The following is a 140,518-nucleotide window of genomic DNA, read 5'->3' on the forward strand; positions in this document are numbered from 1 at the left end:
AACCTAACCTAACCTAACCTAACCTAACCTAACCTAACCTAACCTAACCTAACCTAACCTAACCTAACCTAACCTAACCTAACCTAACCTAACCTAACCTAACCTAACCTAACCTAACCTAACCTAACCTAACCTTTTTTTTTTTTTTTTTTTTTTTTGTTGACGCAGGGGTAAATGCCTTTACGCATCTCACCCCCGGGCTGGGGAAGCCCATTGGGGGGTGGTATGTGGGACTCGCTCCCCCACAACTCCCTCTGCTAATCAGAGGGAGGGGAGGAGAATACCCACTAACATCCCCTGCGGCGTCACCCGCGTCGCCGTTAGGGGGGCGTCATGGGATCGCTTGTGGCATTCCATCCGCGACGCCCCCCGGCAGCCCGACCGACCAGTCGGGCACCCGCACCCATGAGGAAGAGAGTCATGACGCTTGACTCTCTTCCCAGTCGAGTAGAGCCGACCCGCGTGGGCCCCCAACCCACTGGCTCTAAGGAGGGGAGGGACTAGCTGTTAGCGATGATATATCGCCTGTGTCTCCCCCCTCTCCGCCTGCGCCGTTGCGGTGGCGCATCAGCGCTGTCTTCGCGCTCTCGTTCGGCGGCCTCCTTCTGCGAGATGACATTCTCGCAGAAGGTGGCCATTGCTCGCCAGTTGCTGTCGCTGCACAGCATAGCAGCGAAAAGTCGTCGGTCCCGAGGACCACACCCAAGTCCGCCCTCTCTCTATCCCAGCGACAGCATTCTTGAAGGGTATGCTGGGCCGTGTCGTCATCTGCTCCGCATTCGTGGCACTGGGGCCCCAATTCCCGCCCAATTTTGTGCAGGTAATGCCCGAAACAGCCGTGTCCGGACATTACCTGCGCCAGCCTAAATGTTAGGGCCCCGTGCTTCCGGCCCAACCATTCCTCCATGTTAGGGAGGATAGCACCTATGGTACATGTCCCATAGGGGCTTTCCTCCAGCGCGTCCTTCCACCTTTCCCGGAGCCTGTCTAGGGCCCTACGCTCCGCCCTTTCCATCTCTTCCGGGTCCGGCAATTCCCCCCTATCCCTCGCCTCAGTCCTCATCTGGTGCCTCTCAGACAGCACCCGAGCATCTAGCTCCCACGGCGGGGTGCTGGCCAGGAGGCACGCCGCAGCTTGAGAGGTCGTGCAGTAGGCTCTAGCGGCGCGCTGTGCCATAACTCTTTGCGGCCGACGGAGTAGGGCCCGAGTTCTCTCCGTCAGCCTTTCCGCCCAGATTGGCGCTCCATATAGCGCCATACTGCGTACGACCCCCGTGTACAATCGCCTGCATGGGGCATTCGGCCCCCCCACGTTAGGTAACAGACGCCCCAGCGCCGACGTAGCGCCTACCAGGCGGGGGATGAGCCTAGTGAAGTGCTCAACGAAGTCCCATTTCCTGTCCAGAACAAGGCCCAGATATTTAACATGGGTCTTGACCCGGACAGCCTCCTCCCCCACCGGCAGCGTCATCCCTTCATGCACGTGCCACCCCCGCCCTCCGAAAACGATGGCTTCCGTTTTCGGAAGGGACACCTGGAGCCCAAGGAGCCGAATACGACCCACAGTGAGGTCCGTTGCCACCGCCGCCCTCCAAAGGGTATCCTCGACCTCCCTTCCACGCACGGCCACCATCGTGTCGTCTGCATAACAGATGGTGACCATACGTGGAAGCTGCTGCCCTCTTATGGCCCAGTCATACCCGAGGTTCCACAGGAGGGGCCCCAATGCGGACCCCTGTGGAACCCCACAGGCCATTGTACGTGCGCGCCGTCCCTGACTATTTTCATACAGCACTACCCGATCGGTCAGGTAGTGCTCTATGACCTGCCTTAGGTAGGGGGGCACCCCGTGGTACCGGAGCGCCTCTCCTATGACACTATACGGGAGAGTGCCAAACGCGTTGGCGATGTCCAAGGACACCGCCACCACTCCCTCCTTCCGGTCTTCCGCGTTTTGAATGTGCCTCCTAAGGGTACTCACCGCGTCCATTGTGGACCGCCCCACTCGAAAACCAAACTGCCGATCAGACAAATTTGGGCCCGTGTTCTCGAGGTGCCGCTGGACGCGAGCGGCCAAAATCCTCTCGAACATTTTGCCCGTCTCGTCCAGCAGCACCAAAGGGCGGTACCCTGACGGTGAGTCTGCGGGTCGGCCCTCCTTCCTCAAGAGGCACAATCTCCCTTCCTTCCAGCACCTCGGGAAGCGCCCGGCTCTCAGGCAGTCTTCGAACAGGGTCTTAAGGCGGTCCCCGAGGTGCTTCAGTGCCACAGAAAGAACCCTTCCGGGCACCCCGTCTGGACCCGGGGCTTTGCGGCTGGCTGTCAGACGGTCCATGACCCACTCCATTTCTTCGGTACTCACAGCCGGGACGTCAAATGGGGGACCCTCCGGATCGTCCCGTTCTGGAACCGACATACGCGGTGGGACAAAGTTCTCGTCTGCTGGCGGAAACAAACCCTCAACAACCCGATTAAGGAGCTCCGGATCCATAGCATCCATAGGGGGCGCCCTCTTCATTTTGTCCCGTACAGCTTTGTACGGCCGTCCCCATGGATTCCGGTTGAGTGTGTCCAGTAGCTCCTTCCACGCCTCGTCCTTTCGCCGCGCAATTTCCGTTTTGAGGGCCTTTTTTGCCTCCTTAAGGGCCCTGTGCAGCATGTCCTCCTCTTCCACAGTATGCCTTCTTCGTCGACATCTGGTATAGGCTCGGCGGGCTCTGTTACTGGCCACGCGGAGGGCCGCAATCTCCTCAGACCACCAATACACCTGGCGCTTTTCTGTATGTCGCCTCACGCGGGGCATGGCTGCGTCACATACCGCTGTCAGTGCCACGCGAAATCTAGCCGCCCTTTCCTCTACCCCAATTTCTTCAGGAGGGGGAGCACACCAAGCTTGCACCATCGCTGCCTCCTCCGCCACCTCCCTATCGAGGCTAGCCAGCGCCCATCTTGGAAATGCTCCTGCCCTCCTCCTTGCACCGTCATCCGGTAATGCAGATGCCAGCAATGGGGAGACTCTCATCCGGATATACAAGTGATCGGAGAGAGTCTCTATCTCCTCGAGGACGCGCCAATCATGCACTCGTGCCGCAATAGCCGGGGTCGCGAACGAAACGTCCACAATGGACCCCCCCTGCCTGCGCACACACGTATTGACGTGCCCCCGGTTCAAGATGTCAAGCCCCATCGCTGCCACCCAGTCCCTCAGCTTTGCCCCTTTAGGGCTTTCGGCGACGCCACCCCACGCCTGGCTCTTGGCATTCAGGTCGCCAATGATCATGACCTGCGTAGGAGTAGCTCCCCGGATGACTCCCTCGATGGTGTCGAGGAATCCCTCAAAGGCGTGCAGCGGTGAATTGGGAGAGAAGTAAACCCCAATAACCAATATTTCCCCCCATTTGGCCGCCGCATACCCTTGCCCTTTTTGTACTCCTACCAATGGAGTATGATTACCCATTGCAGGCACTACCAAGGCCACCTTCCCATCCGCTGACCCGTACCAATGCGGCCTTAGAGGGACTGCGTACGGCTCCGCCACAACTACCAGGTCAATACCCCACTCCGCCATGACCTGCATGAGCAGATCCTGTGCTCTGACGGCGCGGTTTATATTGCACTGCAGGATTTCTTTTCGTAATGGGTGTGCTTGCATTACGGCGTTGCGCTAATACCCTCCATTGGTGTCTCCCCCTTTGCTGGCGCCGGTGATGGTGCCTCCGGGGTCCGTGCGGGGGTGTCGAGGCCTCTGGCTTTAGGCGGGGAGCATCCCTTTCCTCCCATGTGGTGCCTGTGTGGGCGCTTGGCCTGATGGCAAACCGCGCAGAACGGCTCCGCCCTGCATTCCGCCACTTTATGCCCAGGCTTGCTACACCTGTAGCAGAGCTCGCTCCTGTCCACAAGCGAGGGGCAGGTTGCCCTCGTATGACCGGTGCCCATACACTTATAACAGCGCATGGGCTCCACGCTCAATGCTCGAATTTGGGCAGATGCCCACCCCACCGTGAGACGGCCAGCCGCTATGAGGACGTTAGCGACCGTAACCGGACATTGCACAAGAGCCAATCCACCCCCGATCCGTACCATCCGTATATTCCTCACCTTGACCTGCTCCTTGGGGCAGCCTCCCTTTGCTATTACCGCGGCCGCCACCAACTCTGGGGTAGCTGTCTCGTCCAGACCGGCCACCTGTATTTTAGCCATTTTAACCGGTCTGTAAACCCTCGCTACGTCTCCAACGAGTCCCTCGATTTTGTCGCGGAGATCATCAGCCGCCCTACTATTGTCGGCCCCAGGAATTTCGATGATGCGGGCGCCGTCTGCCGTCTTCCGCATCGTCACGTGCTCAAGCCCGACCTCCGCCAGCTTGAGTGACGTGGTTGCCTTGGCCATAACAGAGGCGTACGATGCCTCCACACCCGGCTTCAGTGCCACTACAATCGCAGCGGACTTTGGTACCGGCAACTTCTTTCGCGGTGCCGGGTTTGGCGGCTTGGTCGCCTTAGCCTTCTTCGATTGAGGGCGTTTCTTCCTCTTGACTTCCGTCCATGCCTCAGTGTTCTGGGGAGGAGGAGGAGCCATCTGGGATACCTGCTCGGTGGCCACCTGTTTTCTCCTCGGCACTTTTGGGCCAGGTGCGGCTCTCGCAGGAGGCATAAGCGTTGACCCTGTTGACGCTAGGGATTGTTGCGCTATTTTCCTGGGCCTCGCGACGGGAGCAGGGACCGGAGCAGGAACAGGCAACGGAGTCCATGGGTCATCCGGCAGATTATTCAGTCGAGCCATAGGAGGGACTGTTGTGGTAGTAGCCGCAGCTGCCTTCTTTCGGTCCGCCGCTAGAGGCGGGCGGAGCGTCGGCGCAGGGGGAAGAAGGGCTCTCACCTCTCCTATTCGCACATTGATCATATTGCCCAAGGAGGTGAAGAGTTCCTTCTTCAAGTCCTCCTTGAACTCCTCAAAAACTGACGCAACTATCTCTGGCAACTGATGTGCCTCTAGTGCCGTTGCTGGTGCTACCGCTTTAGCTTTCCCTGTCCTGTTTCTTTCGGAGTAAGCTTTCCTCAGCGCTTTCGTCTCCGATTGGAGTTGCGCGAGCTGCTGCTTCATCCTCCTATTGTCCGCTTTGAGGATACGCAGCTCCTCCCCCTCCTCACGGGACTGTAATTCCTGCATGGCCTGTATAATGCGGCGACATGAGGCATTAATCCGGCCGTGGACCTGACCATTTAAATTCCCGGACCTGCGGGCCTCTTCTAGCACATTTTTAGCTTCTGTGCAAACTTCCTCAATAATTTGCCCCTCCGTGAATTCCAGGACCAAGGTCTTGTCCTCCTGTAAGACCTCTGTAATGGGGTTTGGCCTGGTGTCCTCCGAGTCCGAGGAGGCTCGACTCTCACTCCAGCGGTCGCCGTCGTCCATGTACTCTTCACCCTCCTGGTCGGTATCTGGGCCCACGCTGTTACGCAACTTATTGCGGGCTGCCGATAACCCAACGTAGTTACCAGCAGCCTTTGTCCCCACTCGAGCTGAGTTCTTCAATTTGAGGCGAGGGGCAACTGCCCCCGCCCCACCAGCCTTTCTTCCTCTCCGAGCCGAATTTATCTTCGGTGGCTCGTTTTCGAGTACCTGCTCCTCGTCCTTGGGGTGGACCCTTTTGGCCCCCACTTTAGGTGCCCTGTGTCCTGCAGTATTGTCAGGCAGCCGAGTCACCCGCACAGTCGGTTGCATGGCAGCCTCAGAATGAGTCGCTGCGGCCGCCGTCGAAGTCTCCCCGGTCTCCAGCCCTGTCGGTGTTGGTCCACGGGTAAATCGACCCTTCGAGTCACGTGACGGCGAACCGCCACCCCTCAATCGCAAGATGCCCTTCGCCAGCATCCCTTTGCCATCGTCCCACTCCGGTGGGCTCTGAAAAGAGCCTTTATCGCTTTGGCCCTGAGAAGGGCCGTTTCCAGGTTGGCCCTGAGAAGGGCCGTTTTTAAGAGAGTTTTTAATTCCAATTTCCATACTAATCCCACGAGAAGGGGAGAAATAAAACTCCACAGGGGCAGAGATCCCCGTACCCAAGCTGTGGCCCTATATACTCTGTGAGGTCGGGCGGTGTCACAGGTTTGGCCACTAGTGACTGATGAGCACCCCAGCCGCTCTAAAAAGAGCACCCCAGCACGGTGAACCGCCATGCTGGGGGTTGTGGATTTTTTATTGAGGTTAACTCCTCTCGACCCGGCCGACCAAGGCAAGGTCCTCGGTCCCATCAAAGGCTGCTAGACATGACAACAACACCTTATCATTTGGGATAACGAGTTTTGGGACGGTGGCTAGGGCCTGTCCACCCGGTTTCGACACCGAAAGCAGGTAAACCCGTCCCCCCCTCCCCCCTACCCAGCTCCTGGTAATGTCCCTCCCTCTTCGCCTGCCCGGTATGGGTAGCCCTGTCCGGTATAGCCTAGGAGATCATAGAGACACGCCAAGAGTATCCTACCCCCGCCCCTCCCGGGATGTTCCCGGGTGTCGGGTTATTAGCAGCACCAGTAAGCAATCCCACGCATGAAATCACTTACCGTTGCCCCCAGGGCGCACCAGCCATAAGCCATTCCCTTGACTGCGGATCCGCGAGGATCAACAGAAATTGGAATGACCCAGACCCTCGTGGAGGTTACCCGACCTAGCGCCCCAACCTAACCTAACCTAACCGAACCTAACCTAACCTAACCTAACCTAACCTAACCTAACCTAACCTAACCTAACCTAACCTAACCTAACCTAACCCAAGCTTGAAAAAAGTGACTTGAAATAACCCGAATTGAATGATTTTTGGCACAAATTTAAAGCTCTCCGAGACCTATCTTTAGGTACTACCCCCCCCTCCGTAGCCCTTCTGGTTACGGAGAAATTCAATTTTTTCTTTATTTTCAATAAATTTCTTGTTTAAAAAATTCATATCTTCTTCAATTATCAATAGATTCTGTCCATTTCTTCACTAAAATATCTGTCCTAGCTAGTTCTAAAATTCTGCATTTGCTAAATCATTTTCCAGTAAATTTTCTCTAACAAAAATCTTATTTTTCTTCAAATTTTTCAATTATTTTAAGTTTTTTGATAAATTCTCAGAATTTCACGGTCAGATTTTCTTCATCTTGACTTTATTAGATTGAGTAAATTTTTCTACGACTTTTCTTTCATACAACATTTTCTTAGAAAATTGACCTTCACTTTCTTAAAATGAGTGGAATTTTTCATTCACCACCCGGAACCCCCATGAAACTGAAGCTTACGTTCAGGAAAACCACAGATCAGACGATGGACCCCCAGACCCCTGAGGCAGGCCCAAAAGAGGAGGCCCATAATCAAATAGCCCTGAAGGAAGAAGCGAGAGAAAACGAAAAAACTCTCGCTCCCCAAACCATCACAGAAAATCATGATGATAAGCTGGAGGATGCGGAGCACACTGAACTTATGAGCACCGGGGACATGGAAAGGCTCCACATGAGTGATGACGTCCCGCCCCCGCGCTCTCCAGTAACAGCAAGCCGCCCAGAGCGGTTCTGCAAAATCATACGCAGATATGTTGACGAGATCAAGCGCCTTCTCCCCACTGATAAGAGCGCCAGACGGGAAAATAAGGAAGCTGTTATATCGTGCGCCGATAACATCAGAGAGGAGACGGAGCGCTTTATTGCTGAACTCGAAACCGCCGCGGGCAAGGGAATCACATCACCAAAAACTCCAATTATTGATCTGGAAAATACCGTGCCAGCTGCCAATGAAGGCATTATCAGTGAGTTGCAAGAGCAACTAGCAAGCATCCGCGTTGAGCAGAAGGAGATGAAAATCCTTTTGGAAACTGCACTGTGCGAGGACAATGACGACAGTGGCGACTTCACAACTGTGCTGAGCAGAAAAGCCAAGAGAAAGGCACGCGCAGAGGCAGTCGCTATTGCAAAGTCAGAAGTTACCTCAGCCAATACAGAATCCCAAGCAGCACCCGGCTTCACTGGAACTAACAAAGCAGAATCCCGTCGCCGACCAACAACTCAACCTACCACTCGATACGCAGTTATTCTGGAGTCTGTGGACCCCAGACATGACTCTAAAGATGTTATGCGCATTGTTAAAGATCAAATCGATGTTGTTGATTTGGGAGTCGGCATCTCCAATATCAGGGAGACAAGGAAGAATAAGGTAGTGGTCAGCTGTGACTCTGAGGAAGACCGGCAGAAATTCAGCTCGGCAGTCAAGACAAACACTGCAAAAATTACAGTCGATGTACCGCAACTACGCAATCCATCCGTCAGGATTGTAGGTGTAATTCCGGAATATGCCTCCGAAAAGATAGAAGAGGCAATCAAGAAACAGAATCACAGGATCCTTGCGGACGTTGACAAGACGGAAATGCATATGAAGTTTATCCGCTGCGTCAACGGCCGTAACAGTGCTGTCAAAAATGTGATCGTTGAGGTCAGCCCACAAATCTGGACTAGAATAGTTAACCAGAAGATCAAAATTGGCTACCAAAATGTTCCTGTCGCAGACCAATCCCCAATCCTGCAGTGTTACAACTGTATGGAGTTTGGACACAGGGCTGCGGAATGCTCCAAAGAGCTCGCATGTGGGTTTTGCGCGGGGAGCCATGGCACAAAGAACTGCCCTAGGAGTGGAACTACAACATGCTGCTCAAACTGCCTCAAAGTAGGACAATCCGATAAGCATCCTGCCTATAGCCAATCGTGTCCCGAATGGCAAAAGTGGGATCGCATAGCCCGCATGGCAATCCGTTATTGCTAAGGGCCTGCCATCGGTAAACAACAACGGACACAATAATAAAAACGGACTAAAGTGCTTACAGATAAATCAAGGCCGAGGTAGAAATGCCTACCAAGAAACCGCTGTAGCACTCAGCAACAAAACAAATAAGATAGACTTCGCATTCATTACTGAGCCGTATATTAGATCAAACACCAACTACATGAAATCTCCATCTGGTTTTACCACTTACCAGTTTCCTCTTCCCGACCGTCCGGCCAAAGCAGCACTGTGCATCGGAAACCACTTTCTCTCCACCCTTGGGATGGCAAAGTACTCGACTCCCAATTTATGCACAGTGCAGCTCACCGAAAGATCGGGAAAGAAAATATTCCTCACAACAATTTATGTAGAACCCAGACAAGATGCGCACGAAACCCTTCGCACATTGGAAGTATTCCTTAATGACACGAGAGATGACACGCACATCATAGCCGGCGATCTAAACGGATGGCACAGTTTGTGGGGGAGTCCTAAAAATAACCAAAGGGGAAATCTAATCGCAGATATAATTATTGCTTATGATCTTACTGTTTGTAACACGGGGAAAACCCCAACTTATGAGGTAATCACAAATAATCAGCCCCGTGTTTCGATCGTTGACATAACCCTGACCGGAGGCCCACCGAGACGCGGCCGAAATCAACTCAGAGTGCAAAACTGGAGGGTCGATACGGAGATATGCCCTTCTTCTGACCATCACGCCATTACTTTTAGCATTACTACGGCACCACAAAAAGAGGCTAAACTGCGTAATAAAATCAAATTATCGACCTTCCGATTTGACACTTCCAAGGTTAAGTGGCATGAGATCTCGGAAGACATAAGGGAGTCCCTATCCTCTAAGATGCCCTCCAAACACTTCCTGGAAACGTGTACCGAAGAACAACTGGACACGGAGATCTTCTACATGACAACGGATATCACAGAAACTTGCGAAGATCTGCTCCCTAGATCCAAGGGACCTCCAACGCGACCGCCTTGGTGGAATGACGATTTGGAAGCCAAAAAGAAAGCTGTTGTACAGAACCATCACAGGCTTGCTAAAGCGGTGCGTAGGAAAACGCCTCTGGAGGGAATATTGAAGGAAAGGAACGAACTCCGCAAATCCTACTCAAACGCCTGTTGTCAGGCGTCAACCACAGCTTTTAGAGACTTTTGCCAAAGACAAGGCAAGGAGGACGTTTGGGCAGTCACCAACAGACTTATCGGAACACGACCAATAACCCAACCACCTGCTACACTGCAATTACCGGATGGAACATACACTGCCAACAGTGAAGACACGGCCAATGCGCTGCTGAACACCTTTTATCCAGACGATAATGAGAACACTGACAACACCTACCAGCGGAATATAAGAAGTCAGATGCACGATATCCCCGACACGCCGGATGAACCACCGTTCACAGAGACTGAAGTGCTAGAAACACTAAAGACAATTGGCCACAAGAAAGCACCTGGTTCTGACCACTTGACAGCAGACATATGCTACGAGGTGACCAAACTATTTCCAGAATCTATCACTGCTATCATGAATAGATGCCTAGCTCTAAAATATTTCCCTGACAGCTGGAAAGTCACCACTACAAAAATCATCCCAAAACCTGACAAGGACGATTATACCAAGACCTCAGCATACCGCCCCATCGGACTGGTAAAGGTGTTCGGCAAGCTGCTAGAGAAATTAATTATAAACCGGCTTGTCTTTCACATGCATCAAAATAACCATGTTATACCGAGGCAATTTGGCTTTAGGCTGCAGACGTCTACCACCAATGCAATCCACCATGCGCTCAATATCGTTGACAAAGCCAAAAAGAACAAGAAGTTGGTTATTGCTGTGTCTTTAGACATTAAAGCCGCATTTGATAATGCTTGGTGGCCAGCTATTTTCAAGCGACTTAAACACCTAAGATGTCCTCGGAACATTTATGAAATCCTCCTCAGCTATCTGAGCAACAGAGGCGTCCAGCTTGCGTTCGCGGACTGCCTTGTGGAAAAAGCAACCACTAGAGGCTGCATACAGGGGTCTGTCGTCGGCCCAGTTCTATGGAACTTAATACTTGATGATCTGTTGGATATGCACTGGCCAGAGGGATGCCACATACAAGCATACGCTGACGACATACTCCTTGTGTGCACCTCAAAAACGATCCCGGGATTGGAGCGCGTTACAGGTCTCGCTTTACAGATGGCTACTGACTGGGGGAAAAATGTAAAACTTACCTTCGGTCACGAAAAAACTAGGATGATTGCATTCACACAGAGGGCCAAGCTTGCTAAAATAGTCATGAACACACATCCTGTGACCTTTGCTCCTTCCCTGAAATACCTGGGGGTAACTATTGACGAGAAACTGAGGTTTGTGACGCATGCTCTGGTTACGGTGGAGAAAGTCAAAAAGCTCTTCCACAAGCTGCAGGCGTTCATAAGACCAACCTGGGGCGTGCACCCAGAGAATATTCGCACCATCTACGAGCATGTAGCAGAGCCTATTATGACCTACGCGGCGTCGGTATGGGAAGAGGCACTCAAGTACAAATATATAAATGGAAAACTATTATCCCTACAGAGGTTATTCGCAATTAAATGCATTCATGGATTTAAGACACTGAGTATGCCTCTTTCCATAACCTTATCCAAGCTAACACCTCTACCTGCTAAGGTCAGATATGCAGCAGAAATTGAACTCACAAGAATTCATGGCCACGCATCATTTTTACCGGACGACCTACGCATAGAATCGCCGGTTACACCAGCAGCCCTCCTTCACCCGGCTCACAGACAGAGAACAGAGTACCAATTACTAAACTCGCAAGAAGAACTTGACGAGGCGATTAGGAGTCATAATGAACCAGCAGATTTAACTCAAACTTGGCAAATCTATACTGACGGTAGTCAGACAGACGGCAAAGTAGGGGCAGCCTTTGTCGTCATGAAACCCAACACCCCAAATAATCCGATCGTCAAAAAGTTAAAACTCCACGACTGTTGCTCTGTTTTTCAGGCAGAACTTCTAGCCATTAAGGAAGGTCTCCGATTCGCACTCGAGGGACCAGCAAACCCTCACAAAATTTATGTATTTAGCGACAGCAGATCGGGGCTAACCGAACTGGCCAATCCTAATAGTTACAATAACCTCGTTAACCAGACACATAGGCTCATACATAATTATAAAGAACGCACGACAGTAAAATTTTTCTGGGTCAAGGCTCACTGCGGAATCCTGGGCAATGAGTTAGCCGACGTTGCGGCTAAATCTGCTATCAAATTACACCGCGCTCCTGACTATTCCTATGTCCCCATTAGTCATATAAAACACAAACTGAAAACCGAACTTGTAGAAGAAAAAGCATTTTTATACAATAATCCAAAACACTGTGAATATACGAAAACATTATTCCCCAATTATGAAAAGCTAATAGACTACATTGAAAAATACCCACCCACCATTCCTTAGTAACCATGGATTCCACAAAACTTACCTTTTCAGATTTAAAATTACAAATAATGATTACTGTCCATGTGACCCACCAGAACAGATCAAGCAAACCCTAAAACATTTAATAAATGACTGCCCCAGATTCGAAACAAGACGAGTGGATCATGAAATTTTATGTCAGAATCTAAACACGGACCCAAGTAACATACCAGAAATCTTAAACAAAGAATCCACTACAGACAGTTTCCACGAATTCATAGAATACATTATTAGAAACCTGAAGAAATTCAACGGTACTTAATACAAAACAGATTCAATACAAACTTAATATTCCTGACAACTCTACTTACTGTCCTCATATTTCCTTCTCTTATCTCTTCTTCCCTCTTCAAATCTTCATTCTCCTTTTCTCTTTGAAGTGCAGAGTCGGTCAATCGGCCATCTCTGGCACTGCAAACATAAGTAGGTACACTCAACACACACACAACACTACACAACACTATACAAATTTATCACATACACATCATACACATCATTTAACTTTCTCCCGGATTACACAACTACACACCCGGAAACAACGTGTAAACCGAAAGCACCGAGTTTCTGGTTACAAAACACTTCACAGGGTGGAGGGGTTTAGTCCGTAGGCGGCTGACAATATAAATCTCACACCAGCGCAGCCGAGTCGGGCATGCTGCCGGATACCGGGCCGGCAGTATCCTATGAGGATTACCTCCACCTCTGACAAAAAAAAAAAAAAAAAAAAAAAACCTAACCTAACCTAACCTAACCTAACCTAACCTTGAAGCTTTCGCAAATACCCTTAATATACCCGCATTTACCTCATTTTCGGAATATACGCTCTCCTAATTTTTCCCTATCATTTGAGACTATCCCGACCTCCGGGACTCTTCTAGTTCCGGAGATATTCCCATTTTCCTCTTTTTCAGACTATCTTCAAAAAATTTCAATCTTTAAAAATTCATATCTCTTCGCCTAATTGTCCGATCTTCTTTCTTTTAGTGTCTATCGCTTCCTTTCAACTGTTTCTTTATAGTCCTTAATAGTTTTTGTACATTTGGATATCTTTTTCTTTCAAAATTTTCATAAGTCACTTTTTGGCCATAAAAAATTTAGACTCAAAAATTTATATCTTCAATTTGGTCCATTCTATATTTTTCTGTTTACGCTGCCTAATAGTGCTTCCCAAGTGCTATCTTTCCTTATATCTCACTTACCTTAGCGACGTCTTGTTATCTAGTAATTTCAATTTTTCTTTGACTTTTTCGACATCTTTAAAATTCTCAAACTTAAAAAATTCATTTCATCTGTTCTCCTCATCCTATCTTCTTTGTTTTAGACTTTTTCAATTCAGAAAAAATTATTCCCATCTATCCCAATTCAATTTTTGGTCATATTTATTACCATCAGATTTAAAGATTAAAAATGAGTTTAGAAAGTTTGGATGTAAATTTGGAGGACCTCGACAACCTCTATTTCTCACCGCCGGAGACACCTGCCCGGCGCGAACAAGCACCATCGCCAGTTCGCGATGCTAACATACACCCAGTTTTAGAGTTGCTCGAGGAACTCGCCGGCGATATCGGATTTGAAACCAAAAACATACTTGATAATCTTGAAACCACAAAAACCCATAGAAGCGTCACAATAGAAAATAAACGTGAAATCAAGACCTCAGCTAAAAATATTGCATCCATCTTTGACAGTTACGCAAATCAGATGCGCACACAAATTCGTAACATTCTGTTACAAACACCCACCCCTACAGATCGGTCGTCGAAGGGAGTTCAAACCGACCCTGACGACAATCTGCAGGGGGAAGCAAGCAACATCGTGGCCACCGTCCAGGCGGAACTTGACCAGATTCGGGAGGAGCAAAGAGCCCTCAGCGAACTGGTCAAGACAGCAATCTCCGAAAAGGAGTCGGGCTGCACTGAGGAGTCCAGACGCCCCACTTACAGCGAGCAGCTCCGAAAACCATCGACTACTAAGCCCAAAAACAACCCGCACTTGTTGCGACGGTTGAATCCGCCAAATCAACGACTGAGGCATTGGGCACCTTCAGGCAACAAATATCGTTCAAAAACCAAAATTTTGCACCAACTAAATTAAAACCTCTCACTGCCACAAAAATCCGTATCGAGTTTGAAAATAAACAGCAGCGTGACGAAACACTGCTCAGGCTTAACAACACCACCATCAAAGCTGAGCCTGCCAGGACCCTCTCGCCGATGGTCATTCTGAAGGGTATTTACAAGGATACCCTGAAGGATGAACTTGTCGGAATAATATCCTCTCAGAACCCATCGGTGAGAGCAACCCTGAACGACGAAAACGGGCTTGAGCTGTGTTTCGTCACAAATAACCGCAACCCCAACCTTTACAACGCGGTCTTCAAGTGCCCACCCGAAACATGGCGAGTTATTATAGATCAACAAAGGCTCAATATTGAACACCAGCGTGTACACGCTACCGAACACTCGCCATTTAAACAATGTCTCAGCTGCCTGCAGTTGGACACACACGTGTCCACTGCAAATCCACCATTAAACCATGTTCCCACTGCGCCGACCAGACACACACGTACAAATCTTGCCCCAACCGTAACATAATACCCAAATGCTATAACTGCCACAATCACAATTTAAAATACAAAACTCATCACGATACCAATCACACGGCAATAAACCACATCTGTCCCCGCCTCGCTTCAGCAAAATCCAATATTGAATGTAGAATATCATATGATTAAAATAACACATGGCGTCTTAACAAATATCAAATATAGTAAAATTACATTGTTTCCTATTTGTAAATTCATATTATTATAATTCTAAACTCACTAAAGTAATGCTGTTATATTCCGAAAATATACTTGTCTATAACTAACTATTATATCACAAACCACACATTTGGACATATGGCCGCCCGTATCTCTGCGGGGACCATATGCCCACAAGCAAAGCACAACCACCAAATCAAAATCGGATTTTTATATCGAGCATCGTTATTTCTTAAAATAGCGATGACAAATCTGATAATTGTTAACCATAACAACCAATCGAATATGTCACCACGGACACAGGGTCGCCCGTATCAATAGCGAGGGCCCTGTGTCTTTACCTGACACTGGCAAACCTTTAAAAAAAAAAAAAAAAAAAACCTAACCTAACCTAACCTAACCAGTCGCGCGCGCAGCGCCAACGCGTAGGCAGCGAATCCACGTCGCTCCGCGGTCGAAAAATCAAAGTTGCGGGATTTTTAACTCAAACATACAAGTGTTATATATCAAATTGTGCGCGCTGGCTCCAGCTATCCTCTCGTACAAAAACCATTGTGATTGGACAAAGTGGTGAGGTGTTATAGGCAGATAAGTGAAATTCTATGCGCCGCGGTGAAGTGACACTCGTTTTGCGAACTTGATTTCAGTGATACAATCATAGTTTTTACATCAAAAGACTCCCTAGTGTGTGTACATTTTAGTGATTAAGTTAGTTTTTGCCGGAAAAGCCACATGTAAGTACAATTACCACTTTAAGTGACAGTGACATTCAAAAAGTGATAAAAACCCCCATAAAACCATAAATAGATCTATAACATATATCAAACTATATATTGCCGTGTGTGTTTTTAAAAGTTTTATATACTGTGAAATTTTCAACATTTTCCCATGAAAAACAACCGAGATTTTCGTGAAAAACTGGGATGACGCAATTTCCTAAAACCAACTTACTGTATCGTGCGGCTATTTTTGAGATTGTTATTGTATTCTACACTGTTAGAGGACTCTAAAACAGTTTTTAGAATTAATATAGCGTTAATAGTTTTCGAAATATTTCACTTTTTTCAAAAATCTTCATTAAATTTCAACTTTGGAGACCGATTACTAAAAATCTACAGTGACATCATATAGTTTTTATTATTGCATTGAATGCACTACTTACCAAACAACAGTATTGCAAAGTTTCATATTTTTAGGCTCAGTAGTTTTCGTGAAAAGTAATTATTAGTAACGCGGGAGTACCGCGGTCGACGTAATCGACGTAATTATAATTCCAAAATTGAAATTTTTCCTAGTAAACTTTTTTGTAATTTTTTGATTGTATAGTACTTATAGCCCCTAAAAAATAGTATTTAAGGTATTTCTGTAAATGTGTGATGCTTACTTTTAGTGCAAAACAGATTTGAAATTTTCACCAATTTAATATCACAAATCTGCTTTTTCTACTTATAAATTGGAATTATTCCAACTGCTGTATATACCATTGAACATATTAATTAGTAAGCAACATAATTACAAAGTTTCATACTTTTAGGCCTAGTAGTTTCCTAGATAAGTAATTTTTAGTAACGCGGGAGTACCGCGATTGACGTAATTAACTTTGCAAAATCGAAATTTTTCCTAACTAACATTTTCAAAATTTTCTGCTTTTATAGGGTAAATAGTTGCTAAAAAATAGTATTTAAGTCATTTCTGATAACGTGTGGTGTCTACCTTTTTTGTAAAATAGCTTTGAAATTGTCACCCAATTAAATTCACACAATTAGCTTTTTCTACTATCAAATCATATTTAACACCAACTGTAAAGCATTAATAAGACACATACGTAATCCTAATACTAAACTGACTAAGTTTTCCTCTCCAATATATAGCAGATTTCTTATTATTCGATTTTCCACTTTGATAATCTCATACTTTCCGATTTAGGGAAAATATTTTTGTAGTAATTAGTTTTTAACTTTTAAACTTTTAATTGTAAATATACTCACTGTGTTAAATAAACCACCAAACTTGTGACTAGATACTTTGATTACATAGCTATTAGTGTGACACTTTGATTCGCGCGGTCTTAGTGAACGTAGTGTTATATAGTTGTTAGGATTATAATTAGATATATAGGAATATTTGAATGGTGTAACGTTGATTACACTCAACCAAAATGAGTGCGACAAGTGGCGAGGACAGCATGAGTGAGGCCGATGAACTGGCTCGGCTGTTGGAGACTTCACAGAATCGGGAAAAGGATCTGTATACGGACATCGAGAACAAACTTGATAAGTTTATAAACGAAGTCTGGAGATATATCGATGTCGTTCAAACTAACTTAACTACCAACAAAGAACATAAGAGTATCACAGTCGAAAACAAAAAGACTATACTGGAGGCGGGAAAGCTGCTGAGAGCAGCCGGCCAAATGCACGAAAAAATCATTTTAGAATCGTGTGCGAAGTTGAGCTCTACCTCATCTTTCGCTCAAAGCTTTATACAAAATGCACAAAAAGGAAATGAATGTTCAGTCAACAAAAACGAACTCAAAGAAGTCGTATCATCTATAGTCCGGGAGGAGATCAACAGTCTTAAACAAGACTTAAAACTAGCCAGTCAAAACAACCAACCTAAAATTTCTTATTCATCAATAGCAGCCAAACCCCGACAAACACCAATCTCACCCAGTACTCCCACACACAAACCGGCCATCGTGATAGCATCAAAGAGGGAGGGCAGTGACGCTGCCGATACGCTTAAAACTTGGCGGAAATCAGTGACTTTTAGGGACACTGATTTCGCACCCATTTCCACACAATTCATCTCCAACGGGAAAGTACGAATAGAATTCAGCAATCCAAAACAACGAGAAATCGCCCTCAACAAAACCAATAATGCGAATTCGGACGTGACTGCCGTGCCGTCGAAGACACTAAGACCGATGGTCATCTTGAAAGGAGTTTCGTCTGATATACAGGACCACGAATTGACGGACATAATCATAAATCAAAATCAAACAATACGCGAAAGCATTAGAAACAAATCCGACTTCAAACTACATTTTAAAAAAGGCAATAAAAACGACCGCCTTTATAACGCTATCTTCCTAACATCCCCAGACACTTTTAAAGCGATAATGAAATCCAATAAAATAAACATTGACCACCAACGTGTATACGTAGAAGAACACGTCCCAGTGTTACAGTGCTACATTTGCCTGCAATACGGACATACAAGAAATCACTGTCCGTCCACAGAACAGAATACCACCATATGCTCCCACTGTGCTTCAACTAGCCACGCATATAAGAACTGCCCCCACTCTCAAGATAAAACAAAATTAAAATGCCATAATTGCGATAAATACAATGCCACTTACAAAGAACAGGAACCAAAACTTAATTGCGCACACAGTGCCACGTCCACTTATTGCCCGAGAATGATATCCATGCGTCACAGGATCAAGAGCCGTGTAGATTATGGACTATAAATTACAATATGTTTAATCGTCTATTACTAATTTGTCATACCACTATTATATAAATAACTTTGTAACACGCTCGTATATATAAAAACTCAGAAAAAAGTGTTTTTAAATAGCAAATTTGATAAATAACTATAAGTCAAACTCTTACAAATTCTTACATACAAAAACTTATATATACGCACATCAGTAACTATCTTAGCATTTAATCAGAACTCAAAAACTAATCGTTAATTATTTAATATTCTACTATTCAATTGTCATCTCGTTATTCCATAAATAACTTTGTAAAATGTACTTATATATAATAACTCAGAAAATTGTATTAAACAGCAAACATAATAAATAATAACAAGTCAAATTCTTATATATATACACAAACTCATACATAAGTACATTAGTAACTTCTCTAGTATTTAATTAGAATTTAATTAGAATTTAAAACTTAGGACTGCGTGCATCAAAGTCAAAGAATATAATATATAATGTATAGCTTCAACATTTTCATTGTTTCATACTTTCAATTGCAATATCAAAATTAATTTGCCTCACTATGCTTAGTTTGCTCGTAGAATTGATCGATGAAAGTCGGTGGATCCTGCGAGTTCACGGTCCAATCATAACTTATCAAACAACAAAAATTATAATTTATTTTCTTAATTATCACCTAATCTCTGCAGGGGGGCGGTGGCCGGGCGGCCGCCCGCACTCAACGATTATTATCCTGAGGCGGGCGGTCGGGCGGCAGAACTTATCCCCCTCAAACCTATTTTAGGATAACTGGTCGCCCGTATTCCTAGCGAGGGCCAGTTATCCATAAATTCAAAATCACAAACACTCCAGTAACACTCAACACACACCAAATAAAAACATATTACACTCTACACGAAGTGGAGGAGTTTTTAGTCCGTAGGCGGCTGGGCACCATTCCCAGCTGAGTCGGACATAACCGTCGGTACGGGCCGGCGGTATACATGAGTATTCTCTCCTTCACCGCAAAAAAAAAAAAAAAAAAAAAAAAAAAAAAAAAAAAAAAAAAAAAAAAAAAAACCTAACCTAACCTAACCTAACCTAACCTAACCTAACCTAACCTAACCTAACCTAACCTAACCTAACCTAACCTAACCTAACCTAACCTAACCTAACCTAACCTAACCTAACCTAACCTAACCTAACCTAACCGGGAAAAGACACGTACACTTCACCAAAATCGTATAGGCCGATAGGGCTTTTGCCCGTACTAGGTAAAATATATGAGAAGATGTTGGTGAACCGTCTCAAGTTCTATGTGCTACCAAAGATGAGTACTCACCAGTATGGCTTTATGCCGCAGAGAGGAACTGAAGATGCCCTCGTAGTGCTCATGGAGCGCATACGGGCAGGGCTAAATAATAAAAAATTAGTCACGTTGGTATCGCTCGACATTGAAGGCGCCTTCGACAGTGCATGGTGGCCGGCAATAAAGACCAGACTGGTGGAGGAAAAATGCCCGGTGAGCCTGAGACGGGTCATCAATAGCTATCTCAGCGATAGGATGGTGGAGGTTAGGTATGCGGGAGAGTCACACAAGAGGGCGACGGAAAAGGGTTGCGTCCAAGGATCCATAGGAGGCCCTATCCTGTGGAACCTTTTGCTGGACCCCCTCTTGAAACGATTAGAGAAAAAGGGGTTTTACTGCCAGGCCTTCGCGGATGACGTGGTGTTAGTCTTTGAAGGCAAGGAAGCCAGGGATATTGAAAGACAGGCAAATGCTGCTCTCGAACATGTTAGGGCGTGGGGTGTCGACAACAAACTGAAGTTTGCACCTCATAAGACAAGCGCTATGCTAATAACTAAAAAACTAAAGTACGACACACCGCGCCTTATCATGGGAGGGGTCAGCATAGAAATGTCGGAAGAAGTAAAAATCCTTGGCCTGACCATAGACCATAAGTTAACCTTTAACAGCCACGTCGCCAATATCTGCAAGAAAGCCGTAGGGATCTATAAGATGCTAGCCAGAGCGGCACGAGTGAGCTGGGGCCTAAACCCAGAGATAATAGGTACAATATATACAGCCGCAGTGGAGCCAGTGGTATTATACGCAGCAGCGGCATGGGCACCAGCCGCAGACAAATTAGGAGTACGGAAAATACTCAATGCGGTCCAGAGAGGCTTTGTTCTTAAAATGTGTAAAGCGTATCGGACGGTGTCACTAAACTCCGCACTCCTGCTCACAGGAGTGCTCCCTCTCGACCTCCGAGTTCGCGAGGCGGCCCTATTATATATGGCCAAGAAGGGAGCACCGCAGCAAGCACTTGGAGGTAGGGAAGTCGAGAAGATGACTCCAAAGATACAAGCCCCACATCCCGCAAGACGGATAGGGCTGGAATTCGGCATCTTAGGAGACGAGCACCAATACGCACTGCATAACAACTACGCAGTGCGCCTATTTACCGACGGCAGCAAAATTGAAGGCAAGGTCGGGGCAGCTGTATCCGTATGGAACAGTACTGCAGAGACCAAAGCCCACAAACTTGCACTGTCGCCGTACTGTACTGTATACCAAGCCGAACTCCTCGCGCTGCACAAAGCAACAGAAGTCGCATTGAAACAAAACGAGACCGCATTCGGAATATACAGTGACTCTAGAACGGCCCTGGAAACAGTAATAAACCCAAACTCTCCCCACCCGCTAGTAGTAAATATAAGAAAAAACCTCCAAAATTGTAAACTCCAAAACAAGGAAGTATCCCTATTCTGGATCAAAGCACATATAGGGCTGGAAGGGAATGAGAGGGCAGATTGCCTTGCAAAGGAGGCAGCACTAAAGTCCAAAAAGAAGGCGGACTATGATCAATGTCCGGCTTCTTTTATTAAACGTACCATCCGGACAGAGACCCTCCAAAAATGGGACCAGAGATACAAGCAAGAAGAAACGGCCTCAGTTACCAAACTCTTCTTCCCTGACGCAATCATGGCACGTAAAGTAACCCGAAAACTGGCCATAGACAGTACACTCACACAGCTGTTCACTGGGCATGGGGGATTCTCCTCATACCTGAATCGCTTCAAGTGTAAGGAGAGTCCTTCATGCGCATGTGAGCCTAACTCGAACGAAACCATAGAACATCTCATCCTGGAGTGCCCCATCTTTGGCCGACAAAGGTTCGATTTGGAACAGGAAATATATATGGAACTGAGCAAACAAAATTTGCACTATATAGTTGAAAATGGACACACTAGGGATGCATTCTTAAGTTACTGTCGGAAAATTGTAATAAGCGTTAGAATGAAAAACAAATCAGAATAAGCAAAAGTATATTACGTAATATATAATAGGTATATATTAAGTAAGTATACATATAAAATAGTAGCTATAAAAAATATAGTCATAAGAGTTGTCATAGTACTTAAGAATCTAAAATGTAAGAATAAAATGGAATGGAACGTCGTGTAATATTGTAAACTTGAAAAATTAAAACAAAATGTGTAAACTTTATTTCCCCGTGTTGAAATAAAAAAGTAAATAAAAGTAGCTCATAGAGAACAAATAGGTGGTAGTCCCAACCACAAAGAGTGAAAGATGATGAATGTGAGAAAGAATAGTATGTGGAATGAAAGTGCGAGAAGCAAAACTGCGAGAACTGGTATGCAAGAGAAACCCGCTCCCAGTAGGCTCCGATCATGTTGGAGGTAGATCGAAAAAAAAAAAAAAAAAAAAAAAAAAAAAAAAAAAAAAAAAAAAAAAAAAAAAAAAAAAAAAAAAAAAAAAAACCTAACCTAACCTAACCTAACCTAACCTAACCTAACTCAAAACCTAACCTAACTCAAAACCTAACCTAACTCAAAACCTAACCTAACTCAAAACCTAACCTAACTCAAAACCTAACCTAACTCAAAACCTAACCTAACTCAAAACCTAACCTAACTCAAAACCTAACCTAACTCAAAACCTAACCTAACTCAAAACCTAACCTAACTCAAAACCTAACCTAACTCAAAACCTAACCTAACTCAAAACCTAACCTAACTCAAAACCTAACCTAACTCAAAACCTAACCTAACTCCGAACCGTACCTAACCCCTTTAAATTTTAAATGACATGGTATTTTTTAGTAAAACCTTAATAGCGTGATCTATCTTTGACGTTTAGGACGATAAGAGCCATCTATCGGGCTTGATACGTACACAATGAGTAACGGTTAGTCTTTGTTTTATTTATCAACCGCCTTCACGCGATTATCTCGCGTTTAGCTGAACCAATTTCTGGAGAAGGCTAGATGGTTTGAAAAAAAAAAAGGTAGGTGGCGCTGTTATCGGTACATCGTTGAGAGAAATTTCAGCAGCTCAGTGTGCCCCCAAATTACGCCGAGTGCTTACGATTTGTATACGCGCAAACGCAGCACCACAGTAGATTCAAGGGGACCTGTAGATGTATCTCTAGATCCTGTTCCCGATTCTAGGTGCCGACCGTAACACGATAGTTCAGGATCGTATAACTGGGTACCCATCATGCGATCCTAAACATGCGTGCCCCACGCGCCAAGCCAAAATCGCCCACGACGCCTTCGTCAACAGCTCCAGCTCCTCGGAGCAACAATCCCTTTAAAATCGCCGAGCTGCCGGTAAAAACGCCCCAAACTGGTGGATTTAATGCCGTCGCCATCGCTGCCACCGACACCGCCGCCGCCGCCATCACCGTCGCCGCCACCCAGCACTCAAGCCACTTTGGCAAAATATTTTTAAATATACAATACCTATATGAAGAATTCAAGCCTTGGAGACATCTCTAAGGATAATTTAATATCTATAATTTTATACCCATCGCCCAATATTGGTGGGCACCTAGACTCCGAAACACTCCGATTGGCAATGGGGCTACTCTTAGGGGCCCCAATCTGCGCACCGCACAAATGCTCCTGTGGCTTTGAGGTGGACCAACTGGGACGCCACGGACTTGCTTGCCAACGTAGCGCGGGTTGCCTTTCGCGCCACGCTGCACTTAACGACATAATCCGTCGGTCACTTGCCACCGTCAACGTTCCGGCTCTACTGGAGCCTTTTTTTTTTTTTTTTTTTTTTTTTTTTTTTTTTTTTTTTTTTTTTTTTCGCAGAGGGAATGCTTTTACGCATCATCCCCAGGCCGTGGGGTGTTGGCCTATAGTGGGGGGTATGTGGGACTCACAGCTCTCGCACCTTTCTGATCAGAAAGGGGAGAGAAGACTACCCACTAAACCCTCTGCGGCGTTAGACCCTCCTGCCGGTTTGGGGAGCATCGTGGGGTCGCTAGCATTCTTCCACGGTGCTCCCCCGGCTGCTAAACGTTAGCACCCTCGCGCCTAAGGAGGTGGGGTTGGTAACGCAACAACCCCTCCCCAGACGGGTAGAGCCATATTGCGGGTCCCCTCCCCGTAGCTCTACTGGGGAAGCAGGCGGTTAATATATTCCAACCTCCTTCTTCCCCTTCGCCTACGCCGTAGCGGGTGTGCGTTCACGTCGTCTTCACGCACTCGCTCCGCTTCCTCCTTTTTCTTGATTACTATCTCGCAAAAGGAGGCAACCGCTTTCCATTGTCTCTCGCCGCGCAACATAGCAGACACCACATTGTGCAGCGAGAGGTCTCCACCACTTATTTCGGCATTAGATATTAACTGCCGTCCTCTCCATTTCCCAACTTTGGCACGTCTCGAGGGTGTGTTGGGCCGTGTCGTCTGGGTCCCCGCACTCATGACACACCGGTGTGGGCTCCCTCTCTATTCCATGCAGGTAATGACCGAAGCAGCCATGTCCAGTCATTACCTGCGTTAGCCTGAAAGTAAGGACACCGAACTTTCTTCCTAACCACTCGTCTATTGATGGGAGGATTGCCCCTATCGTGCGTGTTCCATAGGGGGAATCCTCCAACAGCTCCTTCCATCTCTCCTTAAGACGGTCCAGCACCCGTCTTTCCGCTCTTTCTGCTTCTTCAGGGTCTAACCGCTCTCCGCGCGCCCTGGCTTCAGCTCTCATCCTATATCTCTCGGCAAGGATCACCGCCTCAAGCTCCCACGGAGGGGTGCCCGCCAGCAGGCATGCCGCTGCGTGTGATACATTGTGGTATGCCCTTGTAACACGCAGGGCTACGACTCTTTGAGGCCGGCGAAGTAGGGCTCTATTGCGGCTGGAAAGCCGGTCTGCCCAGATGGGCGCTCCGTACATCGCCATGCTCCGTACAACACTTGTGTAGAGGCGCCGGCACAGGGAGCCCGGTCCACCTATGTTGGGCAGGAGACTGCTCAGGGCCGAAGCCGCGCCCACTACTCGAGGAGCCAGCTTTTTAAAATGCTCCTCGAAGTTCCATTTGCGGTCCAGAGTAAGGCCAAGATATTTAATGCTGGACCTGATCTGGATCGCCTCACCTGCGACTGGTATACTGGTACCAGCTGGCACCTTCCATCCTCGTCCGCCAAACACTATGGCATCAGTTTTTGCGAGAGCCACTTTAAGGCCTAAGAGCTCAATTCTGCCCATTGTGAGCTCAGTGGCCACTGCTGCCCTTCGTAGAGTCTCGGCCCGATCCTTTCCCCGCACAGCCACCATTGTGTCATCAGCGTAGCAAATGGTGATCATGCGGGGAAGTTGGGCACCTCTTATGGCCCAGTCATAGCCGAGGTTCCACAGTAAGGGTCCCAGTACCGACCCCTGTGGAACCCCGCAGGCCATGGCCTTTGATTTTAGGCCGCTTTTATCTTTATAGAGCACTACCCTGTCTGTCAGATAGTGCTCTATGACCCGCCGTAGATATAGAGGCACTCGGTGAAACCGTAGTGCTTCTGCAATGACTGTATAGGGGAGGGTACCAAAGGCATTGGCGATGTCTAGTGATACTGCCACTGTGCCCTCCCCTCTTCCCGCAGCGTAATTGCTGAACTCTCTAAGGGAGTTCAGAGCATCCAAAGTGGACCGTCCTACCCGAAATCCAAATTGTCGGTCACTTATATCCGGACCAGTCTCGCTCAGGTGCCGGGCAATGCGCAGGACGAGAATGCGCTCAAACGCCTTCGCCGTTTCGTCCAGCAGAACGAGAGGACGGTATCCAGAAGGCGCATCTGCTGGCCGGCCCTCTTTCCTTAAAAGGCAGAGTCTACCCTCCTTCCAGCACCTCGGAAAGACACCATCTTGGAGACAGTCGGTGAATAGGTCTTTCAGCCGGGCCCCAAGGTGCTTCAGGGCTATAGGTAGAATTTTTCCAGGCACCCCGTCGGGTCCTGGTGCCTTCTTACACCCACGCAGTCGATCAACGACCCACGACATCTCATCCTCGGTGACTGGTGGTATTTCCAGCTCCGGTTCCTCGTATGGGGCAGTCATTACTGGAGGAGAAAATTCCGGCGCTTGTGGAAAAGACCCTCAACTATTCTGTCGAGGAGTTCCGGCTCTAATGAATCCATGGGGATGGCTTGTTTCATCTTGTTCCGAACCATTTTGTATGGCCGCCCCCATGGATCCCGATTAAGAGTCGCCAAAAACTCCTCTCTTGCTTCGTTCTTCCTTCTGGCAATGGCTGATGTGAGGGCCTCTTTTGCCGCTTTTAGAGCGGCGTAAAGCTGCTCCTCCTCTCCGGCAGTATGACGCCGTCGCCTGCATCGGGTGTAAGCACGGCGGGCGTTGTTGCTAGCATTTCGTAATGCTGCTATCTCCGCCGTCCACCAATAGACCTGTTTTTTGGCGGGTGTTCGCCTAGTGCGGGGCATTGACGCGTCACATATGGTCGTAAGAGACGACCGGAAACTAACAGCCCGTGCCTCAGTCCCCAGAATGTCTAGTGGGGGGGCATTCCAAGCTTCCATCATGGCCGCCTCGTCCACCATACTGCGGTCGAGCTGTGCCAGCGACCACCTTGGGAGCTCCCTTCCTGCACTGCTTCGGGCTCCTCCTGCCACTGTAGCTGTGGAGATCGGAGAGACCCTCATTCGTATGTAGACGTGATCGGAGAGGGTCTCTGTCTCGCCTAGGACTCGCCAGTCACGAACACGAGCGGCGACGACAGGGGTAGCGAATGTTACATCCACGATGGACCCTCCCTGACGTCGCACGCAAGTATTGGCATTTCCCTGGTTTAGTGTTGTTAGTCCCATTGCGACTGCCCAGTCCCTTAGTGCTGCCCCTCTCGGATCAGTGATAGAGGAGCCCCAAGTCTCACTTTTGGCATTGAGATCTCCCATCAACAACACCGGTGTTGGTGCCACCCTTCTTATGAGCACCGCTAGGTTCTCAAGGTGTGTCTCAAAAGCTGGCAACGGCGGGCGGGGGGAGAAATATGTACCAACCAGAATCATGTTCTCCCATTTCGCCGCTGCAATCCCTGGCCCTGTGTGTACTTTAGTTAGAGGGGGGAAGTGTCCGACAGCCGGCGTGATTAGTGCCACCTTGCCGTCCGTTGACCCCACCCAATTTGTCCGAGGGGGGATACACCAAGGTTCCGCCACAACCGCTACACTCACTTCCCATTCCGATAAGACCTGCATTAGCAGGTCCTGAGCGCGAACGCAGTTGTTCGCGTTCGTTTGTAGTAGTTCATGGTGTAGCAGCATCACAATCCATGGTGTTTGTACCGTCATTAGCCACTCGGGCGTTCGACATGTTTGGCCCCGGGGTCCTAACGGGGTCTTTACTGCCCTTGGTCAGTGGAGGTTTACATAATAGTCCCCCCATAAAATGTCCAGCCGGTCGTTTAGCGTGGTGGCACACTGCGCAGAAAGGCTTTTCCGTGCAGTCTGGGGCCTTGTGCCCCGGCTTACTGCACCGGAAGCATAGGTTGTCCCTCTCTACCTGTGAAAGGCATGTTGCACGGGTGTGCCCCGCCCCTAGACACTTGTAGCACCTTAGTGGAGCTGGATCAAGTGCCTTAACCACTGCGTTTGACCACCCCACTAGTAGTCTGCCACCCTCTAAGATTTTACTGGCCGCAGTAATTGGGCATTTAACCAGGGTGGAGCCTGTTCCATTGAAGGTGGCTCGGATGGCACCGACCTTTACGTCGTCAGCATTACAGCCGCCTTTAGCCGCCACTGCCGCAGCCACTGTCTCAGTCGTTGCAGACTCCATGATGCCCGATATCTTAAGGCCAGCCTTTTTGACTGGTCTGTAAATCCTAGCATCATTGCCAACGAGACTCTCCAATTTATCACGGAGGGTGTCAGCTGCTCTGCCGTTGTCTGTGCCAGAGACTTCGATTAGTCGAGCACCATCGGCTGTTTTGCGTATATTGACGTGGTCTAGCCCCACTTCAGCTAGACTGAACGAAGATGTCGCTTTCGACAAGATCGTTGCATAAGTAGCCTCTGATTCCGGTTTGAGGGCTATCACTATAGCTGCCGTCGGTGGAGCCACCAATTTCCGTGGTTTCGGTGTGGGCTTGGGCTTAGGTTTTGAAGCCTGTTGGTCTGCCGCTGACTTATTCACCTTCTTCTTTGCCTTACGGCGCACCACTTCCGTCCACTTCTGATCGGACTTGGGTGGTGCAGAGGGTGGTGTAAGCGCCGTCTGTGAAGGCCTTTGTCTACGAGGGGCAGGAGTTGGCTTCACCGTTTGTGTCACCGATACAGGGGCACCTTTTTTCTGCCGTCTATTTCGCTTCAGTTCCTGTTTTTTGTCTCCCGACAGCCCCGTCATAGGCTCTGTAGGGATAGTTGCAAGAGCTACGTGAGACGTAGCGGGCTGCGACTGTGCTTGCCTGGCAATCTCAGCAGCTTTACGGTCCGCTGCAAGCGGCGGACGGAGGATCGGCTCTGGAGGCAGACGTTTCTTCACCTCGTCTAGGCGGATATTGATGATGTCGCCTAGGGTAGCGATGAGGTCTTTCTTAAGTTCCTCTTTAAGGTCGGCTAATATGTTAGTTGTAGCCGCCGGTTCACTGTTGACAGGCTGTTCTTTCCTCTCAGAGAAGGCTTTCCTAAGCGCCTTAGTTTCCGATTCGAGGAGACTCAGTTGCTCGCGCATCCTCCTGTTGTCAGCCCGGAGGACGCGGAGCTCGTCTCCCTCTTCCCGTTTTGCCAGTCCGTCCATGGCGTCATTTATTTCTTTGAGGGCAATTTTTATTTTGCCCACAACCCGCCCGCTGATGTTGGTCGACTTCTTGACTTCCTCACTGACTGTTTTTGCCGCATCGCGTACAACCTGAATGGTATCGCCTTTTGTGTGCTCCGACCCCTCCTTAATTGGACTTCGGTCCCTGTCATTTTGTGACACAACTTTTTTTGTAGACGAGCACTCCGGCGGCCACTGTTCACTGCATCCTCTAGTTCCACTACGAAGTCCGCGTCGTGGTCTTTCAGTAGGGACTTGGCTTTTGCCATTCCCGCATAGTGACCCACAGGTGCCTTTTGTCTTGCGAAGGCTGCTTTTTTGGGCCCATCATCGGGTTCCGGATCTCCAGCTTCAGGGTTACGGACCCTTTTACTTGCGTTTGGTCGCTCCTCCATAAACGCAGAGTCCTCCTCTTCCGAAGCGGATTCGGATTCGGATTCGATGTCAGGAAGACTATCAAATCGGCCTTTATACGGAGCTCGTTTCCTTGGCTCATCTCTGAGGAGTTTCTCCGCGAAAATCCTTTCCGCCTCGATCCTATCGAACGGCTCCGGCATCTGGCTCTGAGCAGAGCCGTTTATGATTTGGCCTTGAGAAAGGCCGTTTTCGTTTTGGCCCTGAAAAGGGCCGTTTGAGTTGTTTTTTTGATTTTTGCTTGCCATATATTGATCCCACGAGTATAGACGATTGGTTTGACGCACCGGGTAACGCCCATTCCGTAAAATGCGCCAGCTATGTACTGTGCAGGTCGCCAGGTATGCACAGGTTTTAACGACTTCACTGTCGGGTTTTATAGAGTTTTCCTTCTCGTGGGCCGGCCAATTAAGGCAAGCCCTCCGATCCCAGCGCTCCCAACATACCACCATCACGCCAGAGGACAGTGGTCTTTGAAGAAAGCACCAGGTTACGGGATTCAAGGGAAGCTGGCGAATGCTCCCCTCGGAGTTCCTTTCGGAGCTCCCCCTCTTCCTACCCCCCCCTGCTCTTGATAGTGTCCCTCTCTCTTCGCCTGCCCGGTATGGGTAGCCCTGTCCGGTATAGCCTAGGAGATCATAGAGACACGCCAAGAGCACCCTACCCCTCCCCTCCCGGGATATTCCCGGGTGTCGGGTTATTGGCAACACCGGTAAGCAATCCCACGCAGGAGATCACTTACCGTTGCCCCCAGGGCGCACCAGCCATAAGCCATTCCCTTGACTGCGGATCCGCGAGGATCAACAGAAATTGGAATAACCCAGACCCTCGTGGAGGTTACCCGACCTAGCGCCCCACTCTCTACTGGAGCCTGCCGGTATTGCCAGAGACGATGGCAAGAGACCAGACGGGATGTCTTTGATTCCGTGGAGGATGGGACGTGTGCTCGTGTGGGACGCAACTTGTGTTGACACGCTGGCACCTTCCCACCTCCACGGTACTACACACAAAGCCGGCGCGGCGGCGGAAGCGGCAGAGGCGCTCAAAAAGCGCAAATACGGGAGTCTTGACACCAACTACAACTTTGTTGCATTTGGAGTCGAGACTCTTGGTCCGTGGGGCCCCGCAGCACAGGGCCTATACCGGCAATTGGCGAAACGGCTGGTGGATGGGACCGGGGATAAGAGAGCTGGCAGCTTCCTCGCCCAACGCTTGAGCATAGCGATCCAGCGAGGAAATGCTGCCAGCATCCTCGGTACCTTGCCACGGGGGCCCATTTTAGATTTAGATTTTTAGTTTTATATAGTAGTTTTAGTTTAGTTAATTGTATTACTTATATAATTTTTTTATGAACTTGTCAATAAAGTGTACACACTATGTTAATCAAAGAATTTTAGTATTTGTTCGTTTATTTTTATTGACCGAAGCGTAGCGTAGGTCTACGTTTTGACTCGCGCAATCTGCTTTCGTATGTCCGGATGTTCTCCTCTACAGGTCGCAATTCTCAACCGATTCGCGTGAAATTTTGCAACCATATTCTATGATCAAATAGAATTTTTTTGTCGATCCAGTTTTTGGAATTTTTACAAAATGGCGGAGTCATGGTACGTCGCACCTAAACAAATAGCCGTATCTATATCATGAGTTTCCTCCTTGTGAGACATGGTTATAGAGTGATTTGCAAAAAATTCAGATATTTTAGAACGCTGGTTTAGGGGGTATTTAGATATTTAGGTTTTAATCGAGAATAAGTAGTCTAATTTCACCGTATCACATATATCAATTCGTGGCTCAATTGGAATACACTAGCTTTACAATCATGAGGTTCCGGGCTCAAATCCCGGACAATGAAATCTTTTTTGTTTTTTTATGCACTTTAATTTCCTATTTTTTATTGACTAAGCTTTGTAACAGGGAGAGAGAAGAGGACCCTGGATCTTTTTACAGCCGTTAAAGTTCAAGGAGACGGACAGTTGCGCAGGCGAAAACTGGTTCATGTTTAAAAAAAATCTGAGCAGTTTTTTCATTTAGATTAATTTATCAATTATGGCTTTGCTTTTTTATATAAATTTATTTAAAAAATTAATAATTAATAAAAATTCCTTGTCCATGCGGGCTTTTTAAATTCTGATATACGAAAAAGTATCTATAAAAAATTAAGAGCAATTAACATTATTTAGAGGTCGCTATAAATGAAACAATACTGCTATACAAAATAGTATGAAAATAAATTGACCCATTAATAATTCTGCTTTGGAAATGTCTTTAAGGGCTCTTTATTCGTTTTATTTATTATTTATAAGTATGCTAAAAAAGAAGGCAATCGTTTTTTTTTTGTTTTAGGTAACTTTGCATTTTTTTATTTGTATGAGGATATTTCAAATCACAAAATCATAGCGACCATCTAATCATTCGCAAATGAGTTCAAATTTGGAACATAGATTACTGTTCTATAAAGGGAGCCATGTGAATATAAAATCCTTTCAACTTTTTTCTACATACAAAGTTGGACCATCCTATAGGGAGCGTGCATGAACTGTAGGAGGCAGCACAGGAGCCGTCACATTTTTGGCGTGAGGCGTAAATGTGATGTTTTTTATTCCGATGTAGCCCACAAGATGGCAGAACCTACTATGCACAAGAAAACACTTGACGTGTAAATGTGCCTGTTTATGGTTCCGATTCAGACCACAAGATGGCAGACCCTCCAACGCGCACGGTCCCTATTCGATAATTATGTTTTTATGTCAATTTAGTTTTTATAAATTCTTCTAAACAGCGGAGCCATACATTTATTCAGTTTTAAGGGCTCCTCTACACGATGGCCCAGCGTAGGCCAATCTAAGGGACGCAGCTATGCGGTGAAATGAGATAGCAATATCACTTGCTCCCTCTAACTAGGGAACTATGACTAACTAGGGAACCCGATTTCACCCCTACTCCCAATAAATATCAATATTCTTTCTTACAGGTCTAATTTCTGTTATATTTAATTGAGCTTATTACCTCCGTAAAATACCAGATTTACCACTACGGGGGTAATTACCCCCAAGTTAGGAACCGCTGCTTTAACGCATAAATGCGCCCCTAGGACTGGCCTACGCGGGGCCATCGTGTAGAGGAGCCATAAGCTATGCTCGCGAGGTCTACAGCTCAAAGAATAAGATAAAAGGTATAAGATATTATTATAATAGTTAGGTTTTAGTTAGCATTTAAAATTTTGTATGCAATGTTTTTCGCTTCTACTTTTTACAACGATCAAAAAATCGAAAAATGTCAGTCGTAGGGGCACATCTCTGGTACATATACGTCAAATTATGTAATAAATAGTATATTGCTTTACAACGTTCTTCAGTACATATGGATCTTAAAGTTTTCGACATACGCACGTATAGTGCTAGTTACCGCACTAGGACGGTAAAGTAGCACCATATGTACTGTAAAAGTATTTTACAGTACATATCGTGCTACTGGTGTCGATTTAAAACACTCCGTTCGGTCGTGTTTTTATTTATCGCCACTCGTTGCCAATTTCCTACTTTACACTTGTATCGTCATGTACTATTTCATAACGCACTTCAAACTTAGAAATCGATACATTTATTTTTATAAAAAACAGCGTAATTTTAAAATAAGTTTTTTGACAAATATTAATTTTTGGTACAAGCTCTTATCGGTGACTGTACTTTCCTTTCCACAGACAACTAATACTCATCGAGACAATTCTAGCAACTCCAAACTCAATTAGTTTGCGTTATTATGACGACCGGTCTGACCTATTGGGCTGTGACCCTGCCTAAGAAGCTGATGGTCCCGGGTTCAAATCCTGGTAAGGGCATGTATTCGTGTGATGAGCATGGATATTTGTTCCTGAGTCATGGGTGTTTTCTATGTATTCAAGTACGTATAAATATTTATATATTATATATATCGTTGTCTAAGTACCTTCAACACAAGCCTTCTTGAGCTTACTGTGGGACTTGGTCAATTTGTGTAATAATGTCCTATTATTATTTATTTATTATGACGACCGGTCTGACCTATTGGGCTGTGACCCTGCCTATGAAGCCGATGGTCCCGGGTTCAAATCCTGGTAAGGGCATGTATATGTAGCATTGCACGTACATAAAGCGGTTCTCAGCTCATCCAACTACAACAATCTACTAAAAAACCGTATCTTTAAAATCCCAACCACAGCAGTTAATACCAAATTTGCACACCATTTCCCAGTATTTTTGTTCCCCCGTATTTACAATCGTCTAGTAGGGCTATACGAGTTTAAAGAGCACTCCGTTTACAAGACAAGGAAGCTTCTACTGAAAAACATGATAAGCCTATCTTATGTAGACACCGAAAATCTATTAAAGACGACATCCTAACGAGACCTAAATATACACACACACACACACTAACACACACACGCACACACACACACACACACACACACACACACGCTTGTGCTATAATACAACTTCATTTTTCTTAGCATGTTACTTACCTAGGTCATAAGTCTTATCTGTTTTTAATTGCTACTTAAATTAATTATATGTATTACCTTTAGAATAAGTACTTACTGTTGCTACTAGCCGCTAATGCTTACAATATGTTAATCTTATTATTTCCTCTACGAGACAGGCTATGCCTAGTGTGGAGGTCAGTATAACATGTAACACTGTTTAAACTTATATTTGTTAAATAAACAATTTGTATTTGTATTTGTATTTGTATTCGTGTGATGAGCATGGATATTTGTTCCTGAGTCATGGGTGTTTTCTATGTATTCAAGTACGTATAAATATTTATATATTATATATATCGTTGTCTAAGTACCTTCAACACAAGCCTTCTTGAGCTTACTGTGGGACTTGGTCAATTTGTGTAATAATGTCCTATTATTATTTATTTATTATGACGACCGGTCTGACCTATTGGGCTGTGACCCTGCCTATGAAGCCGATGGTCCCGGGTTCAAATCCTGGTAAGGGCATGTATTCGTGTGATGAGCATGGATATTTGTTCCTGAGTCATGGGTGTTTTCTATGTATTCAAGTACGTATAAATATTTATATATTATATATATCGTTGTCTAAGTACCTTCAACACAAGCCTTCTTGAGCTTACTGTGGGACTTGGTCAATTTGTGTAATAATGTCCTATTATTATTTATTTATTATGACGACCGGTCTGACCTATTGGGTTGTGACCCTGCCTATGAAGCCGATGGTCCCGGGTTCAAATCCTGGTAAGGGCGTTTATTTGTGTGATGAACACGGATATTCGTTCCTGGGTCATGGGTGTTTTCTATGTATTTAAGTATTTATGAATATTGTATATATATCGTTGTCTAGGTACCTACAACACAAGCCTTATTGAGTTTATTGTGGGACATGTAATAATATCCTATAATATTAATTTATTATTTTATCACAAAGTTCCCATGGGCACATGCTGTCCTCGTCATCAGATCAGCTCCATGTCTTCATAATATCAGACTGTTATCCGATTTACATATGTATGCAAAATTTCGGCTCAATCGGATATAGGGCAGTGGGTCAAATTCAGGTTCCAAGATTTGACTCGCACGTTAGTTAGTCTGAGTCAAATCACATAACATACATCCATCCTAACAGGCCAAGTTAAATAAAAGTTTGCAAAAAGAGACACAAGCTGGTCTACGTATACACGCAGAGAACTATTTATAATATTTCAAAACTGTTTAGTTTATGTAAGTAGTTTTTTATTTATTTATTTATTTACTGTTCAGAGAACCAACAGCTATAAATTGCACAATAGTTATATATATACATAACAAAGAGCCAATTATAGGTTCCCACCGGTAGCAACAGGTTAACAAATAATTGGTGGTTATAAATATAAAAGTTTATAGGGAACGTGCATGAACTGTAGGAGGCAGCACAGGAGCCGTCAGATTTTTGGCGCGAGGCGTAAATGTGATGTTTATTGTTCCGATGTAGCCCACAAGATGGCAGAACCTACTGTGCACATGAAAACACCTGACGTGTACATGTTTATGGTTCCGATTCAGGCCACAAGATGGCAGACCGTCCAACGCGTACGGTCCCTATACATAATTTAAATTTCGTGATGAACGTGAAACAAGCCTCTACTAAGTGTTCTTTACTAAGAATTTTAAGATGAGTATAAGATATTTACCGGTCTCCTGTCCTGCTAAGATTTGTGATCTTCTAGTGTCCTCTCGAAGGCTCTTAATGTTCCCTCATCCGAGCGACAGGCTGAAGGCCCGCCGCGGCTCCTCGGAGAGGCAGCACGCCGCCGGTCGTTGCCACGTGTGAACCGCGCCTTTAATCATAAATGCTACGGCGTGGTCGGCCGAGTGGTCGGTTTTGTCAGGTGATTCCACAAACCCGTTGATGTGATCATTTTTTCTAGAGTAATGGACGCCAGCCTCCAACTTCATCTCATCAAATACTATGGAGCACATTCTTCGGGCGTCATTCCATTCGCTGACCTTAAAATAAAAAAGGCAAGTTATTTCCGATGCTAGGCCCCGGCCCTGCTCGTAATCTCAATGCCGATGGACGCAGGCCCCAGCTTTGCGAATGAATGGACAGAGCGCGAAGCGAGCGTGACTGCCACCCGACCTTCTAACCCAGAGGGGTAATTAAGCCTAATTGGAATTAGTCCGGTTCCATTCACCAATAACCGGCCAAGAGCATGTCGGGCCACGCTCAGTGTAGGGTTCCGTAGTTACTCTTCCGTCACAATAAGCTAAACTGGAGCTTAAAGTATAGTAAATTGTTAACCAAGGGATGAAACGGTACCTTTCACCCGAGTTAAGCAAATAGGCAAATTTGCATAATCAGTACCTAATTAAAGTAGGTCTTTTTACTATAAAGGGAAAACTTTTTGCGATAACTCAAAAACAGCTAAACTGATCATGTCCGCTATAGTTTTCATTTAATGTCTTTCTTAAGCTCTACTTCCACGATTTTTTTCATATTTTTTGGACCTATGGTTCAAAAGTTAGAGGGGGGGGACACATTTTTTTTTTTCGGAGCGATTATCTCCGAATATGTTCACTTTATCAAGAAATGTTTCTTGAAAACCCGTATTAGTTTTGAAAGACCTTTCCAACGATACCCCACACTCTAGGGTTGAAGCGAAAAAAAAAAATCACCCCCACTTTACGTGTAGGGGAGGTACCCTAAAAAAAAATTAATTTTTAGATTTTATTGTACGACTTTGTCGGCTTTATTGATTTATATATCCATGCCAAATTTCAGCTTTCTAGCACTAACAACCACGGAGCAAAGCCTCGGACAGACAGACAGACAGACAGACAGACAGACGGACATGGCGAAACTATAAGGTTTCCGTTTTATGCCATTTGGCTACGGAACCCTAAAAAGCGTAATATTAAGTGCTGTTCCGTACTTCTGCCCGGGGGAAATCGGTACGAGCTGGAGATTGAAATGTTTACAATTAACTTCCTGGGGTTTTTCTGAGGATCTACAGAATAGGGTTCTTCAAAAAGGGAATGTACAGGTTTTGAAAGGGTCGGCAACGCGCATGTAACACCTCTGGAGTTGCAGGCGCCCATAGGCTACGGTGACTGTTTACCACCAGGCGCACCGTATGTTTGTTTGCCACCGACGTAGAATAAAAAAATATAATTTCATCGGTCGTTTATATCCCCTTTATAATCAAATACTAGAAAATTCTTATATAATAATGAATAAATGTCTCTTCTTATATGTACATACCTCTTGTTTAATGACATTAAAGACTTGTGTATTGATGCCAGCTTGAATATTCACATTCAACAACAACTTCTTCAGTGTTGTTTCGCAAGGCACGATGAATATTCTCTGCAGAAATCTGTAGCGTTTTGAGCTTTGTTTCATAATTGAAAGTTACTTTTTTTTTATATACCACGACGGTGGCAAACAAGCATACGGCCCGCCTGATGGTAAGCAGTCACCGCAGCCTATGGACGCCTGCAACTCCAGAGGTGTTACATGCGCGTTGCCGACCCTTTAAAAATCTGTACACTCCTTTTTTGAAGAACCCCGTACTGTAGCCCCTCGGGAAAACCTCGGAAGGGAGCTCATTCCACAGCCGGAGCGATTCCTTTACTTTTTCTTCCAAGCTAAACCGTCTCCTTTTTTTACTTTTGGTGCAAAGTTTTATTTGCATCCATAAAAATGTCCGTGCCACTGAATTGATCCCTGACACTAATTGTTGGAATGAAGCCTCCTTTGATAGCTTACAAGCCATCTTGGCTCGTCTCAGGTAATCCTTGCTTGTTTTTTTGTAATGTTTGTACAGGCAGCATCAAAAGTAGCGGATCAAATAACGTTTCATAAGTATCTACCATTCTGTAACGGCTTAACAAAAAGTGATGTCTTTAATATAGAACAACAAACACTGTAAAAGATTTACTTTTGAACGCGAATTTTAGAAATGTATCTATATTTGGATAAGTTATCCAGAATATCAGATAGTTTTGGCGCGTTGTTTCATCCGCTACTCTTGATGCTGACTGTACAACGGCGACAGTCCGACGCGCAGTGGAGTGCGAGCAGGCCGCGTCCCCGTCCGCAGCCTCTCCTGTACTCGTGTTCTGTGCGTCCCCGTCCGCAGCCTCTCCTGTACTCGTGTTCTGTGCGTCCCCGTCCGCAGCCTCTCCTGTACTCGTGTTCTGTGCGTCCCCGTCCGCAGCCTCTCCTGTACTCGTGTTCTGTGCGTCCCCGTCCGCAGCCTCTCCTGTACTCGTGTTCTGTGCGTCCCCGTCCGCAGCCTCTCCTGTACTCGTGTTCTGTGCGTCCCCGTCCGCAGCCTCTCCTGTACTCGTGTTCTGTGCGTCCCCGTCCGCAGCCTCTCCTGTACTCGTGTTCTGTGCGTCCCCGTCCGCAGCCTCTCCTGTACTCGTGTTCTGTGCGTCCCCGTCCGCAGCCTCTCCTGTACTCGTGTTCTGTGCGTCCCCGTCCGCAGCCTCTCCTGTACTCGTGTTCTGTGCGTCCCCGTCCGCAGCCTCTCCTGTACTCGTGTTCTGTGCGTCCCCGTCCGCAGCCTCTCCTGTACTCGTGTTCTGTGCGTCCCCGTCCGCAGCCTCTCCTGTACTCGTGTTCTGTGCGTCCCCGTCCGCAGCCTCTCCTGTACTCGTGTTCTGTGCGTCCCCGTCCGCAGCCTCTCCTGTACTCGTGTTCTGTGCGTCCCCGTCCGCAGCCTCTCCTGTACTCGTGTTCTGTGCGTCCCCGTCCGCAGCCTCTCCTGTACTCGTGTTCTGTGCGTCCCCGTCCGCAGCCTCTCCTGTACTCGTGTTCTGTGCGTCCCCGTCCGCAGCCTCTCCTGTACTCGTGTTCTGTGCGTCCCCGTCCGCAGCCTCTCCTGTACTCGTGTTCTGTGCGTCCCCGTCCGCAGCCTCTCCTGTACTCGTGTTCTGTGCGTCCCCGTCCGCAGCCTCTCCTGTACTCGTGTTCTGTGCGTCCCCGTCCGCAGCCTCTCCTGTACTCGTGTTCTGTGCGTCCCCGTCCGCAGCCTCTCCTGTACTCGTGTTCTGTGCGTCCCCGTCCGCAGCCTCTCCTGTACTCGTGTTCTGTGCGTCCCCGTCCGCAGCCTCTCCTGTACTCGTGTTCTGTGCGTCCCCGTCCGCAGCCTCTCCTGTACTCGTGTTCTGTGCGTCCCCGTCCGCAGCCTCTCCTGTACTCGTGTTCTGTGCGTCCCCGTCCGCAGCCTCTCCTGTACTCGTGTTCTGTGCGTCCCCGTCCGCAGCCTCTCCTGTACTCGTGTTCTGTGCGTCCCCGTCCGCAGCCTCTCCTGTACTCGTGTTCTGTGCGTCCCCGTCCGCAGCCTCTCCTGTACTCGTGTTCTGTGCGTCCCCGTCCGCAGCCTCTCCTGTACTCGTGTTCTGTGCGTCCCCGTCCGCAGCCTCTCCTGTACTCGTGTTCTGTGCGTCCCCGTCCGCAGCCTCTCCTGTACTCGTGTTCTGTGCGTCCCCGTCCGCAGCCTCTCCTGTACTCGTGTTCTGTGCGTCCCCGTCCGCAGCCTCTCCTGTACTCGTGTTCTGTGCGTCCCCGTCCGCAGCCTCTCCTGTACTCGTGTTCTGTGCGTCCCCGTCCGCAGCCTCTCCTGTACTCGTGTTCTGTGCGTCCCCGTCCGCAGCCTCTCCTGTACTCGTGTTCTGTGCGTCCCCGTCCGCAGCCTCTCCTGTACTCGTGTTCTGTGCGTCCCCGTCCGCAGCCTCTCCTGTACTCGTGTTCTGTGCGTCCCCGTCCGCAGCCTCTCCTGTACTCGTGTTCTGTGCGTCCCCGTCCGCAGCCTCTCCTGTACTCGTGTTCTGTGCGTCCCCGTCCGCAGCCTCTCCTGTACTCGTGTTCTGTGCGTCCCCGTCCGCAGCCTCTCCTGTACTCGTGTTCTGTGCGTCCCCGTCCGCAGCCTCTCCTGTACTCGTGTTCTGTGCGTCCCCGTCCGCAGCCTCTCCTGTACTCGTGTTCTGTGCGTCCCCGTCCGCAGCCTCTCCTGTACTCGTGTTCTGTGCGTCCCCGTCCGCAGCCTCTCCTGTACTCGTGTTCTGTGCGTCCCCGTCCGCAGCCTCTCCTGTACTCGTGTTCTGTGCGTCCCCGTCCGCAGCCTCTCCTGTACTCGTGTTCTGTGCGTCCCCGTCCGCAGCCTCTCCTGTACTCGTGTTCTGTGCGTCCCCGTCCGCAGCCTCTCCTGTACTCGTGTTCTGTGCGTCCCCGTCCGCAGCCTCTCCTGTACTCGTGTTCTGTGCGTCCCCGTCCGCAGCCTCTCCTGTACTCGTGTTCTGTGCGTCCCCGTCCGCAGCCTCTCCTGTACTCGTGTTCTGTGCGTCCCCGTCCGCAGCCTCTCCTGTACTCGTGTTCTGTGCGTCCCCGTCCGCAGCCTCTCCTGTACTCGTGTTCTGTGCGTCCCCGTCCGCAGCCTCTCCTGTACTCGTGTTCTGTGCGTCCCCGTCCGCAGCCTCTCCTGTACTCGTGTTCTGTGCGTCCCCGTCCGCAGCCTCTCCTGTACTCGTGTTCTGTGCGTCCCCGTCCGCAGCCTCTCCTGTACTCGTGTTCTGCGCCGGAACACCCGCTCCCCGCGCGAGATCTGAAAATTAAATTCATTTTAATGTAAAAGCCGAGAGATAAAGCTTAATAAAATCAAAATTTCATATTTTATACAAGCTTTTATCGCTGACTGTACCTTTCTTTCGACAGACACATGTACGCTCATCGAGACGATGGGGTCGGCAAATTCCAAAGGTTTGCATGGATGGCGCCCTCGTAGCTTTCCAGTCTCTTTTAGTTCTATGAGATTTGTCTTAATCCATCGAATTCATAAAATTCCATTAGAAAACAAGAATTTGACACAATTCTAGGGATTAACAGGGCAAGCTATGCTAGCACTCTCTGCTAAATACGTCGAGCGGCCAACGCTATTCGAATAAACCCAAACACAATTAGGTTGCGCTGTTTTATCACAGAGTTAGAGAGAGTACGCGGTATTATCCATTAAAGTAGTGTTATTATTAGATTATGCCACGAATAACGATTTTTAAACACGAACAGATTTTTAAAGGGTCGGCAACGCGCATGTAACACCTCTGGAATTGTAGGCGTACATAGGCTACGGTGATTGCTTACCATCAGGCGGGCCGTATGCTTGCTTGCCTCCGTCGTTCTATAAAAAAAAAATAGTGGTTTGTGGTTTTATGTACCTAATTATATGAAAACCACCATGACATCTAACAGCGTTATAAATAAATTATTTGTATTTGAGGGTTCTCGGTTGAAGCGCCGAATATTTTGTTACACAAGATTGTATGTTTCCAGTTACATTTATTATGAAAACTGATCGCCTACAACATAATAGTTATTGGAATATAAACTTTCAAGATATACACCGTAGGCCAATTAAACCCGAAAGATTTTAACCAGGCATTCCTAAGGTCATAAGGAGCAAAAAAATTTTTATGAGTTTTGGCCAAATACGCTAAAAAAAAATATTTACCGTAAAACAATTTTATTTCGCGTTTTCTTCACACGACACGTTATTTATTTTTACACTTTGTTAAAAAAAAAACATTTAAACGAATAAGTATATTTTTTTAAGTTACAGAAAAAAAATTGCTAGTTATTAATATTTGTCAGTAGGTATGTCTAAACCAAGTCATATAATGGCAGCGGTACAGCTCTATAAAACAAGATCGATTTCAGGAAACTGTGTGTCATTTTAGTCTCTAAATGCAGTCAACAATACACCTTTAAAATCTGGCGGGTTTAATTGGCCCACGGTATATATTACAGTCCGATCAAGAGCTAAGTTGGAAGCGATTTTGATAGCATAGATTGTGCAAGTGTTATTTTAAATATCAAACAGTTTGACATATAAATATCACTTGCACAGTCTGTGCTATCAACATCGCTACAAACTTAACTTTGTTTGACTCTATTATATGATCTTGCTTACCTGGATTAGCTGCAGTTAAATCATCTGATGGCCCTGGAGTAGTGATGCAGTCCCGATCATCACAGATCGTGGACGAGGCGACCACTGAAAATATATTTTTAACACGGTTTAATAAAATAAAGTAAGCACGATCCTGTGACGGTCAGTCATTGAAAACGCTTCTGATAAAAGAAAGCCAATTAAATAATATTTCAGGAATTATAGGGTACATGCTGACAGGTACATGTTTTTTTATACGGCCATGGTTCCCTAATTGTTTCACTAAGACGAGGTAAACAAATATGAATATAAGTAAAACCTTTTTATAACATTGAAATATTATTCACTCACGGTATATTATTTTCAAACACGAAGGGTACGCGGACAAGTGTCATCTCAACATAATTTTGTGAGAACAGGCGTTTTTAGGTTATAAATGAACCTTTTATCCGCCTCAGACGGCTGTGGTGGCCGTCATCGGAGTCTTGCCAGGGCGGCAACGACGGCTACAGCCGACAGCTTCGCCAATGCAATAGGCACCTACGCGGGACCCCGTGAAGTTCAATTTCGCTTAAATAATCGCGATCGCCTAGCGTCCAGGGTACGGCATATTCCTTCACAGACTGGTGTTCAAAAAATTAAATGGAGATGACACCTCGTCGTACCCGTCGAGTTTGAAGAATACTTTAGGTAATCCGTACGATTTACAACACGAAAGTCGCGACTCCGTAATCCGGCCCATTCACATGTTACTTTATGTTACTAAGCTAATTCTACTATTCAACTCACGTTCTTTCTTTCAGACATTTTTGGAGAACGTACGGCTCCTTTTTAGGGTTCCGTAGTCAACTAGGAACCCTTATAGTTTCGCCATGTCCGTCTGTCTGTCTGTCTGTCTGTCTGTCCGAGGCTTTGCTCCGTGGTCGTTAGTGCTAGAAAGCTGAAATTTGGCATGGATATATAAATCAATAAAGCCGACAAAGTCGTACAATAAAATCTAAAAATTTAATTTTTTTTAGGGTACCTCCCCTACACGTAAAGTGGGGGTGAATTTTTTTTTTGCTTCAACCCTACAGTGTGGAATATCGTTGGAAAGGTCTTTCAAAACTAATAGGGGTCTTCAACAAACATTTCTTGATAAAGTGAATATCGGAGATAATTGCTCCGAAAGAAAAGAAATAATGCCCCCCCCCCCCCCCTCTAACTTTTGAACCATAGGTCCAAAAAATATGAAAAAGATCTTGGAAGTAGAGCTTAAGAAAGACATTAAATGAAAACTATAGCGGATATGATCAGTTTAGCTATTTTTGAGTTATCGAAAAAACAGTTTCCCCTTCATAGTAAAAAGACGTACACCCACAGTTCATCCCTTGGTTAACAATCTACCATACTTTAAGCTCCAGTTTAGCTTATTGTGACGGAAGAGTAACTACGGAACCCTACTCTGAGCATGGCCCGACATGCTCTTGGCCGGTTTTTTAATCACTAATAGTGCTTAAGTAGCAAGAGACTAAAAACATGCGAGTCAAACAATTTAAATTCCTTACGTTATTGTTACCTGGTGAAATTTGCTCAACAGATGTCTTTGCCACCGTGATGCAGGACTGATCAGCGGAGAGTACATAGGAAGCGTCCACTGAAAATAATTTATAATACCTGTATATTTTTAAATTAAGAGCTCAAAATAATAAAGAAAACATCAAGAACTTTTAAGAATAAATTCAATTCAATGCATTTATTTGTCGAACGTATTTATTTGTTACAAACAGGTGTTACATAGAGATAATTAAGTGCTCCACTTTTGGCCATATTATGAGGCATACAAATATTTAACGTGAGTGGCGGTGTAGCTCATGAGATTCAATGTAGGTATTTGTCATCATCAAAATAATAAATTTCAACTATTTACATACACATGCTTATCAATTAATATAAAAATTCTAATTTTTAAATGTCAAATTAAGGTATATATTTAAATTATATAATTTAGATAATATATGTATTACAAAAACATACATCAAAATAGTTCGCTGTCGTTTAAATATTCGTATATGTCATAGTAGCACTTGGTTTTCAATAAAGTTTTTATCGTAATGCGGAATCTGTTTATCGGTAAAGTTTGTATCGATTCTGGTAGTTTGTTAAAAAATTTAACAGTCATGCTAAAAATGCATTTTCTAAAAAGTGCGCAATGTGCACGTGGATTTAAAAGTGTATCTCTTTGCCGGAAAGTACGAGCCGGGTTGGGCTGTTTTTTAGAAAAACTTGTTTTTAAAGAAAATATTATTTTGTAAGCAAATTCACCGTTACGCTAGGTGCTAGACCACATGTATATAGTAAATTGCTAACAAACGGATGAAACTCGTATGAAATTATGACGTTTAATTAACACGTGCACAGTCTGGGCTATCGAAATCACTGCGAACTTAGCTTGGTCTAACTCTATTATATGTACTCGTACAGTCACCTTCTTCTGCTGTTTCACAATAAAGGCCATAAAAATTCCTGACAGAATATCATTTTGAGCGCAACAAGCATACTTATATATGTATAGTAAGCTGCAAAGATAAGTGACCTCACTTATAAAATATATGCAAGTCAAAAACAATTATTCGTGCATATATCACACAAATAAATGCTCTTAGTGTGGTTCGTGAATGACATGATCTATTATTAAATATTGATTGAGGCACACTTAAAATGAAATGTCAAAAACTATTAACGTTTCTAGTAGACGGGCTTGTCTTGCAACATGTGGCCGGCATAAGTGGACGGCTATTGCCAGCCTCATGCAGTCTTGAAAATGTAACCCTTTTAGATGTTTATGTTACCTGGTCATTGTGGAGTTTTGCGCAATGGACGGCTCTACAACTGCGATGCAAGCTTGATCATCACTATCATCAGATAATACAGAGGAGGCGCACCCTGAAAATAATTTATAAAAAGTCCATCATGGTTCGGCAATCCGCAATAGCTAATTTAATATTGATATAAAAAGGTCGGTTGAACTGTACTGAACCTAATATTAAAATACGTATGTGTATCGTAGTGTACATTACGGAGCCTTAATATGACTATTAAAACCCAAAATTATATTTTTTAAACTATTTAATTGACGATGAACGTCTTACATGGTAGATATGAAAAAGTGCAAGGGCTGGGTAGACACACAAACATTATTAATAGCGGCGCAGTAAGCGCCTATTCAATGTTGACGGCAAAATCACTCGCGCGCACTGAACCTCACAGCAAACGCAGCAGGGGTCTGAACAGTATGAATTAAATTATTTTGTGTAAAAATGTGGTCAAAAAGGTTTATTTACTAAGTCCCCTATTTTGGACTCTAAGGATTTCTTATGTGCAATACAAAATAAATAAATAAAAGTTAATATTATTACCTGAATTTTGAAGAGATTCCTCGTTATTATGGTTATTCCTTCATTTTTTTTACAAGTGGTATGGGGTGGCTGTCTTCACGCTAGCCACCCCAAACCACTTTAAAAAAATAATAATTAAGGAATCGGGTCCTTACGATTTTAATGACTGAACAATCACGCTAACCACCTCAAACTACTTTTAGCAAGATATTCGTTAGTTTCTAAGAAAGTCTAGTCTAAAAAGGTCGAGAAACCAGAAACCCTAGTCCCTGCCATAGAAAATGAAGTGTCGGATGCCTCGGCCCGCACCCGTTCTAGCGTAAGTCATCCTTTATATTGTCAGCTTCGGAAATAGGGTGAGTTCATTTTTCATATTTTATACATAATCGACCTCAAACTATGACACGTTACGTTATGTTTCGTGCACTAGCTCAGATGTATAGTAAGCGACAGAGATAATTGACCCCACGGGGCGAGTTACCACATACACTGTACAGCTTCGGACCTCTCCTGTATTCCTGTGCAACTACGATTTTCCTCGGCCTCTCCGGGTGTCGGCCGATGATCTCGCTCACGTAGACGTCCCCGTATAGCTTCTTCATGCTTGGATGCAGTTTGTCCAGGATCTCCACTACGTCGGCGTTATCTTCTTCACTGATTTAATTTAATAACCGGATTTACTTTGGATTACCTGCTTTGAAATTGCAATGTAACCTCAAACAGTTGAAACAAGTCCTAATATAAGATAGGAATTCTTTCCCAAGTCAGTTAGGCCCGTTTACACATTGATAAATAATAAATTGTAAAGTACGAGTTTATTTATACATTTGCTACTAAACACAAGTATACACCGTGTTATTTTTTTTATTTGCGTTAATTTCGAGGGTGCATTCTTGAGCTTAAATTAAGTAACTTTCTCAATGACACCGATATTCTAATTAACTCCATTTCGGAGATAATCAATCATTAATTTTTATCTCATAAGGCCCTTACGAGCGTGTACACATGCCTTAGGGCCTGTCAGGCGCGGATACAAGATTTGGCTTAGGGGGGGGCCATTTTGAGAAAATCATATATTTTTGCACAGAAAATAAGGTAAAAAAAAATGTTACTCAATTTAGTAATGTGAGAACCAGGGTTTTAGGGGGGGGCCATTGCCCCTATGCCCCCCCCCTTGTATCCGCGCCTGGGGCCTGTTTACTTATTGATTAGTGTTTAGTTGTTTCCCAGTATCTGGTTGAAATGAAATCGAGCACCTATACCTACTGTTCCCATGACAATGCAGTAACAGACTGACTAAATAGGTAAACAAACCTAGTTAGTTAGTCTGTTATTGCTACTAATGTTTATCTCGTCTGCCTATCTAAAGCTATTACAATTGTTTGTAAGAAATCGCACTCGCACTATAAATATAGCTATAAATCAAGTAAGCAATAACTTACTTAACAATGTTGGAGGGTAGAATAAGTTTTCTGCCATAAGTGATCATAGCCGATGTAACTTCTCTTTTATAAATAAATTTAAAAAAAAGTGCGAGGTCATAGATTCATACATTTGCTATTAAACGTAAGTATTATCTCGGACGATCGACGTTCGAAATGACATTAATATGTCACAGTTTTCAATTGTTTGGTTGAGTTAAATGTAATGCCCGTGTTTACAACAACGCTATATGCAACATTTAGTTACTTTTTATAAAAATAAAATTAGTAAATAAAATTAGTAAGTAATTTTTTTTTTAAATTAACAATGCCATTTAGTTTCCTTAAACGTACTTACCGATACCCCGAAGTTAACGAAATTCAATAAAAACACGGTGTAGATCGTGTCATTCACGGAGGCGCGTAATATCATGTTAATATTAAAGTACGGAAGGTGGAGGTAAGGAAATAAATCTCCATGTACCAAAAAGTGTCATCAAAAAAACTTAAATAGGTGGCGCTACAATACCTAGTGTACTTGAACAAAAAAATCAAATCATATAGACAGTGCACTTCACTCCGTCAATAGCGCCTAGGTTCTTAGCTACTCTGGAGAGATTTGGAACTATTATTTATAGCTGACAGCTGGACACTTTTGCAACAGTTCTACCATAAGAGATGTGACTCCTCTTAATTCCACACTCCATATATTAAAGGTTAGATTTGACAAATCTGTGCGTCATCCTGGATGACACGAGCAACTCGAATACAAAACAGTAAATGTACAAACTCGCACTTAACACTAATCAATGTTTAAATCGGGCCTTACCTTTAAAAAACACGCGAAAAAACAAAAAAAAAAAGTCTCTTAATTATCACACCTCCGATACCTCTACCAGTTCTACCACCTCCGGTGTAAGTTATGCCTGTATCAAAATTTATACATTATTTCGCTAGTTTCGCAAATCGCGAACCTTAAATCTATATAAATATCGCTCACTTTCGAGTATACTTATTTCATAATTCATAAGTTATTTATAGCGTACACAGCAGCACGAACTGTGAGATCCGGATAGAATACATCCCGCATCATCGTCCTCTCGCTTCGCGGGGATCCTCTTTACTACATGCTTGCGGAAGGGTTTGTAACTCGAAAACATATCTGAAAATTGACATTTTATTAACCCTCGTGGCTGCAGCCCATTATCAACCTACGTGCATTCCATAAATACATATCCCCATAGGTATAGGAATAAAGTGGTTAAAAAGGGATAATTGTGACCATTTATATACGTATTCTACAGCGGTATTGATATACGGGACAAAAACGAGACGCAGAAATACGGTGACAGTCTCGTATTTACGGGAATATGCAACCCTAAATATAACTAAAGTGAGATTATGGGGAAAGAAGTGATAAGAACGTAGTTTATTTTACCTAAGCGGGGCAAAGCGAACGCTAACGACTCCATGAAGTGCTCGTCTTGTCCCGGTGGTTGCCTTACCCCATGTGAAAAATGAAAATGAAAAATATTTATTTCGTAACTTATATTATAAGTAAACTTTTTACATCTGTGCCGATCGATGCCTCTTTTTATGTAATGATTATACGCTTACAATTTTGGTGTGTACATTACATATACAGGCCATAAAAATAATATTCTATTAAGTTATATAAGATTTCATCCATGTCATCTTATACATATAAGCAGGGGTCGGACAAAAAGTGCGGATGACGTAAAAATGACGTAATCTTGCACACAGGATGATGTTTGAATTTGTATTTAAACTTCCGTGTGACATGTAGTAACAAAGTAGTATTAATGAAGTAACAAAATAATCGTAAATAAATCCATGGAATTAATAATACAGGTGGTAGGGTGATATAGTGAATAAAATAAATTTCACGAAACTTGTTACCATAAGGTATAATTATTTGAAATTAGTTAGAACAAGTCTGTGAGATCCTCAGATAAATAGGTTTAATAGTCAAAAGTGGGAACAATAGGTAAGATTAGTAAAAATAAAAAAAGATAATTTGATGTTATTATACTTATTATTTAATGAAATTATGCATAGATGACTATTTTTGTCCGATAAAAAGTATGGTAACTGTTTTTGCATATTCACCATCCATGCATTTTTTTATGAAATTACGGAAGTTTTCATTTTGTAGTTGCACCCAGGGTATGTTTGCTGCTATCATAAAATTTGTAAAGTTCATATTAAATTCACTTTGCCCTCTTTTTCTACGTTTCCGACATGTTTGGTTGTCTCCAAATGTCTTTTAATATTACTTACCTTCGTTGGTATATCTTGATTACGGCAAGAGCAGTATACGTGTTTGTCACGTACCTCCAAAAACGAAAATTGCCACAATATTCGAGTAAAGATGACATTTTAGAGCGTTTTCTTATACATTAGTAAATATAAATTTTAGCTAAATATAATCGTGAAGATACAATAGTTAAACAATAACGAAGTCAATTTATTCTTCATCTGATTGACAATGTGTCAGTCAAAAACGTACTTACTCATTTCAAGTGGCGATATCGTTTAATAAAGAGGTTGATAAATGATAAGTGATAATTGTTTATGAAAATCAAAAATACTATTTGAAATCATCCTATAACTGGTTTGACGTCATCCGCACTTTTTGTCCGACCCCTGCATATAAGACTTAACTCGAGCCCCACATACTATCTATGTAGTTTAACAGTCAAACCGCTCTCCGATATATCTTCATCTTCGTCTTTTCATCATTTTTCGCCCTGCTACCCAGCAGTGGGGCTCGTCATATATACTTTATAAATGAAAGTACGGTTTCTTTTTTTACTCTACGTCGGTGCAAACAAGCATACGGCCCGCCTCATGGTAAGCAGTCTCCGTAGCATATGTACGCCTGCAACTCCAGAGGAGTTACATGCGCGTTGCCGATCCTAACCCCCTCCCAACCCTCGTTGAGCTCTGGCAACCTATATACTTTACTCTTTGGCGTTATTGACGGAGTGAAGTGCGCTGTCTATGATAAGATTTTTTTCTCAAGTATTCTAGGTATTGTGGCGCCGCCATCTATTTATGGTTTCTTGTCGGACACTTTTTTAGGGTTCCGTAGCCAAATGGCAAAAAACGGAACCCTTATAGATTCGTTATGTCCGTCTGTCTGTCCGATTATGTCACAGCCACTTTTTTCCGAAACTATAAGAGCTATACTGTTTAAACTTGGTAAGTAGATGTATTCTATGAACCGCATTAAGATTTTTACACAAAAATAGAAAATAAAAACAATAAATTTTGGGAGTTCCCCATACTTAGAACTGAAACTCAAATAAAAATGATATTGAGGATTCTAATATCATTTTTTTCTAAACTGAACAGTTTGCGCGAGAGACACTTCCAAAGTGGTAAAATGTGTCCCCCCCCCCCCCCCCGTTACTTCTAAAATAACAGAATGAAAAATCTAAAAAAAAAAATGATATACATTGCCATGCAAACTTCCACCGAAAATTGGCGAAACAGGCCGACACAGATAATCTAAATGGTAATTAAATTATCTGTGTCGGACTTAGGGATTGCAATCCGGTCCGGCGGATCCGGTAATCCGTCCGGCCGGGATCCGGCACATTTCAGGAGCTACCGGATCCGGGCCGGATCCGGTCACATAAAAAAAACGCCTAAATACAGCACGCACTGGTTACATGCGCGTTGCCACTCGTTGAGCTCTGGCAACCTTACTCACCGGCAGGAACACAACACTAGGGTCTAGTGTTATTCGGCTGCTGTTCCATTCTGACTCTCACAATAAAACACTTGTTACTTGGACAGTTTATTAAAAAGAATAAAGCTACTTAAGGCCCGACTACTCTGCCGGAACACAGCTTAGCATGGTTCTCGGCACATTGAATATTGAATAATATTAAAAAGAATAAAGCTACTTAAGACCCGACTAGTCTGCCGGAACACAGCTTAGCATGGTTCTCGGCACATTGAATACTGAATAATATTAAAAAGAATAAAGCTACTTAAGACCCGACTACTCTGCCGGAACACAGCTTAGCATGGTTCTCGGCACATTGAATATTGCACATTGAATACTGAATAATATTAAAAAGAATAAAGCTACTTAAGGCCCGACTACTCTGCCGGAACACAGCTTAGCATGGTTCTCGGCACATTGAATATTGAATAATATTAAAAAGAATAAAGCTACTTAAGACCCGACTAGTCTGCCGGAACACAGCTTAGCATGGTTCTCGGCACATTGAATATTGCACATTGAATACTGAATAATATTAAAAAGAATAAAGCTACTTAAGACCCGACTACTCTGCCGGAACACAGCTTAGCATGGTTCTCGGCACATTGAATATTGCACATTGAATACTGAATAATATTAAAAAGAATAAAGCTACTTAAGACCCGACTAGTCTGCCGGAACACAGCTTAGCATGGTTCTCGGTAGATATATTGCACATTGAATACTGAATAATATTAAGTACGCTACAACCGTTATATGAAGAAGCAACATCTTAATAAAAAGCTGCTCTTACTGTAACGAGAGATCAAATTATCGATCAATTCCAGTTGATCGCAATTGATCATAATGACATAAACATATTAAAATAATTGAACATGATATCCACATATAATCATTAATCTATAATCCAAAATACATACAATTCAAAATATAAAGTAAATATACATCAAATTAAATATAATATAACTAACTTAATTGGACTCATTAACAAATTAAACCTCTCTTAGTTAAACGCGCAAAATTATATAAATATTAAATTATTCTAAAATTAATAAGAGAGTCAAATATTTACATCAAACAGTAGTCAGAAGGTAAGAGTAAAAAAATATCAGCAGTTTACAATATTTTATAATCTATTGCAATAATAACGACGTCCAGACGCCATTTCCATAGTTAAGTTCAGTGCATAATTTCATATGTAGACATGTACTATCTTATTCAATAGATATACAACTGTGTATCTATTGAATAAGATGGTACATGTCTACATATGAAATTTTGTACGTGACTTTGTATGTGTTTTATATTTGGTATCTATATCAGGTACGGAATTAATTAAAATAAAAGGCTATTTCACTCGGTCGGGGTGTTTTTACGAGCCAGGTTGTTGGTGGAATGACACCTGGGCGGCGCGCGGGAAGCAGCGGGGCTGTCGCTCGTCCGCAGTTCTAATGCTGATCTCGTAAGCCTAGTGGGAGTGCATACGAGATCAGGTGTTGCTGCTACAGCGCCTCGCTTATTTTCCTTCCCCGTTTTTGGACTCATGGGCGCCGAATTAATTGGACTGTCATCTTGAGTCTCCTCGAACGCGTCGCACACAATCACGGGGATGCGGTTTGGGAGCCTCTGTAATATTGAGCTGTGGCCTTCGCTCCTCTCATCAATGCCCTTCTGGAAGACAAAACCAGGTTTCATTATCAGAACTTTAAGATATTTCAAGGAATGTAAACAAAGACTACCACACGACTCGGCCATTCAGCCAGTTATATAATACCATAGAATCCCTACGTATCTATATACAACAGACTAAATTTGTGGTCTATTCTCATTGGCTGGCAAAATAGACTAATCATAAAAACATATCTCAAAATAAAAATGTATACATAAAAGAATGTTATCTCAGGGTGCCCGCCCGCAAAATTTAGTCTTTCCGAATAGAAGATGTTTATTTACGAAATAAACGCATAAGTCCCATAGGTTTTTCAGGATTGTTATCTATTTTACCTTGAAATCAGCGTATGACGTGGTGTCCAGCGGGTTCCTGTTCGAGGCGCCCGCCGCCGCGCGGCCGGGGGCGGCGGGGCGGCGCCGCGGCCCGACGGACTGGCGGGAGGCAAACTTCGTCAGAGCACAGCGCGCACTGCCCGCAACCCACAGCCCACGACCCGCGACCCACGACCCACGACCCACGACCCGCCACCCGAACGACCGACGAACATTCACGACGACATGCGGGAGACTTCAGACCGTGCCGAATCCTGGTTAAGAGTCCTTATTCCTACAGACGAGCGTATTTTGTAAAATGCTTCCTTTTTCATTCAAGATTACGACGTAACTATTAGTATTTATTCAAAAACTGGTAACGTACTTAAATAATCGTTTCCTAAACTAGCGGCTCCAACAGTTCAAATTTTCATTTTCTCTTTTAAACCTCTTTTTTAATGAGTTTTTTTGGGAGTCTTTTCCAAATTTTGCAGTGAGATGTGGCGTTTCGGTTCTCAATTTTGCTGTAAACAAGAATCATTTGGTACATGAATGACTACAATTTGATTCAACATATCTCGTACGAGGGGCTGGAATGATTAACAATCGAAGATTCATTTGAAAAAACTGATAAAATACCTTCCGAGTTTTCTTCATTTTTTTGGCGAAAACAGGGTTTTATTATTATTTTTTTCCGCAAATTGTACGCATATTTTGCTTTAAAAATAATATTATGGCAAACTGTAACTTTATGTTAACCTATAAAAAAAAAAATCATAACTATGGGACCTACATTGCCGTAAATTTATATATTTTTAAAACACGTATAAATCACGCAGCAGCGACGCCCCGCTCTCAGTCCGCGCGGAGCGCGCTTAGAGGACGGACCTGTGCTCGATTGTCAGGCATTCGTTGCGATCGTAATCAGCTACGGAGTTCCGAGAAGTGCTATATACTGCGATTAGAAAATCTTAATAAAAGTTCATTTTTTACACTATGCTTAACAGACTCTCGCTTATTGATGGATTTTCAGTGGTCCTTTTTTTTATACTACGTCGGTGGCAAACAAGCTTACGGCCCGCCTGATGGTAAGCAGTATCCGTAGCCTATGTACGCCTGCAACTCCAGAGGAGTTACATGCGCGTTGCCGACTCTAACCCCCTCCCGCCCCTCGTTGAGCTCTGGCAACCTTACTTACCGGCAGGAACACAACACTATGAGTAGGGTCTAGTGTTATTTGGCTGCGATTTTCTGAAAAACGCATTTTTACTTGAAATTACGTTAGGGTTTGCATTTTCATTATTATTTTTGACCCGGATGAAGTCCAAGTTCTCATGATGGAGTCAGGAGTTGGTCACCAGAACTCCTAATCTACTCATTATAATCCCATCGTGTTTGGGCTCAAAAGATTTGCCCTGACGAACACCATCGATCTAGATGAGGTCCAGGGTCTCATGATGGAGTCAGGAGTTGGTCACCAGGACTCTTAATCTACTTATCATAACGCCATCGTGTTTGGGCTCAATAGATTTGCCCTGACGAGCACCATCAATCTAGATGAGGTCCAGGGTCTCATGATGGAGTCAGGAGTTGGTCACCAGAACTCCTAAACTACTCATCATAACCTCATCGTGTTTGGGCTCAATAGATTTGCCCTGACGAGCATCATCAATCTAGATAAAGTCCAGGGTCTCATGATGGAGTCAGGAGTTGGTCACTAGAACTCCTAATCTACTCATTATAATTCCAACGTGTTTGGGCTCATGAGATTTGCCCTGACGAGCACCATAGATCTAGATGAGGCCCAGGGTCTCATGATGGAGTCAGGAGTAGGTCACTAGAACTCCTAATCTACTCATTATAATTCCATCGTGTTTGGGCTCAAAAGATTTGCCCTGACGAGTACCATCGATCTAGATGAAGTCCAGGGTCTCATGATGGAGTCAGGAGTTGGTCACTAGAACTCCTAATCTACTCATTATAATTCCATCGTGTTTTGGCTCAAAAGATTTGCCCTGACGAGCACCATAGATCTAGATGAGGCCCAGGGTCTCATTATGGAGTCAGGAGTTGGTCACCAGAACTCCTAAACTACTCATCATAACCTCATCGTGTTTGGGCTCAATAGATTTGCCCTGACGAGCATCATCAATCTAGATAAAGTCCAGGGTCTCATGATGGAGTCAGGAGTTGGTCACTAGAACTCCTAATCTACTCATTATAATTCCAACGTGTTTGGGCTCATGAGATTTGCCCTGACGAGCACCATAGATCTAGATGAGGCCCAGGGTCTCATGATGGAGTCAGGAGTAGGTCACTAGAACTCCTAATCTACTCATTATAATTCCATCGTGTTTGGGTTCAATAGATTTGCCCTGACGAGCATCATCAATCTAGATAAAGTCCAGGGTCTCATGATGGAGTCAGGAGTTGGTCACTAGAACTCCTAATCTACTCATTATAATTCCAACGTATTTGGGCTCATGAGATTTGCCATGACGAGCACCATCGACCTAGATGAGGTCCAGGGTCTCATGATGGAGTCAGGAGTTGGTCACCAGAACTCCTAGTCTACTCATCATAACTCCATCATGTTTAGGCTCAATAGAGTTGCCCTGACGAGCACCATCAATCTAGATCAGGTCCAGGGTCTCATGATGGACTCAGGAGTTGGTCACCAGAACTCCTAGTCTATTCATCATAACTCCATCGTGTTTGGGCTCAAAGATTTGCCCTGACGAGTACCATCGATCTAGATTAAGTCGAGGGTCTCATGATGGACTCAGGAGTTGGTCACTAGAACTCCTAATCTATTCATCATAATGGTAATTTGATGGTGCTTGTCGGGGTAAATCTATTGAGCCCAAACACGATGGAGTTATGATAAATAGATTACGAGTTCTGGTGACCAACTCCTGACTCCATCATGAGACCCTGGACTTCATCTAGATCGATGGTACTCGTCAGGGCAAATCTTTTGAGCCCAAACACGATGGAATTATAATGAGTAGATTAGGAGTTCTAGTGACCAACTCCTGACTCCATCATGAGACCCTGAACATCATCTAGATTGATGGTGCTCGTGAGGGCAAATCTATTGAGCCCAAACACGATGGAGTTATGATGAGTAGATTAGGAATTATGGTGACCAACTCCTGACTCCATCATATGAGACCCTGGACTTCATCTAGATCGATGGTACTCGTCAGGGCAAATCTTTTGAGCCCAAACTCGATGGAGTTATGATGAGTAGATTAGGAGTTCTGGGGAGTTCTGGTGACCAACTCCTGACTCCGTCATGAGACCCTGGACCTCATCTAGATCGATGGTGTTCGTCAGGGCAAATCTTTTGAGCCCAAGCACGATGGAATTATAATGAGTAGATTAGGAGTTCTGGTGACCAACTCCTGACTCCATCATAAGAACCTGGATGGACTTCATTCGGGTCATAAATAATAATACAAACCCTAACGTGATTTCAAATAACACTGAAACTCTATAGCACTAATGTGCGCAAACGATTGGCATCTTGACTAGGCAGCATGGGTGCGTAGCCACCATGCCAATCGATACGACAACGAAACACTATCTGTCTCTCTCTCGTACTAATATGCACAAACGATTGGCATCTTGGCTGGGCAGCATGGGTGCGTAGCCAACATGCCAAACGTTTACGATACGACAAGGAAACACTATCTGTCTCTCTATCGCACTAATATGCGCAATCGATTGGCTTCTTGGCTAGGTATCATGGGTGCGTAGCCAACATGCCAATCGTTTACGATACGACAACGAAACACTACTGTCTCTCTATCGCACTAATATACGCAAACGATTGGTATTTTGGCTAGGCACCAAGCAAGTGTGTGGCCAACATGCCAATCGTTTACGATACGACAACTAAACACTATCTGTCTCTCTATCGCACTAATATACTTTATTTATACCTGCAGTCATTTACTAACTTCTTCATTTTCCATTGGTGTGAAAGAGACAGAATAAAGAGCAAGGGTTATAGTACACTCTGTAGTCTGTACACTTAGTAGTAGTGTACATAAAAAAAACTACTGTGCATATAAAATAAAATAAAGAGTGCCCATATGATATCATATAACACTAAAATTAATGTTGCTTGAAATTATATTGAAAACTATCAAGATTATTCTAGTCTGCATTGAAACGCGCGTCGCGTTGCCGGCGCTCGCGTACCGAGCGCCAACGCCATCTATCGAGCGTTATTTCGTGAAATCGGAGAACGCTCCAAGGATTAAGGGCTCTTAAAGCGGCCTAACTGCGTCAAGGGCTAAAGTCGGAGCCAAAGAAAACACGACAAAGCTTAAAGTAACATTTTACAGACTGGCTAAAACGAGAAAGTCGTTCTTGGGAAATGTATAAAATTCTATAACAAGATACTAAATAATGTCACCGAACTTGCAAACTCTAAAATGAAAACTGTTATTAAGCAAAAACTCATTTCGCAGCATACTATATAATAAGCGGTTACATCACGAATGATAACGTCCTGAATTAGCAATCCACCTAGTTGTGTAGAAAGAGCCCGCTGTACTTATGTTATTTCATGTTCTTTTAATTCCATATCCGGTTCCGTCCTAGGATACCCTCCTACAGTTTAGGATGGATTTTAATTTTCTCAGGTCGGAGGTGTAGGCGTCGAGCCGGCGTAGCTTTATTTGATCCAACCCGCCATGTGACAGAAAATGCAATCACATAATTTAGGTATTTACTTGACGCATGCACGTTTTGTAAAAATGTCAAAAACAATTCACACAAATTAGTGGTAACGTATTAGAACATCAAAGGACACACATCAACAAAAATAATGTTAGAAAACGGAAACAGTGTTGTTAAAACATGCGTAAGTTAACGGGCGAAGCACAAAGTCTGCAGGCAGGTCAACACATAACATATAACATTAATACTACGTTATAATATTACGTAAATACGTTACGTACACACAGCTGCAAAAGTACACACCCACTTTACAAATGGAATTCATTCCCACAGTGGGTATGCTTTTTTGCAGTTTGCTGTAAGTACATTATATACTTATTGTACGTATTAGAAAATGAATCGATATGCTTGAACTACTTCATGCACCAAAAAATGAGATGTGAAAGCGAATACGAAAAAATCGGCCAAGTGCGAGTCGGACTCGCCCATGAAGAGTTCCGTACCATTTATGACGTATAAAAAAAAACTACTTACTAGATCTCATTTAAACCAATTTTCGGTGGAAGTTTGCATGGTAATGTATATCATATATTTATTTTAGATTTTTCATTCTGTTATTTTAGAAGTTACAGGGGGGGGGGGGACACATTTTACCACTTTGGAAGAGTCTCTCGCGCAAACTACTCAGTTTAAAAAAATTAGAAACCTCAATATCATTTTTAAATACCTATCCCAGATACCCCACACGTATGGGTTTGATGAAAAAAGATTTCTTGAGTTTCAGTTCTAAGTATGGGGAACCCCCAAAATTTATTGGTTTTTTTTTCTATTCTTGTGTAAACATCTTAATGCGGTTCATAGAATACATCTACTTACCAAGTTTTAAACAGTATAGCTCTCATAGTTTCGGAAAAAAGTGGCTGTGACAGAATCGGACAGACAGAGGAACATGACGAATCTATAAGGGTTCCGTTTTTTGCCATTTGGCTACGGAACCCTGAAAAGTAAAGAAACCAGTACCAATGTTAGTAGTGAATATAAACAAATGCTAAACCAGCACCACCATCAGAATACGAATAAGTGCAGAATTTAACACAATATTTTGCTAAATGTAACGTTTTCAGACCACATTCACAGGGCCCGTACCTTTCATGCCGTTGACAGAAAAATGACGTCACGCTACATAGAGTATGATTCCAATTAGTATTTTCGTAATAATTAATCATTTGTCAACCTCTTTAGGTAAGTTATACATATACTTGACAATCAGTACAGAAACTTCTAACTGAAATTCATATTATTGTCACTCAAATAAATAATACATATTTTTTATTTTTAACAGCGTAACAAGCTTTTATTCTCGTAACAAGTATTTATTTTGATACCCGTCAATAAGTAAGTTATCTAAATTTGTAGTATTGTAAAACAACTCCCTGTATGTTAAATTACGTCATTTTTGCGTCAACGGCATGAAAAGTACGGGCCTTGGTGACATTCAAGAACAAATGTGTTTAAAAATAATGTATACTCAATGGTCATTCAAATTTATAATAAATTACCAAAACACATATTGGAAACTGAACCGAGGCTATTTAAAAATGCCCTCTGTAAATGGTTATTATTAAAGTGTTACTATTCAATTCAAGAATTCATGTCCGACGAAAATCAATAAATAAATTATTTTATTATTATGTTGACCTATTGAAATTTTGTAAATTTTTCCATGATTGTATTATTTAATTGCTTTATATTGCATGCCTTACATAGGGTAGAACATAAGGACTTTTTATTCTAAGACCACCAATTGTATCAAAATACTATGTTCTTGCAATAACTATATTTCTATTTCTATTTCATGTGTCTCGATAACGGCGAATTTTAATCTCATAATTATAGCCGTAAAGCTTTATTAACGAGCGTCAATAAATTACCTTATAATCGAAAACGGAACAAACAGCGTCAATGATTTCGGTTGTAAAGTTGTAGACTTACCGAGCGCTTATGCCGAAGTATGCTGGCGCTCACTTTGGGCGTCTTCGGGGCGTCGGCTCCGTACTCCAGGTTCCTGTTGGCGCTGCGGGCGGCGCCGGCGCCCTCCGCCTTCGCCACGAGGGCCTTCGTGGCCAGCCGGCCGCTGACTCGCCTGTCATGCGATCGAGGGTGAATATAGCCATGTGTGACATGCTTTCATTTACCGCCATTTGACGTGTTTATTTAATTAGTTTTAAGTTTTAAATGAATATGTTTTTTTGTTTTTAAAGTAACTTAAGCAAGTTTCGTGTAAAATGAGCGATAAAAATATTTCGGTGACGCCACCACAACCACATATCCGTGAGTTCCGCCAAGAGAGCAACGATGTCCCGACGTTGGCTGTAATTTGGGTTAGTGAATATATCATAGAAAGTATATAATATGTGTGTAAATAAAATAGTGTATGTAACTGTAGGGTTACCACCAACATTTGGTTAGCGTTCAATACTAATAAAAATAGTATAAAAATACAGTGCTTCAATCAATAATTAATTGAAAGTCGAATTAATTATAAGTTATTTCGTTATTCGTTTAATTATAAGTCGATTACCGTTTCAGTAAACTGCCTTAAAAGTGATCAAGAATATTAAAACCGGTGCAAGTGAAAAAAAATGATTGGAGAGAAATTAACGCTTAGATAAAATTATACTTTAAATTAGAATTTATTTCTCCAACAGAATATTACGATTCACTTACATAGATAAAATACAAGCAATCATCATACACATTATTTACATAATGCACTAATAGCATACAATATATTCTAAAAAAATAAACAACTTATTTATTTCGGTAAGCAAAATGCGGGTACGTATGCATACGTACTCTGTGAATTGGCAACTCGTAAGTACAGTGAAATTGTCATCGCGCGAGCGGGCTGTCGCGCAGACCAGCATAACGTGACCGAGACATTGATAAAGAGAGCGCGCGTTGAGATACGCGTTTATACTGGTTGGGCTGAGCGGTCAACACGTCCACCGCGCTCGCCCAGCAGTTGGCAACAACAGTCCTACAACATACATGGGGTTATGTTACGCGTTCATTTCTATCCGACGCGCCGATAGCAACACAATCAATGTAGTTTGTTCAATTTTTATTTTTACGTATAATACATATTTTACTTTGTTTTATTTGGAATTATTACAGTATATTAATTATTATATTATGTTTTTTTCCCTTTTTGCCATCAACCTCGAGAGCATTTATCTTATTAATTGGAACTGCGTAGCGCCGCGTTGTATTTATATACTCGTAGGAGCGTCGTCGGTAATGGCGTAAGCGCCATCGACAATAAAGTCCCTTTCAATAAATAATGTCACAATTATACGAACGAACAAACAAATCAGTCAAAGACCGATGTTTTATCACTCTTAAGGCAGCTTACTGAAACAGTGATCGACTTATAATGAATTAGACTTTCAATTAATTATTGATTAACCCTTTTCCAGGCCGCACCAATCTACAAGGTTTTCTCAAAAAATCCAAATATATGCCAATTATTCCAGCTTTGATGATTCATTTGAAGACAAGTAACATTTTCTGAAAGTGTAATCTAATTTGAACCTTAAATCGGAATACTAAAGTTGAAATGCTAATGGCGCGCGTGTGGTCGATAAATCGTACTACGCCTGGAAAAGGGTTAAAGCTCTCTATATTTATACTATTTTTATTAGTATTGAACGGTAACCAAATTTTGGTGGTAAACCCACACTCCTGTATTTTAATACCTTTTATTATATAACAGTCACATAAAATACTATTATGCATGCACGTTTCATTTAGAAAGGTAAATGAATGAGGAGTATTTATGTAGTTTTGATTTCATCTTTTTGTTCAGTTCTAATGAATTGCTTTTGTTTTTACCGTATTTTGTTAATTTCTCAACATAATTTTAGTTTTTTTTTAAATACTTTTTAGGCACATATAACTATGATTCGATGTTGATATCTAGACAAAGTGATCGGAATTCGAATCTCTAGCAAACATAAACAGCGGAAGAAACAGTCAAAGACAATGAAGTATACGCACCCATTATCAACTCTCCATTGAGGTCTCCCCATTGAGGAGGGAACACATCAAGGGTTAGACTTGGGACTTTTATAATGATTCGGGATCAGTAGATTAAAGTGTTCACGGTTAAGTCGGAATCGTCCTCTGGTATCGAGCGATGCTATTTTGTATCAGACGGGCGAGACGGACGACCTGATTTTTTGTGCATAAAAAATGTAGGCGGGGTGCGAATGGTAATGTTCGTAATGAGTGACCTGTGCCTGTCGGCGGTGCGGCCGCGCCTGGCGGGCGGCGAGGGGGCGGGCGGCGAGGCGGCGCGCGGGGAGGGCGCGCGCGGGGCGGGGGCGCGCGGGGACGGCGCGCGCGACGCGGCGGCGCCCGTCTGCGCCTGCGCCTGCGCCCGCGCCCGCTTGCGGGCCGACACCTTGTTGCGCCGCTCCTGGGGATTTATTACTTCATACAATAATACTCTTGCGAGCGTATACTAAATTACTTATGGAGAATAACCGGATAAGCGCCCGTACATAACGAGGTCCAAGCGCAAACGGCATCGGATTGGACGTATCCTCAGGAATCCCGACTCTGTCCACAGTGGCCCTGACCCGGAAGATGGCCGGCAAACGGAAACGGGGTCGCCCTTAATTTATCTCATCTTATGATTTCCGGGGGCCCTTGGGATCCATAGGGATCTTTTGTGTGGCTTCCCCCTTAGGAAAGATCCGTCTGCTCCTCGAGAGCTTTTTTGGTGAGAGTTAGAATGGCGGGTGTACCTAAATAAAATTAAAAGAAAACCAGACCATATTTTTGTACCTAATTTGTACTATTTAGAATATAATTTTTCAAGTTATCGATTTCATTTTTAAGAAAAAACGCTATAAGTGTACTTATTTATATAGACATGATTTTCTGAGTTATTTGAACTTAACAGATTAAACATTAAAAGTACTAAATCCTGGCGTAATAAAAATAAATACCATTAAGTACACTTAGCGTTTTTTCTTAAAAATGAAATCGATAACTTGAAAAATTATAACGCCTGCAAAATTGTAATAGCAAGGAAAATATAAAATGAGTAAAACTTGGAAACCACAAATAAAATGACTCCTATTATAATTGAATATGAAGGTACAAAAATTTGGCTTTTATAGAATTTATCAATAACCACGGGAACATAGCGTAATAAAGTACACCCGCCATTCTGAGGTCAGGATGGCGGGTGTGCTGTTTTTTGATAACTTTACGTACCGTGAGGTACAAATTATTTTAATGGAGGTACTAAATAGTACAAATTAGGTACAAAAAAATGGTATGCTTTTCAATTATTTTTTAGGTACACCTGCCTGTTCCTGTTCTGACATTCACCTTTTTTGACCATCTCCATATGTCGGATGATGGAGCTTATGGGTAGCCTTTTGAATTCCTTTGGTTCCAGATAGCTTGCTCCAAAGTCTATTATTCTGTCTGGTGAGGGCGTGACATTCACACATTAGGTGTAAATTAACACGAGATAGGCGAAGAAAAAGAGATATTAACACTGTTAACATCTCTTTTTCTTCGCCACACATTCGACAATCGGTGTTGTCGGAGTGTCCCATCATGGCCAAAACTCCTTTGACCCGTAATGGCCCTTAAACACACCTGTTATAATTTGAAGTTGTCTCTTGCTTAGTTTCCGTAGCTTTTTGCTCCAACTGGAGTCTACTCCTTGTATGAAGAGCTTTGAGTGCTTTAGACCCGCCAGTAACTGTCCCATTCTTTTTGATGTCTGGTCTTAGTGCGGTCTTTGATAGCCATTATAATGGTTCTCTGTGAGAGCCCCACGAATGGTTCCAGACTAATATGGTTACTTACAAATCCAGCTCTGGCAAGTTCATCTGCATTTTCATTGCCTATGATCGCCCTTAATTTACTTGGCGCCGTTCTGTGGTTCAGCAGTTCAAGAGCTGGGCATATTGGGGATGGTTTGGGAGGAGGTTACCCGCCTCGGCCGAGGCACATCTATACTGCCCGGTTTGTGCGTGAGGAAATTCCCTCGCGCGTATGTTCGCTCTGTGTGGACCCGCCTAATCAGGAAAATATGCCTGAATCTCAAAACCTTTTCTAGATTTACTGCAGTATTTCTAATTCGGAAAATTTGAACACGATAAGCGTTATATTTACAGTGAAACCTCTAAAAAAAATCTTTACATAAACATACTTGGATCAAAAAACATTTTCCTAATTTTCTAAAAGAAAAAAAAACTATTATAACATGCTCAAGTTGGTGCCCTATTGATTTTCCGACAAACAATACGCCAATTTTCGATTCGCCGACAACGATTCGCACACGGGTTCTTTGGCCGAGTAACGATTGGCAGAATGTCATTACGCATAATAGTCGTTTGCACGAGTAGTCAATACGCAAAACATTGAATACGCATATTAACTTTTCGTACAGTAATCATTTAGTAACTAGTAATTGGTCGAAACACAATAGGTCGAATAATCATAGCCTCATAGCTACGAGTAGACTAGGACGTGACTAACCTACACAACAACTTTTATATTGAGTCTGATAAACATGGTTTTGATCAATTTAATTATATACTTATTTTCATTAACACAAATGACCATAAAAAATGCCTTGAAAGGAGCAATACTTGTGTATATATATTTATACATTTCGGGGATCTCGGATCGGCTCTAAAGATTTCGATGAAATTTGTTATATAGGGGTTTATGGGGGGTGAAAAATCGATCAAGCTAGGTCGTATCTCTGGGAAAACACGCATTTTTGAGTTTTATACATTTTCCGAGCAAGGCTCGGTCGTCCAGATATTAAAAACCTATATTGCATAGGTACGATGGCCCGCATGGTAGGTAACTGTCCATCGGTGGACCTTATTACCAAAGGCATAAGGTGCACCGGTGGACAGTCAAGAGTGTTGCTGTTTGTACAATACCTATGCTTTTATTCATATTTAAGTTAAAGATTGATTCAAACCTAAACTATGCTTAACGCATATACTTAAAAAACCCGGCCAAGAGCATGTCGGGCCACGCTCAGTGTAGGGTTCCGTAGTTACTCTTCCGTCACAATAAGCTAAACTGGAGCTTATAGTATAGTAAATTGTTAACCAAGGGATGAAACGGTACCTTTCAACAAATAGGCAAATTTGCATAATCAGTACCTAATTAAAGTAAGTTTTTTTACTATGAAGGGGAAACTTTTTGCAATTATGCAAAAACAGCTAAACTGATGATGTCCGCTATAGTTTTCATTTTTTTTCATATTTTTTGGACCTATGGTTCAAAAGTTAGAGGGGGGGGGGGGGGGACACTTTTTTTCTTTCGGAGCGATTATCTCCGAATATATTCACTTTATAAAAAAAATGTTTATTGAAGACCCTTATTAGTTTTGAAAGAACTTTCCAACAATACCCCACACTGTAGGGTTGAAGCAAAAAAAAAATCACCCCCAATTTACGTGTAGGGGAGGTACTCTAAAAAAAATTAAATTTTTAGATTTTATTGTACGACTTTGGCTTCGGCTTTATTGATTTATATATCCATGCCAAATTTCAGCTTTCTAGCACTAACGACCACGGAGCAAAGCCTCGGACAGACAGACAGACGGACATGGCGAAACTATAAGGGTCCCTAGTTGATTAGGACCCTAAAAAAAGGATAATATTTTATTTCATCCTCTCTTAAGTCAGTTTTTTTTTTGTAAAACGATTTTATTTCGAAAATAACGATGTATAAAATGTGAAACGTTATTCGACTAAACATTCCTTAAACGAAAAGATTACTCTGTCTGAAAATCGTCCAATAATTGTTTTGCTAATTTACGCAGAAGCGAACTGAACTGTATGTGAACCAAGAGTATGCATAACGTTAGCCGACCAATAGTTACATCTACAAATGAATCACTCTGCGAAACGATATTCGGCGAATCGTTGTCTGCGAATCGATAATCTGCGAATTAATTTACTTACAGCTATCCTCGACTCCTTTTCGTCCTCGATAAGCTGCAGTAGAGGTACTCCGTCCACGATGAAGGTATTGCCGGATTTCGCCTCGTACTCTGTTACTATTTCGCGAATTTGGGTCTCAATTTTCGGGAGCTAAAATAGAAGATAGCGGTATTAGACAAGTCACAACTGCTCGTTTATTCCATCACATCGCGAACTAACGTAAATATACTAAGACCTACTTGAAGACATTAAACTATAACCCTATTAATAACAGATTTATTTGTTGAAAAAAAAAAGTATATTTTTTAAATTATTATTGAAATGGCCAAAACGAGACTACACAATGGAATCGATTATTACATAATTATCCTTTTCATCTCTGAATAGTAGTACGAGTGGTAATTTTACTGTTGTTATCCAACCATTCTTGTTACTAAAAAAAGCGGCCAAGTGCGAGTCGGACTCGCGCATGAAGGGTTCCGTACCATTTAAGACGTATTAAAAAAAATCTACTTGCTAGATCTTGTTCAACATTTTACCACTTTGGACACACATTTTACCACTTTGGAACTGTCTCTCGCGCAAACTATTCAGTTTAGAAAAAAATGATGTTAGAAACCTAAATATCATTTTTGAAGACCTATCCATAGATACCCCACACGTATGGGTTTGATGAAAAATTTTTTTTTTTTAAATTTTTATGACGTATTAAAAAAAAACTACTTACTAGATCTCGTTCGAACCAATTTTCGGTGAAAGTTTGCATGGCAATGTATATCATATATTTTTTTTAGATTTTTCATTCTGTTATTTTAGAAGTTACAGGGGGGGGGACACACATTTTTTCACTTTGGAAGTGTCTCTCGCGCAAACTATTCAGTTTAGAAAAAAATGATATTAGAAACCTAAATATCATTTTTGAAGACCTATCCATAGATACCCCACACGTATGGGTTTGATGAAAAAATTTTTTTTTTAAAATTTTTATGACGTATTTAAAAAAAACTACTTACTAGATCTCGTTCGAACCAATTTTCGGTGGAAGTTTGCATGGCAATGTATATCATATATTTTTTTTAGATTTTTCATTCTGTTATTTTAGAAGTTACGGGGGGGGGGACACACTTTTTACCACTTTGGAAGTGTCTCTCGCGCAAACTTTTCAGTTTAGAAAAAAATGATATTAGAAACCTCAATATCATTTTTAAAGACCTATCCATAGATACCCCACACGTATGAGTTTGATGAAAAAAGATTTTTTGAGTTTCAGTTCTAAGTATGGGGAACCCCCAAAATTTATTGTTTTTTTTCTATTTTTGTGTGAACATCATAATGCGGTTCATAGAATACATCTACTTACCAAGTTTGAACAGTATAGCTTTTATAGTTTCGGAAAAAAGTGGCTGTGACAGAATCGGACAGACAGACGGACATGACGAATCTATAAGGGTTCCGTTTTTTGCCATTTGGCTACGGAACCCTAAAAAGGCGATTGTTTTTAAAATGTAAGCACGGAAGGTCGATTACATATAGAGGTTTTTAATTTTACGCCTTTTTTTCTACTAAAGAAAACAGTTAAGCAGGCTCAGGCAAGGTTTGCACTGTGACTCACATTGACTTCGATAGCTTTCCTCTCCTTCTCCTCGCGGAGCAGGTTCCCGCCGCGGTTGTGCAGGCGGCCGGGCTCGGCCACGCGCGCGTCCAGCGCGGCCTGCTTCAGCCACAGCTTCCTGCGCGCCGCCACCAGCTCGAAGATGGGCCTGCCAACACAACAGTCATGCCATAAATGGTCTCAACTACTGCTTATAGGGAAATCAAGACTACTACGGTTTTGTACTATTAATGTCACCAAGAAATACTGAAAAGTGATAAGATAGGTGATAGGCTCGTAGGAAGAAAAATTTACGCGTAGACGCGATGTCATACTGAACAATGCAGCAATAACAGGAAACTTACTTGTGCTCATTGTAGTAGTTAGTAATCCTATCCAGATACATTTTATGTATCCGGAGGGTTTCTTCATTGAAGATGTCCTGGTAGTAGTGGACAAACTCTTCTTGCTGCTGGCTCGAGTTATGTTGTCCCACATGTGCTTGATTTCTGTGCGCACATTCGCTACCAACACCTGGGTAAGAAAGTATGAGCATTAGAAGGCCAAAACTTAACAATATCTTCCTTAGGTTTTTAACGCTACCCTATAATAAATGAATAGTAATAAAGTAAGGGGTTACATGAAATTTATTTCTGTATTTAATTTCTCAGACCTGACAGGCGGGGCATTCAAGAGCAGCAGGGGCAGCAAAGATACAGGAGTGGCGACTATAAACATGAGCTTGCAACTAAAGAAGACGCCCAACAAGGTATTCCAAGGATCTGGTTAAAATCATAGGGAACTGTTACGAGGCCAGCTCACGACCCATAGTTGGGGGATCCTTGTGAGAGACCTATGATAAGCAGCCTCTGGATATCTTACGGATGATGATGATGATGCTTAACTACCTGAATCTTCTCGCAACACTTGATTTCCTCCTTGATGGCAGCTTCAGTGGCTGCATGGCAGCCAGGGTGCGCCTTGAGGAAGTTGTCTCTGTATATCTGGTCTTCATCCAGACACTCCCACAGTCTGTACAGACGCTCGCACAGTTCTAATACCTAAGAGGCAGTAAGAAAACAAACTCCAAAAACGGAAACGGTTCAAAAGTAATTATAGATAAGAAAGTTGTTCAATTTTAATTTTTTGCATTATGATGACTAATCATCTATCATTGTAAAAAATATCCCTAACAGCAACCCACCCCATTATTGGTCTGATGATATTTCACCTGCAAGTCTTGCCGCAGCTTGGCCAGACGCAGCTTGGCCAGACGGTACATGTTCAAATCTGTCATCTTGAAGTCCACAGACAGGGAGCTGAACACCACATGCTCAAACTTGCTCTGTGGTCTCATTTGGAGTTTGTCTGTAAATGGAAAACATTTTGATATTTCAAAGGGTATAAGTGAATGCAAAGCAGAAGTCCTAAAAGGCTACAACCATGACAATAAGTATAATGGTGCACACATAATAAATCACTATCATGATGTCCCTGGCACACAAACACAACATTTTATAATGAAATTTATGTTGTTAATAAATTTTGGGCTTTTTATTGACTAACCAGAGCTAGACTATTGTCAAAAGTTGGAGAATTTGTTTTTGTCCAAAAACTATTATATAGAATGATATCTGTGAAAATAAGTTATATAGTGTAAGTCCCGGTATACAATGTGACGTGTTATTGTAGTGAATAAAAATGTGGGTTTGTATTTTATATACTGTACTGAACAACGAGTACCTGGATGCGGCTCGCAGCAAAGCAATAGACCATTGGAGTACAAAGGCCTCTTGTTTTAGCTTAACCTGGTTCTGGGAATCTGGCAGGGATAATATAATTAACAAGGCCAGAATAGGTTACATGCAATTTAATTGGTACATAAATCCCTAGTTACAGGGCATGCCGCTGAAGGCGGGCATGGGCAATATCAAAATATGTGGACCGCTAAAGGGCGGGGACCACAGTTAAGCTTATAGTTTAATCACGCGGTCACGACACGAGACGGTACGCGGGATTCTGGCCAGAATCGGATACTAAAGTTCAGTGCACTCACACGACCATGGCTGGTGTGGTTATCCGGGGACGCCGGTGCCAGCAGCAGCGGGTGGATGGTAAATCAGTGAAGGCGGGCGTTCATCAGGCCCCAGCTTAGCTAAGCCGGGCCGAGAACAAGCTCGCAGGCGCTGGTTTGTGGGTGGGCCTGCGTGAAAGGCATTGGGGTCGCCGGTGGCGCTGGAAGGCGTCACACGACGCACAACCCGCAGACCGGAACTTCGGCGGAAGAGACGGCGTCAGCACACCGCGCCGAGGAGCTGGCGACACGCGCAGGCGCGCCGGATGACGCGGAAGGCCATCAGGTCAGGAGCTTCCGGTCCCGACGAATCGCGTTTGTTCCCGCACTATATCGCTATTTATAATTACAAAACACACGCGGCGATCTCCGCACTTCACATGCTTGGGCTTCCCACCAGGCAAGTCCAACGGCGGAGGGAACTATCGTAAATCTCCAAAATTTCGAGGAGCGCAACGTGCCTCGTGCTAGCAATCTCTCCCGTCTGTCACATCCACCTCAAGGTGCGGGGTGCGGGTGACATTAGAAAATCGTTCCGTTACGCGTAGGCTCGCCAAACCTCAAATCAACTCAAAACAACAACCAAGCTTTTCCAAATCGAGTAATATTTAAATAAAATAGATATTTGATGATATTTACGGTATTTTAAGAGACTAACATTAATTATTAATAATTACAATTTTAATACAACTTTCTACTTTTGTTTCATTTGCAACGTCATCTTTCTTCGCGTAGAAACAAAACATGTTTTTCGCGATGACAGATGGACGGTCGTCAATATTTGTGTCCACCCACTGTTTTACTATTTATATTCCCTAACCAAATTCATATATAATTTTGAAAATAGTTAACGATTCGAAACGTGACCTATTTAAATAGCTGCAGTGATACACAAGGAGCATTTTGATATGCAGAGTGTTAAGTTCTGTTCAGTAGTTTTAGTGCAATTTTCATGTGAGATTTCGCCAAGAACATGCGGCTTCTTTGTGCCGATGTTCCAGAATTAGCCAGCCAGGAGGCCTAATATAGTGATCGGTCGAAAGTTGAGAAGGTATGTAGCCGTTCTACACAAGTGTTACATTCTGATGTGTTATTTTGTCGAAAATACGACCTTCAAATTTGGCAGGTTATATGGCGTGTGGTTAGTATGGAAACTTATGTAGTTATTACGGGAGCCACTAATGCACAGCCAAATAATACACAACCCAGGAATGTACAGCCCAATAATTGGCGTCCATGATGGACGCCAATTATTGGGCTGTACATTCCTGGGTTGAGCATTCTCGGGCTGTGCAAGTTTGGTCCGGGGCGATAATACGAAGCCACTCTTTTCACAGGGCAATAATGTACGACCCTATAATTCGCGTCCACTAATCTAAGTCCCTTGGCTTGCAATTATCGGGCTGCGCATTATTGGTACGGGTCGAGAATGCTCGACCCAATAATGTACATCCCAATAATTGGAAGCCAAAAACCAGAGACTTTTTTTTTTAAGACAGCTGTCAGAATTAGTAGGGACGTTCTGACATGAGCTCTTGACAGTTTAAAAATAATCGGTTTTTTCTAGTGCATCTTTCAATGACATTGACAGTGTTGACACTTGTTGGTTTACATTACGCTTTGTTATCATCTTTTTATTTTTAATGTATGGTTTTCAAGAGCTCTAATACTTGTAATGTATGCATGAAATCATATGGCAAGAGAACCTAAATCGTTTTGGAACTGTATGAACTCTAAAAGAAACAGAAGAGGTGCGGAAAAAATATTATTTAATGGAACCTTTGTCCGGTAAACAAGTAGTGAATTTGCTAGGTTTTTTCACTGTATACAGTGTGAAGGTGTGGAAAGTTGGAGGTAAGCGCCGCAGCCCGCAATAGTCGCAGCGGGCACCGAGAAGAGCGCTGTAGGGGTTCAGGTTATGACAGGCTAGATATACAAGACGTGCGACGAGCCCTTCAACAACTTCAAGCCAAAAAAATCATCTGGTCTGGATGGTATTCCCTCGTGCGTATTTAAGGACTGTAGAATTGTGCTGGCGGAGCCGCTATTGCACCTCTGTTTCAAGCTAAAAGTATTCCTAGAAATTTATAAAATTACTTGAGTGATAACCAGTACTGATAGGTGGATCAGGAGATAAGGCAGAGGGTTTCGACTTTCGAACGACAGGAAGTTCGGCCAGCAATCTTCTTAGTCACGTAGTGCAGATAATATGTATAGTGGGTAGCAGTAGTCAAACTGATAATGGTTACTTTGACTTTAAAGACACTAGATCTGGTTGATAATGAGTTGCTGCTGTCAAAGTTAGCAGGCTTTGGTTTTACCCCACACTCACTTAATTTTTTGCAGACTACATGAGGAAAAGACAGCAGTATGTAGATTATGAAGAGCACAGATTGAATCCAGCAGTGACATGGGCCATTTGTTCAATAGAATATCTTGGTTATATGGAGATTGCCTGAGAAAGCAAGGTGTATGCTACAAGGTGCAGGTGTCTGCAAAATATATTAGGGTGAGTCCATTAAGACAGCTGTTTATCTGAAAAACAGGGACTGGGTCACTGGTCAATGGGTCATACACCATCAAAATCTCAATCGTAAGAGCAAAACTACAAAAGGATGCATATGTTGGTGGATCCCCTTAATACAAAGAAACATAACACTTTCAGAAAATATATATTCTCTAATTATAATGCATGATATGATAAATTTACAATGGTTATGTAACAACATTGTTACCTGACAGGCAGTCTTCCACACATGTACCTTAATTAATTTAAATAATTATAGTCCGCTTTTTTCAGATTTCCTCAGTTTGAGGTTTTTTAGATTACCTTAATTAAAATAATTTGTAGGTTCGATAAATTCTAATCTTAAAAAACAATGCTGAGGTCAATACTGGTGAGCGTCAAATGGCGGGTGGATGTCAGCAATTTCAATAAAATATTTATTAACATATTAAACCTTCTTTGTACATTTTATAGAAACCTGTGTACCTCTCCGTGAAATGAGATATAGGCTCAAAACAAATGCAGGTTTTTTTTATATACCACATCGGTGGCAAACAAGCATACGGCCCACCTAATGGTAAGCAGTCACCATAGCCTATGGACGCCTGCCAGCAAACAAAAAGTCTTCTGGAAATCGATTTTCACTCATGTTGTCTCGGATATGAGTGAATATGGTATTGATACATTCAGTGTAATTCCCTGAACACAAATATATGAGATGACAACGGCGAAAGTGGTGGGGGTTATTATATACATACTCACGCTCGTAAAACATTACCCTCCTCCTGACACAGTCGGGTAAAAATATGTTTTCAGTAACAAAATAGTATTTTTACCCGACTGCATCAGAAAGATGGTAACGTCTTTCGAGCGCGGGTATGTCTATAATTATGTCTATTTATTTGGCACGCCCTACAGCTCAAACGGCTGGACGGTTTTTGACATATGAGTTCTGGTTGAATTCTTCAGAATTTTGGTAGTGACAGGCTATATACATTTTCAAAATGGCGCCCGCTAATGAAAAAACGGGGGGGGGGGGGTCTTACCATAGCAATATGGGTACCAAATGAAAGTTACCTAGTGAAATGTTCTTTCAAAAATATATGTGAACAGTCGGGTTTTTTGTGTTGTAGTTTAATGTAACAACAAATTATACATTGTTTCAACTTGATGTACTTTTCTTATTTTTTGATAAATCTGGTTAATTATTTTTTATCATTATAAAGAGGATATTAACAGTCACATAGCGAAGAGTCTCGATCAACACCTTGAGAGACTCTCGCTAGGTGGTTGAATCAAGGGTCAGATGCAGAAGGCGATGATCTTCGACACGGCGCGGATAGTCCGGCGGTTCCTCTCTCTGCGGCCCTGACCACCGGCAGCTTGGGCCCTGCCCCGCTACTGGCGGCACCCTAGGTTAAGTTTTTTATAATGTGTTTATATGTATTTTTGTATTCTTTGTGTATGGTTTTTTGTATTTTACTTTTATGTATAATCATATTATAAAATGTCTAACCTAAGACCCAAAATAAATAAAGAGATTAAGGGTGCCTTTCGACCAGAGATGTGCTATACTTGCTATGCTATGTTTTCATACATTTGAAACGCAGCTCCAGCTGCAGCTACGTTTCAAATGTATGATTGAAAACATAGCATAGCACATCTCTCGTCGAAAGGCACCCTAATAATAAAAATAATAAAGACGTTTATTCAAAAAGTTTAAATATAGGTACATAATAAAAGTACACAATAATGCTTACAAACTAATTGAAAGGGAAAGTGGCTCAGCTAATGTCTACGCCAAATGGCCAAAATTGTTGAAAGTTTTCAACTAATTTGTTAGAGCAAGTATTGAAAAAGTTACAGTATGTTATATATTTGTTATCTAATCACAAAGCCCTGTTATTTGGTACCTCACATGGTATGCTTAAAGGAAAATAAAATAAAAGTTTGTACTGCCGACTTTATGACGTCACAGCAACTACCCCCACCACTTCGCGCTTGTCATCTCGTATATTTGTGTTCAGGCATTGACATATATCTAAGGACGGGCCTTACGGGCACTAAGAATGGTGCTAGTTTAGTGGTGTCACTCACGAGCCAATCCTGCAGTCTAACGCAACTAGTCGCTACCAATCGCGCATGTGATGCGAACTCATCAACAATTGGCGTTCTGGCGGTAGACTGTGGGCTCGAATTCGTGTGCGTGACACCGCTACCCTGACCCCATTCTTATTGCCATTAAGGCCCGTCCTTAGATATATGTCAATGTGTTCAGGGCATTACACTGAATGCATCGATACCATATTCACCCATGTCTGAGACGACATGAACGAAAATATAAATATATATATGTATATTATTATATATATGTTTGTATCTCTTTACCTTTGGCTATTACTACTTACGATTATAACGACGAAATTTCGGTGGTCCCTTCATCGTCGTTATATTATATCCGAAATCCATTGTACCTATGTGGTTTCGTACCCTTTTTTAAGCCTAGGTCGTTTTAGGAATAGATGTACTGATTTCGTTGTCTGAGTACCCATAACACAAGCCTGCTTGGCTTACCGTGGGACTTAGTCAATTTGTGTAAGAATGTCCCTATAATATTTATTTATTCTATTAAAGGTACACTGAATGGATTTGGAGCTCGTACTCTATTCTATGTCAACTGCCAAATTTTTGTAGGAAGGAAATTGTATGATTTTCGATTTGGCCTAGAATGATTATTATTCCAATATTAATAATTCTGGTTTTACGCTGTTCGACTTTACACCGGCAAATAAAAAAGATGCCTAAAAATATTAATCAACATCTCCAGAAAATGTTTTAGAATGTTGCATTTTCTAAAAATGCAACATTTTAAAACATAAATTTAAGAAAGAGATCAACATTTAAACACACTTTTAGTGCTTTATAGGTTTCTAGAACATATAAGTCATTAAGTTACATTCTTATTTTGGTAAAAAAATAGCAAAAACGTCTCAGAAAAAATTAAAATAATAATGTCCAAAAATTGCCAATTTTTGAGTTACTAATTTACTCAAACTTTAAAACTGAAAAAAAAATACTTAAAAACATATTTTTTGTGCTTTTAACCTAGGTATTAGATAATTGCAACATAATCATTCTTACTCTGTCAATAAGAAATGTATACCTCTAATTAATTTTGAACCTACGAAAGTCTGACATCTTATTTTCACATTTATAAGCGAATTTGTTAATTAATTGTACTTAATGTTAAGTTTGTGTTAAATGTATTACTGTAAAGTTGTCCATTAGGTGAAATATATGTGAAAGTCGCTTCTAACCTAACAGAATACGCAAACGTGGAGTCACGGGACCGGCTTAGCCTAGTGTGACCCACAAAATTTATGTAATTGTATCTGATTTTAAAAAATAAAATTTTACTTTACAATATGTACCTGTTATATACCTTTTTAGGGTTCCGTAGTCAACTAGGAACCCTTATAGTATCGCCATGTCCGTCTGTCTGTCTGCACCGGAAAGCTACCTATGTTTTTATAATAATTATCTGGTGCTTTATTTCATGCATGGTGTGAAATAATTTATTTTAAATACAGTCAAATTACGGGCATCTTACCAGTCTACCATAGGGCAAATCTGAAATGGGTCAAGGTCGGTGCAGTGACAAAAAAAAAATTTTTTTACCTCCTTTTCTACATAATTAGGCGTAGTTCGCTGTCTTTTGTATGTTTCGAGTTTGCAATATTCTTACCCCCGGAGTTACACACAATGTTTTTCATCACACTTGCGAAGAAAAAAACCAAAATTTTAAGCGAAATAATTCTTAAATACGGTGACATATATTATATTCGTCCGATTTCTTGGAAGGTGAGGCATCGAAGGCACAGACCTATTCGGCATTCAGCCACGATTGAAAATTAAGTAAAAATATTTTAATCGGATGTTAAAATAATCAAATTAAATAATTTTAAACATAAACAAAAATTAAATTATAAACGTCAGTATTTTAAAAGTAAAACTCATTTATGCTACTTGGTTTGTATGAATAAGTGACATAATTAAAGAAAAAAGCTATAACTCCCTAGGGAGTTATAGCTTTTTTTTCACAATCCATAAATCCCGCGGCAACAAAGTAGGCCTTTGTCCTTCAGCACACCTGCATGAAATAAGATCTTTTTCGAGCAAGTGTGATGAAAAGATTATTGTTGATTTTGGATTTCATACAATGGAATTAAAAAGACAGCGGCCTACGCCTAATTATGTAGAAAAGGAGGAATCAATGAGAAATGATTTTATTATAAATTTGTATAAATGTATGTGTCATTACATAAAATTTACTTAATAACTATGCTTTCATATTTATTATGAATATATTACAAGGCGTTGTACCTATGTCGATGTTTCACTTATATGCCCACCAATATAGCCTAATGTAGATTACCACTGCAAAGCCAGGAAGGCTAATCTTTAACACGTTGGCTGCCATAAACATCACCGGTGGGATCACGTAATCTTCTCTGGCCAGCTCTCTGGCTGTGTCGCTATGACCATCACCGGTGGAATCGAAAGCTTGTTACATCTTTATTAACCTCAGTAATAGTCCGATGCTGGGAACACTAAAATTGTATGGGGCGTGGGAGGAACACTTTCGGTGAAGTATGGTGGGCAGCCAACGTGTTAATACTTCGTTTATTTTTGGTAGGCTTAATTTGGCTGCCCTTTTTAGGGTACCTTCCACGTACCTACCGTAATAGGGGACTACTACGTAAAAACCGTATGTAAAATAAAAGGTAAAAAAACCTATTTCTAACTTAAGAGTTATTAGTATACCAGAGAGCCTACCGCGAACCACGTTCGACGTGTTGCCACTCTGTCGCACTTGTTAGTTCTTTCTTAAGTGTGACAGGGAGGCAACACGAACGCGCCCTAGCGCCCGCGCGGTAGGCCCTCAAGTGTAACTGGGTCGCAGCTGAATTTTGTCCATAATGGCGGTGAATACTGAATACTTCATCAAATCATCATAAGAAGCCTGTCGAAGAGCCCTTGCTCTTTCCATACTCTTGCACGTAGCCATGTGCAAGAGTATGGAATAACAAACACTTTACGAAAAAGACTAAAATGACTGTCTACCAAACTTGTGTCTTGAGCATACTCTTGTAGGGGGCTGAAAACTGGACGTCGTACGCTATATAAAAAGAGAAAGATCCCCGCACGTGCCACGTGCGCTGCGTAGGTACCTACGTAGTGAGTAGGTACGTATGGTATACTAAACATAAACATAACGTGGAAAGACAGGGTTACTGGGTACCAACGAAAGTGTACTGGAGATAGCTCAACTTCCTAATATCACCGCGGTTATGATCTGAGACCACGTTACTCAAACAAAAACGCTTGCGGTGGCTAGGGCATGTGTAACGAATGGACAGTGGCGACAGTGCTGATTAGGCTAGCGCAACGTAGGACGCCATTGCTCCGCTTTAAAGACTGCGTAAAGCGTGATATGTCGGTTTAAATTAAAACGGAGTTTTGTTTCAAAAAGTATTTTATCTTAAAAAGTATTTAGAAGATACGTATCTAGTATTTCAAATACCATTTCCAGAGGTATCTTAAATTGTATCATTGATGTAAGTATTATTAACTGGATTCACTATCAGCCGGAAAAAATGGCCCCACAAAAGTAATGCTCGAACGGCTCGAGCACGAGTTTTGCTCCCAGTCTCATTTCGACCGGCCAAGAGCATGTCGGGCCATGCTCAGTGTAGGGTTCCGTAGTTACTCTTCCGTCACAGTAAGCTAAACTGGAGCTTAAAGTATAGTAAATTGTTAAGCAAGGGATGAAACGCGAGTTAAACAAATAGGCAAATTGGCATAATCAGTACCTAATTAAAGTCTTTTTACTATGAAGGGGAAACTTTTTGCGATAACTCAAAAACAGCTAAACTTATCATATCCGCTATAGTTTTCATTTAAAGTCTTTCTTAAGCTCTACTTCCACGATTTTTTTCATATTTTTTGGACCTATGGTTCAAAAGTTAGGGGGGGGGGGACACATTTTTTTTTGTTTCGGAGCGATTATCTCCGAATATATTCACTTTATCAAAAAATGTTTGTTGAAGACCACTATTAGTTTTGAAAGCCCTTTCCAACGATACCCCACACTGTAGGGTTGAAGCAGAAAAAAAATTCACCCCCAACTTTACGTGTAGGGGAGGTACCCTCAAAAAAATTAAATTTTTAGATTTTATTGTACGACTTTGTCGGCTTTATTGATTTATATATCCATGCCGAATTTCAGCTTTCTAGCACTAACGACCACGGAGCAAAGCCTCGGACAGACAGACAGACAGACAGACAGACAGACAGATGGACATGGCGAAACTATAAGGGTTCCCAGTTGACTACGGAACCCTAAAAATGCGCTTATTAGCAAAACAACAAGAAAAAACTGGCCACGTGCGAGTCGGACTCGCACAGGAAGGGTTCCGTACCATTATCTATAAACACGGTCACCCATCCAAGTACTAACCCCGCCCGACGTTGCTTAACTTCGGTGATTGGATGAGAACCTCGAGATTGGAAAAAAATAATTATTTTATTCTGTTTTTAGTATTTGTTGTTATAGCGGCAACAGAAATACACACTTAATCTGTAGAAATTTCAGCTCGCTAACTATCACGGTTCATGAGATACAGCCTGGTGACGGACGGACGGACGGACAGCGGAGTCTCAGTAATAGGGTCCCGTTTGACCCTTTGGGTACGGAACCCTAAAAAAGGATGGCATATATTTCTTTCAGTGAATTCTATTGCTAATTTAACAGAAATAAAAATTTAATAATTCATTTTGTTGATACAAATTAACGGTTGTCACGGAACAAAAATGTATGGAGTCTACATTAGATTTTTTTTTATACCATATTGGTGGCAAACAGGCATACGGCTCACCTGGTGGCAAGCGTTCACCGTAGCCAATGAGGTCCTGAAACACCAGGGTGTCACATACGCGTTGCTGACACGTTTTTTTGTTGTTGTACATGGGTGGGCTGCGTCTGAAGATGTATTAACTATTTGCAAAACAACTGAAACTTTTTAAAGACATTAACATGCGAAGGGGAATAAACCATAACAATTCTATAATAGCATCTAATGTATTGAAAACATTCATTCACGTAAAAAACATAACAACAATCATAGAATTGTTGTAATAAAGTCGATGTCTAACCTGTTACTAACTGTACGTTTACATTACACTGCGAAAAAAGAAAGCTCCAAAAATAAATGTAGATCAAAAAGACAATGGACCCGGGTACGTCCTTAAACTAAGTCCACAAGAGAGGTATGGGTATTGTGAATATCATCTCGCTTAGTGTGGTAAGGCACAGCACAGCGGATGTCATTCTAGATCTAGAGCAGAGCCCAACTGGGGAAGTACCTCCACCTTACAGAAAACCGCAGCCAAATAACACTAGACTCTACTCATAGTGTTGTGTTCCTGCCGGTGAGTAAGGTTGCCAGAGCTCAAAGAGGGGAGGGAGGGTTGTTAGGGTCGGCAACGCGCATGTACTCATCTGGAGTTGCAGGCGTACATAGGCTACAGAGACTGCTTACCATCAGGCGGCCCGTATGCTTCCCTCGTTAAGCTCTGGCAACCTTACTCACCCCCTCACCTTGTTTAAGAAGAATTCCAGTGATGGGAGTATCCATGAGAACTAGAAGCGTTTGAAAATTGATAGGCCGCTGGATATTATTCGGTAATACATCGTATAACGAGCGGTTAAGTCTGTTGCAAGAAAAGAAATTGTGATCCGAAGTTCCTTCGTCAAAACAGCACTCGCATAAAGAGCTAATTTTTCCGAGGATTACAAGAGTGCAGACGTGACCCAATCGGAGACGGCAGAGTGTAGACGTAGCCTATTTACTAGCAGAATGAAAACGGAAGAACCACGGTGTATGAGGTATAATTGGTTATATGATTCCATAGTGTTTTCCAACATGGCGTCCAGAAGAAACCCATAATTCTTGCCAATCGTCCCTCAAGTCACGGCGAGCTTTAATCATTAAGTCGGATGCAAAAACCATGTTGCGAGCAGTGTTGAGCAAAAATCAATTCGAATAAGAATAAGAATAAAAACAGAAATTTTATTCTTATTCCAACACAATGGAATAAGAATAAATCCATCCCTTATTATTTTAAAATTACATGAAATGGAATAAATCATGCAATTTTTATTTTACAAGGATTCTATTTCTTATCAAAAGTTTAAAAATATCTTGCTATTATTTTTCAATAAAAATTAGCATGCGAATTTATGCGTTATAGTAGATTAAAATTGTTTGCAAATTAAGTGGCAATTACACGCCTACTAAAGAGTCGTTAAGGCGATACGCAACAGACGGCGCGGAGCCAAGCATTTGTTTACATAAGAACATGTGATAACGAGCTATAGTTAGATGTTTTGGCTTATAAACTAATTCTTATTCGAAGTAATCATCTAGAAACCGCAGGAGTTTTATTGTAATATTCAGGGGAGCTCTGGTCGTCTCCAGGAAGTGATGGATGTTGTTGATTCCGATGATCCACTGGAACAAAGGGTGGAATTAGGATATTAAAATAGTATATTTCACAGTTAGCGCACTAAGGTAGTCATTATCTGGCCGGGGCAATATTTTTAGCACGAATCGTAGGAGGACATTTACGGGCCGAACGGATTTGTATGAACTACTCAATTTATTATATGAAAAAGGTTATAATTTATAATATTAATAAGTTAGCATACCCATGTACACACTGTGGTTGAGCAAGATTGCTATATGGGATAGCAGGAACAATAGAATATTTTAATATCGTTTCTAAACCGCATGGTTTTCAATATTAAAATATTGTTACAATAGAGTAGGTACCGATAGCGTGGGCAATGTATATTGTTATTTAACCACAAAAAGCTAAAGATTATTTTAAAATACATATTTCATTCGTTTTCCTTGTTGCCAATTATCCTGGATAGCACCAATTTGAACCAGTTTTAAGGCAAACTTTATAAAGAACGCCGGCGTTAATTTCTTTATTTTTAAAAACCAAATTGCAATAATGCGACAAAGATTGTTTGCGTTTTGTGCCAAATGCTGCAGAGGACTGTGAGTACAAATTTGTCTATACTTGAACTATTGGAACCTTAAGCTTTTTTAGATTCTAAAACTAGTCTTTGTTGTAGAGTTTTTCGTCGACTACAAAAAAGAAAGATAAAATCACTTTCTGATTTATCCAAAGAGGCAAAGAATCCAGATTTTGCTGTGAGGCGGAATACCATTTAGAGCAGAATCTTCTTTTTTATTATTTAGATAATGTACTTTTTTTTTATGTACTTCTAACTTATGCTTAAAATAACAATTATTTCCGCTATTAGCTATAAGCTCTTAGAAGCTAAATTGATTACTTAAGGTAGTACGTACGTGAAAGTCCTATTTCAAGAAAATTATGAATTTTTTTTAATCGAAAGATAAGTATGTTAATAACTCATCACCAAAATTTCAGATCTATTTACCACACCGTTTTCGAGTAATTAATTTTTGAAATTGCATCTTATACACGTAGAGGTATAGAGAGGTGGTAAAGTTAGTATGAAATCTTTCTTACCACTCGAGTGATATGCAACTAGATTTCACCTACGTGCGTTGTTATAAAACCGCCACTTCACGGCCTAATGACAAAAATATCTATTTTATCATTACAATTTAAATATTTCATTAAAAAAAATTGTTGACAGATTGACTGGATGGATGAAAAAACCAGAAAGAGTGCTCTTGAGAAGGTTGCGGCAATAACGAGTCATATTGGGTACCCAGATGAACTTCTGGATGATTCAAAATTAGAAGAATTTTACGAAAAACTAAAACTTGACGAAAATTCATCTTACCTAGAGAATATTCTGGATGTGAACTTATTTAACAAAGAATATTTATTCAGTCAATTAAGAAAACAAGTAAACAAGACACATTGGGTATCATATGCCGACGTAGCTGTTATTAATGCGCGTTATTATCCATTTCAGAACAGTATGAGTAAGTATAATTAATTTGGAATCACTAACTTCTATGAATTATATATAAACTTATATTATTGTTATTTTAAACAGGTTTCACAGCTGGTATCTTTCAAGACGCTTTGTTTAACATTGACCGACCAAAATATCTAAATTATGGTGCTATTGGATTTGTAATTGGTCATGAAATTTCCCACGGCTTCGATGATATTGGAAGAAAGTTTGATAAAGATGGTAATGTGGTAAATTGGTGGGCATCATCAACTGAGAAGAATTATCTCAATAAAGTCGATTGTATAATTAAACAGTACGGTAATTATACAATAGAAGAAATTAAAATGAAGGTAAGAAAATAATTATTTTTATACATTTTAAGTTTGCGTAGGCATTTTTCACTTATAATTAATATTTTATTTATTTTTTTAGATAAATGGAATAAACACCCAAGGCGAGAATATCGCTGACATTGTAGGCATGAAAACATCATATTTAGCTTACACAGAGTGGGCTAAACAAAATAAGCCAGAGCCAGTGCTTCCTGGAGTTCCGTACACGCCAAAACAATTGTACTGGATTAATGCCGCAAACACATTTTGTTCTGTGATCCGACCTGAAGAATTGAAACGGATAGTCAGTTTTAATGCCCACAGTCCACTGGAGTTCCGTATACGTGGACCGATGTCAAATTTAAAAGAATTTGCAAATGATTTTAATTGCCCCTTAGACTCACCAATGAATCCACAACATAAATGCGTCGTATGGTAATCATTTAAGGTGGTTCGGACGCTACATATAATGCATGCTATTGCTGTATTTTTATTGTGCTAGTGTTGTCTCTTTCACAAACTATTGTCATCTTACTTGTACGTATGGTTTTGTCATAGGCCTCGATTTTTCCCATCAAGATATTTTTAAAACCCTTTGTCAGAATTTTTTCTCTTAGTTTCCACATAATCTATAAGAATCGATTTATATAAAAAATAGTTTTTTGTTTGTTTTATCTTTAGTAGGTTTGTTATTTATTATTTAAAATATATGAGCCCTCGCAATATTTAGTATAGGGAAGTATAGTGACTGCATGGAAAAAGTTCAATTTTTAATAATTAATTACGCAAAAACTTTTCGTCAGATCTTTTTCAAAAAATTAATTTAAACGTATTTAATATTCATTTATAACATATTAAAAATTTAGATTTTTATCTTTACATTGCCTTCATGTCCGAACCACCTTAAACTCAAATTATATTTAAGTTATAGTGACTGTTTGATGTTAAACATAATTAATTGTTACCATTATATTCAGAGATCTAAATTTTGATAATAGTATAAGAAGTATTTGCTCATTGTAAGATATTTTGTAATGTCTGTATCGTGTATATATGTTTTAATATACCACTATTAGAATTTTTAATAAATGGTGTAGTACAAATTTTGAACACTGTATCTCATATTTTAAAATTTCCTAAGTGTTAATTTTAATTATAAATTATGTGTAAATATATAAGATTATAATGCATATTATAAGCTATTTATTAGACGTTTCGCCGTCTTTATAAAAGATATAGTCAAAGTTATAGTGCTGAAGTGATTTAAATACTTACTTCTAGAAGACTTCGACCAGTTCTTATCGGCCGGTCCACTACTCTCCAAGGCAGAGTATTCAGCATCCACTCCATCTCTTCTATACCAATATCCCAGAGGACAACGAGCAGAGGGTCCAAGAAAGGTAAATCCATCATCGTGTCCCCTGTGACCATCGGGCGGGGGATGAACGGCAAGTCCTTTAATTCTTGGGGTCCCAGCAGGTGTGCGTTATGATAAAGCCTGACTCCATGAAGGATCAGATCATCTTCGGTCAGGCCGTTGACGTTTGAGTCAATAAAAGGCTGGCGAAAGCTCAAATCGTCAAAGATCACCGTATTCATAAGATAGCGGTAGTAATTCGTGGGACGATTTTCTGTAGCTTCAGTCTCATTTCCTTGGAACTGACTCGAAGTAGGAGTGGGAGTGACTGCTCTAGATGGTGCTGGAGCTCTAGTAGATTCTGTATCACCTTCTTCTTCAATTTGAGGCACCGGAGCACTTCGACTTCGCTTGGGTAGTAACTCAACAAGATTTCGCTTGAGTTTTCTTCTTTTCCTTGAGGGTCCTGCTTCATATTCGGAGCTCGTAAGCCCGATAACTGATATATGATTTTGTTGGTACATTTCGCAACGTTGAAACCACTTTTCGATGTGACGACTGTCTGCCATTGTATCGAACCCACGACTGAAATTGTTTACAATTCTGATGATATTTAAGGCGGTTGTCAGAGGTGAATTGAAGTATTCCATACACCTAAATATTATATCACGTCTAAATATAAAGTGCAGCTAAATTGGTGACGCACCGAACTGAGCACTGGCGTGGGCTTTTGTGATTTTAAATTGTGTCTGCAGTGCGAAAACAAGATAAATATGCATGTGATTGCAAAGTGATTTTTATCACTACTATTGAAGGTTATTGAAGTTTTTTATGAGAAAGACATATTTATCGTATTGACTTTTATGATAAAGAAAAAGTCGTTAGTGCATCGAACTACTATTGCAACAAGTGTTTTTAATGTTAATTATCTATATAAATTTATTTTATAATCATATTAAAAACATGTTAAACAATAAAAAAATAAACTTATAATTTGTTTTTTTATTAATAGTTTCTTTGAAACAGTTTTTAAATATATAATAATATATTTATATATAATCCCTCTCTTCTATTACTAATAAAAAACAAATAATTTTGAAATATTTCTTCTAACAAATAAACAAACAGTTATTATCATTACCAACATTATCTTAATACCCTAGATTACAAATTGCAGTTTCATGTGTATCAGCCTTAAGCCTTAAGGCGAAGTTTGAGCAAACATTCGATAGGACTATTAGTATTACTCTAATTATTTATTGAAATCACAAACCTTGACTCGTAGTAAGTATTATAAAAAAACATACGTAATATAGAGAAGTGAATAACCTAAACAAAGTGCAATTTTGTTTGTAAACATAGAACCGGTCCAAGGAAAATGAACTCAAGTCGCCGTCGCCGAGCTACAAAACTACAAAAAAATGGACTCGGTATTCTTCTTATTTTTCTTACGGGTAAATAATATTACTGATAAGTATATCGGTTCTATTCCTGATCAGAAATCTGAAACTTCTTTATCACCAGGGACAACCTGCAAAAAAAAATAATTTAAGAAACAGCCGACAGATGCCGCATCTAGAAATATGACGCTCCTAGTTTGTAGTTAGTGTTATCGCAATTTTTCACGTGGTATCTCTTCTAATATATTCAAAGCAAATTGAATATTTGGGATCAGTGACGGAGTCAAGTGTATTCAAACATTTGATAAGCTAATTGATTTATTAAGATAACAATTACTTACGTGATAACACGAGTCCTTAGTAAGCACACAGGCTCCATTTTGACGCGACGAATTTCCGAGGGTCCAGGATCACTTCCGCTGGTTATTTCGATGTTATTATTGTTTTCATCAACGTGGGGAATTATTTCATAGACATTATCTTCAGTGATTTGTCTGCAATGAAGACCAAAGGATTAGTCAAAGATAGTTGAAGAGATTTGTAGGTTAGATTTTGATTTTGATTAAAAGAAATGGTACTTACTCGTTTAAAAGCTGACATACAAATGGAAAGCCCAAAAAGTTTCTTATCAACCTTACGGGAACCTTGTTTATGATAATGACAGGACTGTTATGTTGACTGGTTTCTATTATCCTTCTCACAGCACGCAGAAAAAAGTTCTCCATGCCCTGAATTGGCCAAGACAGCGGAACTAAAATGTCCGCCGCGAGCTGGATGTATTCCATAGGAACAAATTGTTGTTCCATAGTTACTAATTAAATAAAACGACCAGCTTGGACCAGGTTGAGATTTTAAATACAATTCAAGAGTGATATCTTCAGGTCATCAATTAATGTAAGAGGTGAGAGAGTAATTAGGTTTGATAAAGTTAACCTACAATTCCACTGCTGCATATTTACATGAAAAAGAACTATAAAAGAATATCATTTCAAGTTATTTATATTTTTTAAACAATGTTTATTTAAATCAAACTGTTCGTTGTAGGGAAGAAATGATTTGTTTTTGTAATACAGACACAATTGCCAAAAAGTCAATGCCGGGGTATGAAACTATGTTACTTAGAAATAGGTTTTGAATAAATGAAATTTTAGCAGTAAACAGAATAAGAAAAGGAATGTGTCATACTATTTAAAATCATAAGGGTATGCTAGTACTATATTTGATAAATCTCTAATTAAAAAAATGTATTCAAAAGGATTGGAATTAGTAAAATTTGAATTTGAATTCTTTTGAATGTTTTGGAAAATTAACATTGCCAATTATTTTGAATCAGGGATATATTAAATTAGTACTACATAATCTAGCCGAATTATTTGTTTGATAAAACCCTGTAAGGAACCTTCTTTTATGACTTTGATTTTTTTGATGGTATAAGTCGAAAGAATAAATTTCTCTGCATAATTAAAAACAATGGTAGGTAGTATTATTTGAAAATATTTTTAAATCATTTTTATGCTATTCTTTTAAAAAATATTTTTTTTTTTTAATATTTTACACACTAAACACACTTTCTATACTAGACAACCAAATTTAGCGTTACCCGGTACAGAAATTGCATATACCTCTTTTTTCGGATTTCTATAGGGTACCCAAAACTGCATAAATATATATTTCAGTAATATATACTCAGTCCAAAAAACTTGGCAAAAAAAAAAAAAATTGTTGAAAAACAATGAGACCCCCTGCACGAAAAAGTATGTAACTCAAAAATAGATGTGAAAATATATATGGTGCAGCTACATATAATATAAGTGTGACATATATTTGCGCAAAAAAAAAAATATGTCAATATTTATATATTTTCTTTTTACATATAAATGCTAACATTATATGTGCCAAAATAGATGCATAATATATACCTAAATAAATATTCCTCATCTATGTCACATATATTTTCTTCAGACATATTTTTCCATGCGGGCCAAGCCACAATTAAAAAAAATTGAACATTTCTTCCGCAAGGAATATCATAAAAACTAATAAATACCATAAAATATATGCACGACGCAGAAATACTACCATTAATTTTATTGTCAGGTTAAAATACCCAAAATCTACGCCTCCGTATCAGACCGTACCTCGCTCGAAAAAAGGACCCTAGGTCATCAGCTACGAAATACCTCTCTTAAGTCGCTAACCTCGAGGTGAACAGACCAATTAAGCCTATCACTTAACTGCAAAAGAACGCAGGGACCTTCAGCTGACACACAATGTCATCTGGTTAACGACAGCGTGGCAACGCACTCGATTACCACGTGCTATAATAAATTCTACGACGCACACATTCAAATGCAAAACACGTTGCGTCGGTATTAGCATTTTCGTCCCAATGACTAAGAATAATGAATAGAGTAGACACAACCGGTCTGCCCTTATTGTTATCATAGTAAACAAGATGTTATGAATGGACCGGTAGCGTAGCGTAACCTTGGTAGTAAGCGTTTGCATGGTTATTAGAGAAACATTGCATTATGTCTTATGCAATCGCTAGTACGGTCAGTAAATAAAAATATATTTACAATAAGATAAGATATCGCGAATTGTAATACATCACTTGCTCCCGGATTTCAATTACCGATTAGTGATGTTACACCTCCCCTGACGCTATGTTTTGAACGGGCGCGTTGACATTTTAATGCATCGTAAAAGAAATAAACCAATCGACAATTATTAATAGAATGTTTTGGCTTGCACATGTCACTAACAAGCTAAATAACGATCTGGGAATTTATTTCATTGCCTGTAAAATGCCCCAGCACAATTCAGTAACATTTTACATTCATCCGGTGCACGACGTAAATATGGAACAAAATGGTTTTATAAACGGTGACGAATTTATAGACCCTACAGATTTAGAGGGCCATACTTTTCTCTTTATTTGCCGAGTGGGTGAAGTGTGGGAGCTTTTAGACGCTGTGGAGTCCTTTAGGTATAGGGACGTTTTGTTCCAGTATGATGCATATGGCAGACAAGTAACTCATGCAGTCGCTGAGACCGACCAGGCAAATTCTAAGGACAAAATCGAAGCCCTTGTGACTGCTGGGGCAGATTTGAATGCTCGAGAGCTTCTAGAAGGTAACACACTGCTCCATTTCGCGGCGGGTAGCAGAAATTACTCTTTAGCCGAGTGGATTTGCCGGCAGCCTGGCGCAGATCTTGGGGCTATCAATTTCCTGCATGAGACTGCCTACAACGTGGCCTGCAAAGTTGGAGATTTCTGGATGAAGGAGCTTTTGAGGGTAAACGGCGCAGTATGCGACGAACCGGCAGAAGATAACGAAATTCTTGACCTGACTTTGAGGTAACTTTGACAGCCTGCTGCAATCAAGCTGCAGAGAATCGACCAGAAGATAGCCTGTGACCTATTGAAATCGTTATCAAACATCCGCTTTGTATTTAATGGAGTGACATGCAATAAGTGACTAAGTTTGTTCAGTTTCGTAGTAGCAGAAACAATGTATTCATCGAAAATAATAATGACCGGTTCCAGAAACGAACAAGGCGAAAACCTGGCGCATTTCCTTTGCCACGGGGACATCAACAATCTGATGTTTCTGCACGACGTCATAGACAATGATAGTAGGCATTGTTTGATGGATTACAACAATAAACAACAACAATGCGTACATGTGGTCGCATCGGAACCCGACGCTGTGGAGAAAATGAAGCTCCTGATCCTGTGGGGCGCTGACATCAATGGAAAAGAGCGTAAAAACGGCGATACTGCTTTGCATATCGGTGTCAAGATGAACAACTACGAGCTAGTGGAGTGGCTCTGCAAACTGCAGGATATAAACCGGGAGTTGATGAACAACGAAGGTATGACTCCTTTCCATATCGCGTTTATGAAGAGGGATGAGAAAATGATGAGAATATTAAAAGAAAATGGCGCCACGGGCAGACTTCCTCTGCAGTCGGAATCAAATTCTGCAGACGAGGACTACGAGCCTAACAAGAAAAGCCCAAACCAAGTGTAGTTTGTTTGTTTTCGTTATACAGTAGGTAAAACAGTTATCTATTGTGTGGGCAGCTGGTATGAGTCAATGAGATCACTGAGTCACTAGAGCACTTGGCAATGATTTATCGACGTACACATTGACGTCATTTGGATTTGAATTACGCTTGCACGAAGTGAAGTTTATTTTCAATGGCGGTCAACGCGCTGGTTAGTGTCTAAGGACTAGGTTACATTGTCTCTGCCTTTTTTTTTTAAATTTAGTATAAACTATAAGTCATTATGATTAGAGTTCGAAGTGAGTATTTTTATTATCTTAAACAAAATTGTATTTGGTAACCTGACATATTACTGACTTGTGTTTTTATAACGTTTTATATTTTATATTTGTCATTTATAATATTTATTTACAGTCTGACAATATTAGCTGAATTAATATGTTGTATAATATGGCATTTGTAATCTTATAGTAGAGATATGGCTTGTTATCTATGGATATGATGAATTGCATTATTTTGGTTTGCAATATATATGTATTTTAGTTTATGTTGTATAGAACCTGAAAAAAATATGAAATATAGCAAAATGTCGCAAATCTGATATTGTTGGTGTGTCATTTTATTTAATTTTACTGTTCTCTTACACTTTAATTAATATTTAAATAATAAATAAAATAAAAATAAAAATAAAAATAAAAAGCCTTTTATTTCCCGCTAAATTAGTACAATTTGTTTCTTACTTTATGATGGTTAGTAAATCATTTTTTGTTTTTTTTTTTTTTTTTTGCTTACATAGTAGTTTTGGAATTGTTAGTTATTTTCTAAATAATTTGTAGATATGTAACAGGAACCCCTCTCAGGTGAAGGCCTCTTCCAAAGTTTGCCATTTTGATCGGTCTAGTGCGGTTTGATGCCAGTTTGGTCCCGCTATTTTTATGATGTCCTCGTCCCAGCGTGAGTGTGGTCTTCCACTGCGTCGCTTGCCTTGAGGCCCTTTCCATAATGTGACGATTTTAGTCCATCTGCGGTCTTTAAGTCGTGCCACATGTCCGGCCCATCGCCATTTCAATTTTTGAGCTTGGTTGAGAGCATCTATAGTTTTAATCGCTGTTCTTATCCTTGTGTGTCGTATCTTTTGAATTTTTTTCAAGTTTAACATGCTACGTTCCATACCTCTTTGACATGTAGTTATTAGATTCTGGATTTTTTTGGTGAATTTCCACGTTTGACTTGCATATATTAAACATGGAATTATACATGTGTTCATAACTTTCCTTTTCAGCTTTATTGGCATTTTACTTTTAAACACTTCCTTACAACTCCAGTACTTATTCCATATAATTTTGACTCTCCGCTCTACTTCTAGTTCATTGTTATTTCTGTTGAATCCAATTTGCTTCCCTAAATATATGTATTGATCCTCATATTGTAGTAACTCATTATCTAAAGTGATGTTTGATTTTCTGTAATTTGACATGATTTTTGTTTTAGAAATGTTCATTTCAAGGCCTACTTGTCGACTAGCTTTATGTAGAGTTTCAATCATGTACTGCAGATTCGGTGCTGATTCCGCCAGTAGTACTAAATCATCCGCAAATCTAAGGTGACTTAAGGTTTTTCCTTGTATCAGTAAGCCCTGTTTTTGCCAATCTAGATTGCTCATAATGCTTTCTAAAATAGCAATAAAAATTCTTGGGGACAAGGGATCGCCTTGCCTTACTCCTCTTTTTACTTGAAAGCTTGGACCAATCGTTTCTAGTTTAACTCGGCTCGTGCTCTTAGTGTATATAGCTTTTAGAATATCTATGTATTTTGTCTCTACCTGTTGAGCTGTTAGTGTTGTCCATATACTTTCGTGGGACACAGTATCGAAAGCTTTTTGATAATCGATAAAAGCTACGTACAATGGTCGTTTTTGTTCCTGAAATTTCTCTATTATTAACTCCAACGTATGGATATGATCCATCGTAGAAAAACCTTTTCTAAATCCGGCTTGTTCGATGGGTTGTTTCTGTTCTAGTGATACATTTATTCTCTGGTTTATAATGGTTGAAAAAAGTTTATATATGGATGGCAGAAGGCTTATCGGTCTGTAGTTGCTGATATTTTCAGGGTCTCCTTTTTTGTAAAGCAAAATAATATTGGATTCCGACCATTGTGTAGGTGTTTCAGTATTTTCTAAAATTTGATTAAATAAATTCGTTAGTGGCCTGGCTAGTATATCTTGACCGATTTTTATAGCGTCATTCGTTATGTGGTCCGAGCCTGGACTTTTGTCTGATTTTAGCTTTCGTACTGTCTCTATAATTTCTTTACAGCCTATAGGCTCTATTATGTCATATCCTGATATTTCATTTGATCCCTGAGGTTTCAATGAATAGTTCTCTATTGGACCCCTATGTGTTATTGTAGCGCTATATAAGTTTCTGTAAAAATCTGTTGCAACCTTTATGATTTCAGCACGGCTTATTTTCGTTTCTTCCTCTTTTTTTAAACTTTTGATCCATGTCTTATTTGTTCGTAATTCTTTATACCCTTTTTTTGTGCTTCCTTTCTGCTCTAAATGTCTTTCTAAGGTTATAAATCTGTGGTTTTGATAATCTATTTTTATATATTTGCTGGTTAATTTGTATAATGCTTTGAGTTCGTTTTTCTGTGATCTAGATTTATTTTTAGTTTTTTGTAACTCTTGTTTTCTTTTTATTAGATTTTTCGTGCGTTCTGTCAGTATACTACGTTCTCTAGGTGACTCTTTTTTACAAGCACTTTGTAGACTTATTCGAATAATGTTGATTATTTTGTCATAATAGGTTTGTACCGTCTCCTCTTTATTGTTGTCCTCTAGAGTATTTATGTTATGTGTCAGGTATTCTCTATACCGTGATATCTCTTCTTCGCTTTTGAGAATACTGTATTGCTTATTTATGTAGTTAGCTCTACTTTTTTTCGGTGTAGCAAGTGTTATTGTACCTCTGAGCGGTCTGTGGTCTGACGAATAATCTAGATTCAAAGTTTCGATATTTTGAAATATTTGTGGACGCTTAGACATAATGAAATCTATTTCGTTTCTATGTTGCCCATTTGGCGAGCGCCACGTCCATCTGTTTTTGGGGTTTTTCTTGTAAAAAGTGTTGATAATTGCTAGCTTGTTTTCCAACGCAAAGTCTATGAGCCTCTGTCCTCGTGCGTTTCTTTCACCATAGCCATATTGCCTTGTTACAAGATGTTCGTCCATTTGTGGTTTGCCTATTTTTGAATTGAAGTCGCCCATTAAGATGTAATCTTCGTATGCCATACTTATAGCTTCGTAGATGTCTTCGTAGAAAGTATCAACTTCTTCTTCTTGCGCCGCCTCTGTGGGTGCGTAGACCTGTATTATGGTGAGCGGTTTATTTGAAATTCTGATGTTGAGAAGTGCGACTCGTTCAGAGATTCCAACATAGCTCTCGATATTATTTTTTAGGTGTTTATTTATAAAAAAACCGACTCCATATTTTCCTGGCGTTTGACCCGTGTGACACAGAATGAAGTGATCGTATTCTGAAATTTCGTTACCGAGGCGTCGTATTTCTGATAAACCTATGATATCATATTTTATATTCGCCAGTGCTTCATTAAGTTCGATTAATCGTTCGTGTGATGATAGAGTTCTAACATTATATGTCAATATGTGGAGCTGGTGTGAGCTTCTTTTGCTGATTTTTGTAAGTTCTGATGATTTCTTTGGAAGGTTGTGGTCGTAATCTTCCACGGTGACCAACCGGCTTGGAAGATGGATTAGTGGTGCTAATATGTTTTGTTTTTCGCATAATACGTGTTCTGAGAGAGGTGCTAATTGCTAGGCGTTTAAGTTGTCTTCGGTTCTATTTTATCTCCTTCCTGCTTGCCGTTTGATTGCTTATTCGTTAGGAAGTTAAGGATGCCTGGTTTAACTGGTCCTTGTGACGTACTAGGTGAGCTTTGGGATGTATTCCGCGTTACTACAGTTTTATTTTTCTTTGCCAATTGAATATTGCGTGTAGGCTGTGGAGTGTATACTTGAGAGTTTAAGTTATTTTGTGGTGAGATGGATAGGTTCCGTTTCCTGGTATCTGAGCTTGATTCGGTCTCTGAATTATTTTTTAGTACAATTAATTTGTCATACTTTATGATGACTTTATTTCCTTTATTTTTCTCTACCTGCGCTTGTTCTTGTAGCTCTCTTCTTTTCTCCAAGATATGTTGTGGATAATCTTCCTTTATGTAGTATGCAGTGTCCTTTAGTAGACCTTTTTGCTTAATTATTTTGATTTTGCTGCCCAAGGTGGTAAATGTAACAGTAATGGGGCGGGGGTTTTCTGATTTTTTGCCGATCCTCCTGGCTTCTTGAATATCTATGTTATTTAATTTTATTGAAAGGAAGTTGTTTATGAAGTCAATGATATTTGTTTCTAGCTGTGAGTAAGATTTTTCATTTTCCTCGATGCCGAAAAATACCAAATTTCTCTGTCTTACTTGCTTTTCTAGCGTATGAAGCCTCTGTTCCTGTTTTTCTATCTTTTGCAGTAATTTTTCTTGACTGTCTTCCCATATTCTAAATTTTGTGTCTAAAGTTTTGTTTATGTTTTCTGTTATCTGTTCAGTAACTTTCTCTCCATTCCTTTCAATTGTAATTTTCTGTTGGTCCATGTCTTGTTGGAGCTTACGGAGTGCGGACATAACTTCTTCCATGTTCAGGATTTTTAAATGGTATTTTTCTAACTTTTGTCACCTACTCGACGCTAGATGGCGCTCTTACGCTAGACGGTGATCGTGAGCAGTTCTTGTTCTTTGAATTTTGCGCCCTCTATTGAGCAGTAGCAAAACTATTCCTCGGTGAGTGAAGCAGTTTGTTTACCGTTATATTTGCAGGTTATTTTGGTGAATTTTATTTTATTTTTCAACTAACCTCGGCGTAATGGGTAGTATTTTTCACTAGTATTGTTCTCTGATCTTCCAGTTGTTTTTAAGTCGCATAAAAGTCTTCACTAGCACGGAACAAATCACTTGTTGTGTAACATGTTTTTGTCTATTTTGGCACTGTTTCTTCACATTTTTAAGGAAACTAATATGTGTTCTTGATTTTTCTTCCCTGTACTATCTTCCACACTGATAATCGATCTAAAAATCGTAGTATTTCTATTTTTGACCGCAAAAATATACGGACAGTAATGTTTGCCGTGGCACAGTAGCGCCCTCTATATTTAAATATCGGAGATTAATATTTATGTTATTAATTTGTTTGAGGATATGTGTAATAAGATGTTATTTCTATTTAAAGCCCCTTGTTAAATTTGTTTTAGAATTTTGTTCATTATTCTGAAAGCTACAAGAATCGACCATCTGTTCAAAGATAGTTCACCTTTAGTGCTCACCTTTTCTGACATTCACGCATGATTAAAATTCACCTTCTTTAGTGTAACAAAAGCCGTTCGTTGCTCTTTTTTCCGGCCAATTTATTACTTAGATACTGTTTTAAGGCCTAACCTTGTAGAGGACGAAAAACAAACAAGCATCCTGGGGTCGTTGATACTCTGGCGGGAATAAAAAGCATACTATGCATCATGGTGACTTCATTTCACAAACATCTGCCGTATCAACTACTCGGGAGACTAATCAAAATAAATATCATAATGGAATACTTTCCGTGCCTTATTCCAAAGATTTGGGACTTAGGCCCAGAGTTTCTTGTGGACCTGGTCATCCACGACAGGCTGCAGGAATACTGTCACGTACATGGAAGTGTCTACGGGGCTACTTTCACCCATGAAGGTGTCATGGCGACCGCACAAAACTACAAAGGGATTGCCTTGTGGTTTCGCATCAGCACCGATACAGCGCAGTATCCTAATCACCAGTACTACAAGATGATTAAAGTGGCCCAACTTCAGTGATCTAAGTGCTCAGTGCTCAGTGCTAGTGTTCCCTAATTTTAAGGCTCTTTTTTAAATTTCAAAACTCTCAGTGCTAATATTAAGATTAATTTTAAGGTTCTATGGTCTCAGGAATTATAATCTCTTTTATTAAGGATTTTCCCTGTTTATTTCTTCCTAATCTTTTAATGCGTACCCCTGGAATTTTAGTAAGGGCTCATCCACATGTTACGGCAATATGTGGACGAGCCCTAAGAACCTAACTTTTGAGATTGAAGCTTTTCCTTGTTAAATGAAGAATAAAAGACGGAACGGAATATTCCATGAATGGAGTTATTCTAAATAAGGTTTTAGTGGAATAACATATGTTATTTAGAATTAGAATGAAGTTTGAAGTTGTCGTTAGGTCAATCTTGAGAGTCGATTTACTACCACTTCCTGACGTTCGATTTGGCCTGGTATTTGGTAGTATCTGGTGGACTTGGTGACTGTGCAATATTATGGTGCTATGAAGCTGGTCTGATGGTGGAGCCCGAAGGTGGCCAAAGGAACTCCTAAAGTAAACAAAATAAAGACACCGTGTTTTGACAAACACTTTGATGTTTTATGGTTTTTCTGAACACCTGCGGCTGCCGGCCCTTCAAAAGATCTTTGAGCATGTTATTTTGCCGTTTAATAATATGAAGAAATTTTAAATAACGGGTATTTAAAAAGACCATGTAATAACTCAGTACTTAATAAAAGTTCGGTAGCAACAAGGACACTAAAAGCACCGAAGTTAATTTAGAAACATGAAAATATAACCAGTCATCATAACTTAGACAAATGTATTTTGCAGTAGCGGCGGCTCCATACAACCCGATTCCCATTCGCTCGCTATTCATTTTGACGTTTATATGTCATGGACCAAGTGATTAATGTGGGCATTATATATAATGCCCGGGCATTATGAATAATGGCAAGCTATATCGGGCCAAGTGATAAATAATTACCTGAACTTCATTATTTATCACATTGTCTGGTCATTATGTATATTGCTACGTGGTCGTTGGGCAATTTGATAATAAAGATACATTGGATGAGGTGTGAGGAGGAAAACAAACGCGTGACACGCCAACCACACCAACCACAACCACACCCGATGACCAACCACAGCCGATGATAGCAACGTGCGGACGCGGACGGATCTTATTTTTGTAATTCAGTTTCGAATTATAGTAAAAACTTACTTAATTTTTTTTACTTCCCTTTCTGGGGTGTTTGAGGTGGCCATTTCTGGCCCTTGTTGGCGGCGCTCTAACAATCGCTTGGAGACTCAGCGTCTCCTAGCAGGAGAGTCCTGGCAAGTAAGTCTTATAGATCCCCAGCTTTGTGCGTATGGGGGATGGCTGCTGTGGAGCAGTAGACGAAGCAGAGTACGCGCAGTTATAGCCCGTCTCGCTAACTCTTCCGTGTGTTGCTCCGTTGTGATGCCCCTGTGTGACCTCTAGGAATTGTGCCATGTGCTTCCAATATATCTCCTCGCCTAGTAATTGCTCGCATGGGCTGCTCTCATGAGGAGCGGCTGCGTCTTGGTGACGTTCAACTAGAACCTCCGTTTGGTCAGCCACTCAGGTAGGACATCGAGCTAGCGATTTATCTTCAGTGAGGCGTGAGTTGGTGTAATGGACGACGCGTAGTACGCTGCGTCGTCTGCGAACATACCCAGCTTGACGCGGCCAACCACCGAAATATCATCGGTGTACCAAGCATAACAAGATGGCAATAGATAGCTTTCTTGTGGGACTCCCGCGAGGTCAACTGCCACTTGAAAGCGTCGGTTGGTGAGGAAGGAGTTGACAACGTGTATGACTCGACGTGGGACCGATGAAGTTGCCAGCTTTGGCTTGCAGGCCCTCATGCCAGACCTTGTCGAACGCCTACTCTGTGTCGAGGAATACTGCGACGACATGTTTCTTCAGGTTCATCCTCTCAACCATGTAGAAGGAGAGGACCCTGGTTAGCTACATAAATAAAACAGAAAAAACACTAGGGGTAGCTTCCCTAACGCACGGCTCAAATCTCGTCAGACTCCCAAATCCAGGGCCCAGTATGCTTCGACGTTAACCTGGAATGGAAGGAAACTGGAACTCGTACTGCACACAAACTCAGTTTTCCAACAGTATTTTTTTATACCACGACAGTGGCAAACAAGCATACGGCCCGCCTGATGGTAAGCAGTCACCGTAGCCTATGGACGCCTGAAACACCAGAGGTATTACATGCGCGTATCAGTATCGAGATCAACAAAATAACCACCCAGTCTAGACGAGCTACGAAAGATCTGAGTTACAGTGACCAGAATAAGGTCCGACGTCAGCTGCCGTAAACACAACCTCTACAAATGGGGTTACAAACCCTCACCAAACTGTAATGTGGCGCGCCAGACCAAACAACTACGCACATTGTGGAAGAATGCCCCAAGAGACGTTTTTCGGGAGGCATGAAAATCTGCACGCAATAACTACGGATGCCAGGGATTGGCTGTCAAACTTATATAGAACTATAGATGTACATATAAGATTAAACGCTGAAAAATTGATTTCAATAAAGCCTTACGATAATAATATTATAGCCAGATCCTTGTCACTTACTGCTGGCTTGGAGCTGCGGCTTCAGGAGCTGTGGGCTTCGTCTTCTTTATGTTTTTCTTTGTAGCCTTTTTGGTGGTGTTGATGGCCGCTGGTTGGTCTCTTTCGCCGCCTTGAGTAGGGGCATTCGCCAGCGCCATCAGGGACGCGGGCGCCGACTATTCCACCGTGGGTTTTGCAACGCCTTAGCCTTCATCACTGGGCCTGCCTTCTTACGGACCGTGTGTGCGTTTATGCCCGCCTTCCAATTATGGGCCTCTCTCAGATACACGGGGCATCTCCTGTAACTGGCAGGATGAGAGCCCGTGTAGTTGGCGCATGTACAGGGCTCTTCTTTTGGCCTGCGGCATTTTGTTGCTGGATGAGGTCTGCACAATGGACGCACTTTTGCGGACTATGACCGACCTTCGAATGGTGTCTGAAGCCCTGGCAGCTGTGACACTGCGGTGGTCCAGATTTCCCCCTCCATGCTTCTATTATAAAGGAGTTCAGGAAGAGAAACTCGTTCACCCTGTAGATCGCGGTATATTCTCGCGAGGGGAGGGGGAGGGAGGGCGGCGAGCTGCAAGAAGTAAACGCAGCCCGGCTTGCCCTCTCTGGCGTTTATCTGCTTGATGTGCTCTACAGTGAATCCGAGGTCCACGCAAGCGTTCTTGATTTCGTCTAGTGGCGTTTCTGCTGGTGAAGCTTGGAGCGCCACCTTCATCTTCTTCTCCGAGTATACGGAGTAGAGAGTATTCCACTCTACGGCATTGTCCAATTTTTCGAGATACTTGAACACCGTACGGTACTCCTCTTCTGATTTGGGCTAGAACCGAAAGCCTGTCCTCACCGGATTGGCGTCGACGGTTCGGCCCAACTCCGCGGTGATTCCCTTGACCACCGCTACCCAGTTAAGCAGCACCGGCGCCACGATGCTGGAGTATCGGATCTTCTAGGGTTGTTGTTTTGTAGCAGTATCTTTATTGCAAAATGTTTTTTTATTACTTTGCCCAATAGGTGAGCGGCGGTATGTATAATGCCCGGGCAATTTAATTATTATTTTTAATTAATTAATTTTTTTAATAATATATATAGCTGCAAAACCACTGATTTCTCATATATATGTTTTATTTGGAAACTGTGGGGTTTAGGTGAAAAAAAAAAATTGATTAGTATAGAGCTCGGAATTTGTAGGTCCAGAAAAATATGGATTTTTGGATTCGACTTCCGGGTCCAAAAATGTTTGACGGCCCGGCCAAACGGTGAGAGATAGTGGGGGGGTGCTCGACCAAATGTCATAGAGGACCCTGGGCAGTTTTGGAAGCCGCCATTTTTTTTTTCAAAATGGCGGATTCAAAATGGCGGCCAATTTTCAAATTTCGGCCTTCGGCCCGCCGGCTCCGCTTATTAAGACAGTTGACTTGTTGCCGGTTCGCTTTATAACTTTTCCCGTTATTTTTGTTGTTATTAATATAAAGAAGATTTCTTTTCCAAAGGGGAAAGTTAATGCGGTTGTACTTCCGCTTTGGGCCGCACTCTCGCAGCTCGGCCTTCGGCCTCGCGTGCTTGGGCGTTCCAATGGGACGCTCCGTGCCTTCGGCCCTACGCGGAGCTCGGCCTTCGGCCTTCGCTGGGTTTCGAAGCTCAGCGTCGGGCCTTCGGCCCGCCGCTTCGCTTATTAAGACAGTTAACTTGTAATTGGTTCGCTCTATAAATGCACTTTTCCCGTTATTTTTAGTATAAAGAATATTTGTTTTCCAAAGGGGAAAAGTAATGCGGTTGTACTTCCGCTTTAGGCCGCACTCTCGCAGCTCGGCCTTCGGCCTCGCGTGTTTGGGCAATCCAATGGGACGCTCCGGGCCTTCGGCCCTACGCGGAGCTCGGCCTTCGGCCTTCGCTGAGCTTCGAAACCCAGCGAAGGCCGAAGGCCGAGCTCCGCGTAGGGCCGAAGGCCCGGAGCGTCCCATTGGATCGCCCAAGCACGCGAGGCCGAAGGCCGAGCTGCGAGAGTGCGGCCCAAAGCGGAAGTACAACCGCATTACTTTTCCCTTTTGGAAAACAAATATTCTTTATACTAAAAATAACGGGAAAAGTGCATTTATAGAGCGAACCGGTTGCAAGTTAACTGTCTTAATAAGCGAAGCGGCGGGCCGAAGGCCCGACGCTGAGCTTCGAAACCCAGCGAAGGCCGAAGGCCGAGCTCCGCGTAGGGCCGAAGGCCCGGAGCGTCCCATTAGATTGCCCAAGCACGCGAGGCCGAAGGCCGAGCTGCGAGAGTGCGGCCTAAAGTGGAAGTACAACCGCATTACTTTTCCCCTTTGGAAAAAAAATATTCTTTAAACTACAAATAACGGGAAAAGTGCATTTATAGAGCGAACCAATTACAAGTTAACTGTCTTAATAAGCGAAGCGGCGGGCCGAAGGCCCGACGCTGAGCTTCGAAACCCAGCGAAGGCCGAAGGCCGAGCTCCGCGTAGGGCCGAAGGCCCGGAGCGTCCCATCGGATCGCCCAAGCACGCGAGGCCGAAGGCCGACCTGCGAGAGTGCGGCCCAAAGCGGAAGTACAATCGCATCACTTTTCCCCTTTGTAAAACAAATAATCTTTATATTAATAACAACAAAAATAACGGAAAAAGTGATAAAGCGAACCAACAACAAGTTAACTGTCTTAATAAGCGAAGCGGCGGACCGAAGGCCCGACGCTGAGCTTCGAAACCCAGCGAAGGCCGAAGGCCGAGCTCCGCGTAGGGCCGAAGGCCCGGAGCGTCCCATTGGATTGCCCAAGCACGCGAGGCCGAAGGCCGAGCTGCGAGAGTGCGGCCCAAAGCGGAAGTACAACCGCATTAACTTTCCCCTTTGGAAAAGAAATCTTCTTTATATTAATAACAACAAAAATAACGGGAAAAGTTATAAAGCGAACCGGCAACAAGTCAACTGTCTTAATAAGCGGAGCCGGCGGGCCGAAGGCCCGACGGCGAAGCGTCGAGGCTTGCGAAGGCCGAAGGCCGAGCTCCGCGTAGGGCCGAAGGCCCGAAGCGTCCCCTTCGAAGCTCGCCAGCGGGGAAGTTGGAGCTTAAACACGACCCAATAGTAAAAGTGTCTTAGACAAGCGAAACGGCGGGCCGGAGGCCGAAGGCCGTAGGCCCGACGTGAGCTTGTCAAGACACTTTTACTATTGGGTCGTGTTTAAGCTCCAACTTCCCTTCAACCCCCAAAGTAACTATATTGCGAAGGCCGAAGGCCGAGCTCCGCGTAGGGCCGAAGGCCCGGAGCGTCCCATTGGATCGCCCAGGCACGCGAGGCCGAAGGCCGAGCTGCGGGAGTGCGCGCTCGCACGCGGACCATTCCTTGCAAGCAAAAGTACAACTGCTTTACCTTTTCCCTTTGGAAAACACAAACTTTTACACCTGAACAACAGCAACAACAACAAACACTACAACAACAACTCATTAACAACAACATAAACAACATGACAAACAACCAAACAACAGCACCACGCACACCGCGGGGCCCTCGGGCCCCGCGCACCAAGCAAAACTCTAGTTTAATATATATATAGCTGCATCCCGACTGATTTCATATAGAGATGTTTTATTTGGAGACTGTTGAGTTTAGAGCGAGAAGGAAGATGGCATCGTATAGAGGTCCCAAAACTTAGGTCCGGAAAAATATGGATTTTTCGATCTGATGAAAGACCAAAAACCTGCATAAGAGCCTGGCTAAACGGTGAGAGATAGCGGGGGGGTGCTCGACCAAATGTCATAGAGGACCCTGGGCAGTTTCTAGAGCCGCCATTTTTTTTTTCAAAATGGCGGATTCAAAATGGCGGCCAATTTTCAAAACGGTCCTAGCGCGCTGAAATTTTGGTCACGGAATCTCGGGGCCCTCTAGATTCGTATGGTAAAAAAAATTTTGGAAAAAATCCAAGATGGCGGAAAAAATGGCCACTTTAGTTTTGTATGGCAACTCTGAAACGGTGCACGATAGGTGGAGGGTGCTCGACCAAATGTCATAGAGGGCCCCGAGAGAAAAAAAACTGCATCAAAAAAATTTCAAAATGGCCGACTTTTTTTTTTTTTTTTTTTTCAAGTCGGTCCGAGCGCGCTGAGATTTGGCATGCGGCGAGCCCGGGGGCCCAAGATTACCATGTGAAAAAAAAATTTTGGAAAAATCCAAAATGGCGGCGGATAGGGGCGAATCAAATTTTCGAGTAGGTTAAGCGAGCCCGAAGGGCGAGCTTCAGGCCGGGAGGCCGAAGGCCGACCCCGCGACGGGCCGTCAGGCCCGGAGCTTCACCTCGAGTGGCCAGGCGCGCCCCACCCCCAGTAATTTTGAGCGAGGCCGAAGGCCGAGCTGCGGGAGTGAGGAACAAAGCGAAAACCTATATAAAAACTGTCTTAAGCGAGCCCGAAGGGCGAGCTTCAGGCTGGGAGGCCGAAGGCCGACCCCGGCGGAGGGCCGAAGGCCCGGAGCCTTCACCCCGACCCCCAAGCGTGCAACCCCCAGTAACTAAAAGCGAGGCCGAAGGCCGAGCTGCGTGCATAAGTTGCTCCCAAGCGTTATACCAAGTCAACTGTCTTGATAAGCGGAGCCGGCGGGCCGACGGCCCGACGGCGACGCGTCGAGGCTAGCGAAGGCCGAAGGCCGAGCTCCGCGTAGGGCCGAAGGCCCGAAGCGTCACCTGAGAGGGGGAAGTTGGAGCTTAAACACGACCCAATAGGAAAAGTGTCTTAGACAAGCGAAACGGCGGGCCGAAGGCCGAAGGCCGTAGGCCCGACGTGAGCTTGTCAAGACACTTTTACTATTGGGTCGTGTTTAAGCTCCAACTTCCCGCACTACTCCCGAAGCGAAACCAACCCTCCCCGAGTGTCTTAATAAGCGAAGCGGCGGGCCGAAGGCCCGACGCTGAGCTTCGAAACCCAGCGAAGGCCGAAGGCCGAGCTCCGCGTAGGGCCGAAGGCCCGGAGCGTCCCATTGGATCGCCCAAGCACGCGAGGCCGAAGGCCGAGCTGCGAGAGTGCGGCCCAAAGCGGAAGTACAACCGCATTACTTTTCCCCTTTGGAAAACAAATATTCTTTATTCTAAAAATAACGGGAAAAGCGCATTTATAGAGCGAACCAATTACAAGTTAACTGTCTTAATAAGCGAAGCGGCGGGCCGAAGGCCCGACGCTGAGCTTCGAAACCCAGCGAAGGCCGAAGGCCGAGCTCCGCGTAGAGCCGAAGGCACGGAGCGTCCCATTGGATCGCCCAAGCACGCGAGGCCGAAGGCCGAGCTGCGAGAGTGCGACCCAAAGCGGAAGTACAACCGCATTAACTTTCCCCTTTGGAAAACAAATATTCTTTATACTAAAAATAACGGGAAAAGTGCATTTATAGAGCGAACCGGTCACAAGTTAACTGTCTTAATAAGCGAAGCGGCGGGCCGAAGGCCCGACGCTGAGCTTCGAAACCCAGCGAAGGCCGAAGGCCGAGCTCCGCGTAGGGCCGAAGGCCCGGAGCGTCCCATTGGATTGCCCAAGCACGCGAGGCCGAAGGCCGAGCTGCGAGAGTGCGGCCTAAAGCGGAAGTACTACCGCATTACTTTTCCCCTTTGGAAAACAAATATTCTTTATACTAAAAATAACGGAAAAAGTGCATTTATAGAGCGAACCAATTACAAGTTAACTGTCTTAATAAGCGAAGCGGCGGGCCGAAGGCCCGACGCTGAGCTTCGAAACCCAGCGAAGGCCGAAGGCCGAGCTCCGCGTAGGGCCGAAGGCACGGAGCGTCCCATTGGAACACCCAAGCACGCGAGGCCGAAGGCCGAGCTGCGAGAGTGCGGCCCAAAGCGGAAGTACAACCGCATTAACTTTCCCCTTTGGAAAAGAAAATCTTCTTTATATTAATAACAACAAAAATAACGGGAAAAGTTATAAAGCGAACCGGCAACAAGTCAACTGTCTTAATAAGCGGAGCCGGCGGGCCGAAGGCCCGACGGCGAAGCGTCGAGGCTAGCGAAGGCCGAAGGCCGAGCTCCGCGTAGGGCCGAAGGCCCGAAGCGTCCCCCTCGAGGCTCGCCAGCGGGGAAGTTGGAGCTTAAACACGACCCAATAGTAAAAGTGTCTTAGACAAGCGAAACGGCGGGCCGGAGGCCGAAGGCCGTAGGCCCGACGTGAGCTTGTCAAGACACTTTTACTATTGGGTCGTGTTTAAGCTCCAACTTCCCGTCAACCCCCAAAGTAACTATATTGCGAAGGCCGAAGGCCGAGCTCCGCGTAGGGCCGAAGGCCCGGAGCGTCCCATTCGATCGCCCAGGCACGCGAGGCCGAAGGCCGAGCTGCGGGAGTGCGTGCTCGCACGCGGACCATTCCTTGCAAGCAAAAGTACAACTGCTTTACCTTTTCCCTTTGGAAAACACAAACTTTTACACCTAAACAACAGCAAAAACAACAGCACCAACTACAACAACTCATTAACAACAACATCAACAACATGACCAACAACAGCACCAACTACATCACGACTACCGCGGGGCCCTCGGGCCCCGCGCACAAAGCAACATACTAGTTAATATATATATAGCTGCATCCCGACTCATTTCTCATATATATGTTTTATTTGGAGACTGTGGGGTTTAGGTGGAAAAAAAAAATTGATTCGTATAGAGCTCGGAATTTGTAGGTCCAGAAAAATATGGATTTTTGGATTCGACTTCCGGGTCGAAAAATGTTTGACGGCCCGGCCAAACGGTGAGAGATAGTGGGGGGGTGCTCGACCAAATGTCAAAGAGGAACCTGGGCAGTTTCTAGAGCCGCCATTTTTTTTTCAAAATGGCGGATTCAAAATGGCGGCCAATTTTCAAGTTGGTCCTAGCGCGCTGAAATTTTGGTCACGGAATCTCGGGCCCCTCTAGATTCGTATGAAAAAAAAAATTTTGGAAAAAATCCAAGATGGCGGAAAAAATGGCCACTTTAGTTTTGTATGGCAACTCTGAAACGGTGCGCGATAGGTGGGGGGTGCTCGACCAAATGTCATAGAGGGCCCCGAGAGAAAAAAAACTGCATCAAAAAATTTTCAAAATGGCCGACTTTTTTTTTTTTTTTTTTTTCAAGTTGGTCCGAGCGCGCTGAGATTTGGCACGCGGCGAGCCTGGGGGCCCGAGATTACCATGTGAAAAAATTTTTTTGGAAAAATCCAAAATGGCGGCGGACAGGGGCAAATCAAATTTTCAAGTAGGTTAAGCGAGCCCGAAGGGCGAGCTTCAGGCTGGGAGGCCGAAGGCCGACCCCGCGACGGGCCGTCAGGCCCGGAGCTTCACCCCGAGTGGCCGGGCGCGCCCCACCCCCAGTAATTTTGAGCGAGGCCGAAGGCCGAGCTGCGGGAGCGAGGAACAAAGCGAAAACCTATATAAAAACTGTCTTAAGCGAGCCCGAAGGGCGAGCTTCAGGCTGGGAGGCCGAAGGCCGACCCCGGCGGAGGGCCGAAGGCCCGGAGCCTTCACCCCGACCCCCAAGCGTGCAACCTCAAGTAATTTAAAGCGAGGCCGAAGGCCGAGCTGCGTGCACAAGGTGCTCCCAAGCGCTCCAATAAGTCAACTGTCTTGATAAGCGGAGCCGGCGGGCCGAAGGCCCGACGGCGACGCGTCGAGGCTAGCGAAGGCCGACGGCCGAGCTCCGCGTCGGGCCGAAGGCCCGAAGCGTCACCTGAGAGGGGGAAGTTGGAGCTTAAACACGACCCAATCGGAAAAGTGTCTTAGACAAGCGAAACGGCGGGCCGAAGGCCGAAGGCCGTAGGCCCGACGTGAGCTTGTCAAGACACTTTTACTATTGGGTCGTGTTTAAGCTCCAACTTCCCGCACTACTCCCGAAGCGAAACCAACCCTCCCCGAGTGTCTTAATAAGCGAAGCGGCGGGCCGAAGGCCCGACGCTGAGCTTCGAAACCCAGCGAAGGCCGAAGGCCGAGCTCCGCGTAGGGCTGAAGGCCCGGAGCGTCCCACTGGATCGGCCAAGCACGCGAGGCCGAAGGCCGAGCTGCGAGAGTGCGGCCCAAAGCGGAAGTACAATCGCATCACTTTTCCCCTTTGGAAAACAAATATTCTTTATACTAAAAATAACGGGAAAAGTGCATGTATAGAGCGAACCGGTTACAAGTTAACTGTCTTAATAAGCGAAGCGGCGGGCCGAAGGCCCGACGCTGAGCTTCGAAACCCAGCGAAGGCCGAAGGCCGAGCTCCGCGTAGGGCCGAAGGCCCGGAGCGTCCCATTGCATTGCCCAAGCACGCGAGGCCGAAGGCCGAGCTGCGAGAGTGCGGCCTAAAGCGGAAGTACAACCGCATTAGTTTTCCCCTTTGGAAAACAAATATTCTTTATACTGAAAATAACGGGAAAAGTGCATTTATAGAGCGAACCAATTACAAGTTAACTGTCTTAATAAGCGAAGCGGCGGGCCGAAGGCCCGACGCTGAGCTTCGAAACCCAGCGAAGGCCGAAGGCCGAGCTCCGCGTAGGGCCGAAGGCACGGAGCGTCCCATTGGAACGCCCAAGCACGCGAGGCCGAAGGCCGAGCTGCGAGAGTGCGGCCCAAAGCGGAAGTACAACCGCATTAACTTTCCCCTTTGGAAAAGAAATCTTCATTATATTAATAACAACAAAAATAACGGGAAAAGTTATAAAGCGAACCGGCAACAAGTCAACTGTCTTAATAAGCGGAGCCGGCGGGCCGAAGGCCCGACGGCGAAGCGTCGAGGCTAGCGAAGGCCGAAGGCCGAGCTCCGCGTAGGGCCGAAGGCCCGAAGCGTCCCCTTCGAGGCTCGCCAGCGGGGAAGTTGGAGCGTAAAAACGACCCAAAAGTAAAAGTGTCTTAGACAAGCGAAACAGCGGGCCGGAGGCCGAAGGCCGTAGGCCCGACGTGAGCTTGTCAAGACACTTTTACTATTGGGTCGTGTTTAAGCTCCAACTTCCCTTCAACCCCCAAAGTAACTATATTGCGAAGGCCGAAGGCCGAGCTCCGCGTAGGGCCGAAGGCCCGGAGCGTCCCATTGGATCGCCCAAGCACGCGAGGCCGAAGGCCGAGCTGCGGGAGTGCGTGCTCGCACGCGGACCATTCCTTGCAAGCAAAAGTACAACTGCTTTACCTTTTCCCTTTGGAAAACACAAACTTTTACACCTAAACAACGGCACCTACAACAACAACTCATCAACAACAACACTAACAACAACATCAACAACATGACCAACAACAGCACCAACTACATCACGACTACCGCGGGGCCCTCGGGCCCCGCGCACAAAGCAACATACTAGTTTAATATATATATAGCTGCATCCCCACTGATTTCTAATGTATATGTTTTATTTGGAAACTGTGGGGTTTAGGTGGAAAAAAAAAATTGATTCGTATAGAGCTCGGAATTTGTAGGTCCAGAAAAATATGGATTTTTGGATTCGACTTCCGGGTCGAAAAATGTTTGACGGCCCGGCCAAACGGTGAGAGATAGTGGGGGGGTGCTCGACCAAATGTCATAGAGGACCCTGGGCAGTTTTGGAAGCCGCCATTTTTTTTTCATAATGGCGGATTCAAAATGGCGGCCAATTTTCAAATTGGTCCTAGCGCGCTGAAATTTTGGTCACGGAATCTCGGGCCCCTCTAGATGCCTATGGAAAAAAAAAATTTGGAAAAAATCCAAGATGGCGGAAAAAATGGCCACTTTAGTTTTGTATGGCAACTCTGAAACGGTGCGCGATAGGTGGGGGGTGCTCGACCAAATGTCATAGAGGGCCCCGAGAGAAAAAAAACTGCATCAAAAAAATTTCAAAATGGCCGACTTTTTTTTTTTTTTTTTTTTCAAGTTGGTCCGAGCGCGCTGAGATTTGGCATGCGGCGAGCCTGGGGGCCCGAGATTACCATGTGAAAAAAAATTTTTGGAAAAATCCAAAATGGCGGCAGACAGGGGCAAATCAAATTTTCGAGTAGGTTAAGCGAGCCCGAAGGGCGAGCTTCAGGCCGGGAGGCCGAAGGCCGACCCCGCGACGGGCCGACAGGCCCGGAGCTTCACCCCGAGTGGCCAGGCGCACCCCACCCCCAGTAATTTTGAGCGAGGCCGAAGGCCGAGCTGCGGGAGTGAGGAACAAAGCGAAAACCTATATAAAAACTGTCTTAAGCGAGCCCAAAGGGCGAGCTTCAGGCCGGGAGGCCGAAGGCCGACCCCGGCGGAGGGCCGAAGGCCCGGAGCCTTCACCCCGACCCCCAAGCGTGCAACCCCCAGTAACTAAAAGCGAGGCCGAAGGCCGAGCTGCGTGCGTACGGTGCTCCCAAGCGTTCCAAGAAGTCAACTGTCTTGATAAGCGGAGCCGGCGGGCCGAAGGCCCGACGGCGACGCGTCGAGGCTAGCGAAGGCCGAAGGCCGAGCTCCGCGTAGGGCCGAAGGCCCGAAGCGTCACCTGAGAGGGGGAAGTTGGAGCTTAAACACGACCCAATAGGAAAAGTGTCTTAGACAAGCGAAACGGCGGGCCGAAGGCCGAAGGCCGTAGGCCCGACGTGAGCTTGTCAAGACACTTTTACTATTGGGTCGTGTTTAAGCTCCAACTTCCCGCACTACCCCCGAAGCGAAACCAACCCTCCCCGAGTGTCTTAATAAGCGAAGCGGCGGGCCGAAGGCCCGACGCTGAGCTTCGAAACCCAGCGAAGGCCGAAGGCCGAGCTCCGCGTAGGGCCGAAGGCCCGGAGCGTCCCATTGGATCGCCCAAGCACGCGAGGCCGAAGGCCGAGCTGCGAGAGTGCGGCCCAAAGCGGAAGTACAACCGCATTACTTTTCCCCTTTGGAAAACAAATATTCTTTATACTAAAAATAACGGGAAAAGTGCATTTATAGAGCGAACCAATTACAAGTTAACTGTCTTAATAAGCGAAGCGGCGGGCCGAAGGCCCGACGCTGAGCTTCGAAACCCAGTGAAGGCCGAAGGCCGAGCTCCGCGTAGGGCCGAAGGCACGGAGCGTCCCATTGGAACGCCCAAGCACGCGAGGCCGAAGGCCGAGCTGCGAGAGTGCGGCCCAAAGCGGAAGTACAACCGCATTAACTTTTCCCTTTGGAAAAGAAATCTTCTTTATATTAAAAACAACAAAAATACCGGGAAAAGTTATAAAGCGAACCGGCAACAAGTCAACTGTCTTAATAAGCGGAGCCGGCGGGCCGACGGCCCGACGGCGAAGCGTCGAGGCTAGCGAAGGCCGAAGGCCGAGCTCCGCGTAGGGCCGAAGGCCCGAAGCGTCCCCTTCGAGGCTCGCCAGCGGGGAAGTTGGAGCTTAAACACGACCCAATAGTAAAAGTGTCTTAGACAAGCGAAACGGCGGGCCGGAGGCCGAAGGCCGTAGGCCCGACGTGAGCTTGTCAAGACACTTTTACTATTGGGTCGTGTTTAAGCTCCAACTTCCCTTCAACCCCCAAAGTAACTATATTGCGAAGGCCGAAGGCCGAGCTCCGCGTAGGGCCGAAGGCCCGGAGCGTCCCATTCGATCGCCCAGGCACGCGAGGCCGAAGGCCGAGCTGCGGGAGTGCGTGCTCGCACGCGGACCATTCCTTGCAAGCAAAAGTACAACTGCTTTACCTTTTCCCTTTGGAAAACACAAACTTTTACACCTAAACAACGGCACCTACAACAACAACTCATCAACAACAACATCAACAACAGCACCAACTACAAAAACAACAAAACAACAAACTACACGACTACCGCGGGGCCCTCGGGCCCCGCGCACAAAGCAACATACTAGTTTTAATATATATAGCTGCAAACCGACTGATTTCTAATGTATATGTTTTATTTGGAAACTGTGGGGTTTAGGTGGAAAAAAAAAAATTGATTCGTATAGAGCTCGGAATTTGTAGGTCCAGAAAAATATGGATTTTTCGATCTGATGGAAGACCAAAAACCTGCACAAGAGCCCGGCTAAACGGTAAGACTTAGTGGGGGGGTGCTCGACCAAATGTCATAGAGGACCCTGGGCAGTTTCTAGAGCCGCCATTTTTTTTTCAAAATGGCGGATTCAAAATGGCGGACAATTTTCAAGTTGATCCTAGCGCGCTGAAATTTTGGTCACGGAATCTCGGGACCCTCTTGATGCCTATGAAAAAAAAATTTTTGGAAAAAATCCAAGATGGCGGAAAAAATGGCCACTTTAGTTTTGTATGGCAACTCTGAAACGGTGCGCGATAGGTGGGGGGTGCTCGACCAAATGTCATAGAGGGCCTAGAGAGAAAAAAAACTGCATCCAAAAATTTTCAAAATGGCCGACTTTTTTTTTTTTTTTTTTTTCAAGTTGGTCCGAGCGCGCTGAGATTTGGCATGCGGCGAGCCTGGGGGCCCGAGATTACCATGTGAAAAAAATTTTTGGAAAAATCCAAAATGGCGGCGGACAGGGGCAAATCAAATTTTCGAGTTGGTTAAGCGAGCCCGAAGGGCGAGCTTCAGGCCGGGAGGCCGAAGGCCGACCCCGCGACGGGCCGACAGGCCCGGAGCTTCACCCCGAGTGGCCAGGCGCGCCCTACCCCCAGTAATTTTGAGCGAGGCCGAAGGCCGAGCTGCGGGAGTGAGGAACAAAGCGAAATCCTATATAAAAACTGTCTTAAGCGAGCCCGAAGGGCGAGCTTCAGGCTGGGAGGCCGAAGGCCGACCCCGGCGGAGGGCCGAAGGCCCGGAGCCTTCACCCCGACCCCCAAGCGTGCAACCCCCAGTAACTAAAAGCGAGGCCGAAGGCCGAGCTGCGTGCATAAGGTGCTCCCAAACGTTATACCAAGTCAACTGTCTTGATAAGCGGAGCCGGCGGGCCGAAGGCCCGACGGCGACGCGTCGAGGCTAGCGAAGGCCGAAGGCCGAGCTCCGCGTAGGGCCGAAGGCCCGAAGCGTCACATGAGAGGGGGAAGTTGGAGCTTAAACACGACCCAATAGGAAAAGTGTCTTAGACAAGCAAAACGGCGGGCCGAAGGCCGAAGGCCGTAGGCCCGACGTGAGCTTGTCAAGGCACTTTTACTATTGGGTCGTGTTTAAGCTCCAACTTCCCGCACTACCCCCGAAGCGAAACCAACCCTCCCCGAGTGTCTTAATAAGCGAAGCGGCGGGCCGAAGGCCCGACGCTGAGCTTCGATACCCAGCGAAGGCCGAAGGCCGAGCTCCGCGTAGGGCCGAAGGCCCGGAGCGTCCCATTGGATCGCCCAAGAACGCGAGGCCGAAGGCCGAGCTGCGAGAGTGCGGCCCAAAGCGGAAGTACAACCGCATTACTTTTCCCCTTTGGAAAACAAATATTCTTTATACTAAAAATAACGGAAAAATTGCATTTATAGAGCGAACCGGTTAGAAGTCAACTGTCTTAATAAGCGAAGCGGCGGGCCGAAGGCCCGACGCTGAGCTTTGAAACCCAGCGAAGGCCGAAGGCCGAGCTCCGCGTAGGGCCGAAGGCCCGGAGCGTCCCATTGGAACGCCCAAGCACGCGAGGCCGAAGGCCGAGCTGCGAGAGTGCGGCCCAAAGCGGAAGTACAACCGCATTAACTTTCCCCTTTGGAAAAGAAATCTTCTTTATATTAATAACAACAAAAATAACGGGAAAAGTTATAAAGCGAACCGGCAACAAGTCAACTGTCTTAATAAGCGGAGCCGGCGGGCCGAAGGCCCGACGGCGAAGCGTCGAGGCTAGCGAAGGCCGAAGGCCGAGCTCCGCGTAGGGCCGAAGGCCCGAAGCGTCCCCTTCGAGGCTCGCCAGCGGGGAAGTTGGAGCTTAAACACGACCCAATAGTAAAAGTGTCTTAGACAAGCGAAACGGCGGGCCGAAGGCCGAAGGCCGTAGGCCCGACGTGAGCTTGTCAAGACACTTTTACTATTGGGTCGTGTTTAAGCTCCAACTTCCCTTCAACCTCCAAAGTAACTATATTGCGAAGGCCGAAGGCCGAGCTCCGCGTAGGGCCGAAGGCCCGGAGCGTCCCATTGGATCGCCCAAGCACGCGAGGCCGAAGGCCGAGCTGCGGGAGTGCGTGCTCGCACGCGGACCATTCCTTGCAAGCAAAAGTACAACTGCTTTACCTTTTCCCTTTGGAAAACACAAACTTTTACACCTAAACAACAGCAAAAACAACAGCACCAACTACAACAACTCATTAACAACAACATCAACAACAGTACCAACTACAAAACAACAGCACCACGCACACCGCGGGGCCCTCGGGCCCCGCGCACCAAGCAAAACTCTAGTTTAATATATATATAGCTGCAAACCGACTGATTTCTCATGTATATGTTTTATTTGGAGACTGTGAGGTTTAGGTGGAAAAAAAAAATTGATTCGTATAGAGCTCGGAATTTGTAGGTCCAGAAAAATATGGATTTTTGGATTCGACTTCCGGGTCGAAAAATGTTTGACGGCCCGGCTAAACGGTGAGAGATAGCGGGGGGGTGCTCGACCAAATGTCATAGAGGACCCTGGGCAGTTTTGGAAGCCGCCATTTTTTTTTCAAAATGGCGGATTCAAAATGGCGGCCAATTTTCAAAACGGTCCTAGCGCGCTGAAATTTTGGTCACGGAATCTCGGGACCCTCGAGATGCCTATGGAAAAAAAAAATTTGGAAAAAATCCAAGATGGCGGAAAAAATGGCCACTTTAGTTTTGTATGGCAACTCTGAAACGGTGCGCGATAGGTGGGGGGTGCTCGACCAAATGTCATAGAGGGCCCCGAGAGAAAAAAAAGTGCATCAAAAATAATTCAAAATGGCCGACTTTTTTTTTTTTTTTTTTTTTAAGTTGGTCCGAGCGCGCTGAGATTTGGCATGCGGCGAGCCTAGGGGCCCGAGATTACCATGTAAAAAAAATTTTTGGAAAAATCCAAAATGGCGGCGGACAGGGGCAAATCAAATTTTCGAGCAGGTTAAGCGAGCCCGAAGGGCGAGCTTCAGGCTGGGAGGCCGAAGGCCGACCCCGCGACGGGCCGTCAGGCCCGGAGCTTCACCCCGAGTGGCCAGGCGCGCCCTACCCCCAGTAATTTTGAGCGAGGCCGAAGGCCGAGCTGCGGGAGTGAGGAACAAAGCGAAAACCTATATAAAAACTGTCTTAAGCGAGCCCGAAGGGCGAGCTTCAGGCTGGGAGGCCGAAGGCCGACCCCGGCGGAGGGCCGAAGGCCCGGAGCCTTCACCCCGACCCCCAAGCGTGCAACCTCAAGTAATTTAAAGCGAGGCCGAAGGCCGAGCTGCGTGCATAAGGTGCTCCCAAGCGTTAGAATAAGTAAACTGTCTTGATAAGCTGAGCCGGCGGGCCGACGGCCCGACGGCGACGCGTCGAGGCTAGCGAAGGCCGAAGGCCGAGCTCCGCGTAGGGCCGAAGGCCCGAAGCGTCACCTGAGAGGGGGAAGTTGGAGCTTAAACACGACCCAATAGGAAAAGTGTCTTAGACAAGCGAAACGGCGGGCCGAAGGCCGAAGGCCGTAGGCCCGACGTGAGCTTGTCAAGACACTTTTACTATTGGGTCGTGTTTAAGCTCCAACTTCCCGCACTACTCCCGAAGCGAAACCAACCCTCCCCGAGTGTCTTAGTAAGCGAAGCGGCGGGCCGAAGGCCCGACGCTGAGCTTCGAAATCCAGCGAAGGCCGAAGGCCGAGCTCCGCGTAGGGCCGAAGGCCCGGAGCGTCCCATTGGATCGCCCAAGCACGCGAGGCCGAAGGCCGAGCTGCGAGAGTGCGGCCCAAAGCGGAAGTACAACCGCATTACCTTTCCCCTTTGGAAAACAAATATTCTTTATACTAAAAATAACGGGAAAAGTGCATTTATAGAGCGAACCGTTCACAAGTTAACTGTCTTAATAAGCGAAGCGGCGGGCCGAAGGCCCGACGCTGAGCTTCGAAACCCAGCGAAGGCCGAAGGCCGAGCTCCGCGTAGGGCCGAAGGCCCGGAGCGTCCCATCGGAACGCCCAAGCACGCGAGGCCGAAGGCCGAGCTGCGAGAGTGCGGCCCAAAGCGGAAGTACAACCGCATTACTTTTCCCCTTTGGAAAACAAATATTCTTTATACTAAAAATAACGGGAAAAGTGCATTTATAGAGCGAACCAATTACAAGTTAACTGTCTTAATAAGCGAAGCGGCGGGCCGAAGGCCCGACGCTGAGCTTCGAAACCCAGCGAAGGCCGAAGGCCGAGCTCCGCGTAGGGCCGAAGGCACGGAGCGTCCCATTGGAACGTCCAAGCACGCGAGGCCGAAGGCCGAGCTGCGAGAGTGCGGCCCGAAGCGGAAGTACAACCGCATTAACTTTTCCCTTTGGAAAAGAAAATCTTCTTTATATTAATAACAACAAAAAAAACGGGAAAAGTTATAAAGCGAACCGGCAACAAGTCAACTGTCTTAATAAGCGGAGCCGGCGGGCCGAAGGCCCGACGGCGAAGCGTCGAGGCTAGCGAAGGCCGAAGGCCGAGCTCCGCGTAGGGCCGAAGGCCCGAAGCGTCCCCTTCGAGGCTCGCCAGCGGGGAAGTTGGAGCTTAAACACGACCCAATAGTAAAAGTGTCTTAGACAAGCGAAACGGCGGGCCGGAGGCCGAAGGCCGTAGGCCCGACGTGAGCTTGTCAAGACACTTTTACTATTGGGTCGTGTTTAAGCTCCAACTTCCCTTCAACCCCCAAAGTAACTATATTGCGAAGGCCGAAGGCCGAGCTCCGCGTAGGGCCGAAGGCCCGGAGCGTCCCATTGGATCGCCCAGGCACGCGAGGCCGAAGGCCGAGCTGCGGGAGTGCGTGCTCGCACGCGGACCATTCCTTGCAAGCAAAAGTACAACTGCTTTACCTTTTCCCTTTGGAAAACAAACTCTTTCACTCAAACAACGGCACCTACAACAACAACTCATCAACAACAACATCAACAACAGCACCAAATACAAAAACAACAAAACAACAAACTACACGACTACCGCGGGGCCCTCGGGCCCCGCGCACAAAGCAACATACTAGTTAATAATATATATAGCTGCATCCCGACTGATTTCATATAGAGATGTTTTATTTGGAGACTGTTGAGTTTAGAGCGAGAAGGAAGATGGCATCGTATAGAGGTCCCAAAACTTAGGTCCGGAAAAATATGGATTTTTCGATCTGATGAAAGACCAAAAACCTGCATAAGAGCCCGGCTAAACGGTAAGACTTAGAGGGGGGGTGCTCGACCAAATGTCATAGAGGACCCTGGGCAGTTTCTAGAGCCGCCATTTTTTTTTCAAAATGGCGGATTCAAAATGGCGGACGATTTTCAAAATGGTCCTAGCGCGCTGAAATTTTGGTCACGGAATCTCGGGGCCGTGTAGGTTCGTATGGTAAAAAAAATTTTTGGAAAAATCCAAGATGGCGGAAAAAATGGCCACTTTAGTTTTGTATGGCAACTCTGAAACGGTGCGCGATAGGTGGAGGGTGCTCGACCAAATGTCATAGAGGGCCCCGAGAGAAAAAAAAACTGCATCTAAAAATTTTCAAAATGGCCGACTTTTTTTTTTTTTTTTTTTCAAGTTGGTCCGAGCGCGCTGAGATTTGGCATGCGGCGAGCCTGGGGGCCCGAGATTACCATGTGAAAAAAAATTTTTGGAAAAATCCAAAATGGCGGCGGACAGGGGCAAATCAAATTTTCGAGTAGCTTAAGCGAGCCCGAAGGGCGAGCTTCAGGCCGGGAGGCCGAAGGCCGACCCCGCGACGGGCCGACAGGCCCGGAGCTTCACCCCGAGTGGCCAGGCGCGCCCCACCCCCAGTAATTTTGAGCGAGGCCGAAGGCCGAGCTGCGGGAGTGAGGAACAAAGCAAAAACCTATATAAAATCTGTGTTAAGCGAGCCCGAAGGGCGAGCTTCAGGCCGGGAGGCCGAAGGCCGACCCCGGCGGAGGGCCGAAGGCCCGGAGCCTTCACCCCGACCCCCAAGCGTGCAACCCCAAGTAATTTAAAGCGAGGCCGAAGGCCGAGCTGCGTGCGTACGGTGCTCCCAAGCGTTCTACCAAGTCAACTGTCTTGATAAGCGGAGCCGGCGGGCCGAAGGCCCGACGGCGACGCGTCGAGGCCAGCGAAGGCCGAAGGCCGAGCTCCGCGTAGGGCCGAAGGCCCGAAGCGTCACCTGAGAGGGGGAAGATGGAGCTTAAACACGACCCAATAGGAAAAGTGTCTTAGATAAGCGAAACGGCGGGCCGAAGGCCGAAGGCCGTAGGCCCGACGTGAGCTTGTCAAGACACTTTTACTATTGGGTCGTGTTTAAGCTCCAACTTCCCGCACTACCCCCGAAGCGAAACCAACCCTCCCCGAGTGTCTTAATAAGCGAAGCGGCGGGCCGAAGGCCCGACGCTGAGCTTCGAAACCCAGCGAAGGCCGAAGGCCGAGCTCCGCGTAGGGCCGAAGGCCCGGAGCGTCCCATTGGATTGCCCAAGCACGCGAGGCCGAAGGCCGAGCTGCGAGAGTGCGGCCCAAAGCGAAAGTACAACCGCATTACTTTTCCCCTTTGGGAAACAAATATTCTTTATACTAAAAATAACGGGAAAAGTGCATTTATAGAGCGAACCAATTACAAGTTAACTGTCTTAATAAGCGAAGCGGCGGGCCGAAGGCCCGACGCTGAGCTTCGAAACCCAGCGAAGGCCGAAGGCCGAGCTCCGCGTAGGGCCGAAGGCACGGAGCGTCCCATTGGAACGCCCAAGCACGCGAGGCCGAAGGCCGAGCTGCGAGAGTGCGGCCCAAAGCGGAAGTACAACCGCATTAACTTTCCCCTTTGGAAAAGAAATCTTCTTTATATTAATAACAACAAAAATAACGGGAAAAGTTATAAAGCGAACCGGCAACAAGTCAACTGTCTTAATAAGCGAAGCCGGCGGGCCGAAGGCCCGACGGCGAAGCGTCGAGGATAGCGAAGGCCGAAGGCCGAGCTCCGCGTAGGGCCGAAGGCCCGAAGCGTCCCCTTCGAGGCTCGCCAGCGGGGAAGTTGGAGCTTAAACACGACCCAATAGTAAAAGTGTCTTAGACAAGCGAAACGGCGGGCCGGAGGCCGAAGGCCGTAGGCCCGACGTGAGCTTGTCAAGACACTTTTACTATTGGGTCGTGTTTAAGCTCCAACTTCCCTTCAACCCCCAAAGTAACTATATTGCGAAGGCCGAAGGCCGAGCTCCGCGTAGGGCCGAAGGCCCGGAGCGTCCCATTGGATCGCCCAGGCACGCGAGGCCGAAGGCCGAGCTGCGGGAGTGCGTGCTCGCACGCGGACCATTCCTTGCAAGCAAAAGTACAACTGCTTTACCTTTTCCCTTTGGAAAACACAAACTTTTACACATGAACAACAGCAACAACAACAAACACTACAACAACAACATAAACAACAGTACCAACTACAAAACAACAGTACCACGCACACCAGTACCAAGCAAAACTCTAACTGCTTTACCTTTTCCCTTTGGAAAACAAACTTTTACACCTAAACAACAGCACCAACTACAACAACTCATTAACAACAACATAAACAACATGACAAACAACAAAACAACAAACTACACGACTACCGCGGGGCCCTCGGGCCCCGCGCACAAAGCAACATACTAGTTAATAATATATATAGCTGCAAAACCACTCATTTCTAATATAGATGTTTTATTTGGAAACTGTGGGGTTTAGGTGGAAAAAAAAAATTGATTCGTATAGAGCTCGGAATTTGTAGGTCCAGAAAAATATGGATTTTTGGATTCGACTTCCGGGTCGAAAAATGTTTGACGGCCCGGCTAAACGGTCGGAGATAGTGGGGGGGTGCTTGACCAAATGTCATAGAGGACCCTGGGCAGTTTTGGAAGCCGCCATTTTTTTTTCAAAATGGCGGATTCAAAATGGCGGACAATTTTCAAGTTGGTCCTAGCGCGCTGAAATTTTGGTCACGGAATCTCGGGCCCCTCTAGATGCCTATGGAAAAAAAAATTTTGGAAAAAATCCAAGATGGCGGAAAAAATGGCCACTTTAGTTTTGTATGGCAACTCTGAAACGGTGCGCGATAGGTGGGGGGTGCTCGACCAAATATCATAGAGGGCCCCGAGAGAAAAAAAACTGCATCAAAAAATTTTCAAAATGGCCGACTTTTTTTTTTTTTTTTTTTCAAGTTGGTCCGAGCGCGCTGAGATTTGGCATGCGGCGAGCCTGGGGGCCCGAGATTACCATGTGAAAAAAAATTTCTGGAAAAATCCAAAATGGCGGCGGACAGGGGCAAATCAAATTTTCGAGTAGGTTAAGCGAGCCCGAAGGGCGAGCTTCAGGCCGGGAGGCCGAAGGCCGACCCCGCGACGGGCCGACAGGCCCGGAGCTTCACCCCGAGTGGCCAGGCGCGCCCTACCCCCAGTAATTTTGAGCGAGGCCGAAGGCCGAGCTGCGGGAGTGAGGAACAAAGCGAAATCCTATATAAAAACTGTCTTAAGCGAGCCCGAAGGGCGAGCTTCAGGCTGGGAGGCCGAAGGCCGACCCCGGCGGAGGGCCGAAGGCCCGGAGCCTTCACCCCGACCCCCAAGCGTGTAACCCCCAGTAACTAAAAGCGAGGCCGAAGGCCGAGCTGCGTGCGTACGGTGCTCCCAAGCGTTTCAAGAAGTCAACTGTCTTGATAAGCTGAGCCGGCGGGCCGAAGGCCCGACGGCGACGCGTCGAGGCTAGCGAAGGCCGAAGGCCGAGCTCCGCGTAGGGCCGAAGGCCCGAAGCGTCACCTGAGAGGGGGAAGTTGGAGCTTAAACACGACCCAATAGGAAAAGTGTCTTAGACAAGCGAAACGGCGGGCCGAAGGCCGAAGGCCGTAGGCCCGACGTGAGCTTGTCAAGACACTTTTACTATTGGGTCGTGTTTAAGCTCCAACTTCCCGCACTACTCCCGAAGCGAAACCAACCCTCCCCGAGTGTCTTAATAAGCGAAGCGGCGGGCCGAAGGCCCGACGCTGAGCTTCGAAACCCAGCGAGGGCCGAAGGCCGAGCTCCGCGTAGGGCCGAAGGCCCGGAGCGTCCCATTGGATCGCCCAAGCACGCGAGGCCGAAGGCCGAGCTGCGAGAGTGCAGCCCAAAGCGGAAGTACAATCGCATCACTTATCCCCTTTGGAAAACAAATAATCTTTATATTAATAACAACAAAAATAACGGGAAAAGTGATAAAGCGAACCGACAACAAGTTAACTGTCTTAATAAGCGAAGCGGCGGGCCGAAGGCCCGACGCTGAGCTTCGAAACCCAGCGAAGGCCGAAGGCCGAGCTCCGCGTAGGGCCGAAGGCCCGGAGCGTTCCTTTGGATCGCCCAAGCACGCGAGGCCGAAGGCCGAGCTGCGAGAGTGCGGCCCAAAGCGGAAGTACAACCGCATTACTTTTCCCCTTTGGAAAACAAATATTCTTTATACTAAAAATAACGGGAAAAGTGTATTTATAGAGCGAACCAATTAAAGTTAACTGTCTTAATAAGCGAAGCGGCGGGCCGAAGGCCCGAAGCGTCACCTGAGAGGGGGAAGTTGGAGCTTAAACACGACCCAATAGGAAAAGTGTCTTAGACAAGCGAAACGGCGGGCCGAAGGCCGAAGGCCGTAGGCCCGACGTGAGCTTGTCAAGACACTTTTACTATTGGGTCGTGTTTAAGTTCCAACTTCCCGCACTACTCCCGAAGCGAAACCAACCCTCCCCGAGTGTCTTAATAAGCGAAGCGGCGGGCCGAAGGCCCGACGCTGAGCTTCGAAACCCAGCGAAGGCCGAAGGCCGAGCTCCGCGTAGGGCCGAAGGCCCGGAGCGTCCCATTGGATCGCCCAAGCACGCGAGGCCGAAGGCCGAGCTGCGAGAGTGCGGCCCAAAGCGGAAGTACAACCGCATTACTTTTCCCCTTTGGAAAACAAATATTCTTTATTCTAAAAATAACGGGAAAAGCGCATTTATAGAGCGAACCAATTACAAGTTAACTGTCTTAATAAGCGAAGCGGCGGGCCGAAGGCCCGACGCTGAGCTTCGAAACCCAGCGAAGGCCGAAGGCCGAGCTCCGCGTAGGGCCGAAGGCACGGAGCGTCCCATTGGATCGCCCAAGCACGCGAGGCCGAAGGCCGAGCTGCGAGAGTGCGACCCAAAGCGGAAGTACAACCGCATTAACTTTCCCCTTTGGAAAACAAATATTCTTTATACTAAAAATAACGGGAAAAGTGCATTTATAGAGCGAACCGGTCACAAGTTAACTGTCTTAATAAGCGAAGCGGCGGGCCGAAGGCCCGACGCTGAGCTTCGAAACCCAGCGAAGGCCGAAGGCCGAGCTCCGCGTAGGGCCGAAGGCCCGGAGCGTCCCATTGGATTGCCCAAGCACGCGAGGCCGAAGGCCGAGCTGCGAGAGTGCGGCCTAAAGCGGAAGTACTACCGCATTACTTTTCCCCTTTGGAAAACAAATATTCTTTATACTAAAAATAACGGAAAAAGTGCATTTATAGAGCGAACCAATTACAAGTTAACTGTCTTAATAAGCGAAGCGGCGGGCCGAAGGCCCGACGCTGAGCTTCGAAACCCAGCGAAGGCCGAAGGCCGAGCTCCGCGTAGGGCCGAAGGCACGGAGCGTCCCATTGGAACACCCAAGCACGCGAGGCCGAAGGCCGAGCTGCGAGAGTGCGGCCCAAAGCGGAAGTACAACCGCATTAACTTTCCCCTTTGGAAAAGAAAATCTTCTTTATATTAATAACAACAAAAATAACGGGAAAAGTTATAAAGCGAACCGGCAACAAGTCAACTGTCTTAATAAGCGGAGCCGGCGGGCCGAAGGCCCGACGGCGAAGCGTCGAGGCTAGCGAAGGCCGAAGGCCGAGCTCCGCGTAGGGCCGAAGGCCCGAAGCGTCCCCCTCGAGGCTCGCCAGCGGGGAAGTTGGAGCTTAAACACGACCCAATAGTAAAAGTGTCTTAGACAAGCGAAACGGCGGGCCGGAGGCCGAAGGCCGTAGGCCCGACGTGAGCTTGTCAAGACACTTTTACTATTGGGTCGTGTTTAAGCTCCAACTTCCCGTCAACCCCCAAAGTAACTATATTGCGAAGGCCGAAGGCCGAGCTCCGCGTAGGGCCGAAGGCCCGGAGCGTCCCATTTGATCGCCCAGGCACGCGAGGCCGAAGGCCGAGCTGCGGGAGTGCGTGCTCGCACGCGGACCATTCCTTGCAAGCAAAAGTACAACTGCTTTACCTTTTCCCTTTGGAAAACACAAACTTTTACACCTAAACAACAGCAAAAACAACAGCACCAACTACAACAACTCATTAACAACAACATCAACAACATGACCAACAACAGCACCAACTACATCACGACTACCGCGGGGCCCTCGGGCCCCGCGCACAAAGCAACATACTAGTTAATAATATATATAGCTGCAAACCGACTGATTTCTAATGTATATGTTTTATTTGGAAACTGTGGGGTTTAGGTGGAAAAAAAAAATTGATTCGTATAGAGCTCGGAATTTGTAGGTCCAGAAAAATATGGATTTTTCGATCTGATGGAAGACCAAAAACCTGCACAAGAGCCCGGCTAAACGGTAAGACTTAGTGGGGGGGTGCTCGACCAAATGTCATAGAGGACCCTGGGCAGTTTCTAGAGCCGCCATTTTTTTTTTCAAAATGGCGGATTCAAAATGGCGGACAATTTTCAAGTTGATCCTAGCGCGCTGAAATTTTGGTCACGGAATCTCGGGACCCTCTTGATGCCTATGAAAAAAAAATTTTTGGAAAAAATCCAAGATGGCGGAAAAAATGGCCACTTTAGTTTTGTATGGCAACTCTGAAACGGTGCGCGATAGGTGGGGGGTGCTCGACCAAATGTCATAGAGGGCCTAGAGAGAAAAAAAACTGCATCCAAAAATTTTCAAAATGGCCGACTTTTTTTTTTTTTTTTTTTTCAAGTTGGTCCGAGCGCGCTGAGATTTGGCATGCGGCGAGCCTGGGGGCCCGAGATTACCATGTGAAAAAAAATTTTTGGAAAAATCCAAAATGGCGGCGGACAGGGGCAAATCAAATTTTCGAGTTGGTTAAGCGAGCCCGAAGGGCGAGCTTCAGGCCGGGAGGCCGAAGGCCGACCCCGCGACGGGCCGACAGGCCCGGAGCTTCACCCCGAGTGGCCAGGCGCGCCCTACCCCCAGTAATTTTGAGCGAGGCCGAAGGCCGAGCTGCGGGAGTGAGGAACAAAGCGAAATCCTATATAAAAACTGTCTTAAGCGAGCCCGAAGGGCGAGCTTCAGGCTGGGAGGCCGAAGGCCGACCCCGGCGGAGGGCCGAAGGCCCGGAGCCTTCACCCCGACCCCCAAGCGTGCAACCCCCAGTAACTAAAAGCGAGGCCGAAGGCCGAGCTGCGTGCATAAGGTGCTCCCAAACGTTATACCAAGTCAACTGTCTTGATAAGCGGAGCCGGCGGGCCGAAGGCCCGACGGCGACGCGTCGAGGCTAGCGAAGGCCGAAGGCCGAGCTCCGCGTAGGGCCGAAGGCCCGAAGCGTCACATGAGAGGGGGAAGTTGGAGCTTAAAAACGACCCAATAGGAAAAGTGTCTTAGACAAGCAAAACGGCGGGCCGAAGGCCGAAGGCCGTAGGCCCGACGTGAGCTTGTAAAGGCACTTTTACTATTGGGTCGTGTTTAAGCTCCAACTTCCCGCACTACCCCCGAAGCGAAACCAACCCTCCCCGAGTGTCTTAATAAGCGAAGCGGCGGGCCGAAGGCCCGACGCTGAGCTTCGATACCCAGCGAAGGCCGAAGGCCGAGCTCCGCGTAGGGCCGAAGGCCCGGAGCGTCCCATTGGATCGCCCAAGAACGCGAGGCCGAAGGCCGAGCTGCGAGAGTGCGGCCCAAAGCGGAAGTACAACCGCATTACTTTTCCCCTTTGGAAAACAAATATTCTTTATACTAAAAATAACGGAAAAATTGCATTTATAGAGCGAACCGGTTAGAAGTCAACTGTCTTAATAAGCGAAGCGGCGGGCCGAAGGCCCGACGCTGAGCTTTGAAACCCAGCGAAGGCCGAAGGCCGAGCTCCGCGTAGGGCCGAAGGCCCGGAGCGTCCCATTGGAACGCCCAAGCACGCGAGGCCGAAGGCCGAGCTGCGAGAGTGCGGCCCAAAGCGGAAGTACAACCGCATTAACTTTCCCCTTTGGAAAAGAAATCTTCTTTATATTAATAACAACAAAAATAACGGGAAAAGTTATAAAGCGAACCGGCAACAAGTCAACTGTCTTAATAAGCGGAGCCGGCGGGCCGACGGCCCGACGGCGAAGCGTCGAGGCTAGCGAAGGCCGAAGGCCGAGCTCCGCGTAGGGCCGAAGGCCCGAAGCGTCCCCTTCGAGGCTCGCCAGCGGGGAAGTTGGAGCTTAAACACGACCCAATAGTAAAAGTGTCTTAGACAAGCGAAACGGCGGGCCGAAGGCCGAAGGCCGTAGGCCCGACGTGAGCTTGTCAAGACACTTTTACTATTGGGTCGTGTTTAAGCTCCAACTTCCCTTCAACCTCCAAAGTAACTATATTGCGAAGGCCGAAGGCCGAGCTCCGCGTAGGGCCGAAGGCCCGGAGCGTCCCATTGGATCGCCCAAGCACGCGAGGCCGAAGGCCGAGCTGCGGGAGTGCGTGCTCGCACGCGGACCATTCCTTGCAAGCAAAAGTACAACTGCTTTACCTTTTCCCTTTGGAAAACACAAACTTTTACACCTAAACAACAGCAAAAACAACAGCACCAACTACAACAACTCATTAACAACAACATCAACAACAGTACCAACTACAAAACAACAGCACCACGCACACCGCGGGGCCCTCGGGCCCCGCGCACCAAGCAAAACTCTAGTTTAATATATATATAGCTGCATCCCCACTCATTTCTCATGTACCTGTTTTATTTGGAGACTGTGGGGTTTAGGTGAAAAAAAAAAATTGATTCGTATAGAGCTCGGATTTTGTAGGTCCAGAAAAATATGGATTTTTGGATTCGACTTCCGGGTCGAAAAATGTTTGACGGCCCGGCTAAACGGTCGAAGATAGCTGGGGGGTGCTCGACCAAATGTCATAGAGGACCCTGGGCAGTTTTGGAAGCCGCCATTTTTTTTTCAAAATGGCGGATTCAAAATGGCGGCCAATTTTCAAAACGGTCCTAGCGCGCTGAAATTTTGGTCACGGAATCTCGGGACCCTCGAGATGCCTATGGAAAAAAAAACTTTGGAAAAAATCCAAGATGGCGGAAAAAATGGCCACTTTAGTTTTGTATGGCAACTCTGAAACGGTGCGCGATAGGTGGGGGGTGCTCGACCAAATGTCATAGAGGGCCCCGAGAGAAAAAAAAACTGCATCAAAAAATTTTCAAAATGGCCGACTTTTTTTTTTTTTTTTTTTTCAAGTTGGTCCGAGCGCGCTGAGATTTGGCATGCGGCGAGCCTGGGGGCCCGAGATTACCATGTGAAAAAAAAATTTTTGAAAAATCCAAAATGGCGGCGGACAGGGGCAAATCAAATTTTCGAGTAGGTTAAGCGAGCCCGAAGGGCGAGCGTCAGGCCGGGAGGCCGAAGGCCGACCCCGCGACGGGCCGACAGGCCCGGAGCTTCAACCCGAGTGGCCAGGCGCGCCCTACCCCCAGTAATTTTGAGCGAGGCCGAAGGCCGAGCTGCGGGAGTGAGGAACAAAGCGAAATCCTATATAAAAACTGTCTTAAGCGAGCCCGAAGGGCGAGCTTCAGGCTGGGAGGCCGAAGGCCGACCCCGGCGGAGGGCCGAAGGCCCGGAGCCTTCACCCCGACCCCCAAGCGTGCAACCCCCAGTAACTAAAAGCGAGGCCGAAGGCCGAGCTGCGTGCGTACGGTGCTCCCAAGCGTTCCAAGAAGTCAACTGTCTTGATAAGCGGAGCCGGCGGGCCGAAGGCACGACGGCGACGCGTCGAGGCTAGCGAAGGCCGAAGGCCGAGCTCCGCGTAGGGCCGAAGGCCCGAAGCGTCACCTGAGAGGGGGAAGTTGGAGCTTAAACACGACCCAATAGGAAAAGTGTCTTAGACAAGCGAAACGGCGGGCCGAAGGCCGAAGGCCGTAGGCCCGACGTGAGCTTGTCAAGACACTTTTACTATTGGGTCGTGTTTAAGCTCCAACTTCCCGCACTACTCCCGAAGCGAAACCAACCCTCCCCGAGTGTCTTAACAAGCGAAGCGGCGGGCCGAAGGCCCGACGCTGAGCTTCGAAAACCAGCGAAGGCCGAAGGCCGAGCTCCGCGTAGGGCCGAAGGCCCGGAGCGTCCCATTGGATTGCCCAAGCACGCGAGGCCGAAGGCCGAGCTGCGAGAGTGCGGCCCAAAGCGGAAGTACAACCGCATTACTTTTCCCCTTTGGAAAACAAATATTCTTTATACTAAAAAATAACGGGAAAAGTGCATTTATAGAGCGAACCGGTTACATGTTAACTGTCTTAATAAGCGAAGCGGCGGGCCGAAGGCCCGACGCTGAGCTTCGAAACCCAGCGAAGGCCGAAGGCCGAGCTCCGCGTAGGGCCGAAGGCCCGGAGCGTCCCTTTGGATCGCCCAAGCACGCGAGGCCGAAGGCCGAGCTGCGAGAGTGCGGCCCAAAGCGGAAGTACAACCGCATTACTTTTCCCCTTTGGAAAACAAATATTCTTTATACTAAAAATAACGGGAAAAGTGCATTAATAGAGCGAACCAATTACAAGTTAACTGTCTTAATAAGCGAAGCGGCGGGCCGAAGGCCCGACGCTGAGCTTCGAAACCCAGCGAAGGCCGAAGGCCGAGCTCCGCGTAGGGCCGAAGGCACGGAGCGTCCCATAGGAACGCCCAAGCACGCGAGGCCGAGGCCGAGCTGCGAGAGTGCGGCCCAAAGCGGAAGTACAACCGCATTAACTTTCCCCTTTGGAAAAGAAATCTTCTTTATATTAATAACAACAAAAATAACGGGAAAAGTTATAAAGCGAACCGGCAACAAGTCAACTGTCTTAATAAGCGGAGCCGGCGGGCCGAAGGCCCGACGGCGAAGCGTCGAGGCTAGCGAAGGCCGAAGGCCGAGCTCCGCGTAGGGCCGAAGGCCCGAAGCGTCCCCTTCGAGGCTCGCCAGCGGGGAAGTTGGAGCTTAAACACGACCCAATAGTAAAAGTGTCTTAGACAAGCGAAACGGCGGGCCGGAGGCCGAAGGCCGTAGGCCCGACGTGAGCTTGTCAAGACACTTTTACTATTGGGTCGTGTTTAAGCTCCAACTTCCCTTCAACCCCCAAAGTAACTATATTGCGAAGGCCGAAGGCCGAGCTCCGCGTAGGGCCGAAGGCCCGGAGCGTCCCATTGGATCGCCCAGGCACGCGAGGCCGAAGGCCGAGCTGCGGGAGTGCGTGCTCGCACGCGGACCATTCCTGCAAGCAAAAGTACAACTGCTTTACCTTTTCCCTTTGGAAAACAAACTTTTACACCTAAACAACAGCAACAACAACAAACACTACAACAACAACATAAACAACAGTACCAACTACAAAACAACAGTACCACGCACACCAGTACCAAGCAAAACTCTAACTGCTTTACCAACTCATTAACAACAACATCAACAACAGCACCACGCACACCGCGGGGCCCTCGGGCCCCGCGCACAAAGCAACATACTAGTTAATAATATATATAGCTGCAAACCGACTGATTTCTAATGTATATGTTTTATTTGGAAACTGTGGGGTTTAGGTGGAAAAAAAAAATTGATTCGTATAGAGCTCGGAATTTGTAGGTCCAGAAAAATATGGATTTTTCGATCTGATGGAAGACCAAAAACCTGCACAAGAGCCCGGCTAAACGGTAAGACTTAGTGGGGGGGTGCTCGACCAAATGTCATAGAGGACCCTGGGCAGTTTCTAGAGCCGCCATTTTTTTTTCAAAATGGCGGATTCAAAATGGCGGACAATTTTCAAGTTGATCCTAGCGCGCTGAAATTTTGGTCACGGAATCTCGGGACCCTCTTGATGCCTATGAAAAAAAAATTTTTGGAAAAAATCCAAGATGGCGGAAAAAAATGGCCACTTTAGTTTTGTATGGCAACTCTGAAACGGTGCGCGATAGGTGGGGGGTGCTCGACCAAATGTCATAGAGGGCCCAGAGAGAAAAAAAACTGCATCCAAAAATTTTCAAAATGGCCGACTTTTTTTTTTTTTTTTTTTTTCAAGTTGGTCCGAGCGCGCTGAGATTTGGCATGCGGCGAGCCTGGGGGCCCGAGATTACCATGTGAAAAAAAATTTTTGGAAAAATCCAAAATGGCGGCGGACAGGGGCAAATCAAATTTTCGAGTTGGTTAAGCGAGCCCGAAGGGCGAGCTTCAGGCCGGGAGGCCGAAGGCCGACCCCGCGACGGGCCGACAGGCCCGGAGCTTCACCCCGAGTGGCCAGGCGCGCCCTACCCCCAGTAATTTTGAGCGAGGCCGAAGGCCGAGCTGCGGGAGTGAGGAACAAAGCGAAATCCTATATAAAAACTGTCTTAAGCGAGCCCGAAGGGCGAGCTTCAGGCTGGGAGGCCGAAGGCCGACCCCGGCGGAGGGCCGAAGGCCCGGAGCCTTCACCCCGACCCCCAAGCGTGCAACCCCAGTAACTAAAAGCGAGGCCGAAGGCCGAGCTGCGTGCATAAGGTGCTCCCACGCGTTATACCAAGTCAACTGTCTTGATAAGCGGAGCCGGCGGGCCGAAGGCCCGACGGCGACGCGTCGAGGCTAGCGAAGGCCGAAGGCCGAGCTCCGCGTAGGGCCGAAGGCCCGAAGCGTCACATGAGAGGGGGAAGTTGGAGCTTAAACACGACCCAAAAGGAAAAGTGTCTTAGACAAGCGAAACGGCGGGCCGAAGGCCGAAGGCCGTAGGCCCGACGTGAGCTTGTCAAGGCACTTTTACGATTGGGTCGTGTTTAAGCTCCAACTTCCCGCACTACTCCCGAAGCGAAACCAACCCTCCCCGAGTGTCTTAATAAGCGAAGCGGCGGGCCGAAGGCCCGACGCTGAGCTTCGAAACCCAGCGAAGGCCGAAGGCCGAGCTCCGCGTAGGGCCGAAGGCCCGGAGCGTCCCATTGGATCGCCCAAGCACGCGAGGCCGAAGGCCGAGCTGCGAGAGTGCGGCCCAAAGCGGAAGTACAATCGCATCACTTTTCCCCTTTGGAAAACAAATAATCTTTATATTAATAACAACAAAATAACGGGAAAAGTGATAAAGCGAACCGACAACAAGTTAACTGTCTTAATAAGCGAAGCGGCGGGCCGAAGGCCCGACGCTGAGCTTCGAAACCCAGCGAAGGCCGAAGGCCGAGCTCCGCGTAGGGCCGAAGGCCCGGAGCGTCCCATTGGATTGCCCAAGCACGCGAGGCCGAAGGCCGAGCTGCGAGAGTGCGGCCCAAAGCGGAAGTACAACCGCATTACTTTTCCCCTTTGGAAAACAAATATTCTTTATACTAAAAATAACGGGAAAAGTGCATTTATAGAGCGAACCAATTACAAGTTAACTGTCTTAATAAGCGAAGCGGCGGGCCGAAGGCCCGACGCTGAGCTTCGAAACCCAGCGAAGGCCGAAGGCCGAGCTCCGCGTAGGGCCGAAGGCCCGGAGCGTCCCATTGGAACGCCCAAGCGCGCGAGGCCGAAGGCCGAGCTGCGAGAGTGCGGCCCAAAGCGGAAGTACAATCGCATCACTTTTCCCCTTTGGAAAACAAATAATCTGATATTATAACAACAAAAATAACGGGAAAAGTGATAAAGCGAACCGACAACAAGTTAACTGTCTTAATAAGCGAAGCGGCGGGCCGAAGGCCCGACGCTGAGCTTCGAAACCCAGCGAAGGCCGAAGGCCGAGCTCCGCGTAGGGCCGAAGGCACGGAGCGTCCCATTGGAACGCCCAAGCACGCGAGGCCGAAGGCCGAGCTGAGAGAGTGCGGCCCAAAGCGGAAGTACAACCGCATTAACTTTCCCCTTTGGAAAAGAAATCTTCTTTATATTAATAACAACAAAAATAACGGGAAAAGTTATAAAGCGAACCGGCAACAAGTCAACTGTCTTAATAAGCGGAGCCGGCGGGCCGAAGGCCCGACGGCGAAGCGTCGAGGCTAGCGAAGGCCGAAGGCCGAGCTCCGCGTAGGGCCGAAGGCCCGAATCGTCCCCTTCGAGGCTCGCCAGCGGGGAAGTTTGAGCTTAAACACGACACAATATTAAAAGTGTCTTAGACACGCGAAACGGCGGGCCGGAGGCCGAATGGCGTAGGCCCGACGTGAGCTTGTCAAGACACTTTTACTATTGGGTCGTGTTTAAGCTCCAACTTCCCTTCAACCCTCCAAAGTAACTATATTGCGAAGGCCGAAGGCCGAGCTCCGCGTAGGGCCGAAGGCCCGGAGCGTCCCATTGGATCGCCCAAGCACGCGAGGCCGAAGGCCGAGCTGCGGGAGTGCGTGCTCGCACGCGGACCATTCCTTGCAAGCAAAAGTACAACTGCTTTACCTTTTCCCTTTGGAAAACACAAACTTTTACACCTAAACAACAGCAAAAACAACAGCACCAACTACAACAACTCATTAACAACAACATCAACAACAGTACCAACTACAAAACAACAGCACCACGCACACCGCGGGGCCCTCGGGCCCCGCGCACCAAGCAACATCTAGTTTAATATATATATAGCTGCAAACCGACTGATTTCTCATGTATATGTTTTATTTGGAGACTGTGAGGTTTAGGTGGAAAAAAAAAATTGATTCGTATAGAGCTCGGAATTTGTAGGTCCAGAAAAATATGGATTTTTGGATTCGACTTCCGGGTCGAAAAATGTTTGACGGCCCAGCTAAACGGTGAGAGATAGCGGGGGGGTGCTCGACCAAATGTCATAGAGGACCCTGGGCAGTTTTGGAAGCCGCCATTTTTTTTTTCAAAATGGCGGATTCAAAATGGCGGCCAATTTTCAAAACGGTCCTAGCGCGCTGAAATTTTGGTCACGGAATCTCGGGACCCTCGAGATGCCTATGGAAAAAAAAAATTTGGAAAAAATCCAAGATGGCGGAAAAAATGGCCACTTTAGTTTTGTATGGCAACTCTGAAACGGTGCGCGATAGGTGGGGGGTGCTCGACCAAATGTCATAGAGGGCCCCGAGAGAAAAAAAAGTGCATCAAAAATAATTCAAAATGGCCGACTTTTTTTTTTTTTTTTTTTTCAAGTTGGTCCGAGCGCGCTGAGATTTGGCATGCGGCGAGCCTAGGGGCCCGAGATTACCATGTGAAAAAAAATTTTTGGAAAAATCCAAAATGGCGGCGGACAGGGGCAAATCAAATTTTCGAGCAGGTTAAGCGAGCCCGAAGGGCGAGCTTCAGGCTGGGAGGCCGAAGGCCGACCCCGCGACGGGCCGTCAGGCCCGGAGCTTCACCCCGAGTGGCCAGGCGCGCCCTACCCCCAGTAATTTTGAGCGAGGCCGAAGGCCGAGCTGCGGGAGTGAGGAACAAAGCGAAAACCTATATAAAAACTGTCTTAAGCGAGCCCGAAGGGCGAGCTTCAGGCTGGGAGGCCGAAGGCCGACCCCGGCGGAGGGCCGAAGGCCCGGAGCCTTCACCCCGACCCCCAAGCGTGCAACCTCAAGTAATTTAAAGCGAGGCCGAAGGCCGAGCTGCGTGCATAAGGTGCTCCCAAGCGTTAGAATAAGTAAACTGTCTTGATAAGCTGAGCCGGCGGGCCGACGGCCCGACGGCGACGCGTCGAGGCTAGCGAAGGCCGAAGGCCGAGCTCCGCGTAGGGCCGAAGGCCCGAAGCGTCACCTGAGAGGGGGAAGTTGGAGCTTAAACACGACCCAATAGGAAAAGTGTCTTAGACAAGCGAAACGGCGGGCCGAAGGCCGAAGGCCGTAGGCCCGACGTGAGCTTGTCAAGACACTTTTACTATTGGGTCGTGTTTAAGCTCCAACTTCCCGCACTACTCCCGAAGCGAAACCAACCCTCCCCGAGTGTCTTAGTAAGCGAAGCGGCGGGCCGAAGGCCCGACGCTGAGCTTCGAAATCCAGCGAAGGCCGAAGGCCGAGCTCCGCGTAGGGCCGAAGGCCCGGAGCGTCCCATTGGATCGCCCAAGCACGCGAGGCCGAAGGCCGAGCTGCGAGAGTGCGGCCCAAAGCGGAAGTACAACCGCATTACCTTTCCCCTTTGGAAAACAAATATTCTTTATACTAAAAATAACGGGAAAAGTGCATTTATAGAGCGAACCGTTCACAAGTTAACTGTCTTAATAAGCGAAGCGGCGGGCCGAAGGCCCGACGCTGAGCTTCGAAACCCAGCGAAGGCCGAAGGCCGAGCTCCGCGTAGGGCCGAAGGCCCGGAGCGTCCCATCGGAACGCCCAAGCACGCGAGGCCGAAGGCCGAGCTGCGAGAGTGCGGCCCAAAGCGGAAGTACAACCGCATTACTTTTCCCCTTTGGAAAACAAATATTCTTTATACTAAAAATAACGGGAAAAGTGCATTTATAGAGCGAACCAATTACAAGTTAACTGTCTTAATAAGCGAAGCGGCGGGCCGAAGGCCCGACGCTGAGCTTCGAAACCCAGCGAAGGCCGAAGGCCGAGCTCCGCGTAGGGCCGAAGGCACGGAGCGTCCCATTGGAACGTCCAAGCACGCGAGGCCGAAGGCCGAGCTGCGAGAGTGCGGCCCGAAGCGGAAGTACAACCGCATTAACTTTTCCCTTTGGAAAAGAAAATCTTCTTTATATTAATAACAACAAAAAAAACGGGAAAAGTTATAAAGCGAACCGGCAACAAGTCAACTGTCTTAATAAGCGGAGCCGGCGGGCCGAAGGCCCGACGGCGAAGCGTCGAGGCTAGCGAAGGCCGAAGGCCGAGCTCCGCGTAGGGCCGAAGGCCCGAAGCGTCCCCTTCGAGGCTCGCCAGCGGGGAAGTTGGAGCTTAAACACGACCCAATAGTAAAAGTGTCTTAGACAAGCGAAACGGCGGGCCGGAGGCCGAAGGCCGTAGGCCCGACGTGAGCTTGTCAAGACACTTTTACTATTGGGTCGTGTTTAAGCTCCAACTTCCCTTCAACCCCCAAAGTAACTATATTGCGAAGGCCGAAGGCCGAGCTCCGCGTAGGGCCGAAGGCCCGGAGCGTCCCATTGGATCGCCCAGGCACGCGAGGCCGAAGGCCGAGCTGCGGGAGTGCGTGCTCGCACGCGGACCATTCCTTGCAAGCAAAAGTACAACTGCTTTACCTTTTCCCTTTGGAAAACAAACTCTTTCACTCAAACAACGGCACCTACAACAACAACTCATCAACAACAACATCAACAACAGCACCAAATACAAAAACAACAAAACAACAAACTACACGACTACCGCGGGGCCCTCGGGCCCCGCGCACAAAGCAACATACTAGTTAATAATATATATAGCTGCAAACCGACTGATTTCTAATGTATATGTTTTATTTGGAAACTGTGGGGTTTAGGTGGAAAAAAAAAATTGATTCGTATAGAGCTCGGAATTTGTAGGTCCAGAAAAATATGGATTTTTCGATCTGATGGAAGACCAAAAACCTGCACAAGAGCCCGGCTAAACGGTAAGACTTAGTGGGGGGGGTGCTCGACCAAATGTCATAGAGGACCCTGGGCAGTTTCTAGAGCCGCCATTTTTTTTTCAAAATGGCGGATTCAAAATGGCGGACAATTTTCAAGTTGATCCTAGCGCGCTGAAATTTTGGTCACGGAATCTCGGGACCCTCTTGATGCCTATGAAAAAAAAATTTTTGGAAAAATCCAAGATGGCGGAAAAAATGGCCACTTTAGTTTTGTATGGCAACTCTGAAACGGTGCGCGATAGGTGGGGGGTGCTCGACCAAATGTCATAGAGGGCCTAGAGAGAAAAAAAAACTGCATCCAAAAATTTTCAAAATGGCCGACTTTTTTTTTTTTTTTTTTTTCAAGTTGGTCCGAGCGCGCTGAGATTTGGCATGCGGCGAGCCTGGGGGCCCGAGATTACCATGTGAAAAAAAATTTTTGGAAAAATCCAAAATGGCGGCGGACAGGGGCAAATCAAATTTTCGAGTTGGTTAAGCGAGCCCGAAGGGCGAGCTTCAGGCCGGGAGGCCGAAGGCCGACCCCGCGACGGGCCGACAGGCCCGGAGCTTCACCCCGAGTGGCCAGGCGCGCCCTACCCCCAGTAATTTTGAGCGAGGCCGAAGGCCGAGCTGCGGGAGTGAGGAACAAAGCGAAATCCTATATAAAAACTGTCTTAAGCGAGCCCGAAGGGCGAGCTTCAGGCTGGGAGGCCGAAGGCCGACCCCGGCGGAGGGCCGAAGGCCCGGAGCCTTCACCCCGACCCCCAAGCGTGCAACCCCCAGTAACTAAAAGCGAGGCCGAAGGCCGAGCTGCGTGCATAAGGTGCTCCCAAACGTTATACCAAGTCAACTGTCTTGATAAGCGGAGCCGGCGGGCCGAAGGCCCGACGGCGACGCGTCGAGGCTAGCGAAGGCCGAAGGCCGAGCTCCGCGTAGGGCCGAAGGCCCGAAGCGTCACATGAGAGGGGGAAGTTGGAGCTTAAACACGACCCAATAGGAAAAGTGTCTTAGACAAGCAAAACGGCGGGCCGAAGGCCGAAGGCCGTAGGCCCGACGTGAGCTTGTCAAGACACTTTTACTATTGGTCGTGTTTAAGCTCCAACTTCCCGCACTACCCCCGACGCGAAACCACCCCTCCCCGAGTGTCTTAATACGCGAAGCGGCGGGCCGAAGGCCCGACGCTGAGCTTCGATACCCAGCGAAGGCCGAAGGCCGAGCTCCGCGTAGGGCCGAAGGCCCGGAGCGTCCCCATTGGATCGCCCAAGAACGCGAGGCCGAAGGCCGAGCTGCGAGAGTGCGGCCCAAAGCGGAAGTACAACCGCATTACTTTTCCCCTTTGGAAAACAAATATTCTTTATACTAAAAATAACGGAAAAAATTGCATTTATAGAGCGAACCAATTACAAGTTAACTGTCTTAATAAGCGAAGCGGCGGGCCGAATGGCCGCGACGCTGAGCTCGGAAACCACAGCGAAGGCGAAGGCCGAGCTCCGCGTAGGGCCGAAGGCACGGAGCGTCCCATTGGATCGCCCAAGCGCGCGAGGCCGAAGGCCGAGCTGCGAGAAAGCGGCCCAAAGCGGAAGTACAACCGCATTACTTTTCCCCTTTGGAAAACAAATATTCTTTATACTAAAATAACGGGAAAAGTGCATTTATAGAGAACCAATTACAAGCTAACTGTCTTAATAAGCGAAGCGGCGGGCCGAAGGCCCGACGCTGAGCTTCGAAACCCAGCGAAGGCCGAAGGCCGAGCTCCGCGTAGGGCCGAAGGCACGGAGCGTCCATCGGATCGCCCAAGCACGCGAGGCCGAAGGCCGAGCTGCGAGAGTGCGGCCCAAAGCAGAAGTACAACCGCATTACCTTTCCCCTTTGGAAAACAAATATTCTTTATATTAATAACAATAAAAATAACGGGAAAAGTGATAAAGCGAACCGGCAACAAGTCAACTGTCTTAATAAGCGGAGCCGGCGGGCCGAAGGCCCGACGGCGAAGCGTCGAGGCTAGCGAAGGCCGAAGGCCGAGCTCCGCGTAGGGCCGAAGGCCCGAAGCGTCCCCTTCGAGGCTCGCCAGCGGGGACGTTGGAGCTAAACACGACCCATAGTAAAAGTGTCTTAGACAAGCGAAAACGGCGGGCCGAGGCCGAAGGCCCGTAGGCCCGACGTGCGCTTGTCAAGACACTTTTACTATTGGGTCGTGTTTAAGCTCCAACTTCCCTTCAACCTCCAAAGTAACTATATTGCGAAGGCCGAAGGCCGAGCTCCGCGTAGGGCCGAAGGCCCGGAGCGTCCCATTGGATCGCCCAAGCACGCGAGGCCGAAGGCCGAGCTGCGGGAGTGCGTGCTCGCACGCGGACCATTCCTTGCAAGCAAAAGTACAACTGCTTTACCTTTTCCCTTTGGAAAACACAAACTTTTACACCTAAACAACAGCAACAACACAAAACACTACAACAACAACATAAACAACAGTACCACGCACACCAGTACCAAGCAAAACTCTAACTGCTTTACCTTTTCCCTTTGGAAAACAACAGCACCAACTACACCAACTCACAAAAACAACAGCACCACGCACACCGCGGGGCCCTCGGGCCCCGCGCACCAAGCAAAACTCTAGTTTAATATCTATATAGCTGCATCCCGACTGATTTCATATAGAGATGTTTTATTTGGAGACTGTTGAGTTTAGAGCGAGAAGGAAGATGGCATCGTATAGAGGTCCCAAAACTTAGGTCCGGAAAAATATGGATTTTTCGGATCTGATGAAAGACCAAAAACCTGCATAAGAGCCTGGCTAAACGGTGAGAGATAGCGGGGGGGTGCTCGACCAAAGGTCATAGAGGACCCTGGGCAGTTTCTAGAGCCGCCATTTTTTTTTCAAAATGGCGGATTCAAAATGGCGGCCAATTTTCAAAACGGTCCTAGCAGCGCTGAGGAAATTTTGGTCACGGAATCTCGGGGCCCTCTAGATTCGTATGGTAAAAAAAAATTTTGGAAAAAATCCAAGATGGCGGAAAAAATGGCCACTTTAGTTTTGTATGGCAACTCTGAAACGGTGCACGATAGGTGGAGGGTGCTCGACCAAATGTCATAGAGGGCCCCGAGAGAAAAAAAACTGCATCAAAAAAATTTCAAAATGGCCGACTTTTTTTTTTTTTTTTTTTCAAGTCGGTCCGAGCGCGCTGAGATTTGGCATGCGGCGAGCCCGGGGGCCCAAGATTTACCATGTGAAAAAAAAATTTTTGGAAAAATCCAAAATGGCGGCGGATAGGGGCGAATCAAATTTTCGAGTAGGTTAAGCGAGCCCGAAGGGCGAGCTTCAGGCCGGGAGGCCGAAGGCCGACCCCGCGACGGGCCGTCAGGCCCGGAGCTTCACCTCGAGTGGCCAGGCGCGCCCCACCCCCAGTAATTTTGAGCGAGGCCGAAGGCCGAGCTGCGGGAGTGAGGAACAAAGCGAAAACCTATATAAAAACTGTCTTAAGCGAGCCCGAAGGGCGAGCTTCAGGCTGGGAGGCCGAAGGCCGACCCCGGCGGAGGGCCGAAGGCCCGGAGCCTTCACCCCGACCCCCAAGCGCGCAACCCCCAGTAACTAAACGCGAGGCCGAAGGCCGAGCTGCGTGCGTACGGTGCTCCCAAGCGTTCCAATAAGTCAACTGTCTTGATAAGCGGAGCCGGCGGGCCGACGGCCCGACGGCGACGCGTCGAGGCTAGCGAAGGCCGAAGGCCGAGCTCCGCGTAGGGCCGAAGGCCCGAAGCGTCACCTGAGAGGGGGAAGTTGGAGCTTAAACACGACCCAATAGGAAAAGTGTCTTAGACAAGCGAAACGGCGGGCCGAAGGCCGAAGGCCGTAGGCCCGACGTGAGCTTGTCAAGACACTTTTACTATTGGGTCGTGTTTAAGCTCCAACTTCCCGCACTACTCCCGAAGCGAAACCAACCCTCCCCGAGTGTCTTATAAGCGAAGCGGCGGGCCGACGGCCCGACGCTGAGCTTCGAAACCCAGCGAAGGCCGAAGGCCGAGCTCCGCGTAGGGCCGAAGGCCCGGAGCGTCCCATTGGATCGCCCAAGCACGCGAGGCCGAAGGCCGAGCTGCGAGAGTGCGGCCCAAAGCGGAAGTACAATCGCATCACTTTTCCCCTTTGGAAAACAAATAATCTTTATATTAATAACAACAAAAATAACGGGAAAAGTGATAAAGCGAACCGACAACAAGTTAACTGTCTTAATAAGCGAAGCGGCGGGCCGAAGGCCCGACGCTGAGCTTCGAAACCCAGCGAAGGCCGAAGGCCGAGCTCCGCGTAGGGCCGAAGGCCCGGAGCGTCCCATTGGATTGCCCAAGCACGCGAGGCCGAAGGCCGAGCTGCGAGAGTGCGGCCCAAAGCGGAAGTACAACCGCATTACATTTCCCCTTTGGAAAACAATATTCTTTATACTAAAAATAACGGGAAAAGTGCATTTATAGAGCGAACCAATTACAAGTTAACTGTCTTAATAAGCGAAGCGGCGGGCCGAAGGCCCGACGCTGAGCTTCGAAACCCAGCGAAGGCCGAAGGCCGAGCTCCGCGTAGGGCCGAAGGCACGGAGCGTCCCATTGGAACGCCCAAGCACGCGAGGCCGAAGGCCGAGCTGCGAGAGTGCGGCCCAAGCGGAAGTACAACCGCATTAACTTTCCCCTTTGGAAAAGAAATCTTCTTTATATTAATAACAACAAAAATAACGGGAAAAGTTATAAAGCGAACCGGCAACAAGTCAACTGTCTTAATAAGCGGAGCCGGCGGGCCGAAGGCCCGACGGCGAAGCGTCGAGGCTAGCGAAGGCCGAAGGCCGAGCTCCGCGTAGGGCCGAAGGCCCGAAGCGTCCCCCTCGAGGCTCGCCAGCGGGGAAGTTGGAGCTTAAACACGACCCAATAGTAAAAGTGTCTTAGACAAGCGAAACGGGCGGGCCGGAGGCCGAAGGCCGTAGGCCCGACGTGAGCTTGTCAAGACACTTTTACTATTGGGTCGTGTTTAAGCTCCAACTTCCCGTCAACCCCCAAAGTAACTATATTGCGAAGGCCGAAGGCCGAGCTCCGCGTAGGGCCGAAGGCCCGGAGCGTCCCATTCGATCGCCCAGGCACGCGAGGCCGAAGGCCGAGCTGCGGGAGTGCGTGCTCGCACGCGGACCATTCCTTGCAAGCAAAAGTACAACTGCTTTACCTTTTCCCTTTGGAAAACACAAACTTTTACACTAACAACAGCAACAACAACAAACACTACAACAACAACTCATTAACAACAACATAAACAACATGACAAACAACAAACAACACACACGACACGCGGGGCCCTCGGGCCCCGCGCACAAAGCAACATACTAGTTAATAATATATATAGCTGCATCCCGACTGATTTCTAACCTCTCCCTATTTTTGGAAACTGTGGGATAGGGTGATTTTTTGGCCACGTTATAGAGGGAATCGGGAGACGTATGGGAAAAATATGGATTTTTCGATGTGACTCCTGGATACCCAAAAATGTTGACAAGGAGCCCGGCCTAAACGGTTAAGGAATAGGCGGGGGGTGCTCGACCAAATGTCATAGAGGACCCTGTGGGCGAGTTCTGTAGAGCCGCCATTTTTTTTTCAAAATGGCGGATTCAAAATGGCGGCCAATTTTCAAAACGGTCCTAGCGCGCTGAAATTTTGGTCACGGAATCTCGGGCCCCTCTAGATTCGTATGAAAAAAAAAATTTTGGAAAAATCCAAGATGGCGGAAAAAATGGCCACTTTAGTTTTGTATGGCAACTCTGAAACGGTGCGCGATAGGTGGGGGTGCTCGACCAAATGTCATAGAGGGCCCCGAGAGAAAAAAACTGCATCAAAAAATTTTCAAAATGGCCGACTTTTTTTTTTTTTTTTTTCAAGTTGGTTCGAGCGTGTGCTGAGATTTGGCATGCGGCGAGCCTGGGGGCCCGAGATTACCATGTGAAAAAAATTTTTGGAAAAATCCAAAATGGCGGCGGACAGGGGCAAATCAAATTTTCGAGTAGGTTAAGCGAGCCCGAAGGGCGAGCTTCACAGGCCGGGAGGCCGAAGGCCGACCCCCGCGACGGGCCGACAGGCCGGAGCTTCACCCCGAGTGGCCAGGGCGCGCCCTACCCCCAGTAATTTTGAGCGAGGCCGAAGGCCGAGCTGCGGGAGTGAGGAACAAAGCAAAATCCTATACAAAAAACTGTTTAAGCGAGCCCGAAGGGCGAGCTTCAGGCTGGGAGGCCGAAGGCCGACCCCGGCGGAGGGCCGAAGGCCCGGAGCCTTCACCCCGACCCCCAAGCGTGCAACCCCAAGTAACTTAAAGCGAGGCCGAAGGCCGAGCTGCGTGCATAAGGTGCTCCAAAGCGTTCTACCAAGTCAACTGTCTTGATAAGCGGAGCCGGCGGGCCGAAGGCCCGACGGCGACGCGTCGAGGCTAGCGAAGGCCGAAGGCCGAGCTCCGCGTAGGGCCGAAGGCCCGAAGCGTCACCTGAGAGGGGGAAGTTGGAGCTTAAACACGACCCCATAGGAAAAGTGTCTTAGCCAAGCGAAACGGCGGGCCGAAGGCCGAAGGCCGTAGGCCCGACGTGAGCTCTTGTCAAGACACTTTTACTATTGGGTCGTGTTTAAGCTCCAACTTCCCGCACTACTCCCGAAGCGAAACCAACCCTCCCCGAGTGTCTTAATAAGCGAAGCGGCCGGGCCGAAGGCCCGACGCTGAGCTTCGAAACCCAGCGAAGGCCGAAGGCCGAGCTCCGCGTAGGGCGAAGGCCCTGAGCGTCCCATTGGATCGCCCAAGCACGGCGAGGCCGAAGGCCGAGCTGCGAGAGTGCGGCCCAAAGCGGAAGTACAATCCGCATCACTTTTGCTCCCCTTTGGAAAACAAATATCTTCTTATATTAATAACAAACAAAATAAACGGGAAAAGTTGAATAAAGCGGAACCTGACAAACAAAGTTTAACTGTCTTTAATAAGCGATAGCACGGCGGGGCCGAAGGCCCGACGCTGAGCTTCGAACCCAGAGAAAGGCAGCCGAAGTGCCCGAGCTCCGCGTAGGGCCGAAGGCCCGGAGCGTCCCATTGGATGCCCAAGCACGCGAGGCCGAAGGCCGAGCTGCGAGAGTGCGGCCCAAAGCGGAAGTACAACCGCATTACTTTTCCCCTTTGGAAAACAAATATTCTTTATACTAAAAATAACGGGAAAAGTGCATTTATAGAGCGAACCAATTACAAGTTAACTGTCTTAATAAGCGAAGCGGCGGGCCGAAGGCCCGACGCTGAGCTTCGAAACCCAGCGAAGGCCGAAGGCCGAGCTCCGCGTAGGGCCGAAGGCACGGAGCGTCCCATTGGAACGCCCAAGCACGCGAGGCCGAAGGCCGAGCTGCGAGAGTGCGGCCCAAAGCGGAAGTACAACCGCATTAACTTTCCCCTTTGGAAAAGAAATCTTCTTTATATTAATAACAACAAAAATAACGGGAAAAGTTATAAAGCGAACCGGCAACAAGTCAACTGTCTTAATAAGCGGAGCCGGCGGGCCGAAGGCCCGACGGCGAAGCGTCGAGGCTAGCGAAGGCCGAAGGCCGAGCTCGCGTAGGGCCGAAGGCCCGAAGCGTCCCCTTCGAGGCTCGGCCAGCGGGGGAAGGTGGAGCTTAAACACGACCCATAGTAAAAGTGTCTTAGACAAGCGAAACGGCGGGCCGGAGCCGAAGGCCGTAGGCCCCGACGTGAGCTTGTCAAGACACTTTTACTATTGGGTCGTTTTTAAGCTCCAACTTCCCTTCAACCCCCAAAGTAACTATATTGCGAAGGCCGAAGGCCGAGCTCCGCGTAGGGCCGAAGGCCCGGAGCGTCCCATTGGATCGCCCAAGCACGCGAGGCCGAAGGCCGAGCTGCGGAGTGCGTGCTCGCACGCGACCCTATCCTTGCAAGCAAAGTACAAATGTCTTTACCTTTGCCTTAGAAAAGCAGCAAACTTTTACACCTAAACAAAACAGGCAACCTACTACAACACCCTAATCAACTACAACTACATTAACAAACAACAGTAAACAACATGACCAAACAACAGCACCAACTACATCACGACTACCGCGGGGCCCTCGGGCCCCGCGCAAAGCAAAACTCTAGTTAATATATATATAGCTGCACCATCATTTCTAATATATGTTTTATTTGGAAACTGTGGGTTTAGGTGGAAAAAAAAAATTGATTCGTATAGAGCTCGGAATTTGTAGGTCCAGAAAAATATGGATTTTTCGATCTGATGAAGACCAAAAATGTTTAAGAGCCCGGCTAAACGGTAAGACTTAGTGGGGGGTGCTCGACCAAATGTCATAGAGGACCCTGGGCAGTTTCTAGAGCCGCCATTTTTTTTTAAAAATTGCGGATTCAAAATGGCGGACAATTTTAAAAACTGTCCTAGCGAGCTGAAATTTTGGTCACGGAATCTCGGGCCCCTCTAGATCTATGAAAAAAAAAATTTTGGAAAAAATCCAAGATGGCGGAAAAAATGGCCACTTTAGTTTTGTATGGCAACTCTGAAACGGTGCGCGATAGGTGGGGGTGCTCGACCAAATGTCATAGAGGGCCCCGAGAGAAAAAAAACTGCATCAAAAAATTTTAAAAATGGCCGACTTTTTTTTTTTTTTTTTTTCAAGTTGGTCCGAGCGCGCTGAGATTTGGCATGCGGCGAGCCTGGGGCCCGAGATTACCATGTGAAAAAAAATTTTTGGAAAAATCCAAAATGGCGGCGGACAGGGGCAAATCAAATTTTCGAGTAGGTTAAGCGAGCCCGAAGGGCGAGCTTCAGGCCGGGAGGCCGAAGGCCGACCCCGCGACGGGCCGACAGGCCCGGAGCTTCACCCCGAGTGGCCAGGCGCGCCCTACCCCCAGTAATTTTGAGCGAGGCCGAAGGCCGAGCTGCGGGAGTGAGGAACAAAGCGAAATCCTATATAAAAACTGTCTTAAGCGAGCCCGAAGGGCGAGCTTCAGGCTGGGAGGCCGAAGGCCGACCCCGGCGGAGGGCCGAAGGCCCGGAGCCTTCACCCCGACCCCCAAGCGTGCAACCCCAGTAACTAAAGCGAGGCCGAAGGCCGAGCTGCGTGCTAAGGTGCTCCCAAGCGTTCCAATAAGTAACTGTCTTGATAAGCGGAGCCGGCGGGCCGAAGGCCCGACGGCGACGCGTCGAGGCTAGCGAAGGCCGAAGGCCGAGCTCCGCGTAGGGCCGAAGGCCCGAAGCGTCACCTGAGAGGGGGAAGTTGGAGCTTAAACACGACCCAATAGGAAAAGTGTCTTAGACAAGCGAAACGGCGGGCCGAAGGCCGAAGGCCGTAGGCCCGACGTGAGCTTGTCAAGACACTTTTACTATTGGGTCGTGTTTAAGCTCCAACTTCCCGCACTACTCCCGAAGCGAAACCAACCCTCCCCGAGTGTCTTAATAAGCGAAGCGGCGGGCCGAAGGCCCGACGCTGAGCTTCGAAACCCAGCGAAGGCCGAAGGCCGAGCTCCGCGTAGGGCCGAAGGCCGGAGCGTCCCATTGGATCGCCCAAGCACGCGAGGCCGA

General features: G+C 45.6%; 6 protein-coding genes and 1 long non-coding RNA gene across 11 annotated transcripts; 2 read left to right on the top strand and 5 right to left on the bottom strand.

Annotated features, from left to right (window-relative positions):
* Positions 1-3,651: 3,651 nt before the first annotated feature.
* LOC133534145 (uncharacterized) lies at positions 3,652-6,587 on the bottom strand. The gene is made up of 2 exons (XM_061873231.1): positions 6,555-6,587; positions 3,652-5,955 (listed from the first exon to the last, which is right to left on the bottom strand). Exons 1-2 carry the CDS (start codon positions 6,585-6,587, stop codon positions 3,652-3,654), a joined length of 2,337 nt encoding a protein of 778 aa, XP_061729215.1.
* Positions 6,588-33,706: 27,119 nt separating this feature from the next.
* Positions 33,707-37,582, bottom strand: LOC133534140 (uncharacterized). The gene is made up of 2 exons (XM_061873227.1): positions 36,723-37,582; positions 33,707-35,467 (listed from the first exon to the last, which is right to left on the bottom strand). Exons 1-2 carry the CDS (start codon positions 36,861-36,863, stop codon positions 35,216-35,218), a joined length of 393 nt encoding a protein of 130 aa, XP_061729211.1. The 5' UTR covers positions 36,864-37,582; the 3' UTR covers positions 33,707-35,215.
* A 2,330-nt stretch (positions 37,583-39,912) lies between these two features.
* On the bottom strand, positions 39,913-49,106 carry LOC133534152 (uncharacterized). 4 transcript variants are annotated; one of them, XR_009801987.1, is made up of 4 exons: positions 47,649-49,106; positions 42,960-47,372; positions 41,434-41,517; positions 39,913-40,071 (listed from the first exon to the last, which is right to left on the bottom strand). It is a non-coding gene; the product is annotated as an uncharacterized LOC133534152 (long non-coding RNA). The 4 variants fall into 4 exon arrangements; XR_009801986.1 differs by having other exon boundaries at positions 42,960-43,048; positions 44,244-49,106; XR_009801988.1 differs by having other exon boundaries at positions 42,971-49,106.
* A 914-nt stretch (positions 49,107-50,020) lies between these two features.
* On the bottom strand, positions 50,021-68,152 carry LOC133534146 (protein regulator of cytokinesis 1-like). The gene is given in 13 exon segments (XM_061873233.1): positions 50,021-51,638; positions 51,972-52,206; positions 57,902-57,927; positions 58,635-58,785; positions 59,623-59,682; positions 60,938-61,122; positions 64,661-64,789; positions 66,252-66,399; positions 66,596-66,713; positions 66,716-66,764; positions 67,139-67,291; positions 67,435-67,598; positions 68,128-68,152. Coding segments are annotated over 13 exon segments (1,761 nt in total). The 3' UTR covers positions 50,021-51,320.
* A 986-nt stretch (positions 68,153-69,138) lies between these two features.
* Positions 69,139-82,142, top strand: LOC133534150 (neprilysin-2-like). Of its 2 annotated transcripts, none has more exons than XM_061873237.1 (5): positions 69,139-69,355; positions 70,651-70,813; positions 80,568-80,862; positions 80,937-81,187; positions 81,270-82,142. In XM_061873237.1, exons 2-5 carry the CDS (start codon positions 70,715-70,717, stop codon positions 81,606-81,608), a joined length of 984 nt encoding a protein of 327 aa, XP_061729221.1. In that variant the 5' UTR covers positions 69,139-69,355; positions 70,651-70,714; the 3' UTR covers positions 81,609-82,142. The 2 variants fall into 2 exon arrangements, with proteins under 2 accessions (XP_061729221.1, XP_061729220.1); XM_061873236.1 differs by lacking the exon at positions 69,139-69,355 and adding an exon at positions 69,896-70,055.
* Positions 82,143-86,457: 4,315 nt separating this feature from the next.
* Positions 86,458-87,963, top strand: LOC133534147 (NF-kappa-B inhibitor alpha-like). Its single transcript, XM_061873234.1, has 3 exons — positions 86,458-86,481; positions 86,938-87,287; positions 87,477-87,963. The coding sequence occupies exons 1-3, from the start codon at positions 86,458-86,460 to the stop codon at positions 87,961-87,963; spliced, it is 861 nt and encodes a 286-aa protein (XP_061729218.1).
* A 3,823-nt stretch (positions 87,964-91,786) lies between these two features.
* Positions 91,787-92,650, bottom strand: LOC133534148 (uncharacterized). Its single transcript, XM_061873235.1, has one exon. The coding sequence runs from the start codon at positions 92,648-92,650 to the stop codon at positions 91,787-91,789; it is 864 nt and encodes a 287-aa protein (XP_061729219.1).
* Positions 92,651-140,518: the final 47,868 nt, after the last annotated feature.

The sequence above is a fragment of the Cydia pomonella genome, unplaced genomic scaffold (assembly GCF_033807575.1).
Source record: "Cydia pomonella isolate Wapato2018A unplaced genomic scaffold, ilCydPomo1 PGA_scaffold_61, whole genome shotgun sequence".
Classification (NCBI taxonomy): Eukaryota; Metazoa; Arthropoda; class Insecta; order Lepidoptera; family Tortricidae; genus Cydia; species Cydia pomonella.

Bases quoted from the DNA above. Each gene is read 5' to 3' on its own strand.
- LOC133534140 (XM_061873227.1), bottom strand. From the start codon at position 36,863: ATGAAACAAAGCTCAAAACGCTACAGATTTCTGCAGAGAATATTCATC. The intron at 35,468-36,722 runs GTATGTACATAT...TTTTATTTTAAG, and splicing joins TTAATGTCATTAAACAAGAG to GTCAGCGAATGGAATGACGC.
- LOC133534147 (XM_061873234.1), top strand. From the start codon at position 86,458: ATGTCTTATGCAATCGCTAGTACG. The intron at 86,482-86,937 runs GTCAGTAAATAA...GTTTTGTTCCAG, and splicing joins CTTATGCAATCGCTAGTACG to TATGATGCATATGGCAGACA. The intron at 87,288-87,476 runs GTAACTTTGACA...GACCGGTTCCAG, and splicing joins ATTCTTGACCTGACTTTGAG to AAACGAACAAGGCGAAAACC.
- LOC133534150 (XM_061873237.1), top strand. From the start codon at position 70,715: ATGGGCCATTTGTTCAATAGAATATCTTGGTTATATGGAGATTGCCTG. The intron at 80,863-80,936 runs GTAAGTATAATT...TATTTTAAACAG, and splicing joins TCCATTTCAGAACAGTATGA to GTTTCACAGCTGGTATCTTT. The intron at 81,188-81,269 runs GTAAGAAAATAA...TTATTTTTTTAG, and splicing joins TAGAAGAAATTAAAATGAAG to ATAAATGGAATAAACACCCA.
- LOC133534145 (XM_061873231.1), bottom strand. From the start codon at position 6,587: ATGGCTTATGGCTGGTGCGCCCTGGGGGCAACG. The intron at 5,956-6,554 runs GTAAGTGATTTC...GGCCCTTCTCAG, and splicing joins GGTGCGCCCTGGGGGCAACG to GGCCAACCTGGAAACGGCCC.
- LOC133534148 (XM_061873235.1), bottom strand. From the start codon at position 92,650: ATGGAAGAAGTTATGTCCGCACTCCGTAAGCTCCAACAAGACATGGAC.